Genomic DNA, 104,144 nt, shown 5'->3' on the forward strand with positions numbered 1-104,144 from the left:
TCGTCCAGCAGGCTGTTCCGTCTGAGGAGCGGAAGCACCGCGCAGCCCTACTAGCGCTCACATAAGTGGATACTTCCTCTTGTGGCGTCGTTAAGCAATTACATCCTCAAAAATACTACTCAAACCCCGTGCAAAATACATTCACATTATGCCCCTTTTTTACAGGCTATTACACAAGATATCTTAACTATTGTGACAACACATTCGTAGGTGTCACAAAAGCATGTACAGCAGTCTGCTTCTCTAAAATCTAAACTAGATCAAATTCTTTTTTGCAATATTTCTGAGGTGATGAAAACATGGCTGGACAAGCTTTGACATGTTGCTATCAAACAGGACACCAAGATGGTTTGCAACAGAATATGCTGTGACAGGTGACCAATAGATAGCATTTATTTAGTGACATATTGTGGCCCAATAACAAGGATTTCTGATTTGTTAGAACTGAGCTGAAGAACAATTATTGACATCCAATTTTTATATGAGCCATGCAGTCCTGTAGGGAAGCATGCTGAGGTCAATGGGCTAACAGGGAGGTACAACGGTGTCTCATCTGAATAGCAATGAAAAGAAATGCCAAGTCAACGGATCACATCGCTCAGGGGAAGCATATATATGGAAAACATAATTGATCCAAGAAGTGACCCCTGAGGCACACCGTAACTGATAAGGGAAAAGGGTGACATGAAGTTGTTAAGTTGAGACAGATAAACAGTTAAATGCAGTTCCAGATGTGGAGTATAGTACTGTCCCCTGCAGCAACATTTCTTTAGAAAACTTTCTCCAGTCAACACGTGCTTTTAGCCTACAGGAAAAGAGGTTATCAAACTTTATGTCCATTCATTGTTTTCATCAATCTTATTTTAAAACTTTGATTGATTAAAAACATTTTTTCTGAAAATTTTGCTTCTTTTCAACATTATTAACATAACAAACTATCCAGCAGGTAATACTCCAAAAAACAGGGATCAGGAACAGGCAGGAAACAGGCGGACACACGGAGAGCAAAAATACATACAACAAACCAGCAACAGCTAAACAGAAGCAACAAACATTTAAGCACTGGCTAACACAGAGGGTGGGAGCACAAACAGGTGATACTAATAATGACAGCAGACAGATACAGACAGGCAGGTTGATGAACAGACAGGAATACAGACAGATGCCAAACAGGCCCAAACTAACAGAACTACCAACAAGACCACAGACAAATAGCAAGAGAAATACGAATACAGATAAACAGACATACAGGGTACAAAAGACCAAGGACATATGACAAGAATCCAACTGGAACTCAAAACACAAGCAGGCAGGGGAATTCTGGGGGAACAGGCATAACACAGGTTACATAACAGATCAGAGGAAAATATGAACTAATAAAGACACAAGCAGACAGATCACCAAGAACTACAACCAACAGAAAAAAGCAGACTGAAGCTGAGATTAAAGAGAACACAGAGCAGACAAGATCAACATTACACAGAGGTACACAGAACAAAAGTAAACGCTAAAACTAAAGCAGAAAGATCGAAGTCATAATGACTAAACGGATCATAACCCCACAACCAGACACACAGACAGTAACCAATCAGCACAAGCACAGAGTAACAGGACACAAGAAATAACTGAAACTCAAAACACAGACTAACTATATAACAGATACTGGACAATGGCAATAGAACCCAAAACTCAACATACTATAAGACAGATACTAAGACTAAGACTACAAATAACATGACTGAAAACTAAATGACCAAAGCAGAACAGACACGCTTTGTGTGACACACTTTCATCCAAAGCGACTTACAATTGATATATAAGTCAGAGGTCGCGCGCCTCTGGAGCAACTAGTTTTTTAGTTTTTAGTTTATTTATTTATTTAACAGGGCAGTGCACGTTAATCAACACCCTAGTTCAACTTCAATGTAAATGTGCCAGAGTTAGCTAAACAGCTAATTTTCATCTGTAGTCCCTGAGAAGGTTATAATTAACTAATGTCCAACATCATCAACACAGTACAGTGCTTCAACAAAATACTGCAAGGAAATTCCATTACACAAAAGAGATAAAAGTATGTCTAAAAAAAACCAAAAAACAACAATTTAGTTCCAGGTATCATCACTCTAGTGCCTAATCTAATCTAAGTGGCTAGCCCGTGTAACACCTTGTAAACAAGGCAAGCATCTGCAAATTTAAAAAAATCTAAACTGAATAGATTGTATTTTTTTATTATGTGACAGTGATGAAACTGTTAACCTTTCTATCAAGAGTTTTTGTTGTCTGTTTGTACAGTGACTCAGTTGGTTTCAGAGTTGTAGTGTTTGTTCGAGACCAGCTTGTAAAGCATATGTTATATGGGAAAAGATCACAGCATGCATAAAGAGGTTGGCTGCCTCTGTTGTTAAATATGGTCTGATATGTCTTAAATTAGCCAAATTGAATTTAATCATGGTGGTGATTTTTTTACCTGCTTTTTAAATGTCATCTTTGAATCTATAATGATTCCACAGTATTTAAAGTAAGACACAACTGTGATCTTTTCACCATTAACAAAACATCGGGTTGTGGGGAGTCAGAACAAGGGTTTAACTATCTTTCACATGGTAGATAGCCCTAGATCTGGAACAGATCAGTCTGTTATGTGGGTTAGGAGACAGTAAAGCTTACTTTGATTGTACTGTGGATAATAAATTACAAGCATATCAAATGTGTAATTTCATAGTTTGATGAAAAATTATCTTGTTATACAATACCGGTCTGTTTCACTCTTTATACATTTACTTGAAACATTATGTAAACAAAACCTTCAGTTGTCTAGGCCTACAGCAGCATATCTAAGGGATGGTTCAGGACTCAGCTGAGCCAGCCCTAACTATAAGGTTTATCAAAGAGTAAAGTCTTAAGTGTAGATAGATAGAAAGAAACAGTAGTGAGCTGACAAGCCAGAAAACAATAGATCTGTAAGTTGAAGGTGCTATATTTAGTTTTTTTAAATGAAATTAATCACTTTTTTATTGCCTGTGTCCACTTGGCAGGTGGTGGCAGGTGTTAGCTCTGACGGCTGGTATGCCGTATGTGTAATTTATACTTCTGCGCTGAATCGACGGCGTAGGTGACAGAGTAGGCTATGGGGCTATGCAGAGGCTACGCCGTCGCCGGACGTGCAACTCCTCAAAAATGTAACTACGCGTCGAGTCGACGCAGACCGTAAGCTCTGTGATTGGTCGGCTGGGTAGCCTCGCAATGCCTCCGAGCCGACTGGAAGTGCCCTGTGCTTTGAAGTAACTTTTACTAGCGGCCAAAACGGTGGCTGTGACATGGTGGATCAATTAATTTGACCGTCGCAACCCGAGCGAAATGACTCGTTTCAGAATGTGATCCATTGAGACCATGTGTTGTATTTTTTCCCTGTGGGTTTCTGGGTTTTGCCATTGTTTCATGTGTCCTTCTGTTTGCCTCTGTTTCTCTCGTTTAGTTCATGTTTAGTGTCAGGTCTGTGCACTTCTGTATTATTTTGTCCATGTTTGTGCTGAGTTCTGTTTAATCTTAGTTCAGTCTGTTTTCCCTTTTAGTTGTAGTTTATTGGTATATTTGTGATCTGTATGCTTATGTTCTGGATCAGTTATTTATATTCTGTTTCTTCCTGGTTATTAGTTTCCCTATGGCTTTATTGGTGTCTCTCTGTTTTCCCTGCTGTCTCTCTGTGTCTGGTTAGCCTCATGTCTTTCACCTGTGTTGCTCCCGCCTTAGTCATTATCACTGGTATATACAGGTGCTGGTCATATAATTAGAATATCATCAAAAAGTTGATTTATTTCAGTAATTCCATTCAAAAAGTGAAACTTGGATATTATATTCATTCATTACACACAGACTGATATATTTCAAATGTTTATTTCATTTAATTCTGATGATTAAAACTGACAACTAATGAAAATCCCAAATTCAGTACCTCCGAAAATTTGAATATTACTTAAGACCAATACAAAAAAAGGGTTTTTAGAAATGTTGGCCAACTGGAGTCGATCAGTCTGTGGCACTGCTCAGGTGTTATGAGAGCCCAGGTTGCTCTGATAGTGGCCTTCAGCTCTTCTGCATTGTTGGGTCTGGCGTATCACATCTTCCTCTTCACAATACCCAATAGATTTTCTTTAGGGTTAAGGTCAGGCGAGTTTGCTGGCCAATTAAGAACAGGGATACCATGGTCCTTAAACCAGGTACTGGTAGCTTTGGCACTGTGTGCAGGTGCCAAGTCCTGTTGGAAAATGAAATCTGCATCTCCATAAAGTTGGTCAGCAGCAGGAAGCATGAAGTGCTCTAAAACTTCCTGGTAGACGGCTGCGTTGACCTTGGACCTCAGAAAACACAGTGGACCAACACCAGCAGATGACATGGCACCCCAAACCATCACTGACTGTGGAAACTTTACACTGGACTTCAGGCAACGTGGATTCTGTGCCTCTCCTCTCTGGGACCTTGATTTCCAAAGGAAATGCAAAATTTACTTTCATCAGAGAACATAACTTTGGACCACTCAGCAGCAGTCCAGTCCTTTTTGTCTTTAGCCCAGGCGTGGTGGTTCGTGAAGCACTGACTCCAGCTGCAGTCCACTCTTTGTGAATCTCCCCCACATTTTTGAATGGGTTTTGTTTCACAATCCTCTCCAGGGTGCAGTTATCCCTATTGCTTGTACACTTTTTTCTACCACATCTTTTTCTTCCCTTCGCCTCTGTATTAATGTGCTTGGACACAGAGCTCTGTGAACAGCCAGCCTCTTTAGCAATGACCTCTTGTGTCTTGCCCTCCTTGTGCAAGGTGTCAATGCTCGTCTTTTGGACAGCTGTCAAGTCAGCAGTCTTCCCCATGATTGTGTAGCCTACAGAACTAGACTGAGAGACCATTTAAAGGCCTTTGCAGGTGTTTTGAGTTAATTAGCTGATTAGAATGTGGCACCAGGTGTCTTCAATATTGAACCTTTTCACAATATTCAAATTTTCTGAGATACTGATTTGGGGGTTTTCATTAGTTGTCAGTTATAATCATCAAAATTAAAAGAATGAACACTTGAAATATATCAGTCTGTGTGGAATGAATGTATACATTATACAAGTTTCACTTTTTGAATGGAATTACTGAAATAAATCAACTTTTTGATGATATTCTAATTATATGACCAGCACCTGTACAGTATGTGTGGTGTTTCTGTTCAGCCCTTGTCCAGTCATGTGTAGCTTTGTGCTAGTCTCATCTCTGCCCTGTCTGTCTTGGATCTGTACCCGTTTGGATTACCTGTTTCATTTGGAGTGTTTATTCTTTGGATGTATCTCAGCCACTCTGCCAGTAAGTGTGCTCGCCTTTTGTTTGCCACAGTAAACCTTTTTGAACTGTACCTGCTCTGCTCTGCATCCTGCATTTGGGTCCACCAACCTTCTCCACACCACAAACCGTAACACTTTGTCATGTTCCCATTCTAAAGGGACATAGGACCCTGGGAACATAGGAATGACCCCCATCAGACGCATTAGATCACAAGCTCCATCTCAAATCGTCATATTGACCCCATCGGTGTGTATGGTTTGGCAAATGTAGCATTTGCATCAAAATATGCTTAAAGTACCAAAAGTAAAAGTATTAAGGATTTCAGAATGGGCCATTTCAGAGTCATATATTATATTATTGGATTAAAATTATTGATACATCACTTTAATGTTGCAGCTGATAAAGGAGGGGATAATTTTAATTACTTTATATACTGTAGGGTAGCTTAACTTATAATAATATATCATTTGTTTGTTGATGTATGTTTTTTTTTATGATCGACATGTGCAAGGTAACTAGTATCTAAAGCTGTCAAATAAATATAGTGTAAGTAATATAAAAATAGTAGTAATAAATAGCATTATACTGACACACTCAAGTACAATACTACATAAAAAAAATGAAATGATCCTATACGCTCTACATCGGACGTCAGTCAAACTGCAACTTTTAAATGTCACTACTAGTTTTAACTTCACAAAGATATAGCACATCTTTCCTAATATTTAATACTCATGTTCTTCATATTTACAATATTTTTGTAAGCCTTGTTGTATGTCATACCCTCTTTTTCCCCACGTTCCCTATCTGTCTACACTGACACTCAAAAAAGGTGGGGGGGGAAGCCAATCAAAATATTGAAATAAAAAAAATAATTTGTTTGTATTGTGGATTTGAGATACGCTGCTAGTCTTGTGAAAGTTGTTGAATAAAATATCATCCTGAAAGCTAGCAATCAGTTTTCTGTCTGTGGTGTATGTATACTCTGCTGGCCTCAGGCTGAACTCATGTCCCAAAAACACTGCAGGGAACAAACTGCCTATTGCCTGTTTTTACTCAGTCCAGTAAATCTCTGAGCAAACATAGCTACAGAGAAGTGATGTGCGACTCCACACTGACTTTACATCATTATCTTCATCATGTTTTATGATCCAATCTTTAATTAATATATATTGAGCTCCACATATCCCATTATTTGCACTATATTGATGAATCTGTCTCTATAAAGATACATACTGTATGTTAGAAAGAATTCAGTGTCACTTCTCCAGCCTCCTGTTTTACTCGAAACCAACTTGTTGGGTACAGAATAAATTGAGTGAAAATACGTTTTGGCTCTCTTTATATTTTCACTGAACCACTAACGCTTATACAGTAAGAACACACTGTTATTGTGTTCATGGGGGTGATGTGTATTGACTTTGACTCTAAGAGGGGAAACTGTAAAAAAAATTTCCTCGAAAGGCCAAAGGGGATGGATGGTATGTTGCCATTATTTTTCATCTGTAATGTCATATTTCATCTGTTATGAAAACAGCGAGATTGTGAGGAAGATAAATGAACAACAGTGCATCATGTTGTGACAGAAACATTCCCTTATCAGTGGTGGAAGAGGTATTCAGACACTTTAATTAGTAAGTACAATGATAAAAATGCAAATATACAAGTAAAAGTCCTGCATTTTAAATCCTACTTAAGTAGAAGCACAAAATTATCACCAACAATATGTAAATTTAAAGTATCAAAGGTAAAAGAAATTGTTCACTCTTGAGACAATTAATGGGGGAGGAAAGAGAAAACTCAAAGTTCTAATACACAAATGTGTATTTAATTTTATGCTTTGTTGTGAACTATTAGATAATTAACCTCTTGAACCGCAAAGTTTTTTTTATTTTTATGAAACCATGTGTGAAGTTTAGAGTAAACTTCCCTCTGGAACTGCTAACAAAGATGGCAATAAGCCACAACACAGATTGTATGTAAGTCAGAAATATTGGGAAATATTGATTTAATCTATGATTATGTGTTGTTTTTCACAAGCATTTCATATGTGTTTTATAAAATATTAATTTAAAAAGTAACTAGTAACTATTGCTGTCAAATAAATAACAAGTAGCCCACTTCAAAATGTAATGAAAGTTCCATCTGAAGCCCACATTAGGTGGAAAAACTAATCCACCCCTTTAAACTCAACCAATGAGATTCTTTTGCCTCAGAGAAATGTTGGCGTGACTGAAACCTCCACCGGTGCAGAGCAACCTCCTCGACAGTACAGACAATGCAACTACTGTTCGACTATGAGGCACATGTGTTTTTTTGTGGTAAACAAGATAGTCCAGCAGAGACAATACACACTTTTATTGTCATGTAGCTGCACTGACTGATGTATCCATCCATCCGTTTAATCTGTCTACCGTATATGCGTTCATCCTCCATCCATCCATTAACCAATCTGCCGCTGCGTCAGATCATCCTTCCACCTCCACTTCCACTTGATAATCCATCCACAATGGCTTTCATCCCCCCACTAACACTTCACATGCATCCATTCACAGTCTGCGGGTCAACACAGTCAGCAATTAGAATTAGAAACAACAGCAGTAATTTATTTATATTTAGCTGTCTGGTGGACATGGAAAGAAAACACACACATCACATTATTAAAATACATTTCTTCATGGAGGATATAGGCCAATCTAATTTAGTGGAAACCAGCCCCCCTGTACAGTAATAGGTCATTACAGGCCATTTTGAAAATAAAATGAAATCAAAAAGACACATGCTCACAGATTAGCCACCAGTGGGTCCTGTTCAACCTCCAGTGAACAAAGCAGCAGTGAGGGGTCAGTGGATGAGTTATGGGAGGAAACAGGGATGCCTGCTGCTGAAACAAGTCATCAGGAGCTATTTCAGGCCTGGAGTTGTTTAACAAAGAGCCCTTATTTTTGTTCAAATGGACCATTTATAAAAACAATGGTTGAGGTCTGGAGCCAGAGTTGGGAAAGCGAAGGGTAGAAAGTGCTCGTAAATGTCAAATAGGCCACCTGATGAATGGCCTGGGGTGCAAACAGCTAATACAACTCAGGCTGCTATTGTACTAGATCTGACAGAGGAAGTGTTGCTCTGTGTAAAGCCTGTTTGTTAAAGCTGAACTAGATTTTTACGTGAAATACATTTATTTTGTTTGCATCAATCAAACGTTGAGCTGCAGCAAAGGCCACGCTACACCAACAGCGGCAGATTTGATCATATTCAGACATGTATTGTTGGTTGTTTAAGTAGGCTACTTTCCATTTATTCTACTGTCCTCTACATTTCAGAAGAAAATCAATTTTTTCTCCACCTCATTTATCTGGCAACTATTTTAAAGATGTATCTATGATCAGCTTATGAAATAAGATTCATTAATAGTTACAACCAAAGTATACAAAGTACGTAAAAGTTCACCATCTTAGATTAATGTGTTGGCATGCTAACACTTACCACTAAATACAATGTGCGGTAGAGGCTAATGGGACTATCATTCATTTTGCAGGTATGTGGTCATAAACCAAATACGGCCACATTAAGATTTTCTGATGATGGCGCTAGATGAATCCTGAGAATTCATAATGATGGGATCATGAATGTCTAAACCAAATTTCATGGCAATCCACTAGTTGAGATATTTTACTCAAAACCACCAATGTCAACCTCAAAAGGGCAATACATCCAATAGTGGTTGACATATTTCAGCACCACAGTAACCAACATTGACATCCCAAAAATCACACAGCTATGGCTGTTACTACTACTGCTACTGCTGAACCCTTCATGTCTATACCCCACTGGCCATCACTGGCTGTTGTTCAGCAGGTAGGTTATCCACTAATAGCAGGTGGGGAGGTTGATCCCCGGATGTAGACGACAGTACATGTTGAAACGTCCTTGAGCAAGACATGCGCCTGATTGTGGTTCAGTGATTGGGTGATGTGGTCTTTTGGTAGGAAGTAAACTGAAAACAGAACTGGGCCTAAAATGGAGCCTTGTGCGACTCCACAATAAATGTGCTGAGGATGCGACTGAAGTTTTAATCCAAGCTGTAAAAAAGGCCAACCAGCAGAACAGCATTGTTATCTGGATGGTAGACTATCTAAAAACAGGGTCACTTTTTACATTCTGTGTTATGGAGGACTGCAAATATGTATTGTGTGATTTGGCAACAAAACATGTTTAGATGGTTGTGTGTGTGTTGTAACACAAAGTGAATGCTTTCATAAACAGCAGGGATTATGGTTCCTGTATGACCTCCTACTCCTGCCTTATGATAAATGAAGCTTCTTATCATTGTCTGGAGCCACAGGTACTTATTTTGGACCATTAGAGGTATTTTCCCCTTCTCTCAGCCAGAGCAGTTGCTCATCATCTCTGAAACTGACTTTACATCCCGCTCTAATCCCTGAAACTGGAGCTTCAATAGTACTTTCAGACCCACTAAACACAGAAAGGGTTTAGTTCTACATGTTTCGGTAGGTAGGTTTATTTTCTTTTATTGTCAAGAGTGAAATCAAAAGATTGGTATCAATCTCGCGTCTGAGCATCAAAAGGAAAAGATCAACATTTTGGGAAATTCATTAATTCTGAAATCAGAAGATCAATGCCACTCTTATGCCTGTACAGTAAATATGAAGCTACAGCCAGCAGCCGGTCAGCTTAGCATTAAGACTGGAAACGGATGTCTGTCCACCCCCCTGATTTTAACAACTCTCAGCTGTGTCCGTTTATTAAATTCTCTATTTTTGATCTTGGCTAACTCCTTGCTAAATTTAATTGTAAATTTCCTAATTTCATATTTTAAGCAATTCCCCATACCTCCCACAGTCAGTTAGAAATTGCAAATTACTACTACTGTCCAACAAGGTTTCCCCTATGACATAACAGTGAACTATTAGATTTACAATGATTAAAACCCATTTTGTAAACTTGATTTGAGAGATGTGGTTTGAGTATTTTGAACAGGCACATTTGCAGTAACTTCCTTTGATTCACCACTTTTGCCCATGTGCAGAAAGGATCAGACTGCTGGCATCTCGTTTTGCTATGTTTTGTCAGGACTGGAAGTGGCCCAGATGTAGTTAGCATAGCTCAGCATAGACTGGAAGCAGGGGTAAACAGCTAGACTGGCCCTGTCCAAAGTAAAAAAGAACACCCACCAACACCAAGTTCACTGATCAATACAGTGTACCTTGTTTGTATAGTATACAGATTTTCACGTGTGTTAATGTTCATTGTTCACACTCAATGTACTGGTAGCCGCCCCCCCCGTCCCAAATTTTACCCATTCTCATCTGGTCACCCTATGTAGGAACCAACCTCTTAATCTTTCCATATGAGATTACGAATGTAAACACATTCTTTTTTCTGAGCATGTTGAGTGAAGTTAAAAATGATATTTTTCTGCCCTATAAAAGTTTAAAAAGCTGCTTAAAGGGAGTGAAACTAAGAAAAATTGCTTCATAGAAATTTTTACTAAGCAGCCAAATGACTTCACAGATAATCTTAGAAAATGCAGTTATTTATTGGCCAGGGAGGTTTTTCCCCTTCGGACCGAATGCAAGCTGACAAAAACTGATTTATTTTTATTTGCTGCACAGTTGAGTAAAGTAAATTGCATTTTTGGCTTTGTAAGGCAAATCTAACATAAGAACGCTATTAGTAGGTCAGATAGTGGGGAAATCCTTGCTCTGTAATGAAAATGCTCCTCACAGCTCTCCATTAGCACAGGCTTGCATGGACGCCAGGTGGATATGGAGGCCTGGTCTGAAGCCGCTGTACTCTCTGTGCGGGCTCGGGTATGCCTCCCTGATTCTCCACACGCAGCAGCTGGGGATAGCAGGGTGGGTGTCCTTAGGTGGGACCCCAAACCTCCAGCTGATGTACTGTCTGTAGGCGCAGTGACGCAGGGCAGCAGTCTGGCCTTTATCAGCGGGTGGAGACAGAGGGTCCTGATACAGAAGGACGGCCTCTAGCAAGGAGCGACGTAACACAAGCTGCTCAAACAGAGGAGACGAGGTGATGCAGGCACCGCTGCTCTGCCGGCAGCACAGCTCCTCCTGAGGGAGAGAGGAGGGAATGCAGCAGTCGCACTTACACCAGGCTGGACGATGTGGGTCGTTGTTGTTCGGACCGGGTTTATGATGAAGGGGAGGCTGAGAGTCATGATCCAGGCCTTCACCCGGTTGTAGCAGAGAGAGAACGGCTCTCAGGTGTCCTGTGTCCACCTATCAGGACAAGAATATAACACTGAAGTCAATGGCAAGATTGAGCCAAAAAAAAAAAATAAATTGTGCATGTTTTAAAATGATTCAGCTAAATTACAAAACCTATTACTCACTCATTTTTAATATTGGCCAAAGTAATACAACAATAATCCAAACTGACACTCAAAAACTGCTCTTTGGCCATTCAAAGTAAAAAATTATGTTTTCTGTTTTTATGCGTTTTTGCTTTGCATTCAGACAAAAACAGCCCAGCAGCATAATTCACTTCAAATGTAGGGCTGGGGGATATGTCAAATATTTGATTTATTAGAATATTAATTATGTGTGATACAGCAGATGACCATATAGTTATATTTAAGATTTCACTATTTCGCTGGTCTTGTATGTAAAAACGATGAAAAGCAAATTAGCTAGCAGCTATGGGTCACTGATTTCTTCGCTGTGAGAAAACGTGATCAATCATCTGATCGCTGTAATTTCTCTACTGTGGTTTACAGCTCTAAAACTCCAAGGCATGTTTGGGAGACCTCTGGTTTTAGGATATTTTAACTGACTTTAGCCTGACTTTTAGCTGCTAACTAGCTAGCTTTTCACAGTCTGGATCAACTCTGCTGTGAAGAGTAGAAGATGCCGTTGTAACGTACACACAGATACTTTTTAAATTTATTTTCTGTGGCAGCAAACACATGGCCTTTCAGTAACTGCATCCTGAGCTTATCTACACACATAGCTGACTAAAGTAACTTAACTACCCCTCACACACCAGGAAAGACCTTCAAAGCCACCTTCTTTAAAAGGGGAAAGCTCAGCCAGTAAATATAATATGCACAATGTTGATAGGCTGCATCATTGTGCATATTATATACAGTATATTGCGAAATGTTTATTGGCCATAATCACCCAACTCTATTTTAATGTAATGTCTAGAAAAGCTTAATGCTGAATCTGCAAGTCTAAAATAATGCTAAAATATTTGGTTTCAAATAAATCTCATCAATCCCGTTGATGTTTCAACCTAGAAACATTCAATTTATTTGAAGTAAGAGAGATTTTAGGTCTTAATTTCATTGTGTTTTATAAGTAAAAAACTGACCGTTTCTGCATGTGAATTCTCTGATCTAGCCTCTCTGCAGCAGGTTTACCTTGCGTGGCTTAACAGACGTTGGTTTGAGGTCTTGTAAACTTTTCTTCTGTGATCTCTTCACCAGTCGAATGTTGTCCTCATCAACGTAGGACACACAGAGGATGCACTGCAACATAGTCACATCAGGATATTCAGAATGATCATAAACTAGCTGATTTCAGCATGAGAAAGTGTTTCAATTGTATTAAATGTTTTGTTTTAAACAGCTACAGAATATACAATATCACATCGTCAGTCTTATCAAACCATTCATCACCTTCTGTTTGTCTTGGACTGACTCCACTTTCCTCTCCGAGTAGTCTTGTCCGACCTCTGCCGAGTAACAGCTGGTTCCAATCAGCCAGTCGATAAACATGGTTGTCTGAAGGAAAAAGACATGCAGAGTATCACGTGAGGCCGTCAGTCAGGAGCTCACACCTCATCTACAACACTCATAACTGCTTCACATCACCTGCATTACCAATCAGCGATACAGATGTGTCAACATACCTGTGATTTAACACCAAACATGACTTTATTTTATTAAAATAAACTGATTAAATCAGGGCAGAATATTTGCACTTAAGAAATAAGCGTTTAATATTTGAGATTTCTGACTTCAGATTTAATGTAACAGCTCGTTGTGTGATGGTGGTAGTGGTGCAAAGGTCACTGTCAGCTGTTGTGGAGACACCGTTTTCATATCAAATTGAAATCCAAAAAAGCTGTCTGACTTTGGTGAGTTCAGCTTTCTCTGTACTGCTGCTCAGGAGACAATTGTATTGTGCAGCACCAATCAGAGCTGAAGCTCCTCTAACTGATCCAGCCTCCAAGAAAAACTCCAGCTTCACTGTCCAAAGAAAAGTTTGGGTTCCCCCCCCCACAGCAAGTCTCTCTCTCTCATGCTCATCCAGGCGTAATAAAATATTACAGCTTTAAAACAGGTATGTGTTTGTCTCGACTGACACATTGTTGTATTTAATTTGACCGTGTGTGTACATCGTTCTGACATGTCCCCTGTTGTTGTTGTTGTAAAATAAAAATGAAAGTGAAAAAAATGAATAGTTCAACATTTAGGGAAATACACCTATGTGGCTTTTTGCCAAGAGTTAGATGAGAAGGATGCCTCCCTCATATTTGGGGCTAGCCGTTTCTCCCTGGTTTCCAGTATTTGTACTGAGCTAAACACACAGATAATAGAGTGTATCGATCTTCCTGTGTAAATCTTTTTTCCAAAATGTCAAACAATCGCTTTAATATTTATTTAGGTTTTTAAATTGTAACTCAGTCTAATACTGTGGTTTCTCAGTGAAGTGTATGGAACTAGACTGGAGTCTATGCTAACAGTAACAACCAGTATTAAAGTGTCACAGACAGCAGTGAAACGTAAAGACTGAAACTGGTCAGTTACACCAGACACTTCCTCCTCCATGATTTCCTAATGTGGTTTCACTCTTATGATTCATCACTGTATGGCAACAGTGGAGGAGTATTCAGATCCTTGAAAAGAAGTGAAAGTACTGATACTGCACTGTAAACTCTTATGAGTAAAAGCTCTGCATTAAAAATGTTGCTTAAGTGAATGTTCCTCCTCTATAAATGTAGTTGTGAGTGCTAATAATTACTTTCATTATGGATGAATCTGCAGATTATTTTCTCCATTAAAATTGACTGATTGTTTGGTTTGTAAAAATTCAGAAAATTGTGAGAAATGCAGTCACAGCTGTCAATTGACTAATAGATTAGTCCTCTAATCTTGTCTGCTGTACTTGTATAAACTGTTGGTTAGTTTAATTATAGCAAAACATCATATTTTATAAACTCTTCATATGTTGTGTGAAAAAAATCTTTATTTATAAACTACCTAGCAACTAAAGCTGTCAGATAAATGTAGTGAAGTAAAAAGTACAATATTTCATTCTGACATGTGACAGTAAAACTAGAAACTAGCATGAAACATAATAAAGTACATCACATTTGTAGTTAAGTACAGTACTTGAGTAAATGTACTTTCCACCACTGCTTTAGAATATAATGTGCCATAGTCCACAGTGGATTTCATCTCACTTCTTTTCTGTTCTTTATTTAATCTTTACACTACAGTGAAATTCAGTCAGATTGTCCAGATGCAGCCACCATTGAAAGTCCCACTCTGGACTCTAACACTGATTGCCACTATGTTCGTTACTAAGGGAGGGTGAATGCATGAATGGACACTGTGTGGTCTCTCACCAGAGCGTAGTATGACAGCGTTGATCCGATGTAGATGATGAGCTGGATGAAGCTGAACCTTCCCGCCTGGAAAACAGAACTAACTGTCACTCTTTATTTCCCCACACTTTCCTTCAGAGTTATAGACACAATTATAGAAATCCCAAGGTGATGATTTAGTAGATATAATGCATCAGTAACAAGTTATTTTATTGATAAGATATGGCACCTTGGACAATTTCCTCTCAACCACAACAAAAAATAAAAATGGACAAAACTAAGCAATATCCATGACATAATTTCACAAAGGCCTACTGCAAATTCAAAAGTCCTAAACTTTAAGTTTAAAAATATTAAGTCCAAACCTAACAGAAATTGCATCTAGGCTAATAATTCTGCCTTGCACTGCCCACTAGTGGTGACAACATGGTTATCCCACCACCTGTGCAGCAGGGATGTAGTTTTGCACTACAGTGGGTGTGCCCACAATGACAAACACATGTCAGACAGAGGATCTGCACACTGTCCTGAAAATCAGCTCCCAAACTACTCTCAGACTGGACCAATCAGAGCAGAGCTGAATGAGTATGTCTGATACTCCCATATAGGGGACAAAGAATACCTCTAAAGATAGAGACAAATTTTATACAAGAACATATAATCCAATACATCAAAAATCAGACTAATTTAAAGGAAAAATCATCCACAGGAATCCACTACTATAGGACATAGAAAAACTCACAATTAGGCAGAACAACAAGTGGTTGTATATTTGACAATGCCTGACGAAGATCTCTATTAGATAAACCAACCCACCTGTCCGAACACCATGACATCAAACCTGATCCCGAATGCTTTGTACAGCGTTCGAACCTCCACTCCGTTTACTGTGTTGTACTTTGCATACCTGAGCAGAGAACAGCAGATGAGGAAAGAAGCACTGCAACTTCATGCTTTTTTTTTTTTTTTTTTTTTTTAACTGATACCGACCTTTTATTACGCATCAACTATCAGCCAGTCACTGTCCTCCTCAACCACAGTTACAGAACAGACTTCAAACCAGCCATTGTTTATTATACAGAGGTTCCTCTTGATGGTATAAATGTTTCCATGCCAACAAAAATACAACTGGGGAAACACTAAAGGCTTAATTTTTCTCATGTGAATTCACAGCCATAAAAACATTAGCACAGACTTTTGGCTTTTGGCAACTTCAGTCTAAAAATAACCAAAGCTCCTACAATGGCCTGACTGATAAGGAATGTGCACACAGTATCTGACAAGGTAAACTTGACCTTTGACCCTTGTTCACCTGAAGTTAAGACCGGGGTAGAGCGTCTTGTTGCTCTCTTTCTCATCCAGCCGTCTGAAGGAGTATTTGGGCAGGCAGCGATGCATGAGCCGGTCCAGGTTGCAGTCCCATTTGATCAGGATGCCGATGACTCCTCCCTGTGGTCAACAGAGGAAATGGATTCAAGACAAAAGTCAGTCAGCTAAGGGGAAACCCAGATAGCTTTTTTGTAGAAAAGAGTTGAAACAAGTTGATTTTCACTAGGAGGAGGAGGATGATTTTTACAGTGACTAGACATCATCTAATTAATTACCGGAAAATAAATTAGGAATTCTAGGGATCGAAATTTGTTTTTAACATCTACTGGCACACTAATAATGCTGACTTTCATCCATGCAGACTGAAGAACGTTTGCTGTGGTAACACTTCCTTTTTTTTGGTTGTCAGGGTTGTTTCATTTCAACTTTATTTGATCTATTGACCAGGATAACAAATGACTCACTAAGAGAAACCCCAAAAAGAGAAAGTATAGCAAAACTGGTCTGGCGTCGCAATGTTGCTGCATCCTGAGCTTTCAGCAGTGAAAGTCTATAAAATGTTATCATAGCTCAATGATGGCCAGAACGATGAAATAAGAGCCATGTTGTGAGAAACATTTGAACATGCAACTCCACCTCTACTGCAATTACAGAGAACTTTTCTCCAGCCTCTCGAATGATGTCTCCCAGTTTGAAAATGGGACACAGCGAGTCGTTTCCTCTATGACAGCTCCTCAGGTAGGCGTCGTTCATCTGTGGCAGAATGTTCCTTCTGTTAAGCAAAACAAAGTCAGAGTTTCTCCAACACTGGAGTGAAGTGACAAAGAGCAGCAAACCCTTTAGAGATGGCATTAGTCTGTTTTCAGCTGAGAGTTTTAGTGTCCTGTGATGCTCTAAAGGTTTTCCTGGCTTTTCTTATTTAAAAATAAAACAAGGCAGGAAATACTTAACTTGTTTTCATCATGATCACATGCAAACAAGATATGATAAAACAGTGAAAAAATTTGATTTGTGATAGAAGTGACAGCTACTTGTAATCTATGACAGTTGTTTGCAACACAGAAATTAACGAAGCAAAATGATTTGATGTTGGAGCCTCCTTCAACAGGCCAAAAATAAAGAGTCTTCAACATTGTCTGTTAAATAATACATTGTGAATTTTGACCTATGTGGAACTTGTTGCTGTACAGACACAGCTGTGGCCCACTGCATAAAAAACAAAACACCATCACTAGAGAATCAGTTTGTAGCCTCAGTAGCATCAATCAGCAAGCAGTCTCACCGGATATAATTGAACGCAGGGAACCTGATGTTGTTTTTGATGAGGACTGTGAAGTTCTCAGCTGCTGCTAGCATAGCAGGCCTGCATCATAGGGAATACAAACTATTATACATTGGAGTCAATACAGTACATTTTTCAACAGAAACAGACCGAACTTTACTGTACCTCCATTTGAACGAGATGCTGTGCTCCAAAACAATACTGGATACAAGTTCTAAGCAAGTTTGGAATATCTAGTGTGTTTACAGTAGAAAAGTGACAAAATAAAGTACACTTTAAATAGTCTATACGCATACTTTATACAAAAGGGTTTTTTATTTTTCGATGTGTTGTTAAGGGACAATACAACGCCCAACAGAAATGGAGGAGCAAAGAAAAATATAATTGTTGAAGGCAGTGAAAAATCTGCAGGAACACATCAAAAAAGAAAGAAAGCAACTGAAACTTTTCAGAAACAATTTGCTGTCTCGTTTTTAATTTTTTTTTTTTTACAGCAAACAGACACAGTTAGACACAGAGAAGAGTCTGATATTGCCCTCAGGAGCTGGTGGAGACTAAAAAGTGAGCTAAAAGAGAGTGAAAACTGGACTTGCATTTACCAGGCGACACAAACACGACTCCAAATGACTTATAATGTTGCTATGCAACAGCCTGATGTGCAAATAAGCAGCTGTTTGCTAACAAGTTCAACATATAAACTTAAACGATATGTGTTGTGTTCAAAACGTGTTACCGCTGCCCCCAAGTAGCCAATATGATCATAAAGTTAAATTCCTGAGGGAGATGTTTCATGACATGACAGCCCTGATCTGACAACCAAACAGTAGGGTTTACCTCGGAGGGCTCGTCTTGTTTTCAACTGGACACCACGCTGACACCTCACAGGTTTTCTGCAACACATCAAACTTCACACACGATCCTGTCTGAATCCCTGCAGAAGTTAAAACAAAACAAACAACTGAACAGTGCTGCATTTAAACTCTATTCAGACATAACTGAGTTTGAAAAGTTGTAGGTTTGATTTCTGCAGCAGCTGATGTGGTGTTAACTGTGTCCGTTTATCAACCAACACTTTAATTTAGCACAGAGCTTAGAGATTCTGTACCACTGGCTGAAGCTACAACTGCAACACATGAATGATAAATTCCACTGCTTCTTGTGGAGACAGGTGTTAACTGGTACCAACACACTTAAAGAAAGTCTTGCTGTGACAGCAGAGTGTTGAGATCGTCCTATTCAAAATAACTCCATTTAAAGTCCATCCAAAACTGAAACTCACAAAGTTCCGCTGTTTTTGTACCAGGATTAACAGTAACAGGGCCCCCGTTCTTTATACGTGGATAACAAAGTTATCCAGATTAGAACTGACGATTTGACATGAGTCTGGATTGTTTTGGTTCTTCTTTATCTGGAAATGTTGTCAGAACAAGTCTTTAAGCCCGAATCTGCTATCAGTAACTGCAGCTCAGCTAGCTGGACCATGACAAAGATGTTTCACGGTGAACTCAACTCAAAGATTCTGACTGTTAAAGGACCAATGGAGGCAGAACATTCGGCATTTAATTTGACATTGAAATGGGAATTTGTCATTTGAACACAAACACATTCACTGGAAATCTGAGTGAAAGCAGTGGAAATACTGGGGAGTACAATGTAGAAAAAAGCAACATCTGTAAGAACGCAGGAACACAGCAAACAAGACTTTTGTATTAGCCTGGTAACTGCATGTTATCCACATTTGAAGAACAGGGCCCAGGTTCATACAGTACCTTGCTTCTCTGGTTTCCTGTGTGCATGTTAATGTACAGAAGAAGTTACTGTACCGTGACTCAAATGATCCCAGCCTCCTTTCTCACAGTCCTTATCTGTCCGACACAATCTGCCTTTGAGGGGAACCTGGAATATAAACACTGCTGCAAAATAAGAAAGTTTTGCTAACTTTTCATCTAAATCTTTGTATTAATAATAATAATAATAATAATAATAATAATAATAATAAGCACCTCTGCGCATTTTCCCTGCCTCTGATTCTCTGTCACTATGATGTTGGTCACCACAAAGAAGGAGTTTTTGTCCTGAAAGGAGAAAAAAAACAAAAAACACCACATCTTTAAATTCTCCTCTTTGCCAAAGAGGACAGAAGACCAAGCTCCTACCTGTGAGGGCCCGCTGTAGTCCACGCCATCCCAGACCATGTCCCCGATGTTTGGCAGGTGGATCTGAGCTACACCCTTTACCTTGGTAGTGACAGAACTCACCACCAGGTCGAACTCCTGGTACTTCCTGTTCCACAGCATCATAATACTGCAAAATAAAAAATAAAAATTAGCAATTCAAGCAAATTCAATACATCTATCAAATTGAATTATGGGGTATTTAGGATGTTTTGTACAGTAGCTTGACCCTTTAGACTGTAAAAGTCATGTTTAGGGATGCAACTGATTGTTTTCACAACCAATTAATCTCCAGACCATTTCCTCCATTAACACATTAATCATTTGCTCTGTAACAAGCCTGGGTCCGTATTGGCTTCTGGTGTCTCAATTCTGACCGTGGGGTCACAGTATAAAACAAAACTAGAAAATAAAAAAATAAAATAACAAAACAAAGCTAACAAACTGTGTGCAGATTTAGCGATGAAAAGGTTAAACGAATTTTACATACTTTTGAAGGACTTTTTATGCTGCATATCCTCAAAAGGCAGTCCAGTTAATTTAAACACAAATAAACAGCCTTATCAATGACCACTTAAAATTGTCAGGGTTAACGTATCCATCCCTCTCCTTTGACAGACATGGCAGCCGATGTAGTTGTCTAAATCTGTTTCAGCTTTAACTGGACTTAACGGAACCTGTTCTGACTGAATAATTAAGAGGCAGCCGCTGCGGGGGCTGAAACATGTCACTTGTTTCACTCACCAGATAAACAGCAGAATGCATCCGTTCAGAGTCCACTTCAGGGAGCCGAGCCGGACGCTCTGAATCCGGACCAGCTTCTTGGTTTCATACTGACAGAGACCGAGAACCCCACAGCCCGGCATGTTGCTGCTGCTGCTTGGATGTGAATCGGATTTTTCGTGTGGAGGAATCTCTGACTCATTTCTTGACTCCTCTTCCTGTGTGGAGGGTCACATGTCCAGACTCCTGCAGCTGCTCTCACGTCCAATATAATCACTGCCGCTGCAACACACACACACACACACACACACACACAGTTTACTGTAACGTAAGAGGATCAACGGAAAAGCAACTGTTTTAATCTACTTAATATGTCTTTATTATTTATTCCCATTTGCCTCCACAAAGTAGTCCTCTGGGTCTCTACTCAAAAACAACGCCAGTAAAACAAACAACAATTTAATCACACAGGACCAATAAAACAAGTAAAGCCCAGACAAGTAAAACATAAACCCCTGAAAATAAATAAATAGAGAATAGAAAAGCACAAATAAAAGTGTCACAAATACACAAGAAAGTTTAAAACAATGAAGAAGGGTCAAAAACTAAGAAGCAATATCTACCTGAGAGTGATTTATTTTTTTGTTTAAATGACCTATTGAAAGAAATTCTACTTGTGTGTCTGATGACTAAATCTTAATCTGTACGCTGTCAACCCGGTTTAAATTATTTGCAGAGACCCAGGAACCAACCAGGACTCTTCCAAGGATTAATAGTGCCTGGTCCCGAGTTCTCTGTGTGTCAGTGACTGCATGGTCATTTCATAGAGCACACCTTTCTTCAGCAATATGCACCATAACATAAACTAAATCAAGCTCTTAAAACTACTGTGAAGATGAAGATGAGGTAATAATGGAAGACCCACCTTGATACTGATTGTGTTTACATGCACACGAGTATCCTGGTTCTTAGTCTTATCCTGTATTTGATCTTATTCGAGAAATGCTGTCTCTTCACTCCTGGTCACAATGGTAAACCAGCACAAGAATGACAATTACCAACAAAAAAATATATTCTGAGCCAGCACATTTAAAAAAAAACAAAGAGTACTAATAGGGTAACGTGTATTTTGAACAAACAGCAAACTTATCAGCATGAGTAATGAAGCTAGCAGAGCTGAAGCTCAGAAAAGCTCACCAGAGGAGGAGTATTGTCACCTGCAACTGGATGGAGGATACCCGGTCAGTCGCAGATGCCTCCGGTTCCAGCAGCAGTGCCAGCATGGGTCCAGAGCACAGCCTAGCCAATTGCTTGTCTGAAGAAGAATATCCCACTGACCCGCTCCTTTTTCATCACCGATCTCTCACAACAGAAATAATCTGTGCAGTGATTGGACATGGTCCTTGACAGCCTGGTTTGAAGGAGGGTTACAAAAATTTCCTATATGACCAAGATAAGCGATGCTTCAGTCAGTCTTGGTATAGCTCAGGTACAGTGGAGCGGTAGGGCAAACTGATTGTTCTGTATATATATTTATATATGTCATTTATGTAGTGTGGCACTGATTGAGACAGTGCACTTGGCCTGTTCAGCATGCCACACCACTGTCTTCTTTGGTGCTGAAACATTTTAACTTGACTAGCAAGCCATTTTCTTTGTTCTTCAAAACAAAGTTGTTTGACAATGTGGCTTTTCTTTGTGTTTTATAGGCTTATCATTTCATAAGCTTACTTGGATCAACAAGTGACACAGTATAACAAATGGTTTCATCAGCTATTTTACTGTGCTGAGAGTCTAGCTCCACCCTGGGGATCCAGTTTTGTGATTGTCTGCCTGCAAGAGTGTCTGGATTTCTCACCATCTCAGCCACTCTGATCAGCACCATAGACTGTATATAAACATCTGCACCTATAAGAGTGTTCAGAAATCTGGGTGAGGTGTTAGATATGCCACATTATCCTCCAGGCAACAAATCCGGGTTTCTGAAACCAGGATATAATGTTTACATGCTCAACAGATCACAGGGACAATCCCAAAACTTGATCATAACCAGGATATTGTTACGGCCGCCGCTGGCTGCCTTAGAGTAGTTGTGTTTTGGAGTTCTCTGAGCTGTATGCAAATCCCCACGGCAAGCACCTGTCGAGAATTGGTTCCCCTGGACCTGGAACCACCCACTTCCTGGTTGCTGTTTGCTGGCGTCTGATTGGTGTGGCCGAGGATCCTACCGAACCTGCCAACCAGAACTCACCAATCAACACCAGCTGGCCTACAAATAGTTTGTGTTCCTGCAGTTCGAGGCGACTGTGAGCCAGTGATCAGTTCGCCTTGTTGTTGGTTGTGTACCCCTGTGAATGTCTTGAGTGTTTAAATCTGATCTGTTTGTTGGTTGCTGGCTTAAGTGACTCTTGTCAGTAAAAACCTTTGTAAACTAGATTGTGAGTGGCACCCTTTAAGGGGGAAAATTGTTTGTTTGGTTACACTACATTCCTGTACAGCATGTAGGTACTGACCTCCTTTTGTTAAGTGTTTTTTTGTCAGTACCTACATAGCCTCCTTTTTGTTATGTTTTTTTGGAGACAACTCATTTAATTAAACTTCGACTCAACCTGATTTCAGTTGTCCTTACCACCTTAATTTAACCCAAATACCTTGTTACTGCCCTACCCTAACGAGCTGGGTTGTAACAATATTAAACATTGTATCCTGGTTTCAGAAACCCGGATTTGTGTTAATGGGTCAGTTGCCTGCTCATCCAGTTGGTAATCCAGCCTTATCCTGTATGTAACTTCTGTGGCTATTTTAGAATTGTCACTGATTCATGTAAAAGTCAAAGGCAAGTAGACTTACTGCTTTAGTCTTGGATAAAGACTGCAGCAGCCACCAAAACAGGACAAACGAGGGGAAGTTATGATCTTTCAAAAAAAATACAAGATGTTGATAACATACGAATTTGATATGTAGGATAATCAATTAATCATTTAAGTTATTTGGCAGTGAAAAATGCCAAACAGTCTCTGGTTCCAGCTTCTCCAATGTAAGGATTTTATGCTTTTCTCTCTATCTATTATTTTAGTTTGCATTTTATCATTTTGTCATTTTGCTGAGATAAAACAAGCACTCTGGGAAATTGTGATTGGCAGTTTTCACTAATTTGTGACGATTCATTCAATTGATTAATCAAAATAATAATGGTCAGGCTCATAAGTGACCTCCCTAAAAGGGGATTTACACAGAAATAACTTAAGAAATGCACTAGATGTCAGTGAGATCTGAACAACGCTCACAAGGCTATGCATCACAGAGGAACATACTGAGAAATAAAGTTGGGATTATGATCTATGATGTAAACATTTGAGAACATGTCTTGTTTGGAAACAAACCTAAAAATTCTGGTATGCCATTTGCGACTTTTTTTCTGATTTTCTTGGAGATAAAGATCTTCTTGTTCTCAGAAGGACAAAGTGGATCACTGTGAGGAAAACTGACCAGTTCAGACAATCTGAGAAAACAATGACTCACTCTCTGCAACAGTCATGTGTGTAGAGCTGGAATGCATCTGAGAACATATTCTCAAGTGCTTTACTTTGGTGAACTTGTACTTTACTTGAGTTTTTTCCATTTGATGCCACTTAATACTTCCACTCCACTACGTTTCAGAGGGAAACATTGCACTTTTTACTCTTTTGAATTGAGTTTATAGTGTAATAGTTTAAGTACAGCAGTACTGTATGACACAACACCAACTACACCAGCTACAACATCCCATTTCTGCTTACAGGTTAATGTATCAATGTATCAGTGAATGCTTTGGGTATAATTTTGAGTGCAGGCATGTAAATACTCCTTCCACCACTGCATGTGTGTTGTCTATCAACAGTTGTATGTCCTTCTGAAGTGTCTAAGAGCAAACCTGACCTGATTAACATATCATGAGGAGTGTGATAATAAACTTTATAATGTCCCTGTTCATATTTTTACCTTCACTCCAGCATGTTTTTCACATCCTTGTAAGTCATGTTACCTCATATTTATGTTTATCTACAAACTGAATTTCAGAAATCCATTTAAAAGTAGACAAAACAAATGGACACAGTTGGTTTTTATAAGTATTTTTAGTGGTGTAGGGATCATAAAAATAACACTGAGTTGTTGTAAAGAACATTTGTCGTGATTTGTCCTGGTGAATATTTCCAGCCCAGTTTCACAGTTTTCAGATTTGAGTTGAGTTTCAGATTTTGTTCAGACTTTATAGCATGATAATTTTTGGGGGCGAATCATGTTATGTTTACAGCACAGTTTTCCAAACATGTTAATACCTGGAAGCTGGTTCTTGACAAACCTGCACAGGAATTATGCTACATAACATTTGACATGTGAATTTGTACACAGAAAAGTTTTCAGATGAAAAGCTTCTGCAATTTCGGTTTGAGCATCTCCAGATCGGCGCTGTTCTGCATCTTCTGCGGCAGGCTGTTCACCTTCATGATCAGCTCATGAGCTTCGTCAAACAACTTTTCACCGACCTCCTTCTTCACTCGCTCTCTCCAGGCGATCAGCTTTGGCCGGCCTTGAAATACATCCAGGCCACTTCCAACAGGCTGCAAAACACACAGCAAACACAACCTAAATGTTCAAGTTTTTTTTGAAAAGATAATACTGCAATTACATGAAATGAAATTACAATCACATATACATGAAAAGTTTTAAGTTCAAGTTCAAGTTTATTTATATAACACATTTAGAAAGGATTTGTCAGCAGTCCGAGCAATTCTTATTTCAACAGGTAAAGTATTCCAAAGATTAGGAAGCTGGTGAAAAGGCTCGGTCACCTCTAGTTTTTAACCTGGATCTGAGGACATCGAGGAGCGTCCGATTGGATGACCTCAGTGCTTTGAGTGTGTATATACATACATATATATATAAGTTCTAATAAATAAGAAGGTGCCAACCCATTTAAAACTTTAAAAATAAGCAATAAAATCTTAAAATCAATACTAAAGTGGACAGGAAGCCTGTGGAGCGAGGCTAAAACGGGGGTAGTGAGCTTTTTAGTTCCAGTTAGAAGTCAAGCTGCTGCATTCTGGACTAACTGCAACCGATGGCGAGATGGCTGATCCACTCCAACATACAAAGAATTACAGTGGTCTAGTCGATACGTTAGAAATGCATGGATTACTCTTTCAAAGTCTTTGCATGGCAGGTAGCGATTGACTCTAGTCAACAGTCTCAGCTGAAAGAAACTGGCTTTTACAACAGAACTAATTTGTTTTTCAAATTTAAAAGCACTGTTCGAAGATCACACCTAGATTCTTGGTAAATGGATGACTATGCGTTCCTAAAGTGCCAATAGTATCTAAACAAACACTTAAATCCCAAGGTCAACCAAACACAACAACCTCAGTCTTACTTTCATTAAGACAGAGAAAGTTCTGATTCAACCATATTTTAAGATCTCTCAGGCAGTTAAGCGAGGGCTGAAATGGGCTGGGATCCCTCGTGGGGTGGAATCTTCTGAGACTAATACATTGATATTCATCAGATATATTTTTCATATAAATGCAACTAAAATAGGTCTTAAATATATCACCATGATTCATTTTAAGCTCAAGCAGCAGTAGCAATTCTGGGTTGCACCTTTCCTCAATTAATGGCAAAATATTTCACAATAATACTTTCAATTTCTAGTTTTTAAAATAATAAAATTCAGGGTGCCTGGTGTTCTAAAGGCGAGTATCATGGGACCAGTTCGGCTTTGGCCAGGGAGCTTTGCTGCATGTCATATGATTAGGAATGGTTTGCTTTGTTTATTTCCTAATCAATTAATTAAACAGACCTAGATGGCCTCGTTTATGCGTTAAAAGAAATCCTGCCCTACATAGTACTGTGTCTGATTCATCCCAGAATTCAACTGCCATCTTAATAATTTACCTCTTTCTCCCTCCCAGTGTTTCTTGTCCATATCTTTACACATACACCCATAATAGATCCTACATTTCCCATAATGCAACTTAAATTTAGGAAAACCAGAGCCACAGAAGACAGGATGCAACCGTTCACAGGCTGAGTAGTCCTTCTCATGACTAGCAACCTGAACATAAAGTGTAAAATTGGTGCCCTTTTAACCCCTCGACGCCTGACTGTATTTACAATTATAAAAGAAATTACTATTTGTCTTTTTGCTTTCAAGCTGTTGCTAAATTGAGTGGAAATTAATAATTTGTCTATAACACATACAATACATATAAATTTAGTTATGATGCATAAACCAGTGCTTGAAAAAGGTTCCTAGGTATGTATCGATTATGATTACTGGCATTGGTGGAATAAATACGCTATCTTGGCTGTAATCTGAATTCAAGCGGTGTGATGCGAATTCGCAACAGTCAGTGTTTAGGGGTTAAGGTTAGTTGGTAGTTGTAGAAAGTAATTGAAATTCTGCAGTAGTAGAAGTAGCAGTAGCTGTAGCACCAGGTAACCCATATTTTGACAGTGCAAGTGCAATATAAAATCAAGTTTTACTTACATTTACTTACCAGTAGTAGTAGGATAAATAGTAGTTGTAGTATTACCTGCATGATCTCAACTATAGCCACCAGATCAGCCAGAGAGATTTTGTCGCCGATGATAAACGGTTTGTTCTGCAGGAATTTCGCCTCCAGCAGGTTGAGCGTCTGATTCAGATCGTCGACAGCAGCATCCACCTTCTCTTTCGGGGCCTCAGAGCCCATGATGACAGGAAACAGAGTCTGAGAAGAGCAAAGATCAGCCAGACTTTGGTAGCACCAGCAGCAGCATTTGTTATTGACAGTCATTAATATTCTGTAAGTACATTTATAAAAAGTAGTCTGAATGTGCTTATTTTTAGCTATGTTAGCAGCATGGCTCTAGAGATGACAATCTCTGACAGTCGGTTGGCCGACATCTTAACAATTATTGGATAGATGGTCATGAACCTTTGGTTCAGACATTTGTGCTCCCCGAGGATGAATATTAATGACTTTGGTGATTACCTGCACCAATCACCACTACTTGCACCAATCAGTGCAAGTAGTGGTCGTTTTGAGTAATTGTTGATGAAAATCTATGGATTGAAATGTGGGTCATGACTTAACTTTGAGCACTCTGTTGGCTCAGTACTTGTACTGTACTTGTGCAATGACGATAAGGTTCAATCTAATCTAATCAGGAGCGTAGCTATGTTCCCAGGGTCCTAAGTTCAAAAAACCATTTACCCTAACCTTAACCCTAGATGTGGGAAACATAGGACCCTTTGTCAAGTTCCCATTATGTGCCATACTAATTTTGCTAACAATGAAATGATCACATCTAATCTAACACTTCATAAAAATAAAATGTCAATATATTTAAACATATTAGGTATAGATCTAGTATAAACAACCTCAAAATGCAGAGGTACAAAAAGGAAAAAACTAACAAATGAACTTGTGTATGAAGTGTTGAAATGTGTGTACTGAAGTAGGTCAATGGATACAACACCGGGTTGATCTGGGACTCGTACCCTGAGCAGGAAGACCTTTGAGCCATGAGCTCTGAGGTTCATATGCTGCCAGGACAGGTATTCATTAACACGAGCTCGCTGCTGCAGGTCAGCTGGATACCAGTGCTCTGCCACTGATGACGAATATTTCTGCACCAGGTACTTCAGGATCGCAACGCTGCAACACAGACAGCAGGAAGAAGAGAAATGGAACAAATGAATGTTCAGCAACAGAGAATATGGCAACTGTTTCACCTAATGTTGTTCAACTACACTGAAAATATTATCAAGCAACCAGGAGACACAGCATACATATTTACTGAAGTTAAATGGAACAAGTAATGTGAAGCAGGACAGGAGCTGCCAGACAAACTGTTTTATTGAATATTAATTGATTATTCAAAGGGTGTCCATGTAGCTCAGGTTAAGCTGCCAACCATGAACTACAACTTCACAGTCTGAATCCTGCTGGGGACCTTTGTTGCAACTCTCACTTCCTGTCATCTCTCTGCTATTGCTACCTAATAAAGAAAGTATATTATATTATAGTATATTGTTTGGGGGCCCTCTACAGGCTGCAGAGCCTTATGCACCCACTTGGCTTGTTTATGTCTCAGGCAGATGAGTTGAAACTGAAAACCATTCAACACCATTGCACTGGTGATGAAGCTACAAATCACAGCTGAAGATCTAAAGACTTCAGCAGGTCAAACCAGAACTATCTGCGTGGCTAGATCCAGAGTGGAAGAATATGTTGGCCCTTACATAATAATGAGCAGCCTTTGAAAGAGATCAACAAACTCTTCCTGCGGATTTTCAAAACTTACTTGCTGATGTCTAAAATATGAATGGATGGACTGATCAGACACATATTGTCATTATTTGTAATGTAAGGAAATCTTAAATCCAAACCATCGTTGTACCTCTCCGTCAGAATGAAGCTTCCATCCTTCATGACAGGAACCTTCCTCATGATGCTGATCTTTCCGAACTCCTCGCTGTACTGCTGCCCTGAACAAACACCAGCAAATGAGAATCACAGATGACTTAAAAAGAAAAATATCTGCTGTCAGTTTGTTTGTGTTGCCATGTGAACAGAAAAAAAGTATACATGCACACAAAGCACATAACTGAGGTTTGTTCCACCATTTGGAGAAAATGGTGAGTTTATTTTACTCTCCCTCCCTTTTCTTTGTTATCTGCTTTGGAACGCTTCTCTGCTTTGCGTCCCTGAGGTGAAACTCAATCACCTCAGGGACGCAGGGATGTTTTTTCTAGATGCTTTGACCTCAGACCCACAACATCCCACCAACTGTTTTCTTGTAAGTTGGTTCTCTAGGAGTTAATGTAACTCTACTCCTCAACTTGCTGAATGAGTCTGTCAGCTTTCTGGGTGAAATGTGAAAATGTAAACTGATCCCCCAGAGGAGTGCTGGAATGTTCAAGCTTACAGAACAAATTCAAATCCGGCAGGACGTTCAACTCCTGCTAAATGTGTTTACAGAGTTACAAAGTCAAACACAAAGACTAAGTCTGCAAATATAACTATGCAGATTTCTGAGGCTGGAGTTTATGCAACAAGTTCAAAGTTTGGTGGTCACTAACTCCACAAACATCTGGTCTGTACATATTCAAAAGCCCCCAAAAAACATCAATAGACGGACAGACAGACAGATAGATAGATATCTGAAGAGAAATTACTTCCTGTAGTGGTCGTTATTACTATTTTAAGATAGAATGTGAACAAAAAGCCCAAACCCTTTACTAAAACATGCACATTTAAGCTATGCATAAATTCAAGTCTCATCCATGTCCCTGTGACTGTCTGGGGTGTGGGATTACCTGTAGCGAGGTCGACAAGCTTAAACTCAAAGGGAATCCCGACCGCTTTGGCAAACAGAAAGACGGAGCGGCAGGGCTGGGAGTGCAGGTCGAGATAGAGCTCCATCATGTCCAAGTCTAAAGGCTGCAGATGCTTCCTTTCCACCACGTTCACTCTGAGTTTTCAGTCCTCTCCTGCTGCGCCTGTTGTCCTCTGTCTGCCCAGAACTCCTCCTCTTCTTACTGTGAGGCTCACTGATTTCTAAATGGTGGCGACAGTTCAAAATAAGCAGGCCGTCGTGGTTGAACAGTCTGACCTTTGGCCCCTTAGCTTAGCCCAACATTTTATAAACACTGCTTATTGCATTTTTATCTGCTTGGGGTTCCTCTAATCTGTGATTCAGGGTCCTCTTTATAATGTAAAGTAATTTAATGCAGTCAGACATTAGTGAAGACGTTAAAAGTTTGACATCAAGTCAATGATCACATGGATAAAGATTTTTAAAATGAGTTTTTGTACACCCTGTCCCCTCATGATTTGCACCAATTTTCACTTTACTAATTACACTAACAATGACTTTTATTAACTAGCTGGTGACTACAAAACTATGTTATTTATATTATTTGTATATGATGACACTTTTTCTTATTAAATTGGACTGAAAGTAATTTACAGTAATATAACAACAACAATTTTGATAACCAATTCATTGTTTGTCATTTACAAGCAAAACTGCAGAATATACTCTGTTCCAGAGTCTCAAATGTGAGAATTTGAAGCAGTTTGTGGGTTTCTAAAGTGGCGCACAGACTGGATGCAATGACGTATGTCAAGTCGATGGAGTCTATTCATTTTCTATGAAGAGCAGGAGATCAGGCGGCATGATGCATGATGGAATTGATAGACTGTTCACAGTGTCTGTTTTTGCATGAACACGACTCAACCTCTACTTCATGAATCAATCCAGAAAAAATGCCCCAGACTCACAAAACTCAGATCAAACTTTTAAACTAGGCAGCACTGATCAAATATGATCAAGATCTGTAACTGCATTGTCTATTTCTCACCTCAATAGTTCTCATAAACATTGAGCGTTTAAATCATTAAACCCTCAATGTGGGCGGCTCCAGCTGTTGCTTCTTGGCAGTGGCTGACTTGCCTAACTCCTGGCTAATCCAAATATGAACAATGGTGGAGATGTGGAGGACTTGATGAAGCCTGGTTGCTGTAACTAGCCACCTGTGATGGTACCCACCTGTCACTCAAAGCAGCCATGCCCTTAACTATGCATAACTTAAAGCCTAAATATTGATTTAACGGGTCAGTTATATAACAATGCCGTTCAGTGATCATGAAGGGGAAAATTATGTATAGAGACGAAAACCTTTTTTGTACCAGGCTGTTAACATGTTTATTTCTGCTGTAAAGTTGAGCATTTTTACATGCACACTTTTGGAACGAGCTTCAATTGGCCATTCAAGGAACTGTTTTTGGCATTTTGTTGTTTAACCTGAAGGCCCAGGTTGTGCAGCGTTTAGTGTAAATGTCATGGATGGAGGGTAGAGAGGTCCCAATAAGGGGGTCTGCTATCTTCACTGTCCTCTGTAGGAACTTCCTGTAGAAGGTGCAGTGGCATGTCAAGACTTGTTTAACTTGGGTGGCACTGACTTATGCAGGGCTGGCAATGAAGAATACATCCGCAAACTTGATATCATTGGAGTCATTTGGCGAAGCAGTCGTGGGTCAGGACCTGGTCAGAATGGCAGTGGGCAAGGCAAACATCCCTGGGGTCTTCACTGAGTGTGGTGGCTGCTAAGGTGCTATTCTGGAGGCATACTGTCTAGGGTCTCTCTGTGAGAAAGTCCAGAATCCAAAGGGAGGTCTGCAGGCTAAGGGGGCTCAACTTCAGTATGAGCTTCTGGGGGATGATAGCATTCTCACATTGGTGTTACCCATGTGTCACAGGGCTAGGTGAAAAGGAAGAGGAAATGACATGGCCTGTGGACCTGGGGGTCAAGTAATGTTGCGAGGCAGGACTTGGCTAGAAACACAAATCACTTCATAGTAGCGTTTCATGGTCTGAGCAGCCAAGGCAGTAGCCGGGTGCAGCCTTGTATGAGTCTCAGGTGTTTGTATATCCAGATCCAGAATGTTCATCCTTTGCAAAGTTGACATGCTGATGCAGATTTCAGAAGAACAGTTTTGAGATTGCTGTGGTTAAAGCTGCCGTGATGTGCCGATGGCCCCATAGAGAACAGATCTTCTTTACTGTTTGTGCTGGGAGGGATATGTATAGTGCCACAATAATAATGTTGGCAAACACCCACAACAGATAGAAGGAGCAGCCATTTAATGTAAAGTACTGAACAGTGGCTGGAGACCACTGTAGCAGTAATAAAAAAATATATATCTGCAATATGTAAATACAGTAAGTATGTACAAAACTACAAAAAGATCAGCAAGCAGAACAGAATCAAGATTAAAGTGACTGAAACCTTTATTTTGAATTTTGTTGAGGCGGGATGAAAAACATTCATCTTTCTTCTGGATCTTGTTCAGCAGTCTGCAGAGGTGGAGGCTCCTGCTTCTGAATCAGCCTGTTGAGTAGCCGCATCAGATTGGTCAGACGGCTCATCAGAGCTGGATGTCTTCTGACTGCAGAGTTTCCTGAGGGACGGATAAAGCAGCAGCATTTATCAAAGAAAAAAAATACTCAAACCAAGATTATGGTTTAGTTTTATTTATATATTCCCAGACCATCACAGATCATCACTATACAATTGTTTTGGCAAACTTGTTAGCAACATTAGCACTAATTTGGAGTCATTTCATTACTCTCTCCTGAAGGATCAGAATAGTATAAACACAGTATAAAATCTGGTGTTCCCTTTGCTGTGTAAAGTCTAAACTGAGAGAAAGTCAGCTTTTTAGCCATCAATACTGTAAGCCTGCCTTGTGCATTTGGACAACAGGGACAGGACAAACGGTCCTGGCTCCACAATAGTGGACCAAGCTCCCCAGCAGAAACTTTACACATCTTCTGTTGTAGACTGGAAACACATCTGTTCAGACTGACAATTGGTACCTAAAAACAAAACAAATGTAGCATCTGAAGCAGTTACATATCAAACAAATACAAAATTTATTTAAAGTTGATGTACTTGTGTGATTACATTTTTGAAATGTATCCACATAGTTGAAATGCACTTATTGTAGGTCACTTTAGATAAAAGCATCAGCTAAAGCTTATTTTTGGAGGATTCAAGTGCAGAGTGAAACACATTTCCACACAGAAAAAACTGATGTGACCCAACACTGCCCCCTGCAGGCAAACGTTTTAACAAACCTGTTGAGAGGCAGCTGGGTGCCGGTGGACGGAGCACCAGTCCTGGAGATGGCTGATTTGTGTTTCCACGTAGGTCGAGGTACGAGGCCGAGGTCACCTGGCCTGTAGCAGGCCATCAGGAACAATGGATCTGTGGCTGCGTTCGGGGTCTCTGCTCTGTGGAGAAGGGACAGGATGAGGGGAACAGGAGCAGACTGTCTTGGCTCAGGATTGATGAGAAGTAACTCTAGCTCTACAGTATTCTTAAATACAGTCTCTCTCTCTCATATGTCAATTAGCATTAACAAATTAGAGACTAATTGCACGCAGATTTAATGAATGAGAACAACGTACCATAATGAAACTGTTGTAACTATAATTACACTAGTGGTAAGCTATATATGATGCTATTATCTGAACTTATAATGAATACACTAGTATTACCCTAATCAGATTTTAACAGAAGACAATTGTGAATTAGTTAAATTGTTCTCAATAAGCTGTTGAAAATGTTACAAAAAGGCCTACTATAAACAATCTGTAGGCTGACATTAGCCAAATAAAGTGTAACCTATAAATATATTAGTATCATAGTAACATTAAACTTTTTATTAAATGTTATTTAATTTTGTACTACTACACTAATTTATACTAGTTACCGGCAGGTGGATAGAGCCTCTGCAGTGGACAGATGTACATTTAGCCAGAGCCAGGATGCCAATGTGCAAATATGCCCATCCATACACATTGCCACAGTGCCAACAATTACTTGAATCACCTCCTGCCTCGACCTTCCACCCACTGCAGGTGACCATCTACGACCTGCCCCCACTGTCCTCTTTTTTGAAAACCAAAATATGGTCTCCTAAAATAGTAAAACCTTGATGTGCGTTATAAGAAAGTATATACTAGTTTAGAAATTTTTATATGTTCCTTTTTGAGACTTTCGTTTTGCCTCCACTATATTTTCCATTGTACAAAGTTTTACTCCACTACATTTATCACATACACATTCTACAATTAGCATAAGATAAGCTCATAAATTATGACCAATATCACTTTTCTTTGTCTCTTCTTTATTTACAGGAAAAGAAAATATGTTGTTGAAATACCCTAACTACTCAAAACTGTTTTTTTCTAAATATATTAGACATATAAGAAGAGACAGAACATTAAAAGCAAACCTCAGCGGGACTCTGGTCCAGCCCACTGTGCGGCTGTGAGGAAACAGCTGCAGTGTGTTCTGGGTTTTTCTAAACAGGTAAACAGTAGCCAGCAACACCACCATCATCACAAGTCATACAATTAAGAGAATCCATCCGGTGACGAGTGATTCCAGTACCTGGCTGGTTCAGGGCCACAGGCCAGCGGCTTCTGTCCTCGACTACTCTTGTCAGTGGAGTCCTTGAGGGCGGAGTCTGTTCCCGGGGGGGCGGTGCTCTCTAGGACCTCCAGCAGTCTCTGCATCTTCCATCGAGTCTCAGACCTCTTTTCTGAGTCCTGCAGAGGACAAGGAACACACACCAGAGCTTCACAAATCAAAATAATCTATTGGTTGTGATCAAACGGCAACCTCTGGGGCTGAAAAAAGATGCCAACACAGAAGTGCCAAAAACTTCGGCTTGATTGAAAAGTGGGTCAATTTCCATGGACACCAGTTTAAATTATATTAAAAGGGGCTATATGTAGTTTTTTATTGAAATGAATCAACTTTATTTGTGTGAATGGGTTGTAATCTCACATAAAAACGATCCACAAGCCGGGTTTTACTGTTGCCTCTGACGACCAGTATGCCTAATCCTAAGTGAAGACTTTTGTATTCTACACCACAGTTAACGAGATGGAGTATGGATAAAAACCATCAAACTGTTTTATGTGCTATAGCCCTTCAGGATGAACGAGAATCAGATCGACATCGGGTGAAAACACAGTCAACATCAGAAATGCTTGAGAGATCTCCGCTTTGTTTTTGGAACCAACAAAACCGACACAGAGTTTGCTGACACCAAGCAGTTGCTAATGTTATCTGGTGCAAAATACTATAACTTTAGCTGTATGGCTTTCCACATTACTTCACCGGCGATACATATTAATATCCTTTGCACCACCGGTATTATGTCAAAGTGTTTATTTTAGCCCGCAAGAAATGATGTAACAGTTCAAAGCAAATGTGGAGCGTTGTGTTTATACTAGCCTATAGCGAGGCTACAGCAGGGGAAGCCAGCTACGTTAGCACAGATCTGCCGCTGTTTGCTTTGTAACACTGAATTTAGATTTATTGTCTTTTTACCGATACTCAGGTACACAGCTTCTCCGCCGTCTCAGTCAATGTAACTATGTGACAAAGTATACAATACTGCAACATAACAACGCAGGATAACAACACAGTAGAAGACCCATTCACTACAGTAATGTTACTTGCTGCGGTCTAACTGTTATAAAGTGTGGCAACAATCCCATTTATAATATTGAGGCCTGATCTCTAACCGTTTTGTTTTCATCTAGTACATTTAGATGTGCTCACATTGCTGAGCCCCCTGGTGAAAGATACACAAATATTAACGTTAGTTATTGAAAAACAGCAAATGAGCTAACACCGACATATCACGTTAGCTAAATGCAGTCAGTGTTACGTTATCATGTAACGAGCACAGTTTACTTCAACCTCAAGCTGATAAAAATATTACTGTAACTGTAAACTACATTTTCTGGATTTGTTTTAGGTTTTGGAAAGTGAATAAATCGTGCTTCTCCTTTCAGCCTCAGTGGGGGCAGTGATTGTAATTATTACAAGTGCCCCAGGAAAAGTATTTGATATCTTAGAAAAATACATAAAAAAAAACAAACTAGAATACAACACATTTCGCATCGAATCAATGGAGCACACCCATGAAGGTGTCAGACCTCAGTTAGAGCATGTGTTATACCGTGCTGTGATTGGCCGGCTGCGTATTTGGGGCAGAGCGAAGGGTCATTTAAGGATGTGGCTGCTTTGAGTGACAGGTACATGTCCTCTCAAGTGGCGAGCTGCTAGGTGGGCAACCGGGCTTCATTTGGCCTACCACAGCTCTACCTCTTTGCCCATAGAGTCAGGAACTGCGAAGATGGTGATTGCCGGAGCTGCTGGGAGCCGCCCACACTGAGCTTCACAATGGGCCTTTCTCATTTCTTTATTTTGTGGCTCCTCACCTCCTAGATCCTCCATCCTCCTGCCTGAAACTGTTTGGAGTAAAGGAGCCATCCCCTGATCACTCCTGAGCTCTATTACAGTGTCTAAACATGTTTTTCAGAAGCTAAAAGTTTAATTCTGTTTCCTCTGGAGAGTTTCCTCTGTTTATTCAGCTACAACAGCTTTTAGTTTAGCTGCTTAAAGTTTCAGTGTGTAAGATTTAGTGGCATCTAGAGGTGAAGATGTGTATTGCAGCCAAGTGTCTAGTCTACCATTGCCCCCACACAGAGCGTAGGACAGCTACGGTGGCTGACACAGCACAAAAGGTGTCTCTTCTGAGACAGCAGAGAGTAGCCAGTCAAGAAATTAGGTTTCTTTAGATAGATATATTAAATTATATTTATTTAATTATTAAACCATATGTTATTGTAACTTGGCCACTAATGTAGCAGACCTCGGCTACGTAAAATTTTAATACAGTAACAGTCCGTATTCAGTAATAATATATATTTCCGGGAATATTAATTTATACCTCGAAATTAGGAGCACCACCTAAAGATTTGCTTGTCCGCCCAAGGCTTTAGGTCCTTGAGTATAGCCTGAGAATTATACCAAGTTCTGGTAATTCATGAAATAGTAAGGTCAATCAGTCAGTCTCAGATCTGAGCCTAAGTTCTATGTATAGGGACTCTAGATTCCGAATAACACACACACATACATCGCTGTGCTCAAGGTGAATTTATTAACTAACAAAAGAGGGTACAATAGTGGGTAAATGTGGTGATATTACAGGGATAACAATTAATATGACAACCAGGAGGTACTAAAACAGGGTAGCCTATGTAAGGTTCGATTGAATTTCAGTTTATATTGTAGAGGGAGAGGGGAATGACCGAAATTGGCTTGCAGATTTAGTTTGACTAATCTAAGGGTTATTAACTGTGGATGGAGCTCATAGAACACCAACGAGTCACAGAGGGTTGTTTGTTTTGGCCTACCGTTGCCGCAGGTCCCATGGCGAGGCTCGACTGCCGATTGGCTCGGGAAGTCGGTTCTGGCCCGACCCCAGTGGCGTTTTCGAGTTGAGTTGAAACCGGTGGATTGGGTCCGGAGTCCTCTTGTGGGAAGCGCTTGCTGCAACAGGGCTGTCAACCAAGGCTTTTGCTCTGATCTCAGTTCATTTGGTGTCGCTATAGGGCCCACTCAGGGTTCTGTCGTCAGAGCCATGGTTTCATTTATTCAAGGCCATAAATGAAGGCTTCTGAGTTTCTGGTCCAAAGTTGCTCACAACGGTCGGATGAGGTTGCAACAACAAAATCAAATAAACTCACACATTCACCGTAGGTTCGCGAGGCCTCTGGAATATAGGCTATTTAATGTTGCTGAGATTAAGCAGGCAGCTCCAAACAGAATAAAAAAAAATCAAATCTCCCGCTAAGAAATTTAGAATTCAGGATCGTAGCTTTCTCAGCTCGTCTGAAGGAGATTTAAGTACGAAACAAAAATCGGAACTTCAAAAGTAAAGGAAGTTAAGAGAACGTATACGTTTAGTTTCAAGAAAGTTTAAAAGAAGAGGTTTTCTTTGAAGAGGAAGAAGCTCGAACAACAGACAGCAGGGCCTTTTTATTGATCCCGCTAGGTAGTGTGACGTCATTTTGGGGATGGTCTCCCAAACGTCGCTAAGGTGTTAACTTTTTGGGATAAAGAAATATACGTTGCGCGTATTTCCCTTTAATCTCTCTCTCCACAATATCGACATTTGGAAAAATACTTAGTTCTAAACATTCGGATAAAGACAGTTAAAACAAGGCTAAACACTATGGAAAAAGGTTATAATGGTTATATAAAACGTAACAAAGCTTGGTTACATGTCCTCAGTATACTTGCTGGTTACTGGTTTTAACTCGTGAGACAATTTAGATGTAGGCGTGACAGTAAAATTTCGTTTATGCAATTACATGGTGATAGTTAGGCCTACTTAACAATTCTGTCAGTGTAAGCCGAGTTTTAAACACTTGCGTGTTATACCTTTCTTGTCCCCTTGGTGGCGCTTGGGTCACACAAGAAAAGAGTAGACATTCCACTTTAACTGACAGGCTGGTGATGAACACGAGCGCTTCCATGGATAATTTAGTAGGAAATTGTATATGAACATTTAACTGTGGTGAACAACGGTGTGGATTTGTGCATTTTACATTGAATAAATTTGGAGCTACCCTAAATTCCTTTCTCCTCCCCAGAGAAGAAGGGGAGGGGTCAAAGTTGCTTTCTCTAAGTGCTATCCCGACCATAAAACTGGCACCTTTTTGATCCCGAAGCTGATAACGCGGGGCCTGACTGTTAAGCTGACAAAGGGACACGAACCAGCCATTGGCATCTCCCTGAACAGCCTATCAAAACTGGCCCCCCACACACGTTTCCGTGGCAACTGATGGTCCGATCTTTGATTTAATCCAAGCTTTCCTCATGTAACCTGAGCTCCCCCAAGTGGACGAAATAAGTATTACATGCCCTCGTCGGAAATGCCGTTAAATGTATAAATATCCTGACCAATAATGTGACAATTGTTTCCTGTTACCAAATGCCTAGAACAGTACAACCGTTCAACCATTGAGGTTCGATTGTGGAAAATATTTGATTATAATACGCGCAAATAGATTTCTTTTCTTTAGACATTAAGTTTAGAAAGGCAGTCCCTTGGGAAACCTGAGACGCCCCCTGGGGAACCACGCCCCAGGCAACAAAAGAGCAACACACGACCTCGCTCTCTTCTCTTCGCTGTTGGCTCTCTTCCACTCTGCTCTGCTCGCTGGACGCTTCGGCACGCGTGTGGCGTGCCTCGCCAGGCAACGCCCAGACTCGGCCAGCGAGACCGGCCTTTTGTTCGCCTGAAGCTACACACGTGAAGTGCCGCGACATCGATCTGCTTTCAGTTTGTTTTATTTTCTTTATTTCTTTTGCTTGTTAAAGTTATCAGTTCGTTAAGTTACACTGGACTAATTCAGGAACGACCAAGTTCCATTTTAAGCCTTTTTCGTCGAGCCAACTTCACCGAGGTCAGACCAAGCCACGTGGTCTCGCCAGCTACAACGAAGGAAACCTGAAAACAGCCGAATTGCCAGACGGAGGAGGCGTCTTCAATCAGACACGGAGAACCCCGGAGAATCCCTAGCAAAAAGCCAGGATCGGGCAGCTAGCGTGGACCCGTCAACACACGTTCTGTGATCAGATGTCCATTTTAACTCCTAAATTATAGCATTACTTTACTTTCAGTAGCTCTTCTATGCCGTATGAGTCAAATGCTTCCCACAATCGAACCTCCAGGCTCATTGTTCAGCAAATGTTTATGTTCCCTGTATCCAACCATCTTTTTATCACCTTAGTTAGAGAATAAATTCACTGTAATATAATCAAGAGCTGTGTGTGTTGCCTATTTCTAGTTCCTGCCAAGAGAATTGACCCTTTAGATATGAGACTGACTGACTGATTTAAGATAATTGAGTGATTATTAACTAACTGATCACTAGTAATAATTGTATAATTATTCAAAACTACCTAGAGGTCCGGAGACTCTAGGATTATAACAACTCCGGTGGTGCCCTGAAACAAGGAATAAAATTAAATAAAATGATTTTATGAATCTTAAAAATTCATAATTGGGTATCAGTTCTCATAAATTTATTAAATTGCATGACTAAAATTTAGGTCTGCTACATAACTAAAGCATTAGTTAATACTGAACAGACAGTGATTACTAGGGAGTAACAGGGATGAATTAAAACAACTAGTTCAAGATTACTTTCTTATGGGTCTGCTAGTCTTCAAACATCAACTAAAGGATAACAACAGGGTTATTACTTACTAAACTCAGAGGCAAACACCGCTGCTCACTTAGCAAGGTTATTATTTAATCAGAATAAACACAGTTATAATGGAACCTTGCTTGGTTCGAGAAACAGGGGTTTTTATGGTCTCTCTTCTCTGCATTCCTGGCTTATCGCACCGGTTATCAGAGAATGAAATGGTGGTTTATGGCTCAGCCATTCTGTGGAGAGAAAAGAGTCAGGTAGAGGCTGGAGGTGACCTGCTGGAGGGAGAAGGGGTCAGATCGCCCCCTTTCCTGTCCTGTGGACTGTCTTTAGTGACACCTTTACGGCTAGAAAGGTTCACTAAGGCTCTTTGAATACACAATCCTTAAGCGATTCATTGTCTGATTGAGTCTCTTTCGGTCCTTACCAAACACCAGGCGATGTCTTTGGGTTTTACATGTGAAAAGGTCAACTCTCGGGGAGGAAAACTTCCCTCCCTCTTTTGACACCACCTGACCTTCTTTGAAGTGCGTCTGGTTGAGTTCACAACACTAACAAATAATGGAAATGTAAGCCAAGAATGTGTAACATTGTCACTGTTTCTGCACCACGGTCCTTTATAAACCACACAACAGATGAAGTTTATACATACACTGACAAGGGAAACATGTTTATTCTCTCTGTGATTATGGACCTTCACCAAAACTGCCCACCAGCAATAAATATGGCCAGATTATGTTGCTTTGATTGCAGCAAAAAATAAAAATAAATAAATAATTTGATAGCAGTGCTGAAATAGATCTCAATCATGACAGCATGAACAACATTAAAAGAGTCTGTAGCCTGCTTGACTCACCTCTGAAAGAGCCATCAGAAAACGTGATTCCCCCAAATGTCCTCTGCCTGGAGATACTGGGAAATGCAAACGCGTCGGTTGATGGATGTGAATCAAACACCGAAACACACACACTGCAGCACATGTTGTAATGTGAGCATGAATCCATTTGTTGAAGAGAGAAAAAAAATTGTCTCAAGGTGAGATCAAACTGACAACTGGTGGTAGGTGGAGGTGAGAGCTTTACCTACTGAGCTAACTGGATACTATAACAATCACTTCGTCATATATTCTCACCCACCATCTAATGTACAAAAAAAATTGCTCCGATGCAAACTTATTTCCAACACTAACGTGCTCCGTAGTACTGATTGTCCGTATTCAGCTACTGTAAAAACATGACAGCACAACATGGCGACGTCCATGGAAGGGGGTGCCCGCCGTTATGTAGATAGAAATGACTCATTCTAAGGTAATAAAAAGACCACTGAAAACATAGTTATGGATATTATATTGCATTTCTGTCAATAGATCCTCAGAAATATTGCACACTGAACCTTTAATGTCCTACAATATTTGCTGTGAAATTACTGCACGCATGGAAATGTTTAAAAGGCTGAAAGAAGCCTCTCCATTCATCTATTGTCAACTGCTTATCGTGCGTACAGGGTCATGGGGGGCTGGAACCAATCCCAGCTGACATACAATCCCAGCTGAAATACAATCCCAGCTGACATCGGGCAAAAGGCGGGGTACACCCTGGACATGTCGCCAATCCATTGCAGGGCCACACATAGACAAACAACCAGTCACACTCACACTCTTTAGAGTTTAGAGCCACCAATCAACCTAGCCTGCATGTCTTTGGACGGTGGGAGGAAGCCGGAGCACCCAGAGAGAACCCACACAGACACAGGGAAAACATGCAAACTCCACACAGAAAGGCCAGGGCAACCGGGGTTTGACAGCAGCCTCTCTTATGATGTAAATCATTAAAGAAAACAGTCATAGGTCATTACTTACATTACTTAACTTAATTAGCTTAATTTACATCAGGACTATAAAGTCAGATTTGAGTCCTACCTGTTCACATAAGTAAGAATTAAAGTTATTTCCTTAACACCAAAGTGGATCAGAAAATGTGATTTGACTTAATCAACCACATTATAGCCTATAGACAGATGCCCCTCAGAATAAACAGGCCTGAAAGTCAGTTATTTTTTCAAAAGCAATTGCTTGTTAAAAAAACAGCCAATTACATGGCAGCAACTCAATGCATTTAGACATGTAGACATGATCAAGACAACTTGCTGAAGTTCAAACTGAGCATTAGAATCGGGAAGAAAGAGGGTTTAAGTGACTTTGAACGTGGCATGGTTGTTGGTGCCAGACGGGCTGGTCTCATCTACTAGGATTTTCATGCACAACCATCTCTAAGGTTTACAGAGAATGGTCCAGTGAGAAAAATGCCTTGTTGATGTCAGAGGTCAGAGGAGAATGGGCAGACTGGTTCAAGATGACAGAAAGGCAACAGTAACTCAAATAACCACTCGTTACAACCGAGGTATGCAGAATACCATCTCTGAACGCACAACACATCTAATCTTGAAGCAGACGGACTACAGCAGCAGAAGACCACACCGGGTGCCACTCTTGTCAGTTAAGAACAGGAAACTGGGGCTACAATTCACACAGGCAATAGAAAATTGGACAATAGAAGATTGGAAAACCTTTGTTTGGTCTAATGAGTCTCGATTTCAGCTGTGACATTCAGTAGCTTACAACATGAAAGCATGGATCCATCCTGCCTTGTATCAACGCTTCAGGCTGGTGATGGTGCTGTAATGGTGTGGGGGATATTTTCTTGGCACACTTTGGGCCCCTTACTACCAACTGAGCATCGCTTAAATGCGACAGCCTACCTGAGTATTGTTGCTGAGCATGTACATCCCTTTATGACCACAATGTTCCCATCTTCTGATGGCTACTTCCAGCAGGATAATGCACCATGGCACAAAGCTCAAATCACCAGAAACTGGTTTCTTGACCATGAAAATGAGTTCACTGTACTCCAGTGGCCAGTCACCACATCCCAATCCAATATGGGTGGTGACGGCGCAGTGGTTTAATGATGGTGCAATGGATAATACGCTTGCCTTTGGTGTAAGAGACCTGTGTTCAATCCCCCACTGTGAGCCACTGACCATTGTGTCAAGACACTTAACCCCTCGTTACTCCAGAGGCGTGCGACCTCTGACATGTATAGCAATTGTAAGTTGCATTGGATAAAAGTGTCAGGTAAATGTAATGCTGTGTATTAACTTATTGAGAGAAAACTGGTAGTTCTATGTAAAATCAGACGTTGAGCACCCCCATATCGCCAAAATGGCATGATCCTTGTTTTGCTGCGAAGCTTCGACTGTGAGATTGACAGTCAAATCAGGCTCCGCTCATCGAAGCATCGAATCGTCGAGTATTCGGGGTCAGCCCTAACTTTTCCTCTTGCATTTACATATGAAATTGACCAAATTGACCAGCTACAACATTAAAATACTGCTGACTTGTTAATGATAATAATAATAAATAACTACTAGTAACTGATGTGAAAGGGAAAATTCTGTGCAGGTATTTTTACTTTTGATATCTAGGAACGTTCAGCTCTTTCTAATAAAAAACGTCTATTTGTAATGGAGTATTAAACATTGTTGGATTGTTTTTGACTTGCTAAAGATCCTTAGTTTATCCTAAAGCATCTGAATATGATAATATCTCTGGAATACTGCTCCCAATATAATATGATATTCCAGAAAATAGAGAAGCTGTACTGATGCTCCTGGTGCAGTTGTTTTCTTACCTCCAGGATGTTTCTGAGAATGATGGCTGCTTCCTGCATGACGCTATCTAGCTGCCTCCTCCTGCTCCTCTCCCTCTGTAGCTCAGCCCTAAGTGGACCTACTTCGGCTGTTTTTTGACGGCATTCCTCGGACACAGAGGCCAGGCGCTGTCTAAAAACAAAATAAGAGAAGGGCAGCTTAAGGTGGGAGGTATAGCTCAGTGGAGTATTTGATTACAGATCAAGATGTCTATGGTTCAACTCCAATGTCCCCTTCATCATCCCTACAGTAATGTCGCTTGGATTATCTGCTTACTGTTGTGAACTGAGGCGGCCATAAGTAATATAATGAAATGCGATATACTTAATATATTATTATTATTTATGGAAAGTATGAAAGGATGAAACTTTTACCTTAGAGTCTCTTCCTCAGCCATCATGTGCTGGTGGTTGATGCTAGAGTCCTTTAGCTTCACATCCAGCTGCCGGCACTTCTTCGTCAGCTGCTCCACCTCCTAAAGAAACGAAGATGTTGAATGAATTTGGAGATTTTTATTAATCAAAAATGGAGGACATGGTAAAGGAAGGTCTACTTTGTGTATTTGTTAGAACAGACCAATTTCAAACGGAACATATTTGTATTAAAATATTGTGAGACAAATAGAGGGTGAAAGTAAAAACAAAATTACGATAATCTACACCAGCAGTAAAAAGAAGTCATTAAATATCACAACGGGATTTGAAATACCAAAGAATACTGAAAAGAAAACAATTTGCAGTGTGCACTGCCTCTTACTTTTAGACAATGTACAGCACTTTAATTTTAAAAGGGATTGAATTATCTATTCAGGATTCTTGACTCGCAGTACATGCTTTTTCTTGTTACTTTCACTGTTTATTGTGACTGTGACCATGTTAGCATTCATAGTATGCTGAAAACTTACATTACGTAGCAAAAAATAATTTTAATCCTTAGTGGGAGACAGGCTCTCAAGACCAGTGTGCTCCGAAGCGTGTATGATAATAATGGAATTTTAATGAAATAGAATCTGAGGATGACAACCACTTAGATATGAGGAATTAGCTCAAATGGTAGAGCGCTCGCTTAGCATCCGTAGCATGTTGTTACTTGGGTTGTACGCTAAAAGCCTATTCACGTCAACATGAAGAGTGGTATACATAGGCCTGGGAAGTCAGGAAAGGCATGGCGGGAAGAGGAAGGGGGAGCATACTCTGTGAGAGGTAGCAAGATCTATCAAAAACAGAACAGAGGGAAGGAAATTCTTATGGGGAATTCAGGCATAACATCCACTACCTCTTACATGCTAAGACAGCGCACTACCATTTGAACTAACTCCCTTGTGAGTTCCTATTGTAGTCTCCAATTGGGATGTATTGTTCAACAGAATGTGTGAAGATTAGAGGACTGCAAGACATTTGTTTTTAGTAAATGCGGCGGTGTATAAAGGAGGATGAGAACATTTCTGTTGAGAAACTGACCTTATTGTTCCACACAAGGTTGCTACATTGGAGACAGTTATATTGTTGCCCGTTAAACATGGCAGATGTTGAGAAACTGACCTTATTGTTCCGAACAAGGTTGTTACATTGGAGCCAGTTATATTGTTGCCCGTTAAACATGGCAGACTTAAGATAGTTATAGTGCAACAAGGCTGTATCAAGGAGGATGAGAACATTTCTGTTGAGAAACTGACCTTATTGTTCCAAACAAGGTTGTTACATTGGAGACAGTTATGTTGTTGCCCGTTAAACATGGCAGATTAATGACTCTGTTGAGAAACATGGGAGACTAAAGACAGTTATTCTGCGACGAGGATGGGATTCGAACCCACGCGTGCAAAGCACAATGGATTAGCAGTCCATCGCCTTAACCACTCGGCCACCTCGTCTGCTGTTGCTTGGATTTTACAGTAACAGTCCGATCCAGGTCACCATTAAGAGTGGTTTACATAGGCCTGAAATGTCAGGAAAGGCATAGCGGGGAGGGGGAAGCAGACGACTTAAGCGTGTGCATTTGACACAGGGGAATTAGCTCAAATGGTAGAGCGCTCGCTTAGCATGCGAGAGGTAGCGGGATGGATGCCCGCATTCTCCAGCAGCCTTTAATTTCCTCTCTGTTTGTGATCAGAGGAAAATATAAGAGAGTTGACAACCACAGAGCGACTTCTTGCACCAGCTGAACCGAGAACTGCTTGGAGACAACCTGTGGGTCTTTCTTCATAGTCAAGTCTTAACTCCCTTGTGAGCTCAGTGGGGGTCCGCACACTGTGCAATTTACTGCAAGTCTGCTTATCAGAAGGATGGATTTCACACAGCAATGTTTGTGGAATTGTCAGATGTGGTGTTGGATGTAGTGAATGGAAGTGACCATCTTTGCATTGTTCCTCTTTAAAGGTTGTATGACATGATCATTGGGGACGAGGAGGAGTGAGGCGAAGCCACACCAGTTGGTCAACGCACTGGGGAATTAGCTCAATTGGCAGAGTTTACTCTGCGAGAGGTAGCAAGATCTATGCATTTTTCAACTATTTCCTCTTATCAAAAACAGAACAGAGGGAAGGAAATTCTTATGGGGAATTCAGGCATAACGTCCACTACCTCTTACATGCTAAGACAGTGCACTACCATTTGAACTAACTCCCTTGTGAGTTCCTATTGTAGTCTCCAATTGGGATGTATTGTTCAACGGAATGTGTGAAGACTAGAGGACTGCAAGACATTTGTTTTTAGTAAATGCGGCGGTGTATAAAGGAGGATGAGAACATTTCTGTTGAGAAACTGACCTTATTGTTCCACACAAGGTTGCTACATTGGAGACAGTTATGTTGTTGCCCATTAAACATGGCAGACTTAAGATAGTTATAGTGCAACAAGGCTGTATCAAGGAGGATGAGAACATTTCTGTTGAGAAACTGACCTTATTGTTCCAAACAAGGTTGTTACATTGGAGCCAGTTATATTGTTGCCCGTTAAACATGGCAGACTAATGACTCTGTTGAGAAACATGGGAGACTAAAGATGGTTATAGTGCAACAAGGCTGTATCAAGGAGGATGAGAACATTTCTGTTGAGAAACTGACCTTATTGTTCCAAATAAGGTTGCTACATTGGAGACAGTTATGTTGTTGCCCGTTAAACATGGCAGACTAATGACTCTGTTGAGAAACATGGGAGACTAAAGATGGTTATTCTGCGACGAGGATGGGATTCGAACCCACGCGTGCAAAGCACAATGGATTAGCAGTCCATCGCCTTAACCACTCAGCCACCTCGTCTGCTGTTGCTTGGATTTTACAGTAACAGTCCGATCCAGGTCACCATTAAGAGTGGTTTACATAGGCCTGAAATGTCAGGAAAGGCATAGCGGGGAGGGGGAAGCAGACGACTCAAGCGTGTGCATTTTACACAGGGGGATTAGCTCAAATGGTACAGCGCTCGCTTAGCATGCGAGAGGTAGCGGGATGGATGCCCGCATTCTCCAGCAGCCTTTAATTTCCTCTCTGTTTGTGATCAGAGGAAAATATAAGAGAGTTGACAACCACAGAGAGACTTCTTGCACCAGCTGAACCGAGAACTGCTTGGAGACAACCTGTGGGTCTTTCTTCATAGTCAAGTCTTGACTTGTGAGCTCAGAATGTGAATTTGGATTTGGACCAACACCTCTAAGTCTAACCTCCAATTAGAAGTTCAATGATAGTTTCTGCTCCTTTTTTCAGTTTGTTCTTTTAAAAAACTACCACAAAACAGCGATTAAAAGCTGTTTAGCTCGCGAGATGAGAAAAGCGGCATCGGTTCCAGGTAACTTATTCTTTTACTTTTTCAAAAGAAAAATATGCAATTTCACATAATTTGGGACCATTATTTTTTTAACCATATCTGTGAACAAATAACTGAATTAATAGCTAGAGCACATAATAACTAAACAACAACAACTAGAAAGCATAAGGACTAAGCTTGCTGAAGAATTTTGTCTGCGGAGCGACTACTATTTGATTTTGGAAAAGTTATTAGGGATCCAAGCAGAGAAGCTGCTGGAGCCCTATTGGTTTTGTTCTCATTCTTCTTCTTCTTTCTTTCTTCTTTCTCTCTAAAAGTGTTTGGGCAACAAAAGCTGCTAGATGAAAACTCACCAATAATTGACCTCATGGTGGCGCTATAACAATCAACTTAACTTTTTGGCAATTATCTTGAAAACGGCTTTGTTGAGAACTTCTTTCATCATTTTAATCTCTGGATTCATCTGCATGTTTGCTCCAATGGTCTTCTGCTCTAAAAATGTCAAATTTGCCGACTTTTATATTTTTTGCGAACTCGTCCCAGACGGTTCGCCAATGGACCCTTCACTAAGCCCGCCCCCCTTAGTTACTGTTCCTAAGTCCAACAAACTGTTGGCGCCGCCACTGTCTATTACTGCACTGCCTGGAGAAATATTGTCAAATTTGTTGGAAAAGTGATCTCAGATAGAAGCAGACAGTTTTGCAGTTGCATTATACATTTGAAGGTTGTATTCAGGCTGTCAAACTGACGTGGAAAAAAAATGAAAGATAGAGGCTAAAGCCTACCAATCACACAGTACAAGTGAACCACCGCATCCCCCGACCACTGAGACAAAAGACAACGATATTAAGGATCAACACTGTACCTGTAAAGCTGGGTAAGCCTCTATTCATTATTGCAATCATTAAAAAGCAGAACAGTATGGCTTTATTACATTACATTCAGTAGGAAGTTAGCTAGCGTTAGCTAACTAACATTACATTAGGAATAATCCACAGCCGACATTTTTCTGGATTTAATTTAGGTTTTACAAAGAGAATAAATCGTACTTCTCCTATCAACCTCTCTGGGTAATGACTGTAACTATTACAAGTGCCCAAGGAACAGCGTTTGACCATATCTTAGAAAAATACAGCCAAAAGCTAGAAAATGACTCTTTTTGCATTGGAGTCAATGGAGCGCATCCATGAAAGTGTCGGACCTCAGTTGAGAAAGTCCTATACTGCACTGTGATTGGCCAGTTTTGTATTCGGGGCGTGGCTTAGCGAAGGGTCAATTGACCTGAAACTTGCACATGATCATCTACGGACATAACTGATCAAAAGTTATCTAAAGAATTTTGATAAGTTGGTCTGTTTTGGTTTTTTTTATTAATTTTTGTGTCTTTACGTACATTTTTAGATAAATGCCCGTAAATCAAAATTGGCATAATCCATTATAACCAAACTTGAAGCATCTTTTCAGAGCTTTACTTAGCAGTCCTGGGATATTCTTCCACTAGGGGGCACTACACTTGCAAAAAGTTTATACCTCGTAATTCGCTGCATGGATTCGTACAGAATTCGGTTTGTACGATCTAGGGTACCTACTCAGTTGTTGGATAAAAATTGGTAATGATTGCCCAAAGTGGGCGTGATATTTCTCATTTCAAACTTGTAGACTTCACACTGAAAGCAAATTTAATATTGATTTTAATATGATGCCGTTTTGTTAGACATATGAATTCATGCTTTGTCAGGTCTGTCAGCAGGACAACAACTTTTAAAATATTTGTTTTCTGAATGGAGTTTGGATCAATCAGGGCTATGCTATGCTAACCTGTTCACAGTCAAGAACAACGATAGCTGGAATAAAGTTACAGACACACATTTTCGGAACTCACCAGGTAGTTCAACTTCCTCGCTTTCTTTTCTCCAAGTAATGTCCAGCTTTGTCCGGGTTTATATAAATATGAAGTAGTAATCCAGCAGAGCTCCGATGCCATCCGACGCTGGATGTGCACGGAAGCTAGCTACTGAGAAGCGCGAGTGAAGATAAATCAAGTTGTAATCCCAAAAACTAAAGTAAAAAGCTAAATTAATAAAAGCAGTTAACTCTGAGCTCCTTCCGCGGGTAAGTGGCGTAGTTCAGCAGAATCCAGACCGACTATGGGTGTTTATTTGTCTAAAAGCTGCAGCACTGCTGCCCGTAGACTTCCCCGTTCTTTAGCAGCCCTCCGTCGGCCAGCAGATTGTCATTACACCGCTCACCAGGTCCTCTCCAAACAACGCTCCAAAGCCGCCGGTGACGTTTGGACAATTTCATTGCCGATAGGCTTTCACAACATCGTCTCAAGCGGATTTCGCAACAAACGCCTCATTTGCGCCGCCGGGAGAGATTTGAAATTGAAATTTGCGTCTTTGCATTGACTTTGTATGTAATCAAGCTGCCAGAGGTCAATTAAACACTCGCTACACAGCTCCCGATTCCTTACAGGAGCTACTCTGCTTTTATAACAGCACCGTGTGCAAGTGAAAGCATCAGTAGCGTATTGTTTAATGATCGTGGGAAATTTTAGTAGCTCCTGAATGAATATAGGGGAAACACTGTGGTTAGTTACACATATTCTCTAACAAACAGTGAGGCCAGGTCCCACATGAAAAAACAACAGAGACCCTGACCAAGATGCAAAAGACAATATGGGGGTATAGCTCAGTGGCAGAGCATTTGACTGCAGATCAAGAGGTCTCTGGTTCAAATCCGGATACTCCCTCTATAACACTTATACCAAATTGTCAATAGAAGCCCTGTTACCTTCTTGCGGGTGAAACTCTCCTTGGTGATCCCGTTGAGATCTTTCTTCAGGTTATCCATCTCAGCAAAAATGTCACTCTCTCTCGCTTGCAGGGCGTCCTTATCCTTCTGCAGGGCCACATTCTCACTCAGCAGGAAGCTAAGCTGCTCCGACTGCTCGCTGTGCTGAGCCCTCTCCTTCTGAAGAATGTTCGAGGTCATCATCCTAATGCAATCGTCCACAGCATTCTGCTTCTTCTCGATCACCCTGTTGATGGAGGACAGGAGAAGGGAAGGCTAAACATTTACAATTTGCTGACCGTCATTTTAAAGCAACAGTTAAACCAACATTAAAAAGGGAGATCAGCATGAAGTCTAGTCTAGACTTTACCTTTTCATCTCCAACTCTGCTTCCTTCTTCAGGCTGTGGATGGCAGCTTCATGCTCCTCCTTCTGAATGACAAGCTGCTTCTTCAGAGACTCCATGTCAGACAGTTGCTGCATCCGCTGCATCAGCTGCTCCTTCTGCCCCTGCAGCTCCTTAAACTTTGCCACTGAGGGGAGGAGAGGAAATTAAACCTCCTAGGAGAGGATGTTTCCCACACTAGGCTTCACACAAAGTGCTGAGAGAACACATTTAAAGCTTGCTTTTAAAAGACACCAAAGTTGTGGTACATCTTATATCATTAAATAGTTTGTTCCAGAGAGTGGGCCCAAAATAACTGAATGCACCTGCAAAGTTTCGTAGCTGCAATCCCAGATCTCACATATTGAATCAGTTTTAAGTTGGAAGATAAAACAACTAAATACTGTAACAAACACTGTGACTGCCTCACCTTGCATCTCGCTCTCTGAGTTAAGTTTGTTGAACTGGTCCTGTAGCTGCTGTATCTGCTGGCTGTGCTGCAGATTCAGGGCTTTTCGGTGCTGTTCGACAGCCTGCAGCTGACTCTCCAGCCGCTCAGTCAACTCGTCCACCTTTTCTCTTTTGCAACCAGGGAGCGCTTTAGGTGCTCAGTGGTGTCTTTGTTGTCCTTCTCAAGCACTCTGTACTGAGAGAGGAGGTCCTTGTTCTGTTTCTGCAGCTCATCACATTTAAGCTGACATCTGCAGGATAAAGAGGGACATGACAAATATTGTAAATACAGTAACAGTATTTAAAATAAAATGATATCAGAGTTGTAATGTTTTTATCATGTTGAATTTGTGATTGAGCTTGACCTCAGTTACAGTACGTCAATAGTGAGCTGAAATATTGTGATAATTCTAGGAACCAGAATTATCACAATATTTAGAAAATAATTTAGAAAATTTCATGAAATGTTTAATTTTGTAAAATAAAACTTAAATGAGGTATGAGAAAAAGTAAAGGCTTTCCACTACATATCATTTTATTGAATGAGGGGAAACACAATGTGCAACATAGTGAAACTGATAACTAAAGTCAATTAAATGAACATTTACTTTAACACTTATTCAGTATTTCTCCACAATCTAACACTAAATCTAACGCAAACACACTTCTTACTCCATAAAAGTGAAAGTCGAAGTTGCTTAACAAGCTAAATACTTAAATTATAACTTCTTCTTATCATGTGGTAGCAGTGGCAAGGATGCCTACTTAATACAGCCTAACTATGCTTAAGAAGGCCAAACTGATGCCCATGCTAACATGGCTAACATCCATCAATATTAAAGGGTTAATTAAAGTAGGACTTTTAAACAGTTTAAAAGAGAACAATAGGGAATATATATACATTCTGTTTATAAACAAACAATTAACGTTACAGCTTTAACGTTAATTCAAAAGAGAATAAGGTCTAACGTTACAGTGCGACCGTAACGTTACAGAATGTGTTAGCAAAGGCTTAACTTAACATTACCTTTCCAACTGCTCATCCAGATATTGAATCTGTATTAAATATAAAGACAGCTCTTTGTTGTCCGAACCGATTACGTCCGCCATATTTCTGTATTTGTCTTATAGTGTTTGGCTTTATGTTGTTTATCTCTGCTTTTTCAATCCTTCTTTTCAGGGTATTTGTCAAAGACGATTTCTCAGTAAAATCGACTTCATAAGCTGAACTACGTTGTTGCTAGGGAATGCTGCCTTCAAGGACTGCTCGGAACGGTCCTTACTTTCTAAACAAACTGACAATTCAGAAATAAATATGTATAATACAGTCAGGGTGCGATTTGTAAAAAAAAAACAGCGGGGGGGGGGGGGGGGGGGGGGTCATGAAAATACTGTTAGGTCTGTCTTGCCTCTTCTCCAACTGCTTATGCTGATATCGAATGTGTATAAAATAGCCTATTAATGACTTATCTAGTTTATCCGACATAGTCGTATTTGTCTTTTTCCTGTCTAACTTGCTTTGTGTTGTTTATATCCACTTTTTAAATCCTTCTTGTAGTTATTTTCAAAGAAAGTTAACTAAAACATCCAGCTGAGAAAGCAACGTTAAGCAGGTTGTTGTCAGGGAATGCTGCTTCAGGGACTGCCCATAAGGTTCTACCCTTATCCAAAAATTAACCTATTAATTAAACTATTACTACTAGTACTATTACTACTGTCACTTATATGTGTATGTGATTTTTTTATGATTTTACTTGATTGCTCATTAATTTATGGAACACTTCACACTGATATTTGCATTATTACAACAAACATTACGATTATTTTACATTTCTCTGTTGGCCTACTGTGTGTTCTCCTTGCGCAATTGTCGGGATCTGATGGCACCACTTTCACCCTGACAAATCAATGAAAAAAAGGTGGAAACACTGCAAAATGTGCTTTATCTTTAAATATTAGTGGTAGTATTAGGTAAAAGACCTGACCTCAGAATCATAGACTGTATATTATCCAAACATTACTGCGTGGATAACAAAACAGTATATCACTATGACGACAATTACAGACACATATACAGAAAGAGTCCTCTTGCTGGTTCTGGGAATGCTCACCAATGAAATGTCCTGCTGCAGATCTCCACCTTTGTCCTCCTGGTCCTCAGACTGGGCCGGTGTTCTGCTGGCCAGACTTACCTTTCTTTTTCCGTGTCGTCCTGTTCGTGTGGCGCAGCAGCAGCTCCGTTAGCTTCTGGCCTGTCGCCTGACTGAGCAACCTCTACTGCATCAGTGTTTTCAGCTTCTTTTCAGACCACTCAAGAGAGCAACTCAACCATCCAGAACGGCACACTGGTGGTGACCTTACAGACCTCCTCCGTGATCTTCACCCCATTCTTCTACCTCCATTTTGTCTGGGTCGACTTCAGCGTTTACATCATCTTCATGTGCTACTTCGCCCTTGACCATCTTGTGTCAGACATCACTGAGGCTTGTTGTCTACCTCTGCAAACAAACCTTGTCCATGCAGAAGAAGCAGTGAGGCTCTCACCCTGCAGAGTTGTAGCTTCTCATCTGCAGGCTATTGATGGCTCTGGCTTTACCTCACCACACTGCTCACCATCTCCATCTACTATTTCCATGCAATCTTTGCTTCTGGGTGTGTGCAACATATTCTTCCTTGGCTTGTTGTTTTATTGCGTGGTCCAACAAAAACCTAAGACAGAAGCTCAGAGTGCTGTTATGCAGGGGAAAGAACAAAAACACACTGGACAGAATAACTGAAGATAAGCAAGTAACAGCCACTGTTTGACCTAAGTTTGACTGAACATATATGCAGCATCTCAGGTAATTATTCTCAAACTGAATTATGTATAAATCTTGTTCTCAAATTATGTAAAAAAGGATTATATTTATGTCACACTGAATAAAGTGGACCAAGTTGCGAAGCAGTCCATTGAGTCTTACTTTACTCACGTCCCAAAAGTAATCTTAAATCAGTAACTATCAAGTTCATAGTTAAGGCTAAGGGTAACTAGCTGGTTTGTGGACTGCAACATTTTTTATCTTATAAAGCACCAAGTCGGATACATCAGAACTAGCTTTCTGTTAAATAGACCTTTTCCTGTCCGGTGTAAATATGAACATGGCTTATTTAATTTACGTAGGTGTTTCAGTAGTTCCAGACTTCCTATGTCTCAACCTTTTTTCAATGATCTTCCTGTGTCAACAGAAACATTACTATGAAATGGCCGTAAGCATGGATGAGATGTATGAAGCTGTAGGCCTACATGTTGTTGTAAGTCAACAACATGTCAAGTCAATTTTCTTTAAATAGACATATTTCGTTTTTAAGTTAGGTTAGGTAACTGCCTCCAGCAACCTCTACCACAGCTTCTGTGTTGACAAGCAACACAGTTCCACATTTTTGTAGAAATTAATTATTTAACTTGCAATTCATTGTTGAGATCTTGAACCTTTAACTTTTGTTGCATTCTTACTCCCCAGACTGGGCGTAACATCAGGACACTTTTAACATAAAAAGTGCTATCTTTAACTGCAACTAACCATCGCAACAGCACTAAGGCAATGGTATAACAGCCAAAGTTCCCTCTCACGTGTCCTGAAATGAGACAGTAATGCATTAGACAGTCAGTGGATCTTTCATACGTTTTTATTCATCTTCACCTTCTTCTAAATCTAGTATTTTCTTACTTATCACATACATAATATGCCAATACTGTTATTAAAAATCTGACATCAGCAGGTCATTGTAAATATAATGCTGGTAACTCAAACCAGTAAAATGTGCGTGTGTGTGTGCATGTCTTCAAAGCAGTGGGGCCATTTTGTTGCAGTTCCTACTGATCACCTACAGAGGTCCATAAATGCCATGGGTTTCTTATCACTTTGAAGTTCACGTAAGTTCATGTTTGAATCTGGAAGTCAAACCTGCTGGTGAAGGTTTGTTTACCGAGGAGACGATTCTGTCTGCCAAAATACATTACTGATCTCATTCCTCTCAGGTAACTAACAACTAAACAGGAGCGTTCAGTCTTTATGCACCATCTGTAACTGAAACTCAGTTCTTTTAAATCAAGGCTGAAATTTTTTTTTTGAGGCTTTTCAATAATATCTTTTTTTTTATAATACCAATTTTATTTTCTGTTTACATTTTCAATATAAATATCAATGATGTAAATGTCTGCATTTTTCTATCTTCGCTGCTGACAACCCTGATGTGTATAAATATATAGCTATGCTCTTTAGTATACTTTGACAAAAATGTTAATATAATTTAACTACAAGTAACACCTTTGACTCATATTTTGTATATTTAAATCATTTTTCAAAATTAAAAAAGCCTACAAAAGCACACTTCATGCACAAGAGAATGCCTGATAGAATAAAGTTTATGGACTGTTAACCTATTAAAGAAAAAAAGTATGAGATAGAAACCACTGAACTAATAAATTAACAATGTGTTTCCTGCTTGGCTGTTAAAGTTTGGATCTTGCAAAAAAAACCACACATCTCCTCCATTCTCCCTGTGAGTTTCAGAATAGTTTTTAAAGATGCTGTGAGGCATGATCAGGGTCCCACTTTCTGTTCATTGTGAAATATTGATCTGCTCTTACACAACATCCTCAGTCATCCAGTGTCTACAAATGACACATGTAGATTTTAGTACATCAGTAAGGTAGAGTATGTTTGGATGTGTGGCAGTTTCTGTTGAGAACAAACACAAAAAAAACATGCCTGCCATGGGAGAGAGGATCTCCGAGAGCGACTGACTGCAGGGTGAAGGATTGTTAGTGGGATTCAGGAGTTATGCAAAGTGTTTCTCGCCAAATCACTGAGGTGACCCTCTTGTCCACCGGGGTCAACTCCAACGTAGGGGAGTGTGAGTGTCCCCACACCCTACGGGCGCCTTACACCCCACCCAGCCTCTGCAACCCTGGTCTGGTCCCTGACCTTCACTGCCACCCGTGTGGCAGCGCACCCGACCCCCGCAGTACCTCTCATGGGTGATGGGTGCATAGGATTGTGTTGCGCTAGGCTCCAGATAACACAGCCCTCAGGGACAGACTCATGAGGCTGGTGGAAAGGTTCTTCTTTAAAAGATTTGGGTAAAGTGTTTTTGTTTTTTTTCAAAGTCGACAAAGCCATGTAAGGTGTACTCAGAGCCCAAGGACTCAAACACACAGGTTCTTGCAGTGTCTCCTGTGCATCTACTGTCCTCTGTGTGCTCTGCTTAAAATAAGTCCTGTTCTGTCTTGTCCTGGGCGTCCGCACCTGTTGCTCATTGTCAATTTGGTAATGTCAGCAGAGGTGTGTGGCATTTAGTCATGCCAGTCCGTAAAATATGACTTAAAAATCACACACGTGAATTAAAACACACCAACAGTTAATACAAACATAGCATGCCAAATTACACCACTCCACATGCAATATTAAATAAAAACACAGCACACCAATAAAACATTCTAAAAACAAAACACACCACAGGACTAAAATCAGCAGCCATTTTCTGGCCGTGTGACACAGAAACCTCTCCACCACAATAAGGTGATGGTTAAGGAGAGGAACATTGAGCATGAAAAGCCTGGTTATTGATATTCCTGTATGTGATCATAAGAGGATCCAGGTTTTGTCTGCCTGCAAGTGTTTCTGGATTTAGTCACTCTGATCTGCACAATCTAACTAAGAGTGTTCAGAAACTTGGGTGAGGTGTTTACATACCACTGTATCCTGGTTTGTGCTCCAGGCAACATATCCAAGTTTCTGCAACCAGGATACAATGTTTACATGCGCAACAGATCACAGGGATAATCCAAAAACCTGATCATAACCAGGATACTAGTGTGCATGTAAACACACTCACTTTAGTGTTGCAAATTCCAGTGAAAATGTAATTAAACTCTGTGCAACTAGCTCACGTATACTGAACTTGAGTCAGTTGCCTGCTTGTCCAGCTGGTAATCCAGCCTTACATGTAACTTCTGTGGCTGTTTCAGAATTGTCACTAATCCATGTAAAAGTCAAAGGCAAGAAGACTCACTGCTTTAGTCTTGGATGAAGACTGCAGCTGCCACCAAAACAGGAAAAATACATAAGATGTTAATAACATACAAATTTGATATGTAGGATAATCAATTGACCAAGTTCTTTGTCAGTGAAAAATGCCAAACAGTCTCTGGTTGCAGCTTTTCTTTTCCTCTTTTTTCTATTATTGTAGTTTGCAAGTACTCTGGGAAATTGTGATACAGTCGTCACAATTTTTTGACAATTCAATTAATTGATTAATCAAAAGTAATAATGGTCAGGTTCATAAGTCACTTACACATGGAAATATTCATCCTGTGTAAATGAAATTTACACAGAAATAGCTTAAGACATGCACTAGATGTCAGTGTTGTCTGAACTACGCTCACAAGAAGGCTATGCATCACAGTCACATAGTGCAGATGAACATACTGAGTAAAAGTTTTGATTATCTGTCGATGATGTAAACATTTGAGACCATGTCTGGTTTGGAAACAAACCCAAATATTCTGGTACAGAATTTTCACTGATTTTCTTGGAGATAAAGATCTTCTTGTTCTCAGCAGGACAAAGCAGATCACAACCGAGAAAACAAGGCAGTATCACAGCCTGGTACGGGCCTGTAACTGGTTCCTCGCACCATCAGAACACCTCTTCCCACCCTAGGACACTTCCATCAGCAGGGTGAGGATGATGTCAGTTACTTATTTAAATTAATTGTTATTATTCAAGCTCTCGTTTCGGCTGTGCTGTTTCTTGTTTTTATTTTTCATTTTCTCTTAGTTGTCTTACTATGTCAGCTGTTTATTGCTTTTCTCCTCCCCAAGCCCTCCTCTCTGTTCTATTGCAGGTTTCATTGCTTTCTGCAATTGGTGTTGTACCTTGGGGTTCCCTCTGTATTCCCTGTTGTCCCCATCTTCCATTCCCCTTCTCTTACAGGTGTTGTCTCTGTGCTGTCTGTTTGTGCCCCCCCATCCCCATGTCTGCCCCCCTGTCCGGCCCGGTGACAAATCAATACATAATTAAATAAATAATAAAACAGACAAGGGAGTATATTAATACTCTTGTTAGTAGTAGTAAAATCTGTCTGGCACAATATGGTATCCAGCTCATCATACTCTATACCAGGCTGCTGGGCAGGACAGGTGTAAACCAAACAATAAAATAAAATAAAAAATAAACTAAGCAATTTTTCTTTGAGCACAAAATTAAGCTATTTGTCACAAAATATTTTATATTAACACATTGTTTTCTATTATGTAGATACAAACTAAACCATAATAATGCATTTTGAGATAAGCCAATTGCATACAGCTTATCTAAAAGTAGATAGTGATCCACCAAATCAAAAGATTTTTTGCAATCAATAAAAATAGCCCCTGTAAGATTACCAGTATCAGATTCTTAAAACACATCATTAGTAAGTTTTAAAAGAGCAGTAGTTGTTGAACGATTAGGTCTAAAACCGGACTGAAATGGTGAAAGGATATTATTGGTCTCAAGATAGTGTGATAACATTAAATATTATTTTCTCAAATACTTTAGCAATAGAACAAATTGTTGATATAGGTCTGTAATTATTAGGATCAAGACAATTACCACCTTTGTAGAGTGGAGTAGTGCGTGAATATTTCCAGATCGCTGGTAACTCAGAAGTAGACAAGGACATTTTAAACAGGTCAGCTAGTGGAAACATGAGAAGCTAATTTAATATATCTGGATTCGATCGCATCAAGTCCTGCAACGCTGCTCGAACTTAGTTGTTTGATAGCATTTAAAACATTAGTAGCTATTATTTTTGTAAAGGAAAAGGTACTGTGACAAGGTGAAATGTTCTTAAAACTTTCAGTATAAGAAGCATTCAGTATTGAGTCAGAGCAGACAGAAAAAAAAGGTTAGAGAACACTTGGGCAATAGATAGAGTCAGAGATTATTATATTGCCATCTTTTAATTGATTAATGGGACTTTTGTCTGAAGTGTGTATTATGGTTTTTAAACTGTTCATCAATTGTTAAGGATTTTTAATATTATTAGAGAGACATTCTTTATAACAATTAGATTTTGCATTGCAGGTCATTGTCTTTCTTTCAATATTTCTGAGTTGCCTGTGTGATTCCCAGTCATAATTTTTCTTTGACGATATATAGCCCAAGCCTTGTCCCTCTGCTTAAATAGACTTATAAGTTCTGTACTTATCCATGGCAGGTGTCTTCCGTTCACCTTTGATATTTCCCAGGGAGCGTGTGTGTCGATGACTTGAGTGAACTCAGAATGTAAAGAATCCCGGGCATCCTTAACATTGGGTATTAATTGGAACCTATCCCAATTAATAGAAATCACATCATTAATAAATAGATCTATATTAATTTTCTTAATTTGTCTAATGTTTATTAATTTTGGTGGAGATTTGGGGAATTCTAATCTTCCATATACAATAAATAGCTGAGTAGTCACTGAGGCAATCAGACAAAACACCCATTTTAGTAAATCTGTCAGGGTGAGTAGTGGATTGGTATCCAATCGAGTAGAGATTGACATGTTGGGGTAATTTGAGTAGGTTCCATTATAAGATTTGAGTTTCATCTTTTGTTCATATTTTATTGCATGATTATTTTGTTAGCACATCAAATCATGTTTACAGCACAGTTTTCTAAACATTTTAATACCTGGAAGCTGGTTAAATGCTTTCTCAGTACTTCATGACAAACCTGCACAGGAATGTGCTAATAAAAATAACCACACAACCATGAAATTAAAAACAAATGAAGATCCTTTTTGACACCAATGTCATTCGAATTTGTACACAGAAACGTTTTCAGATGAAAAGCTTCTGAAATTTTGGTTTGAGCTTCTCCAGATCGCCGCTGTTCTGTATCTTCTGCGACATGCTGCTCATCTTCATGATCAGCTCATGAGCTTCATCAAACAACTTTTCACCGACTCCTTCTTCACTCGCTCTCTCCAGGCGATCAGCTTCGGCCGGCCTTGAAATACATCCAGGCCACTTCCAACAGGCTGCAAAACACACAGCAAAACCTAGATGTTCAAGTTATTTTTTTTTAAAGATAATACTGCAATTACATGAAATTAAAATACAATCATATACGAAAAGTCTAAAATGGGTTAGGATCCTTCGTGGGGTCACTGAAGATGGATAATCTTCTGAGACTTATAGACTGATATTCATCAGATATATTTTTCATATAAATGCAACTAAAATTGCACTTAAATATATCACCATAATCCATTTTGAGCTCCAGAAGCAATAGTACTTTAGGATTGTACCTGTCCTTAAATAATGGCCCTATTTTTCATACTTTGAATTTCTAGTTTTTAAAATAACAAAATTCAGGGTGTCTGGTGGCCTAGTGGTAAAGGCGTGTATCATGGGACCACAGTGCCCAGAGTTTGGTTTTGGCTGGGGAGCTTTGCCACATGTCATACAATTAGGAATTGTATGCTTTGCTTATTTCATAATCAATTAATTAAACAGATGTATCCATGTATGGGTTAAAAGAAAAGAAGGAGATGAGACCAGACAGAAAGGGATGGGAGAGGTGCCGAATGCAAGCGTGAAAAAGAGGAGATGGGTTGTGTGGGTATTAATGGAAATCCCGGGAGTGATGTGATTTGTGTGGTAATGGATAGGAGAAATGCCTGACGAGAGATTACTTGGCGGAAGTGGAACCAGAATCGAAAGGCCACTGGTCCTGACTCGGAGGTGGTTTTTATCGATTTGGTTGCTTTAAGGAGAAGGCAATGTTGTTTGAGGAATAAGTCTGAATTGTGGGTATGATGCTGAAAGTCAAGGCGAAGGGAAGATGTAGTGAAGTGAAACCAAAGCGGGTGTGAATGTAGCTTCTAAGGTTCGAGACAATTGAGTAATGCTGTTACTGGCGCAGATGGTGCGGATGCAGATAAACCGCATGTCTGCTGAGAGAGGAAGGTGGCGGGGGGTCTTGAGATGGCTCTTGACCTTGAAGACCTCTAAGAAGTAAGGTTATCTGAAAAATGGTAAGAGGCCAGGATCACAGGTTAGAAGTTTGGAAAGGAAGCTAGTAGCGTTAAGATGAACTTGGATGGAGTGCATTTGATAGTCATCATGGACTGGGCGTAGCTGATAAAACGAGACACAGTGAAGAGATTAAATGATTAAGTTGTACTAGTTGTGACTGTGGTTCAAGCTCTTCAAGCTGGCCTGTAACACGAGAGAGGGCTATGCTGTTGATGGTAGAGTTTCAAGGACCATTCTGCAGCGGACCATTATATCCTTATAAACCCCCCAAAAAACCCTGCAGGATGAGTGGCAGCAGTTCGAGCTATTTGCTTGTGTCCCTCGAAATGCCGCTTGAAACACTTGCAAACAAGAGTGAGCAGTGAGTGAGCAGTGGAGGGCTCTGGCATCCTGGTGCCGAAAGCCCCTTTTGTTCAAAACGACCGTTGGCTTAAAATGGCTTTAACGCGAAACGACTGTTGGCTCGAAGGTCTGTTTGCATGAACAACTTTAGTTTGAAGTGACTTCACTTGAAACAAATTAAAGCTCGAAAACGACTTTAGCTCGAAACACTTGTTCACTTCAAAAGACTGTTTGCTCGAACCAAAGTTTATTGGTTTGAAACAACTTCTCAGATGAAATTGACTGTTAGGGCAATGTTTGCTCAAAAACAACTGTTTGCTCAAAACGACTGTTAACTTGACATGAGTTTGAAGCGATGGTCAGCTCGACGTGAACTTGATTATTTATTGAAAGACGAGCAAAGAACAGCATGAAGTGTCTGTCCTTTAGAAATGGTTTCCAATGATGACTTTTTAGAGGGTTCTGTGTAATGGACCGTCTGCCGCGATCAGGTAAGCGGTTGCTGAGATAGTAGTGGGCATCCTGGTGACTAAGCACCTACTGAAACCGGCTGCTGAGGTTGCTCGAGATCTACGACTGGGGATGCTGGCATCTCAGTGCTGGGGGCCCCTATGGAACTGGCTGCTGTTGTTGGAAGTGTCCAGCAGAGGGAGCTGGCCGGCTGCTGTGGTTGTTAGATGGCTGGGGTGCTGGCATCCCAGTGCTGGGTAACGAAAACTGCTGGAGCTGGATGATAGGAGTATTGATGACTCGATGTGGTTTGTCCTGTATAATGTTGGCTGTTGATGCTGTCAACCCTGATGAGAGGTTGAGGCCTCAGAATTCTGGTGGTGGTTTGCATCCTATTAGCTTTGGTCTGGGCATTTCTGCTATCTTGAGCTGGAGGAATATATCTAAACTGTCCCGTGGCGATTACGTCACAGCGTGTGTACTGCACCTGGAAGGGAGCTGGTGAACTGTGCCATGCTTATATGATAGTGTTGAAACGTTTGCTGTATTGTTCGGCTCTCATCCAAGAGGCTTCTTTAGTCAGGGCCGGCCTGTGGCATAGGCGGTTGCCTAGGGCGCAAAATGTCAGAGGGCACCACAAGATACCGCGGTGAAGTTAGTTTTAAGTTGGATATTCGACAGACATTCACCCAACCTAAAGTTTGACTCGTACCCTATCAACTCCGCCCAGCTGATGTGACACCGCTGATTTTAATCATGGGCACCTACGCTGTGAGTCCAGACAGTGACGTAACTGGTAAAGTTTTGCAATATAAACATCTTAAAACTGAAGCGCAGCCTTGTTCTGTTTGGAGCTGCTGATGTTAACATGTGGATTTGTGGTGAGATTCCTGTCTGATCACTGTTTTTGGTTGGTTTCTGTTTCACATTGTGTCTGTCAAACGGTCTAAAGAGAATAGCCTATATACCAGCGGAGCAATAATGTAATGCACAGAAGAGTAGAGGCCAGGTAGAATTAAAATTTCTCATTCTCATTAAATGATGACGGGTTTCCCTGACTGGCAGGGACCCAGATAATGGATATCGCCTGGTTCTTTAGTGCTCCTGGCTGTATGGACAATCGTTACTGTTTCAAGAAATGCACTTACCAACGTGACTGAAAAAAACTGTAGTAATAAGTTTTATATCTATAGTACTTTTCAAAAACACATTTACAAAGTACAAGTGCAACATAAATCAAGTTTTTACTTACATTTACTTACCAGTAGTAGTAGGATAAATAGTAGTTGTAGTATTACCTGCATGATGTCAACTATAGCCACCAGATCAGCCAGAGAGATTTTGTCGCCGATGATAAACGGTTTGTTCTGCAGGAATTTCGCCTCCAGCAGGTTGACTGACTGATTCAGATCGTCAACAGCAGCATCCATCTTCTCTTTTGGGGCTTCAGAGCCCATGATGACAGGAAACAGAGTCTGCTCAAAGAGAAGAGCAAAGATCAGCCGGACTTTGGTAGCACCAGCAATGTAGTAGCATGGTGTTCCCATATGACAGCTGCAAACTGGGTTGTTGACAGTCATTAATATTCTGTATAAAATATAGTCTGAAATTAATAACAAATGTGCCTATTTTCGAGCTATGTTAGCTCTAGAGATGACAATGTGTGACAATCAATTGGCCAACTTCTTAATAGATTGATAGTCTGATTTGGATGAATCTTAATCACTGGTGATACACGGACTTTCCCTCTAGCGCCACCAACAGGGCAAAGTTCTCTCTTCATCTCAACATCTATTAGATAAATTATAATAATTTTGTATACACATTCAGGTTCCCTAGATGATGAATCTTAGTGACTTTGGTGATTCCCTGACTTTTCTTCTTGCACCAATCACATTGGTGGTTTTGAGTGAAATGTTAGATGAAATCTAGGGATTGAAATGTGGGTCAGAAAAATAGAATGTCAATATATTTAAACATAGTAGGTATAGATTTAGTATATTACTACCTCAAAAGTGCAGTGCTACAAAAAGGAAAAAACTAACAAATGAAATTGTTTTTGTTATGCGTTTTGAAATGTGTGTACTGAAGTAGGTCAGTGGATACAACACCGGGTTGATCTGGAACTCGTACCCTGAGCAGCAAGACCTTTGAGCCATGAGCTCTGAGGTTCATGTGCTGCCAGGACAGGTATTCATTAACATGAGCTCGCTGCTGCAGGTCAGCTGGATACCAGTGCTCTGCCACTGATGATGAATATTTCTGCACCAGGTACTTCAGGATCGCAACGCTGCAACACAGACAGCATGAAGAAGAGAAGTTAGAATCCAGCTAGGGACCTTTGTTGCAACTCTCTCTCCCTTACTTCCTGTTATCTCTCCACTATGGCTACCTAATAAAGAAAGTAAATTTACTTGTTTGGCCCTCTACAGGCTGCAGAGCCTTATGCACCCACTTGGATTGTTTATGTCTCAGGCAGATGAGTTGAAACTGAAAACCATTGTACTGAGATGGAGGTAGAAATCACAGCTGGAAATCTAAATAACTCAGCAGATAAAACCAGAACTAACTGTGGCTAGATCCAGAGTGGAAGAATATGTTGAAAGAGATCAACAAACTCTTCTTGCAGGTTTTGATCATAACTTACTGATGTCTAAGGACTGATCAGACACTTATTTGTAATGTAAGGAAATCTTAAATCCAAACCATCGTTGTACCTCTCCGTCAGAATGAAGCTTCCATCCTTCATGACAGGAACCTTCCTCATGATGCTGATCTTTCCAAACTCCTCGCTGTACTGCTGCCCTGAGACAAACACCAGCAAATGAGAATCACAGATGACTTAAAAAGACAAAAAAATATATAATATCTGCAAAATATCTGCTGTCAGTTTGCTTGGTGAGTTTATTTTACTCTCCCTCCCCTTTTCTTTGTTACCTATTTTGAAACGCTTCTCTTTGCTTTGCGTCCCTGACGTAATGTGACCAGATTTCTGAAATGAAATCGGAGACATTTTTGGTTTGGTGGTCAGTATATCATTATAAAATATAAGTTTTTGTATACAATTTTGGTTTTATAATCTGTCAAATATAAGTCTTCTGAATGAAATCAAGTCATTTTGAAGCAGAAACTACATTTTAGTCAATTAGAGGCTGCAGTCACTTTCTGGCAAGTAGAAAACTGCATTTTATGTGTTGTTTTGGCCATTTAAAGGCATTTTAAGAGGTAAAAATACTAGGTGAGTTTCTAATCTGTCAAATAAAACCCTCATGAATATAATCAAGTCATTTCAGGGCAGAAACAACAACCAGTTTCAGTCAATAAGTAGATGAATAGTTGCTCTGCTGGGCACTCTTTCTGGCCACATAAAATCTGATGTCAGGTCTCTTAAAACCTTATATAGTCCATGATTAACACAGTTAAAAACGGGCTCCAGACAAGGACAGTCCCCGGTTTTGGTGAGCCTTCCCTGAGGTGAAACTCAATCACCCCAGGGACGCAGGGATGTTTTTTCCCGGATGCTTTGACCTCCAACCTACGACATTCCACCAATTGTTTGTTTGTAAAGTTGGTACTCTAGGAGTTAATGTAACTCTACTCTTCATCTTGCTGGGTGAGTCTGTCAGCTTTCTGGGTGAAATGTGAAAAAGTAAACTGATCGCCCAGAGGAGTGCTGGAATGTTCAAGCTTACAGGATAAATTAAAATCCTGCAGGACGTTCAACTCACAATTCTTGCAAAATGTGTGTCCAGAGTTAGAAAGTCAAACACAAAGAGAAAACTATGTCTGCAAATATAACTATACAGATTTCTGGGGCTGGAGTTCATGCAACAAGTTCACAGTTTGCAGGCCATTAACTCCACACACCGGTGACTGTCTGTTCATTCCCAGAAGCTCAAAAGAAACATCAAAAGACGGACGAGAAAATACTGTAGCAGTCCTTACTATTTTAAGACAGAATGTGAATGAAAGCCTAAACCCTTTACTAAAACAACATAAATTCAAAAGTCTCATCCATGTCCCTGTGACTGTCTGGGGTGTGGGATTACCTGCAGCGAGGTCGACAAGCTTAAACTCAAAGGGAATCCTGACCGCTTTGGCAAACAGAAAGACGGAGCGGCAGGGCTGGGAGTGCAGGTCGAGATAGAGCTCCATCATGTCCGAGTCTGAAGGCTGCAGATTCTCTTTCCACCACGTTCACTCTGAGTTTTCAGTCCTCTCCTGCTGCGCCTGTTGTCCTCTGTCTGCCCAGAACTGCTCCTCTCCTCATTGTGAGGCTCACTGATTTCTAAATGGTGGCGACAGTTCAAAGTAAGTAGGCCATTGCGGTTGAGCAGTCTGACCTTTGGCCTCCTAGCTTAGCCCAACATTTTATAAACACAGCTGAGGTTATCACATTTTTATCTTCTTGGGGTTCCTCTAATCGAATGTAAAGTAATTAAATGCAGTCAGACATTAAAGTTCGACATCAAGTCAAATGACCAAATGGATAAAGATTTTTAAAAGAGACACAGTATGGAGAAGCTCGGGTGCCTTTTACGCAGCCGTGCGCATAAAGCTGCTCACCAATCACAGCCTGGATGAGGCGGGACATTAAAAAAAGGATGACACGCTACAGCAATCTTTTGAAATGTTGAACTCATTGTTCCTGTGGTGGTTTTGGTGGGGAGCCAACAGGGGCCAGTGCTCCTGTAACAGACCTTGGACCTAAACATTTGCATGAGTAAAAACGTGTACAAACTTGATATCACCAGCAACTTAGCACGTAAACTGATCTACTAACGGTGTGCACGCAGAATGACATCTTTCAAAAGTGCCAGATAGCAACAGTTGTTCATTTAGTACTTTTGCCTTAAGGAATATGCAATTTGGGGCGTAGCCTCTGTATTTAATACATTTGAAAGGAAGTCGCAAACTGCCAAGTGTTGCGCAGAGCCTGGCTTCTGTTACTGTTGCCAGAAGGAGACACAGCCATAATGAAAGAAAACGTAGAGAAATTAACATTAGATAATATTATTCTATATCCAATATATAGAAATACAGTTATTTTATTTATTCGATGAACTATATGAATAGATTTTTTTTTGTATTTTCCTTTAGCTTGGGCTGAAATTATAATAAACGCTAACATTAGCACCTAAGCAAACCTAACCACAGCGGTGTAATATCAGAAAACGGGTTAATTTGTGAAACAATTGATTTGTTGAATCTCAACTAATGTGTACATTAGTTATCTATCTGGAGGCAGACTATCCAAAGAAAGTGTAACCCGTAAAAACATAATATACAAACATTATCCTTTTTATTTAATTTTATATTTACTAATACACAAATCTATACTAGTTACTCCCATAGACTCTAAAAGAAGTGGATGTAGTCACTGTGACGTCACGCATTGTTTTGTAGACTGCTGTTTTTTGAAGCCTTGAGTTTGGCTGTTAGGCTGCCGCCATGGTAATATTTTGCAACGGGACGTGACCAGATAAATAGGCAAAAATAGGCTTAAAACAAAACGTCCTTGCTGGGAAAATGAACAGCCGACTCCTAATAAGCTTGTTCAACGGCGCTGGTTAATTTCATGGGGGGAATGGGGAGTACTGGCACTTAATCTTCCCACTTCAAGCACTGTCCAGTGCAAGGCACCAAGCTTACAATAAAACTCTAATTAAACTGTCGAAAATGGCAATGCTTATCAAATATGAATCAAGATCTGTCACTGCAATGCGTTTTTCTCGAAAACTCTGGGATTATTCATAGGGATTACTTTAATCAGAAAGTTTGCCAAATTCAAACCATGTAAAAACCACAGAAATATGTAATCACCACTACTCCGGCTAAATCCTTCCATTTTCACAAGCTTTCCCAAGTATACAACCAGACCAGCCATATAAAGGCTTATGTATATAATTACTATCATTATCTCCAGGCAGGCAGGCAGGCAGGCAGGCAGGCAGGCAGGCAGGCAGGCAGGCAGGCAGGCAGGCAGGCAGTGGATTAACATACAACGAACCAGCAACAGAACAGAAGTCACACACATTTAAACACTGGCTAACGAGGAGGGCGGGAGCACAAACAGGTGATTCTAATAATGACAGCAGACAGGCAGGGTGATGAACAGACAGGAACACAGACAGATACCAAACAGGCCCAAAGTAACAGAACTACCAACAAGACCACAGACAAATACCAACAGAAATGAAAGGACATAAGACAAGAATCCAACTGGAACTCAAAACACAGAACAGACAAGCAGGCAGAGGAATTCTGGAGGGAACAGACGGAACACTTGACAGGCAGACATGGGGCAATATAACCAACACAGACAGAACACATGTAACAAAATAGACAAGAAAGACAGAACAGACAAGAAACTAACCCAGACAATAACAGAAACCCATGTAAACAGACAAACCCTAAACGAGAACACAGAGTACCGAGCAGACTAAACCAAAATGATGCAGAGAAAGAACTAGAAACAAATACTACGACATGAACTAAGGCACAGGATTGGGAACAAAGACATGGAACCAAAACCGAGTATATAGCAGATTCTGAACAGACAAAACAATAACTCAGAGAAACTCAAAACACAAAAGACTATATAACTGATAATGGACACAGGACAGAACCCAAAACAATAAGACAGATACTAAACAGACTATAAATAACATGACTGACTGAAAACAACCAACTGACCAAAACAGAACAGACAAGCCAACAGTGTGACAGGTCAGGAAAACATCCTGAATGTAATACAATATTGAACAACTTTAACACTGAACCCTGCATCTCTGGGGTGCTGTAGCATTTCATTTTTAATGCTGCCTGGACCAACAGCCTTCCTTGGCAACAGAGATTCTGTCTGTGTGGTCAATTCTTTGCAAATACTCAAAATCAAGGAGGTTTGGTTGTCTTTAATTGTTTCCTCTAATGTTTTTCTTGTATAACACATAGTGCTGAATTAATGATCTCCCTCGCCTTGTGAAGCTGTCCAAGGTTCTGACAGGTTTGTTTTATGACAGATTTATCACCTGCAGAACTGGAGGTCTGATCTGACTATTGAATAAGCTTACCATTTATCTTTTAATGCTGTATTTCAGATAAGATAAGTTCCTTTCAGCTATGTGGAGTTGTTTTAGTTTCTAGGCCCTGTATGGATAGCTCTCACTGGAGGATGAAAAATGTTAATCTTTTCTAGACGGTGTTATTTAAACTGGCATTTGTCTCGCCACGTGCTGTCTAAAGTGTGCTTATGTGTGTGTTTTAAGGTCTGTTATTACTTATGTTTTATTGTTGTTTCTTTACTTTTTTTCTTTTCTTATTTATTTTACTCTTAAAGCACTTTGTGTTCTGTGAAATGTGATATATAAAATGAACTTTATTTACTTACTTCCTTAATGATGGTTAACATATTAAAAGAAACAGACAAGGAAGTATGAGAACATGAGACAGAATTTAATGAACATGTTTCCTGCTTGGCTGTTGAAGTTTAGATCTTGCAACAAAAACACGTCTCCTCCATTCATCCCGCGAGTTTCAGAAATTATTTTAAGGATGATGTGATAACCTCTTAGGCATGATCAGATTTACACTTTCAAATGTTACCAATGTTTTCTTATTATTATTATCTTATTATCTAACATTTTTAACAAATGCTTTCAAAAAGTGATGGGGACAAAATCAGACATTTTCAAAATGTGGTGGGGACATGTCCCCAGTATCCCCAGTGTAAATGACACTGCTCCAACACAACATTCTCATTGGGAAGATTTTAGTGAGAAAGTGAGAAAGTGCCAAACCTCAAGAAGGTAAGGCAGAATACAGAAAAAGGCAAGTGCTTTCAAATCCAGCCAGATTAACAATTAAAGGATAATTCAAGTTTAGTTCATTAGAGTTTGAGCTTCCTAGCAGTGGTTATAGTGTTTGCTACAGCCTTTATGATAAACTGATGATTTTTATAATGCATTAAAACTTCTTGGGGCAGAAACACCTGCTGATATGGAGAGAGAAAAAACATGCATCTTAAGATGTCTACCATCATGCCACTGGACCAGTTAATGTTTACTGGTCAATGTCTGAGCCAAGTATGTACAGTGTTTGTTCAATGACTCATGAAGCAGCTAAAGTATATAAACCTGAGGGAGACTGGAGTTGAATCAAGTGATGGACATTTGTAAGGTGAGTAATTTTTATTGTGTTTCATGTCTTCAACTCATGTTTCTGGTTTAGTACCACTCAAAATTAAATTATTATTTTTTAGATTTTAGTCTTTGATATCAAATTAAAAAAAAAAAAAATTGCTTTACTTATTCTTCTTCTAAGTAAAAAGACTACCCAGAATGTTTTGATGGCTCAACATTTCAGGTGGTGATTTTTTTTATATGCTTGGATTTTAAGGATGGTTTATGTTGTATTATAAACTGCAGGTAATTAAGAATGATTTTGTTCTTTGTTTCATCTCCAGATGAAGCTGTCAGTGTTGTTGCTGCTGGCCCTGCAGGCTCTGTCCTCAGCCAGTCCTCTGGACATTGGAAACAACACAGAGCAGAGAAATGGTAAACACAAAAGTTTTTTTTTTTTCATTTAATTGAACCATTCATTTTTCATTCCATTTCATCAAAGATCACTTAACCCAAGTCACAAACCAAGCATGTTTTCTCACTTACCCTTGTTTTTACAATGCAGCCATGCAGATAGTCAACCTTTGAGACCTTTGAGACTTTTGCCTCCACCCCAATACAGTGTGGTAAAAGAAATTGGAAAAAAGACAAGATATGCCTCTTTAAAAGTTAAAATATGTTTTGTATTTTCTAATCCTGTCCTTTTGTCAGTTATCACTTGTTTTATGCAAGTATGCAAAAATAATAAATTTTAAACATTTTATATAAAAACCCTATCTTTTCTCTTCCTGTGAAACCGTATGATATTTTTGATAACTTATCTTAAATGTTTACATAAATGTAAAAATGACATAAAATGTAAATCCAATCAAAGTATATAATTTGGGTAACTAGCTAACCATCCTCAGAGGACCATGAACGTACAATTGACTATCGATCTTATCACTGGTGAGACATTTCAGTGTGGACAAAAGTAGCAGTCCAAATGACAAAAAAGAAACCTAAAGTTTGGGAAGTGAACAATTAATGACCCCAGTCTTCAAAAATCAGAATAGAGCAAAACAATTAACTGATTAGTGATTTTAAATCTGCTTTGTTTCTCATTTCATAGCCAAGTTGTTTTGCCCTGTGTCTTGTATTAAAGCAAACATTTTCCTTGTCTGTGCATCCCCTTTCCTCAGTCTCCTTCATGAACTCAGATCCAAATGGCAGTCCTGAAATCACCACTAACAGATCGATGCTAACAGATCTACCTCTTCTGACTGTTGCTAAGCTAAGGCAGAAGAGACAGGTTCAGACTCAGTCTTCTTCCTTCATGTATGGTGATGGCTTTGACCTGGAGTGGGTTACCTGGAACAACTCTCTTCCAAACGAGGCTGTTTCGATTTACAATAATTATGTTGATCGCATTGATTATGTCTGCAAATACAGGTGTGAGGCTGGCTTTTATACACCCAGCAAGGGTCCTTATTGCCACCATACAAACACAAAAACAAAAAACGATTTTGAGCTCCTGATGAACAAAGACAACTTTGATATCCTGGAGTGGAAGGAGGATTCATACGGCTCAGTGCCCCAGAATTCAGTCAGAACCTGCCCTGGGAAGAACATATATGTAGGAAAGAACAAATATGGACTTGGGAAGGTGGTTACTAAAGATAAGGTATTATACCTGCCTTGGGAGGATTCTGAATATTGGTACAACTACTACCAGGTCCTGACCATCGATGAGAATATAATCAGTCAGCAGATCTACGATGTCAGGTACAATATTAATGATTCTAAGATATATCACTATCCTCCAGAGATTATGCACAAATCAACCCTCAGAAACGATGGATGCCACCCAGTGGTGAAGACAGATACCATCTCAAAGACATACCAGGTGGAGCAAAGGTGGGACTTCACCTTTGCTATCAAGATAGGTGTTAAAACGCATATGAAAGCCGGCTTCCCCTTCATCGCCTCTGTAGGTATTGAGATCAGCACAGAGATGATGTTCCAGTTCTCCGAGGGAACCACGGTGATAGAGGTCATCACTGACACTGTTTCTGTTGAGATCACAGCCCCACCAAATCACTCCTGCATAGTTAATATGATGCGGTCTAAGTTTAAAATGGACATCCCGTTCACAGCACGCCTCAGCCGCACTTACGGTAACGGGGAGATCCACACGACATCCATCACTGGGACGTATAACAGCGTTCAGATTGGAGAAGTTCGGGCCGATGTGGATCAATGTGAACCTCTAGAGAACTCTGAGCCTTGCATGTGAAACGCAAAAAGCCCCAGTTGATGTCTCTGTATGTTTGATGGGGGTGAGGGGTTGAATGCACTTTTTGTAAGCTCCTTTGGACAAAAGTCAAATTAATTTAATGTAATTAATAGAATATGACTATAAACAAGCTTTTAAAATCACATGGCATTTTAAAGTACCCTTTCAATCAAAAATTGTGTTTTTCTTGTTGTTATTTCACTTGGATGTTTAAGCTTTACTGTTTTTACATTCATCGGCTGAAGAGGGAAAATTATACTGTGCTCACATAAATTTTTCACATTTTGGTTTAATGTGTTGTAGAAAGCTCTGGCACACACACTTTTGGAGACATCTTGTGACTAGAAGTTTGAAATTATTAGCATATTGATATATAATGAGTTTTATTTCCATACTACTACTTCTATCTCCTTGGATCTGGTGTACACTAATATTAATGCATGTAAAAAAAATCAAAGTTCTTGTACTTTTATCCAAATGCGTGTACCACTGTAAGTCAATCAAACTATGACTCATTGCCAATAAAACTTAATAAAGAGACAGCCAAATGTTTGTCAATGTTTACCCTGCTCAGAATGAGTTTGTAGTATGGGTTTGGGTCACAGATTTTTCACTTCAGGGAGAAGGGGGAACATTTTGTGGAAAATTCATACCAGACACAAATTATTATTCCAAGCACTGCATTGATATGTCTTAAAACATCTGGAGAGGAAACTCTAGTAACACAGATGAACACACACTGCGTGTCCAATTTTATTCTTTATTTAAAAGAATACATTTTAAGTTTATGTTTAAATAGTTATTAGTTGTTAGTATGTGTTAATTTCTATTGAATATAATAAATACAATGTACTAAAAATACTAATCAGTTTGAATGGTTCAATGAGACTAATTTATGTTATTAGAGTATTATTATTGCTGCATTCTCAGGGCCATCTTATTTTGCTACCAGGTGTGGTGATCAGCTAGAGATCATTCAGTGCCATCTGCTGGATATATTGGATATTTCAGCTCAGTGAACCTTTATTGTCCTTCATTGTTTACAGTTTACTAAACTAAACGAAAAAATACTTCTTGGTATGTTATTGATCAGACTACACATATTTTCTGTGTGCTACAGCTTAATTATACTCAGCCAGCAGAGATATGTATATGGACACATGGAGAAACATCACCACACCACAAGACATTTAAATGAAACAATAATACAAATAATAATACAAACAAAGAGAAAATGCAGTTATAAGGTAAATACTGCCACTGTGTATTCCCACAGGCTTTATACCTTTTGATTCCGTTCCTTTATTTGTGACACTTTTTGATGCAACATGTAGTCCAAAAACTGACAAAAGACATTAAAAGATTATGAGATGACTCAAAAATCTAGTTTCATTTGATCAGCTGAAGGTGTTGTGAATAATTTTTACACGACAAAGGGAGGTAAGGTTTTTAAAACAAACATTTTGCTACCATCGGATTGGAGTTTTAGGAAAAAGTACAAATCTTTGTTACAATTAATTTTAAGAATTTAACAAACAGTATTTTTAGCAAAATATTCAATGACAATTTTAATCTTGTACTGTCCAGAATATTGTGCTAAATTCAGATAAAGAAAACAAAAGAAGGAAATTTTGACCGACAAGCTTTTTGAACTCATTGTTCAATCCTATAATGTCCATGTAGTTCAGTGGGAGACAGGTGACCAGTGTTGGACAAGATACTTGAAAATATGATGAATTACTTGTTTTTTACATTATTTATTGTCTTTCACAAAAGGAAGAACATTCATTTTTCTAATAATGCAACAGTAGAAGAATTAACAACAAACTTTTCTTGCACTGCTTTTATAAATAATAAACCAAAGTAAATGATTCTTTAAACATCACAGAAATATATTATAAGAAAACCTGTGTGACCTGCAAGTGATGTCTTTTTCTTGAATAGAATGAATTTTAGCTTGAATGTTTCATTATTTATTTTTAATTTTTAATGTAATAGTTTATTATCTCATCCTTAATAGCCTGTGTTGAGATGATTCATGTTTACAAATGTCAAAAATCTTGATTTCATGATTTTCCATCTCATTTCGTTAAATGCATGTTTCCTGGACTCCTCTCTCCTCGTGTCTCCTCCTCCAGCTGGCATCTCAGGTAGTCTCTGTCTCACACTTGATATCATTCACAATCACTAACAACAGGCCCGGCGCCAGGATGAAGTGACTGAGGGGGCAGTTAAAAATGGCGAGGGGGCAAATCTGTTTTTATATATCAATACACAGGGCGTTTTACTCTTTTTTACGGCAGAAAAAATGGTCTGTGCTCCGGGCGCATGGTTCAAAAGGGTCATAGGCCTACTTAGTTTGTGATAACATGCAATACAGCAACCAAACACTCTGTCCCCATTAGCTTTCAGTCGAGACTCTGGAACAGACAGCAGACCTCTGCCCGAGGACTTCAAGGTACGTGCTGGTATGTATGGGTCTAAACGGTCAGAAATATAACAAGGTGAAAGGCTTCATGGCTATAGAGTCCAGGCTACTGGAGTCCAGGCTACTGGACTACCTCCTCCAATCATACGCACGCATTTGCCCACTGAAATTTTTATTATGTACTTAGCCGACCAATAGGACGTCGCTACCGATACATGCGTGACATATAAATAACAGTGTCCCTACTGCCTCAGCATCCGACCACAGAAGGTCACTGGACCAACAGGGGCTTGGCCTGACCATTAACACCTGCACTGCCCTGACTTCTCACTGGAAGATCAGGCACTGCCAGTGGATGTTCCCCCTCTACACCCAGTAGTCACCTGATCCTCACTTTTCAGATCCTAGGTCGCACTTTGGGAGCAGGATCCTGAGAAGGAGCCCGACATATCCAGATAGAAACGCACAAACAGGCACATTAAGGGCCAAGATTGTCTGAATCCGGCTGCACTGTGCTCACCATGAAGCAGCATACAGCTAGGGTGGACCGACAGGCACACAGCACACTCTCCTTCTTAGCAGAGGTGAGAGCTAGCAGCAGGGCTGTTTGAGAGATAGCATTTTCAATGAGGACTGCTCCAGTGGCTCATACGGTGCAGACATTAGAGCTACCAGCACAAGCAGCAATTCCTACTGAGGCGCCGATCGCTGTCTTCTCACACCCTGCAGAAAGCGTATCGCGAGGGAGTGGGTGAAGACTGTTCTGTCACCAAACCCCCCGTGACAGGAGAGATGCAGCGGGACAGCCCCTTCTCCATCAGACCTTGCAGGAAAGAGAAAACGGATCCCACCGAACAGGTAGGCAGATCTGTCTCCCTCTCAATGCATCAGCACTGAAAGCCCAACCACTTAGCTTTACAGCAAGACGTGGTGGAGACTGCCCGCCGTTTGGATGGTATGTACGACCTCCGCGGATAGACCAGCCCGAGTCTACCTCTCCCTTTTAGGAGCAAAACCTGGAGAGGCTGGTCCAACACCAAAATTGTGCATATGAAGCCTCACCCTTGCAACAGAGTCTCCCAGACCAGAGGTACAGGCCCGGGATTTGTCACTGTAGGCTGCGTCACTTCTACAAGAATGACGAATGACCATTCTCACCTAACTGATGGGGGGGGGGGGGCCTGGACTCGTACGGGGTCACCTCACCCAGGTGAATTCAGTGAGCAGTTCACCGTTTGCTGAAGAAAAAGGGATACTGAGGCAGTAGGGACACTGCTATACGCTATGCTTATACGTCACACACGTATCAGTAGCGACGTCCTATTGGTCGGCTACGTGCACAACAAAAATTTCAGTGGGCATGAAACTGAAGGTTTATGTGCATGTGTAACACGCATCCCCAATACATTAATGTATTCCGGCAATTCAGTATCCTGTTGGTTGGCTGTGTGAAGCTGAAGGTTATCTTTATTCATTTGGCATCTTGCTTGTGAAACAAAAAGTATTTAAAGCCCCCCTCCAGTGTATTTTGACAATTCTATGATATTTCATATATTTCTTAGTCATTTCCTTACAACGTTGATTACCCACGTAGTACGCCAAATATTTTGTGACAAATAGCTTAATTTTGTGCTCAAAGTTGCAAAAATTGCTTAGTTGTTCAAACGGGGTGGTGATGTATGACTATAGTAATTCCATAAGTCATACGTCCAAGCTTGCGCAGGCGCACTATCATGCCTCGTTAAAAAAACTGTCATGCCATCATGCCTCGTTAAGTCAGAGCATCAAACCAATGAACATCGTTGTGAGCTAGCTAACCAATTTATCATGTAATTTACTTAGAACTTAAGTAGGTATGTCTCTGTGTCTGATTGTTGGTTTGTCTTTCTAGTTTAGTTAGCTAAAATAACTAAGTTGAAGTTAGCCAGTTGTAGTTAGCTACCATAGTTATTGCAGAAAGTTAGCTAACAGAGGGTCTTCATTTTATTTTTTAGTTTCCTCCTCCTCCTCCTCCTCCTCCTTGGTTTAGTGTGCTGTTCATTTTCATTATGGCATTTGTCCGTGCGGTGTTGGAGGACAGAAAACGCGTCGCACTTTCACCTGCCACCGTCTCATATACAGTCTGCAACATGCATTTTACTGACTGTGGCCCAATGCCACAGTTTAGTGTGAAGATTTTTGTTGATTTTATAATGTATACATAATACTAAAATAATTAAAACGATTTATTTCCTTTTGAATAATAAACAAATTTATGAAACTATGTCCCTCTCCTTGGTGCAGTCATTTGTTCTAAATATATACTTGTATCATAGAAAGCATGCACATTGTGGCATAGTGTTCTTGTTCTGTTGCCTGCTCCTGTGAATACTAAAGTTAGCCCTCCGCTAACTTGAATGTAAAATTGTATATGTGCAGCTGTCATTTCGCTGGGGTTGTGACGGTCAAATATATCGATCCACTGTGTTACAGCCGCTGGTTTGACCGCTAGAAAAATTTACTTTAAAGCACAGTGCATTTCCTGCCGGCTCGGAGGCATTGCAGGGTTACCCAGCCAACCAATTACAGTTCTTATGGTCTGTGTTGCCCCGACGTGTAGTTACATTTTTGCGGAGGTGCACGTCAGGCTACAGCGTAGGGTACTGCGTAGGGTACGGTGCTACGCGTAGGCTACCCCATCGGTTCAATGAAGAAGTATAACCTACACTTAAAGAAGACCGTGGTTTCCATGTAAATTGATTAGTTTGTAGAAAAGTACAAATGTTGAGTATTAAATAATTGCTCGTGTGAGGGAATTAAAATAAATTGAAAGGAAGTCAGAGTTGTGTTAATATATTTAATTTTTTGTTTAAAAATTAAATTATGAGAAGTGCCCTTTTTTCCCCCTTGAGCCCCTGCCCACCAAAATGTCTGTGCACGTCCCTGCTCATCCCTGACATTTCAGACAATATTACTAGTAATCACAGCACTTGAGAAAATTTGTGAATTTGGCCTCCCTAATTCAGCAGGTTTTAATTTCAACAATTAGCTAAATGTCCAATTTGGCCCCTGCGGTGCGATGATCATTCATGTAGTAATTCTTGTTGTAATGGTTTTTGGTATCATCTTTAGTTTCTGTACCAATCCTTGTACGCGAGCCTTACTTTACAAATTGATAAGCTGGATAATTGGAGACAAAACACTGTATGTGAAAATACCAGTTGAGCAAAGTAAGCATAATGACCAAGACACAACATATTATGTTGATACTTTGACACGTGACAAGAGAGGAAATGTCAGAATTTAACTCTGGATGCTAATGGACATCACCATTAGCATATTTCTTTGTTACTTGAGAGGATTTGAGGGGAGAGATGTTGAATGTCAGGAGAGAACAGTGTCCTTCTCTCAGTGCAGCACGTATAAAGAATTGATTCGCCATATTTTTGACTCTGTAATCTTTCTTTCTTTTTCTCACAAGCCACAAGCCTTTTCTCTCTCAAAATGCCATCATCTACCTAAAGGGAGGATTAGTTTTTCAGATTTAAACCGTAATTGATGGATAACCGACAGTTGAGTTCTCACTGACTGCCATGCAAACCTTCTCTCCCCAAGTTTTTAAATTGGAAACATGATATATATCGCTCAGCTACTCAAGCTCTAACTAAAATTGTCAAAATCACAGCCGAGTGCTTTATTCTGAAAGCAAAAGCACCTTTTTTATCAACAAACAATTAAATTGTGATAATCATTAACAGCCCACTTCTTTAGATCATTTTTATGGGCATCAGCCTTAAAGGCCCCACTTCATAGTTCCAGACATGGGTACAATTCCCACCTCGGGTGACAAAATTGATTGGTCGAAGCTTGTGTGTTTGAACCTAATGGCTTCAAATGTTGCATTCGTACTGAGTGCAGTAGTTAGTATTACATTTATATATTGTCTTTCTAAGTGTAATCATTATTTACATGGACATTAGTGTTTCTGAAATGCTTTACTAACATGTTTCCTGCTTAGATGTTAAAGTTTGGATCTTGCAACAAAAACAGATCTCCATTCTCCATGCAAGTTTTGAAATGATTTTTAATTCTGGTGCTTAATGATTTCAAACTGAAATTACAGCTACCAGCAGCAGAGACAAATTTAAATTTAACAGTGACTGCATGATTGGCCGATGGAGATCAATGCAACATCTGGTTGGTTACAAGAGTAACCCATAGTTAGCTGATTAAAGGAGCAGTATGAAAGAGAGTGTGAATGAATGATATCAGGATTGGCCGAGTGACAGTTTTAGACCCAAAAGCAAGACACCAGAGAGCACAGAACACAGTTTGTGATATTTATTTCATTACAGAATAACTCAGGGCATATACAAAGTTGTGCCGCTAATAGCCAAACAAAGGTGAGTTCATACAGTGAAGAAACAACAGGCAGAATACTCAAAAATCCACAGTTGAACACACAATTGAGACACTTGGCAATGAGGATACAACAACGACTGAACAGAACTGAGCACACTGGGGCTCTGGTTAACTCACCACTAGAACACACGCCCCATGTGCAGAGGCAGAGTCCTCGCCACAGCGGCCCGGATTCAAGTCCTTTGCTGCATGTTGTCCCCTTTCTCTCTCTCTTGCATATTTCCTTACTCTCAGCTATCCTATGTAATAAAGCCAAAAAGCCCAAAAATATATTTTAAAAAAAGAACTGAGCACATGAAATACAGTGAGGAGTGGACAAGTGGAACATATTCATTTAGCTGACACTTTTATCCAAAGCAACTTACAATTGCTGTACATGTCAGAGGTCGCACGCCTCTGGAGGAACTAGGGATTAAGGGACACAATGGTGGATGGGTCGCAGTGGGGAATTGAACCCAGGTTTCTCACACCAAAGGCATGTGTCTTATCCATTGCACAACAGGAACATTAACACCACCGGAAACAAAGCTAAACATGTACACCAGACAGATGATTACAAAATAACAGGAAGTAAAGCTACAAACAAGACCAAGGATGGATGTAACCAAATACAACAGAGGACAACAGGATAAGACTAAAAACCATAACAAATGAAGCATAAAGATAATCTTCCTGGTTTAACTTACGCTGAGATTCATTTGGTGTAAAGAGAAGTATTTGAAAAGTCGGGAAATGGTTAAATTTTTTATATGTTAGTTAATTTGTTAATTCCATAAAATACAACACACTCTGCTATTTTACTGTAAAATAAACTCTATAACTTTGTTTCAGAATGTGCTGCGTATATTTATTGTTATTCATCCAAATGTGAACAAGGTTGGCTTATTCAAACCTCAAAAATATTAGTCTAAAAAGTGTGACCCTAAAACTGATTTCAGTAATGCCGAATTTAATCTCACATGTTCTATTCAACATGTACAATGATTCATTTTGTATCACAATTTGCTTTTTATGAAACACATTGTGATTCAGGATCAGCTTTTCATCAGACTTTTTAATGCACATTATCTTAGTATCTTTTGGGAGCAAGGTTTGGCATTAGTTAAAGGTTTGCATCGGTCCACCACAGCTTGGATATCTCCAACCTGGACACCTTCGTACGTCCCAGTGATCAGTGTCCAAGTTTCTTCTCCGTTGCTGTAGGTGCGGCTGACGTGTGCAGTGAAAGGGATTTTTGTCTTGTACTTATATCCCACCAAACGGGTACTGCAGTAGTGGTTTGGTTGGATGGTGACCTGCACAGAAGTAGAGTAGGAGGACTCTTCTGTTACAGTGTGTCCTCCTGAGAACTGTAATGACACATCAGCGCTGATCTCAATACTTCCGGAGGCGATACCGGGGACTCCTGCTGTGAAGGTCTTCTTAATACCAGCCCTGATGGAAGAGCCAATGTTCCACGTTTTCTGCAGCCGATTTGTAACTGAGAGAGAGACACTTTTTGACACTTGCTTGCACTCATTATTGGTGATGGCAGAGGTGCGCATGGTCTCTGGGGGATACTTGAATAATGTAGCGCTTTTTATGTTGTACTTGATGTTGGACATGTGCTCGCTGTATACATCAACGTCATAGGCCAGGACCTTGTAACTCTTCTTATACCAATACTCAGAACCTTTCCAGGGAAGGTAGAAGGCCTTATGCTTAACATGTACCTTCCCGAGACCATAAACGTTCTTCCCAACATATATGTCCCCTTTGGAACAGGTTTTGACTGAATTTTGGGGCACTGAACCATAGGAGCCGTCCTTCCACTCAAGGATCTCAAAGTTGTCTTTGTTTACTAGAATCTCAAACGTGTTGCTTTTAAGCTCTTTCTTTTTATAGGGGTAGTGGCAATAAGAACCCATGGCGGGGCTGTAGAAACCGGCATCACACTTGTACTTGCAGACGTAGTCAATGCGACCAACATATTCATTGTAAATCGACACAGATCCTTTAGGGAGGGTGCCGTTCCAGGTCAGCCATTTCAGGTTGGCGCTTTTATAATTTAAGTTGGGAGGTTGAGCCTGTCTCTTCTGTCTCAAGATAGATGAAGAAGGAAGAAATCGATGTGTTAGCATTGTTCTGTTAGAGATGATTTCAGGAATCCTGTCCTCTGGACCTTGGTTCAGTATGGAGACTGAAAAGGCATAGACACAATAAGTTAGTCTCATGGGTCTGCTGGACGGATCGTATGTTGTTGCTATTTACCTTTGTGAAATATTAAATGATGTAAAATGTATGATGCTTTCATGCACATACATGCATTTTGAGAACCATGAGCACTATGAACTGAAATGGTATGCAACATATTTCCTCCTAAGGTGTTTTGCGTTGTTTTAGCAGATAGTGTATGACCTCTCAGTGGAAATAGGATACAGGATAATTTAAGTGTCATTAGTCAGATAGCATTAGCTTGAACTGTCAGACATTTTATCATGTTTTTAACTTCATACCCTTTTGTGCTATATTGTATTGTACTGCAGAAAGATCTGCTGAAAGCATTTTCCCCATCTAATCTGGGTGAAGAAATAATACTTTGAAACTCAAAATAAGGACCTTTGGACTTGATTAAGAAACCTCAAAAAAGAGAAATTCCCAATGCCAGTTGCTTTTTACCATTTGTGTGCTGTGAGCTCTTCTTTACAGTGTCCTGAAGACTGGCTGAGGACGGAGCCAGCAGGACCAGAAGAAACAACACTGGCAGCTTCATCTGGAGAAGAAACACAGACAAAAATGTTTATTAAACAATTTTAAACCCAAAGTCAACATGTTTTTAAACCAGGTTCAGTAGGTTCATTCATATGACTGGCAGCAAAAAAAGAAAACAACAAAATCCCTCCCTAAGATTATTCGGCAAATCTTGGTCCTCACAGGAATATTTCAAAATTCACTTTCTTGGTGAGAGATAGCAGAGATTAAGATTAATACCACTCTCATACCTGTCCGGGAAATTATATCAATATAACATTTTATAATTAATATATTAACATTCTACTACTACTAATAATAATAAAATAAATTTTATTTCTATAGTACTCAATGACACTTTACAATAAAACCAATACATTTAGTACATTAAAATAGCACCACCATGCTTTGATGGTGATAACAAGAATTGCATGCATTTTTATCTAAGTGAATTAGTGATGTATCACCCTCACGCATCACCATACATCAATAACAGCCATATTTTTACACGATCGATGCTGATGGTGATATATAGATGGTTTATTAAGAACTGGCTCCCCTGTAGTTCGCACTTACTGGTCCTCTATTGGGAATTATTATAGAATTATTAACAATTCATCAACAATCATGTCTTTTCTGATTTGTTCCTCATTGTTTCTTAACTACCTCCTACACTAGTACTAATCATTAACTAATCATTATCTACTTTATAAAATTTGATCAGGAGTTACATATCAATTAATTGTTCACTAACAGTTAGTTTCTTATTCTTTCCACATTGTTAAAATTGTGTGTCTCGTATTGTAAATCTTTATCGTTTTTAAATGCTGCAACCAAATTTAGTAGCTAAGTCACTAGTATGAAACTACTAGAACTTTGGAAGGACTTTACCAGCTCTATATCTCCATATCATGAGTACAGTGGTGTTAACATGTTTCAAAGGTATGCTGAACTCAACGTTTTTAACTCTCTATGGTAAGGTGTTGCCTCTGGGCAACATACCCATTTTTGGCCTAGTACACCTCCACCAAACATCCCAAAATATGATGCATTACTTTAAAAGAATTACAGGGCCTTAAGGAAACCAATAGCAGTGTTAAAAATTTGTCACATGATTCTCTGGCACCCATTATGAATCTTTTTACTGCTGCTTTTGACATATGGTTCAGCTCCACCTTCTCTCTGCACTAAACCTCAAAACAACATTTTTATGCCATTTTTTGACCAAGAAAAATTATATTCACACTAATAGGCAAGTCAATTTTCATTATTAATTGTTTAATATAATTTATTTAATAATTATATCATGCAAAATAGTTAAAATGCAAATGTTGCCTTGAGGCATCATACCATTATGGAATCCTGCCATGCCATTTTTTGGTGTTGTGCATTAGGTTTATGTACTGATCAAAAGCACAACAGTTAACATAATTTTCTCTCATTTTATGAGCCAAAGACGGCTGCGAGGTTACATATGTCTGAAATGGCACCAGAAAACTGAAGACACACATTTAAATCACACAAATGATGAATTGAAGGTAAGGTAGCTCTGTCTTGATTTTCAGCATGTTTTTGATGTTTGGATGTAAACTTTGTTGAAATATGTCTACTCTCTTTTTTACATTCATTCCTGTAGGCAGTTCCACAATGGTACAATGTTGCCTGAGGGTAACGTTTAGACAAACAAACCTATGTAAAGAATTTTTTTTTATATTTTTAAATTTAAAATGATTGTATTTTAAACTTGTAAAGCCATTGAACATTATTTTAAGAAATTTTATTCAAACTTTAAATAAAACCTCTCTTTTTCCATTCTTTACCATTATGGTACAGTGTTACTTTAAGGCAACATAGCCAAAGCTTACCCCCAAAATATTTATTTAAATTATGTTTACTTGGTCCATTTAATGATAATAAAACACAACAATATTTTTTTTACCCACTGGCAAAATAATGTGTACCAGAGGGTTAAGAAAAATGGGTGAAATGTTTTATACTACGTCGCCTCTTACGTGCCTTCCCCTCAAACATTTTTGCAAAAAAATGTTTTAATAAAAATGTTCATGTGTGTGTGTTAAACCAAAGCTGAATACTTAATGAATGAAATACACTAAGGTAAATATACAATGAAATAAAGTACACTTACCATAATAGTCACTAGGCTTGGCTTGAACCGGACACAGCAAAGTCTCAAGGCTCAGTCACCCAGCTCTACACCTCAGTTCATTTAAGGAAAATAATAACCCCACCCCTCCCCCCACACACGTATTTTTTACTTCTCTATCAGGAACCTGCGGTTAAGAACCGCAGGTTCCCATTATCTGTTATCTTCTATCTATTATCTGTTAGGCAAGATCCAATGAAGTATGTGTACTTTTATGTGACTGCTACTCTCTATTTTTCCTTGATAAGTTTTTTTCACTATAGCTCATAAAAATAAATAAATACATAATACATGTGTAAATATAGGTTTTAAATAGTAGGACATGTTTTGAATTGTTACATAACCTACATGCATTGTTGGAAGGATTACACTGCGTGCGCGATTATTGGTCAGTATTCTAATCATTATTTGTATGCACATTTTCCAACTCCAAACCACATAAACTTTAATGTTCATTTGAGTTAATCTTTTTCAGGTATTATGTATTTTGCCTGTCAGACGGATGCAACACTCTTGAAATAGCTAAACTTTTGAGGTGTGACCACCGGACACACCTCAAAAGTTGCTAGTAATAGTCAATTTGAGCGCAAAAAGGATATGGAGAAAATGTGGTCAGTCCACAGAGACACTAGCCATGTGGTCTTCATTAAAGTAAATGAGGATTTAGAAAAATATGCACAAGACTATTTGATCAGTAGAAGACCTCTTTCACATTGGGTGAAATAGTAACACACACACACACATTATGTGCAGAACATTCTCTACTGTAATGGAACATTTTTTTTAAACTGCTTGACTTTTTACTTCTCTGTTAAATTTGCATGACCGCTTTGTCGGGTTTAAGTTCGTTTACCCATTGCTTTAAGGGAAGTGATAACGGGAACCTGCGGGTTTCTGTCATCTGTTATGCAAGAACCATTGAATTATGTGTACTTTTATGTGACAGCCGTCTTCTATATTCTTGCTTGATGTATAAAATTATTCAGATGAAGGAGATCTTTGCTTTTTGGCTGTGGAGACCCTTGATCTCAGTACGCCTTAAGCCATTTTCAAATGTGAAATAAACTTTTTAAAGTTTTTAATAGCCTACAGATTACCAGCGACTCGTCACTTTGAAGGCCTACAGTTGGTGGTCAGGCCAATGGCAATGATGGCAGAACCGGATTGTAGTGGCAACTTTTAGAACTTCTTTTGCCACTATCGCAGGACATAAAGTTTCTGACTCGTGCTTTCCAAAGAGGGCAAGACTGTATAATCCAGCAAGGCAAGGCAAACGTAAGAAGAAAATTATCCAACGTTTTATTTGACACACAAAAAAAACACTAAAGTTACAAAATAAACGTCTCCAGCAGAGTCCTAAATCCTATGTGTTCTATCAAACGTATTTACGCACAGGTAACTTCTGAATTTCCAATTGCTATGACACGACGGTCAGAAAATTGTTGCTCCATGTCTTGCTTGGCTGTCCCTTTCTTTACCGCAGCACGTGCCAATAGGTGTTCTCACCTAATTTTTACTACACTTAGCTGCACTTCTGTCTGAGACAAACATAAAATATTACTTTTTCTTAATGGCTCTAACACGGATACTTGCCGATGAGATGCTCCCAGGGTCCCTTGGGATTTAACTGGTATCAGCGGGAAACATTTTCAACGTGGGCTAGTGCTGATCTGTTGCTCAGAGTTTGTCTGAAGTCCTCTTTGTTACTGAGTAGATACTCGTTTGAATACTTCATAAAACTCTGTTTGCCGTTCAGTCATTAAAGGTAAATCCAAACAAGATAAGGTTTCAAAAGGAAAATGGTTGGCTTCTTCTTAATCAAAAGATACGTAAGGTAAACAAGGTAATGACTATAAACAAAACAAAGATAAAAGTTAAAATAGCACAACAACTTAAGGTTTGCATGATCTCAAGAATAAAATTAAATGTTGCTGAAGGTGTTTCAAAGTCTAGGGAATTTTGTCCCAGAGACTTTACAAATAGGCAAATCAAATTTCCTGCTCTTGGGAATTAGACAAAGAAGGATGGACAATTTAGAAGTCTCAGACTTTTTTTTCCGGGCAGAAGTTTGTTAAGAGAGTGTAAGGGTAAGTCATGTGCAGTTATAGGCTTCAAGTCAAAACAGTAATCCTAACAGATAAATGGAATAAACAGCCTAACTAAATAAGATCAAAGGAAATACACATTCTGATTGTAAAGCCCTGGACATACTAGCTGTTAACTACACGTTCACGTACGCAAGATGGCTGCCACGCGTATCCTGGGTTCCTCTGGAGCGTTGGTTGTGCACGGCTCCTAAATTAACGCTACGCATCCGCGAGATGCAATTCAGTATGCAGTTGGTTTGCCAACCGTCTAAAGAAATTAAGAAGACGGTCGGCAGCAGACTTGAAAAAAGGAGATTTGTGGTGGGATGTTTACAGTAAAACTCCTGGAGCTAGTCCGCAATTACTGACTTCATTATGATGTCTCATTAAAATCATAACCTCCTCAAGTGTCGCTGTCTTTGGTTTGTTTACGATGTGCAAATTCGGAGGTTGTCAAGGAAGATAATAGTGGATTCACGTTTAATCCTCCAGGTACATGCAAAGTATACAGGCAAGTATGTGGATAAAGCTTGATTTATACTCCTGTGTAGGGTCTACCTGCATAGCTACACCGTAGGCTATGCACGTAGCCATGCATTTATGCTTGTGCGCCAGTGTCCCCGTCATTCTGCGAGTACACCCCCAAACGCTTGTCGGCGGTAGCACTACAGCGTCCACTGTGTTGACTTTTGCCGGCCGAGCAGGCTAACTTCCGGTTTAGCCCTCCGCTAACATGAATGGGGGTAAAATTGTATACGTGCGGCGGGTGTAGCCTTTTCAAATGTTACCATCCGAATGGATCCCATTCTGTCATTTCGCTCGGGTTGTAACGCTCAAATATATTGATCCACCGTGTTACAGCCGCCGTTTTGGCCGCTAGAAAAAGTTACTTCAAAGCACGGGCACTTCCTGTTGGCTCGGAGGCATTACGGGGCTACCGACAACTCGACATGTTGTTACATTTTTGAGGAGGTGCACGTCAGGCTACGCCGTAGGTGACGCCGTAGGGTAGGGGGCTATGCAGAGGCTACGCTGGTTGATTTGATGCAGAAGTATTAATTGCAAGAAAAAGCAAGTATGTCAGGGCCTTTAAACACTACTTAATAGTAGAATAGAAAAATAGCTGAAACAAGAAATCAGGTCACGAACAACAGTAAATAAAGATGAAATGAAACAAAGGATGATCTAGTTACGAACCCATTCTCAAACTTTAACCTACAATTACTGTTCTCCATAATTTCTACTGATAAAACAGGATATTAGGGAAACTAATTAGAAGCAGAACAAAAGACAAATTACTTTTTTAGTGGGTGAGTGACTGATATGTATGAATGTATATATATATATATATATATATATATATATACTATATCTCACAAAAGTATGAGTATACCGCTCACATTTTTGTAAATATTTTATATCTTTTCATTCTTTTTCAACACTGATAAAATGACACAAGTAGTGAGTCTACAGCTTGTATATGTATTTGCTTTCCAATCATAATAACATGTCACACAGCCATTAATGTCTAAACTGCTGGCAACAAAAGTGAGTACACTCCTAAGTGAAAATGTCCAAAGTGGGCCCAATTAGCCATTTTCCCTCCCCGGTGTCATGTGACTTGTTAGTGTTACAAGGTCTCAGGTCTGAATGGGGAGCAGGTGTGTTAAATTTGGTGTTATCGCTCTCACACTCCCTCATACTGGTCACTGGAAGTTCAACATGGCACCTCATGGCAAAGAACTCTCTGTGAAAAAAAGGATTGTTGCTCTACTTAAAGATGGCCTTGGCAATAAGAAGATTGCCAAGACCCAGAAACTGAGCTGCAGCACTGTGGCCAAGACCATTCAACTGGACAGGTTCCACTCAGAGCAGGCCTCGCGATGGTCGACCTGCAAGAAAGTCAATTGTCTGCCTTTTAACAGCCGAGCCGGGAAAAATTTTAAGCCAGTCACGTCTTGGACAACTTGGCTTGAACTTGACACAGTGCAGTCGCAAAGCTCAATCACCCAGCTCTTCACCTCAGTTCATTTAAGAAAATATTAACCCCGACCCTTCCCACACACACACATTATGTACGGAACATACTAATGGAAAATGTATTGATGTGATAAACGTCGGGTTTAAGTTCCTTTACCCATTGCTTTAAGGCAAGAGAAAACAGGGAACCTGTGGTTCTTGACCAGTTCTTAACAGATAATTGGAACATGTGGTTCTTAACCAGTTCTTAACAGATAATTGGAACATGTGGTTCTTAACCAGTTCTTAACAGATAATTGGAACATGTGGTTCTTAACCGCAAGTTCCCATTATCTGTTATGCAAGAACCATTGAATTATGTGTAACAGCCATCCTCTATTCTTGCTTGATGAATAAAATTATTCAGATGAAGGAGGTCTTTGCTTTTTGGCTGTGGACACCCTTGATCTCTGTACGCCTGACCATTTTTTTTCACAATAGCTCATAAAATAAATAACAATATAATAAATGTTACACATTGTTGAACAAATTTAGGCCTTAAATATTAGGATAAATGTTGAATTGTTACATAACCTACAAGTTATGTAACACAAACAACATGTCTGTTTCACTGCAGACACACACTCACAAACACAGACTGTCTCTCTATCTTGCATTTTTATGCTATTTAATTAGAAACACTTATACTATCAGTATTTAAACAATATAATATTCAATATAAGATATGGGAAGATTCAATTGGGCAGTCCATTACAAAATGTCATTGCTTCATGATAATTGGTTACAAGTTTTAGCTAGCCTGTTACTGAATCTCATGACTGAAATAGCAGATAAAGTGGGGTAAAACCGACTGCTGTAGGCCACTTGCAATATAGTCTAACACATCAAACACCTATAGCAATGGCCACCTACTACAATTGTAGTGAACTTAACTTTGAACACAAATTGGTCATATAATAAAATAAAACATTGAATACATGCATACATAGGATCCTTAGGTAGGGCGGAAAATAGGCTTCTAGCACCCATATGCAATAGTTAGATGAGTTATTTTAAGACAGGAGCTTACTTATGTTCTCTACATCTATTCAAAACTAGAATTTTGCTGGACTCGGTGCAGACAACTGAGACACTGCAGAGTCAGAGCAGTGGAGGCAGGGAGACAGCAACGAGAGACACAGAGAGACACACCCTGACACAGATGCTGCTAGTTTCTTCATTTTTTTGGCTCTAATTAGCTATGAATTAATCCATAGTATAGGAGGAACCTGTGCATGTGTCACACACACACACACACACACACACACACACACGCACACAGATCACACTCACACACATACACAAATGCACACACAGTATCCTGTGTGCATCACTTTAGCATACTTTATTTTAATTCACAAATAATTGTATATCATAAAGGACTTAAAAATGTAAAAATATGTTGGTACACACAAACAAACAAGCACACAACTATTAATGCTGCTGCTAGTTTTGCTAGACATATATTCTTTTGCATTTTGTGCTGTTCTTACTATTATTATTACTTGTTTGTGTTCATGTGTTATACCAATATTGAGAGCAGTCAGTGATAAAAACATTTTGCTGCAATGTTTACATCCTAAACTGTGTTTGTTAACTAGGACGTTGCTGGAATCAATACAGCCAGAGAGCCCTGGTCTTCTAGTAGCAGTGCTGTGAGGAAGGATACTACTGTAGGCCTAGCAGAGACAGGAAAGAGGGTGGAAGAGGTAGGAAGAAAACAGTCACACATAAATGTACTTTGGGTTTGTAATTAACTCTACAGTAGTAGTTTTTACTGTAGGTGTAAATTTGTTGTAAACATGTGCTCTTTAAAAAGTAGTTAGCATTGTTTGCCAGTCACATACGTTAAATGTTTAAATATCTGTTACATACGGTACTGTTTATATTATTTCACTATCTGAATACAAATGTAAGTAGTGACCGCATGTGTTCGTGGGTGGGAATGCGGGCTGGTGTGGTTACAGTGCTGGGGCTGAATTGTTGTCCCAGTCCAAACTTGCCAACATGAACAAAACTCCATTAATCAGAGGAGGTTAGCATTAGACATGATGCTAGGAGATCACACAGGCACTCTCAAAATATAGTGCCTCCATGCCATTATCAAGTCAATGCATGTGGGAGCTGTTGCCGTTGGTGAGGATGAATCTGATGAGGATGTCCTGGCTGGTGGATGATCAGGATGACCACAGTGGAGATGAGCAAGTTGATGCTGCTGAGTGCAGGGAAAAGTTATGCACAGCCACAAGAAAACTGGCAGCCAATATGAGTTGACAACTAAAGTAGCCCAACGACCTTGTACGCAGGATTAGCGGTTGACGATGTATGGATGGAACTAGAGTAGTATTTGGAACCCAACTTTGCAAACTCCACATTTCTGCTCACCACTCTCCTTGACCCCAGAATAAGGCCAGTTGTTTCCCAAAGAGTGTTGATGTGGAGACACTGAAGAGGACATTCATCCATAGGATGGAGCTCTGTGGTCCTGTGGCTGCACCTGGTGACCTGCACCATGACTTTGTCTCTGTTGTGTCCAGTCTGATTTTTAACATGGCTGGAAATGTGGTCAGTCCACAGCCACAATCCTAGACCCTAGCCATGTGGAACAACTGGTCTTCATTAAAGTAAAATAGGATTTAGAAAAACATGCACAAGACTATTTGCTCAGTAGAAGACATCTTTCACATTGTGTTTTGCAGAGAAGATTTAAGGGAAGTGACACGCCACTGAAATAATCCTAGTTAGAATAATATCGGGAAAGCCTGTAACACCAAAGATTGCGGTTGGACAAATCCTGCAAGAAAGCCAATCGTCTGCTTTTTAACAGCCGATCCGGGAAACATTTTAAGTCAATCGTGTCTTGGACAACTTGGCTTAAACTGGACACAGTGCAGTCGCAAGGCTCAATCACCTAGCTCCACACCCCAGTGCATTTAAGAAAATAGTAACCCCGACATGGTTGATTTTTCACTTCTCTTAATTTGCATGACAAGTGATAAACGCTTTTTCAGGTTTAAGTTCCCTTACCCATTGCTTTAAGGCAAAAGATAACAGATAACGGGAACTTGCGGTTCTTAACCGCAGGTTCCCATTATTTGTTATGCAAGAACTATTGAATTATGTGTACTTTAATGTGACAGCCATCCTCTATTCTTGCTTGATGTACAAAATTGTTCAGATGGAGGTCTTTGCTTTTTGGCTGTGGAGACCCTTGATCTCAGTACGCCTTGAGCCATTTGCAAATGTGAAATAAACTTTTTCAAAGACAGATTTTAATAGCCTACAGAATTCCAGAACAGTACTCTTTTATATAGCTGACCTGACCAGTTTTTTTCACTATGGCTCATAAAATAATTAATTGTAAAATTAATGTTACACATTGTTGAACAAATTTAGGCCTTAAATAATAGGATAAATGTTGAATTGTTACATAACCTACATGTTTCACTGCAGACACACAAACACACACAGACTCAATCTGTCTCTTTATCTTGCATTTTTAAGCTATTTAATTAGAAACACTTACACTATCAGTATTTAAACAAGTGAGGATCAAGTCGGTGACATTGAAACCAGTGTATCTGGTGATGGTGATCCTCCTCCACCGAAGACCAAGAGGAACTCTTCCACTCTTTGTCAAAGTCATCACTCCTAAGCCATTTCTAAGCTTTGCAAGTCCAAAATCAGTAGAGGCCAGGATTCAGAACATTATGACATCTCTACACAATCATCTGTTAAATGTTCATCACATGAGAAAGTGCACTGGTTCAAGGTTCTCCGTCACCTCTTCTGGCAGCACTCCATCTTCTCAAGGCACTGGTGTTCAGGTGGTTGCTGCTAAGTAGTGGTCGACCGATATGGGTTTTTCAATGGCCGATGCCGAGAGAGCAGGGCGGCTTATGGCTGATTTAAATATCAAAACAAAGTAAATTGATGTATAATTCCACTATTTCATGCACAATGGAACAATCTAATATACATGCTTTCTTACCCAGCAATGTGTTGTTTTAGATGGAGTTTTTATTAATCAATGAAATAGAAAAATACCTTGGGTTCTGTTGAAGATTTCAGAACGAGGTGTTTAAGGGAGAGTGGGGTACAATTTGTCAGAAGTGATGTCATTCAACTGCATTATTCTCTACAGTATAACAATTTAAATTTAACGCTAGACAGTAATTGTTTTATATTAGATCTGCTGTCATTTAGGATGATAACGATATATCAGCCTCGTGAGTGCAGGTATCGGACGACAGATTAATCGGCCTGTCAATACTGCTCATCTTTCAGTACACCGATACTCACTGCATATGCAGCCAAGCAGAAATTCCCAGCAAACCACCCTTGGAAAAAAAAAATAGGTGGTTGAAGATAATAGGTAAAATGATCCCATCGAGGTACTGTTTCAGTCAAACTGCAGTGCCTGAGCTTTATAAGGCAATGAGACTGGTGTTGGTCCAGTCACTTAAGGCAGCTGAGGGTGGTGTCATCAACCTCTCTACTGATCTCTGGACCAGCAAACACAATGATCATATATATCTCCGTATTACTGGGCAATGTTGTTGTTGCAGTTGTTGAGGATGAACCTGAAGAGGATGTCCTGGCTGATGGATGATCAGGATGACCACAGTGGAGTTGAGCAAGTTGTTGCTGCTGAGTGCAGGGAAAAGCTATGCACAGCCACAAGGAAACTGGCAGCCAATATGAGTCAACTAGCATGGCATTTAGAACCCATCTTTGCAAACTCCACATTTCTGCTCACCACTCTCTTTGACCCCAGAATAAGGCCAGTTGTTTCCCAAAGAGTGTTGATGTGGAGACACTGAAAAGGACATTCATCCATAGGATGGAGCTCTGTGGTCCTGTGGCTGCACCTGGTGACCTGCACCAACAGGTGATGATCATTACTGATGACCTGGTGAAAAATCGGTCAGGCAAGCATCAGTGGTGACCCAACCTTACATACTTTGCACTGCAGTGTCTCTGTTGTGTCCAGTCTGATTGTTTATTTTTAACATGGCTGGAAATGTAGTCAGTCCACAGTTACAAATTTAGACCCTAGCCATGTGGAACAATTGGTCTTCATTAACCTCCTACCTGGCACCTATTTCTAGGAAAAACACCTAAAATCACATATCCAAAATAAATCAGTAATATCTCCTCAACCATTAGGCCTAGATGCGTAATTATTGTCTCCTTTGAAAGGTCAGACGCTATGGAATATAAATCCATTGTAGATTAACATATTTATTTTACCGTTACAGACTACATGGCTATGAAATACAGAAAAATATAATATTTTCATCCTCGCCTGGTAATTAAAGCTTTATTTTGATGCAATAAACTATCAAAACCATCTAAGGTAGACTATAATGCACCTGAATATCTTCTAATACACCTAGAATATAACTATAACTGTAAATTTGATGAAAAGAAACTGATATACAACAGTTATTACACAATCTTTCAAAAATATACCAGGCAAATGTTGATGTTTTGGCCATATTTACTGTTTATATGTTCACTTTTATTGGTAGTTATCTTCAAAACATTATTTCTGTCCATACAACCACGTTCCAAATGACATAAAGCTTCCAAAACATTGAAATATTGATTAAAAACAGTCAATATAAATGACCAAAAGCACTCCCATGCTTTACAGGCCCACAGCTTGAGAACAGAACATCCTACAGGGCTGTGGGTGGGCTCATTTTGTTCATCTCGATAGTGAAACAATTTCAGGCATATCCCGCATGTCTGTGTAGCTCCTACGGGTCGGCAGCAGAGACCGCTAAAGATCGCCTCCGCCAAATTACACTCTTCTTCGGCTCTCACACCTTGTGACACAAACGAAACTTAAGACCGCAGCTGACCTCACCAAGATGGCGGCCCGCCAGACGCGCGCTGCAGTATTTGGACGGAAAAAGAGCTAGAACAGGAAAATAGATTACGTACCCGATACCGGGTCAGTCCGTTCCCAATGAGGATTTAGAAAAACATGCACAGGACTATTTGATCAGTAGAAGACCTCTTTCACATTGTGTTTTACCAGAAACGATTTTAGGGAAGTGACACGCCACTTAAATAATCCTAGTTAGAATAATATGGGGAAAGTCTGTAACACCAAAGATGGCAGTTGTATGCACTAATCCTGCAAGAAAGCCAATCGTCTGCTTTTAACAGCTGAGCCAAGAAACATATTAAGCAAATCGTGTGGTGTGCACAGTTGGGGTTTGCGACAGTTTCAAATGTAGTGCCAGTGAAGAACAGGTGTGTAACCAGATCAGATGTACTATGTGAAAAGGAACCAGATTTGATAGGCGGTACTTGCAATATGTGTTAGAAAATAACGGGGTGCTTTCTATAGGCTAGATGAATATGGTATATGCTGACAGTATCCATAATTTTAATTAGCATGGCATTTGTACAAGCGCTCTCATGGCATCATGTCAACAGCACTCTGGATAGAGCCATAAATTAAGTTGAAAGTTAAGTCGTAAAACCTTGTGTATGGGTAGTGGGGAAAACACCCCCAAAACTTCATTTTGGGGCAAAGTCATCAAACTATTTCAGTGTATTTATTATCAGATTTTACTGGTGATTCTATACATGCAGTATTCTATGTCCAGGTGACCACTGAAAGTGCAGTTATGGCTCTCTCCCCATTTATTTAGGTAGGGGCGGGATTTTGTTAAGAAATAACTGCCCGGAGGTGTTAACAAGATAGCTACCGAGTGGTGGGACTTTGGTTTTAATTTGTGTAGAAATAAAAAACCCATTCCCTCCTAAAAAAAAAAAAAGCCATACCCATTTGGTACGGATACAGACACAGATAATTTAGTTAGTTGAACAGATACAGTTATAGACAATGGTGTACTCGCTCATCCCTAATAGTCACAAAGCATTCACATCAAGTCCAGGCTTATATTGGGAGCTACAAGTTTGTGATTTTTGGAAAGTTTGTGTGTCAACATCACTGTCTAAATGTATTTGTCTGGGCTAAATTAGTTCTCAAGTGAAGCATTATTTCACTAGGAAATGTTCATTCTTGACCCAATGGACACAATGAATAGACAATACAATTCCAACACAATGGCCACTAGCAGATGTGTCCTGAAAGTGCTATGGTTGAAATCATAAAAGCTACTGAGTTGCAACAGATCCATCTCCATGACAAGTAAGTAAACTCTAATCACTGATGATGACCGCATGATGTGACTGAAAGCTTCAAAAACTAATAAGGGGACTTGTGGGGTTGTTTTGTCAAATTTGGAAATGGTTGTTTTATTCAATTTTATCTCATAGTGAAAACTAAACTTGTGGAAGGAAACCTTCCTACCTAAATGTCAAAATACTCTGCATGTACTAGAATTGTTATACTACTACAAATGAAGAAATAATTATTACAAAGTATAATAACACTGAAAATCAAAGGTAACATTTAATGAAATTGTGCAAGATTTCTGGACCAGCTGCAGGTATTTTATCTTATTGTCATAGTTAAGGCTAGCTTATCGTTTCTGAAGTAAAGCTCATTTGAAAAACTTGAAAAGGATTTCAACCATGCTGACAATCAAAACTCTTGAACACCCACAACTTCAAACTTCTCTTTATTACAGAAGGGTAGAAAAAAAGGTAGAAAATTGATGTTTGCTGACGTAAACTCAGAACAGGAACACTCATTATTTGACCGCAGAGGACGCTGAGGCATGACAGCAGCAGCAGCACACTTTTCTGGCTCTGTTTTGATGTTCCTTCTTTCCGCCTTCACCCCTTTGGCCCTTTTGCTGTGGCGAGGCCTGTCAGGGGTCAGCTGGGGTCATGGCAATAGGAGAGAACGAGGATTAATGCCCTCAAACCCACTAAAAACGCCTACTGTGTCTCCTTAACCCTCTCCAGGGCCATTTATCATAGCACAGCCAGACAGAGAGGCAGGCAGCTGGAGGCTGGTCACTTCCATCCATGCGTCTGGTTTACATTAAACAGACACATGTGTCTTTGTTTTGAGAAGTGCGGCTGACACAAACACATTACCAGCCATATGAAAAATGGTTTTCACAGCAACGAATTTAGGTTAAACTTTGTCAGGGGCCAGTGTTTCACTTTAAACGAGAGGTATCTTAATGACAGAAAGCGTATGATTTGACTTATGCCCTTCGTTAAGGATGATGGGTAGAGTATCACTGCAATTTTGAACAGTGGGTCTGAGAGGGACATTGTACGTGAGTCTGTTGCCAGATATGAAACTATTGCTAAGACAATGTATGTTAGACGTTTCAGCGCAAACTTATATTTCACATTACAGGTTTTTACAGCTGGATGTTGCCGTAAAAAACAGCTTCTATGTCCAAGACTGAGATTTATGCCCCAGGCTCTCACACAATGGCTGAGTGTTTCACTCAGGGACACATGGCAGTTGATGGACACATTAGCTGTGCCAGCGATCATACCTGTGACCTTTTTTTATGACCAGACAATCTATTTAACGAGCAGACCACCCTGCAGCAACAAACAGCCACTGGATACTTTAATGAAGTTTATTCAAGGATGACTCTGGTGATATTCTATTTTTTTTTTTTTATAGTCAACAAATCTCATGAAAAGCCCAAAAACAGTTGAACTGAACATATGCACATTGTGTATGTATTATGTATTACAGCCGGACACATCTTCTTCGTCTGGGCCATAGAGCTCTATTGTTATCAAAAACATTTTTTTTTTTAAACATGTCAATGAGCCACACTGTTGCACTGGGAATGTTTATTCATTACAATGAACACAAACACTGTAGTTTATTTTGACACAATCCCACATACACTGTCCTCCTGCCCCAAATACTCCTGCACCAAATGTGGATTGCTCCCCAACTATCCCCAAATAATGCAAAATTTCCTCCCATTTCACCACCATTTTACAGAAATATAGCGCACAGCTGTTATACAAAATTACCAGCCTTTTTAAATAAATTAGACCAGGTTTAGTCAGTGGCTGTTCTAGAGCTTTCAATCATGTCACATGATCTTGCAGATGAAGTTATCCAGTTGTCACGAAATTGTATTTGTTCAAATAACCGTTTTTCTCTCCATCACTTCAGAAACATCTGATCCCTGTTAAAATATGAGGTTCAAAGTACATTCTTGAAGTTGAAGACAACAGTCTCCACCACAAGGTCTATTTAGTGTAGGTTGAGTTTAAATCTTATCACAAGATCTTAATCAAGATTTACTTCTCGGGGGCCAATAGGCTTTGACCTTACCACAGGCAGGGTAGGGAAGTCAGAACGTATTGAGAGTTATTAGACTTATTGTTGGTTTTGGATTTGTTGACAATTAAAACAATTGAATAAAGCATACATTATCCTTTAGGGAGGAAATATTTTGAGTTCCTTCACATCTATAATATGTAGTTGCAGGTATAACAGCTAGTTTACTTCCTTCCGTGGAATTAATGCGGTGCCATTAATTCTTTTATAATCCAGGAAACACTTAAAGATAGGGAAACTCTGTTGTATGCAGCCAAGTTGGGCCTTTTCATATCAGTGGTGCATTGTGTTACACTCTGCTTCCTTCAATCTTCTCACCTGACTGAGCTTCACTAAGCATGAATACTGATTTGCAGGAACACACACAGTTACTCATGTTCAAAAGGTGGGATGAAGTCAGAAGTGAGTCCCACGTTTTGTCCAGAGTCAAGTCCTACTTTTTGCAATAAACAGGATACTATTTTCCAAATGCACATTTCCTCCCTGATCGTTCAACATTACTGGCTGCTGTAGAAAAGGTAGCCTAGCTCTGAACAAAAGTAACTAAACATTTCACCATTTTAACGGAGCTTAATGGTTGTGGTTCTTCCCTGGGAGGCAACCTGTGGAGACTCCAGGAAGTTATTGCCAATAAACAGCCCTGAACATAACCCAAATAAACGTCTACCTGTTGTTTTCACACTTTCACATTCAAACAAACAAGGTACAACATTTTAGTGAGTTTTATAGGTAACTGTATAAGATTTTGTTACCTTTGGACACAGTTAGTCTTTATGCTAAGCTAAGCTGGCAGATACAGTTAACAAACAGATATATCCCAATCACAGTCCGATCCGGCCTGCTAAATACGGCCCACCATATTTTTCACATTTTATTTTTAAATTACAGGTTTGTTTCTGTATTCAAAACTATAATTAACTCATTTTCACTGGCATATAAAGTGAAATGCAGCACTGAAGAGGCCAGGTGTCATCAAAGAGGGAAGCGCAGCAACACCAGCAAGCTCAGGTGGACAAAACACAGTAAAGTTCAGCAAAGAAAGGATTGGACTTTGATTGGCTTTTTTTCTTTCCAAAACAGATCCGTTAAATTATGCCTGGATCAGCCCCAATACCAATCCTTATAATCAGCTCAAGACATCCCTTATAAAATTCATATCAGTCTTCTCATCAAGAGCTCAGCGAAAAAGCACATTTCCCAAACATTCATTGTATTCCTTCATGGTCACACTTCTCCTCACCTTCAGCCGTTGGCAACTGCAGCAGTTGGGGATTATATACCTGGTCCAAGGGCACATCATCTGTGGTAATGAGGGAGGGTGAAGTATGTTTAGATTTATTCTCCAAATTTGTACATTAATGTCAGGTCGAAGTCTTAAAATAAGCTTCATAAGTACATTTTTTAATTTATTGAGATGTGTGAGCTAAGGTGTGCATATTGGCAGATGTAGCGAGGGTTAACCAAGTCAAGCCCTTGGAATGAACAACCCCCATCACCCACACATGCAAGCACCAATTCAGCATTAGCTCATTGGAAAGCCACGCTGGGCACATTTGTTGTGTGCCTTTTTTATGGTTTTTGCATTTTTACCAAAAGCCAAACACTGAGGTCCATTATGATAATCTGCGCATCTGATAAACAGACCGAAGATCCCAATCATATCAGACCAGCTGCTGCATCAGACCAGATGGAAACCACCACATCTTTTCATCTCAAAAGATCTTGAGCTTGATTTCACCTGGACAAACGTGATGATAAAACAAGGATTGGACATTGGCCTGGAACGTCCAGGTGTCCGATTGGGATCATTATTATGTAGACATGGGTATTTGTGTTTTGTTCAACATAACAAAAATATGTACATGGATATTGAATGGTTAATGGATACATGAAGGGGTTTACCATGAAATACAAAGCAGTATGAAGTATGAACAGTTCAAGTAAAATGGAACAATCCTTGTCCATCCAGATGTTTAGAATAACCAAAATAGAACATGAAGGGATCAGTGCATGTGCTAAAGCAGAAGTTCAAACCACTTTGAAATGAACTGAACTTCTCCTTAAGTACTGAAAGTTAATATTAGCATGCTAATGTTAGAATTCAGCCAATGATATCATGTTAACATACCTGCAGTTAACATGTGGATGTTTATGAGCCTCCACTGCCGCTGCGATTGAGATCCGAAGTCCCTCCTTTCCGCTTCCACCCTTATTTATGGAAAAAAAACAGCGAGAGACAACACTTTTTTTTATCACGTTTGAATCGTGCCCAGAATTACACATATTATCTTTATCAATTTAAAATATAATTTCAAGAAAGTGGCAGATTATTGTAAAACAGTAGTAAAGTAAAGTAACATTTAGTTTTGTGTGAAAATGCTCAGTGAACTACATCTTTCATCTTGCACAATATACATCACCAACATTGTCATCACCGTGGCACTATACTTACAATTCTTTTCCTCTTTCTTCCAAAACGAGGTGAAAAGACCATGTTGCTCGTATGTTTACATTCTGGTACAAAACCCACAGGCATGATGGCATTACTAGCATTAGCTTTAGTAACAGAAAAGGTTATGACTTATTGTTCTTACAAAACGTGGAACCATAGCTGCTGAATAAAAATTGTGAACTGATATAAGCTGCATATTTTTTTTGTTTCTTCAACACTGTCTCAAGACTGCCATCCCCCGGGTTAGTGTCTCAAGTGAGAGAAATTTCAAGCTCAGTGATTGGATGTTTCTTGCCAAAATGCAACTTTGGAGTCATAGTTAACTTCATCCATAATTTTGTACACAAGATTGTGCCTTTGACTTTTCATCATATAATGTAAAGCAGTTGTTAATTATTTGGACTCATGATTGAACCAGGAGCTTAATGCTGAACCAAGCCATAGAAGAGCTCCAACTATGAGTAATGTAATATTGTTTATGGGAAAAATTAATGGGGCTTTAACTCCCGCAACAAGGGCGTCCAGATAAAGCTCCTCCCACTCCGCAAGCAGACATCAATCAAAATATTGTGACTTTGATGCATTTATTTTAACATATAAATTTATTGTGCAGCTTTCTATTCTCATTTTTTCATTTTTATCATATTATCATAACAGTCTAACAGAGGATTTTAAACTTATCCTGTAATGAATTAAAGTGCACATGGGCATCATCAAAGTAATTACACTGTAATGTCGTTGCATTGGCCACTGATTACCCACAGACCAACCAATAGTCCACTACAGGGGCTAAAAAGATTGAGAAAAGGTTGTAGCATTTTTGATTTCATCCATTACGTCTTAAAAGACATATTGCATCCTTTTCCTATTGAGACAGAAAATAATGTTGATTTGGCATTTCTATAGAATCATGAATTGTCTAGTAACTGCGTCATTTTGCATCGTTTTTACATTATTTTTTACATTTAGCCATGGATGTTGCCATTTAATATTTTACAGAGGCTGCCCCAGTAGTCTCTGATATCCATTTACTCACTAACCTCATGTCACGTGTTTAAGACTGATTTTGAATAAGTTTCCCATGTCAGTTGTTTTTTTGTGCCTTACATCATTCATACCATCTTTCAACATGTTCTGTGAAACTCCAGTTAGTTTTCAGCGTTTTCCTGCACAGTGTCACTCAGATTCCTATATATTTATAGGACTTGGCAGTGACTTGGATCCTGATTTTAAAGCATATTTTTCTTCTAATTGAGAGCTGCAGTCATGTGTTGGAACGCTGCCATCACTTGTTAAAAGTACTGAGGAGGAAAATGTATTGGGACCATCTGTGGGGAACATGAGACAGCTTGTTTATATAATTCACGTGATGACAATGGCCAGTGGAGCGCAGGTTACTTTAGAGTTACAAGAGCAGTTATGTCTGCTAACCTAAGACAACAAAGAGTTTGTGGAAAGAAGAGTCAAACAACAGATCAAGAACATTCTCCTTTCAAACACAATGAAAATATATAGAGCGCGATCGTAACACTGTAAATCTGAGTTTAAGTTACAACCTTTTCCTGCCTGAAGCAGAAATGATCTCATTGGTTGAGTTCAGTCTTAATGGGCAGAGACAAATCTCTTATTTTTTGGAGCAAGTGAACTGGCACACTTCAACAACATAAACATTTTTTTCATTCATATGGAACTATTGCATTTATAAACCATCATTAATGATACTATTACATATCAACTGAACTGTTGCAGTGCACTGTGATCCTGTGAAAGATAATGAAACTGAAACTTCAGGTAGCTCACAATGCCATGGCCAAACTTCTCACAAAAAGCTTTTAAAGCCTTTCTAAGGCTCAAAGTCTTAGCTTCTTGCATTGTACATAACGGCTGTGGTTTTAGGAGAAGTTAGAATTACTTGGTGCAGTAACTGTGTGACGCTTCTTGATGTCATCACAGTGAAGTTGCCAGGTTTGGTACCATCGTCCCTAAACAGAGACCAAAATCCAAACTTACGGCCCCAATTTGGCAACCAGCCCTGTAGTTAAAAATAAGACAGATAATCAGAGATAAAAATGTCCATTAACATCAAACTAGGGACACTGGGGACATGTCCCCACCACTTTTTGAAATGGCTGATTTTGTCTCCACCATTTTTTTAAAGCATTTGTTTTCTGCAAATTAGCTTGCAACAAGAAATGTTAATGTTAGAAAAGTAACTATGGCTAAAAAAAAAAAACAAGCTTCTGATTACTACATTATATTCAATAATATCTTTATATTAATTTTGTTTCCTTTTATATAAATAAAGACATTTCCACCAATGTCTCTAGAAAGCAGGAAATTAAGATTTCAATGCTCAAAATCTTCTGGGGGGGGCAGACCCACCAATCGAGTAGCCTTTTTCATCAATGAATATTTCTTATAAATAGCATTGGAGTACCTTGTTGTCTTGTTCTCATGACTCCAATATTGTGCATTATCATGTCTCATGGACTAAGTGTTTCGTCACACCCCTGATATGAGCCCTTAAATGTCCCCACCACTTTTCAACAGAAAGGGACGCCCTTGTATGGAATACGTTTTTAGGACAAGAGCCTCAAAGCCGGAGAGATCGTTGGAAGGTAACAGGCCACATTTGAAAAACTTTTTTAAATACACAGTGAAGTTGCCAGGTTTGGAAAGAAGAGCTTTTCCCACAGAATGTGACAAATGTGGGTATCTTCACCTAAAGTTACAAAGTCTTAATCTAACATTTCTGTATGATGTTTTTAACAAATGAGGCACAACATGTTAATTTGTGATATAAGAGGCATTGACATTTTTATACATTTTTGCACAGAGCTAGGCTATCCGTTCCCCCTGCTTCCAATCTTTATGGAAAGCTAAGCTAAAGTCATGATTCCACCTCTGTCAGCAAAACCCACAGATTGAGATTGATTTCGATCTTCTCGCCTCACTCTCAGCAGGAAAGAAAATATTTCCTAAAATGTTGAACTGCCCCTGCTACTAGTGTTTTATTGCAAAACTATAGATATTAAGAGAGATATGAAGTTAAAGCTGTGTGCTTTTGGACCAATATCACAAGCATATGAGTCTGTCTATTATATAACTGTTGAAAACAGAAATATAATCCTTGATTATTAGTTATTACAAGTTATTGTTATTATCTTCTGTCTGCCTGTATCAACCAACACACTAACAATAAGAGGGTAATAGCCAAAATCCACTGACATCTGACCAATCAGCTTTAACTATAATTAGTCTCTGTACGTATTACTGCATCTGCATCTAGCAACATTAATTATAGTCTCCTGTCCTGAAATTAGTAGTGTCGCTTTCTTATAAAGCCTTTCCCTTTTCTCTTTCATTACACGTATAAGATAACAGGCCTGATGTGGTGCAGAGCTTGCAGTTTCTTGTCAGGCAATGTTTTTATTAGCCCTTTTTTTGTGTCCAAATAGCCTTCAGAAACCTGACTGCCATTACACAGGAAAGCACTGCTAAATTCTTTACTGCTATTAGTGGTTGTAATTATAGAAATGATCTCAAACTGACTCACAGAGAGTTTTCCGGCACAAAGGGACAGAGGTGGATCAGAAACCTCCAACTGTGGTGCTTGTGCATTTTATCTTACAGCTGCAGAAATATATCACTAGATTCCCACAAGTATTTTAAGATATTATTCTTCTCATAAAACCTACACTTCACACACATTGCGTCATGTTATCTATATTTGAAGGAACAGTTTGACATTCTCTGTTTCTGAGAGTTAGAAGAAGATATACTTTATTAATCCCTTGCGGAATCACTCTGTTATTATTGTTAGTATTATTCACACACACAGGACCCATATGAACAACACACAGAGAGGTGTCAGAATGAGGGGGCTGCCACTCAGTGCCCCGAGCAGTTAGGGGTTCAGGGGCTTTCTCAAGGCCATCTTCGGCAGGAGATGGACTGGTAGCTGGAGAGGTGCCAACTCTGGACTAAGCTGGACTTGAACCAGTAACCCTCCGATTACCAGCCAGAGTTATCAGTCTCATGTCTAGAAGTACAGAGCTAACTACTTGTGGTTACATCTTCTTCTATGACTTCTGCACAGTATGGCAGCTGGTTGGCTAGCAACCTCACAGTAACTCCCCCTAAAATCACAAATTGTCATTTTTACATTTCTGTTTGTGCACAAACAAGATAGGCCTACAACATGTTAATTAACAAACTGCTA

The 104,144-nt window shown here is 39.6% G+C and overlaps 5 protein-coding genes, 3 non-coding genes and 2 pseudogenes across 10 annotated transcripts; 3 read left to right on the plus strand and 7 right to left on the minus strand.

Moving 5' to 3' along the window:
- Positions 1 to 10,855: 10,855 nt before the first annotated feature.
- On the minus strand, positions 10,856 to 20,659 carry LOC119891891 (P2X purinoceptor 4-like). Of its 3 annotated transcripts, none has more exons than XM_038703861.1 (13): positions 20,443 to 20,659; positions 19,681 to 19,828; positions 19,528 to 19,599; positions 19,348 to 19,420; positions 18,359 to 18,455; positions 17,525 to 17,605; positions 16,879 to 17,014; positions 16,226 to 16,362; positions 15,730 to 15,820; positions 14,935 to 15,000; positions 12,980 to 13,084; positions 12,722 to 12,829; positions 10,856 to 11,579 (listed from the first exon to the last, which is right to left on the minus strand). In XM_038703861.1, exons 1-13 carry the CDS (start codon positions 20,562 to 20,564, stop codon positions 11,061 to 11,063), a joined length of 1,755 nt encoding a protein of 584 aa, XP_038559789.1. In that variant the 5' UTR covers positions 20,565 to 20,659; the 3' UTR covers positions 10,856 to 11,060. The 3 variants fall into 3 exon arrangements, with proteins under 3 accessions (XP_038559789.1, XP_038559791.1, XP_038559790.1); XM_038703863.1 differs by having other exon boundaries at positions 19,348 to 19,434; positions 20,443 to 20,596; XM_038703862.1 differs by having other exon boundaries at positions 19,348 to 19,437; positions 20,443 to 20,596.
- Positions 20,660 to 24,517: 3,858 nt separating this feature from the next.
- LOC119891892 (glutathione S-transferase theta-3-like) lies at positions 24,518 to 29,999 on the minus strand. Its single transcript, XM_038703864.1, has 5 exons — positions 29,765 to 29,999; positions 28,846 to 28,933; positions 27,944 to 28,100; positions 26,994 to 27,170; positions 24,518 to 25,022 (listed from the first exon to the last, which is right to left on the minus strand). Exons 1-5 carry the CDS (start codon positions 29,871 to 29,873, stop codon positions 24,822 to 24,824), a joined length of 732 nt encoding a protein of 243 aa, XP_038559792.1. The 5' UTR covers positions 29,874 to 29,999; the 3' UTR covers positions 24,518 to 24,821.
- Positions 30,000 to 32,079: 2,080 nt separating this feature from the next.
- On the minus strand, positions 32,080 to 51,282 carry cfap157 (cilia and flagella associated protein 157). Its single transcript, XM_038703865.1, has 8 exons — positions 51,122 to 51,282; positions 50,677 to 50,839; positions 50,307 to 50,553; positions 44,130 to 44,230; positions 43,737 to 43,887; positions 34,412 to 34,569; positions 33,091 to 33,246; positions 32,080 to 32,411 (listed from the first exon to the last, which is right to left on the minus strand). The coding sequence occupies exons 1-8, from the start codon at positions 51,126 to 51,128 to the stop codon at positions 32,300 to 32,302; spliced, it is 1,095 nt and encodes a 364-aa protein (XP_038559793.1). The 5' UTR covers positions 51,129 to 51,282; the 3' UTR covers positions 32,080 to 32,299.
- On the minus strand, positions 45,544 to 45,625 carry trnas-gcu. The gene has a single exon. It is a non-coding gene; the product is annotated as a tRNA-Ser (tRNA).
- trnas-gcu lies at positions 46,930 to 47,011 on the minus strand. Its single transcript has one exon. It is a non-coding gene; the product is annotated as a tRNA-Ser (tRNA).
- On the plus strand, positions 50,194 to 50,265 carry trnac-gca. The gene has a single exon. It is a non-coding gene; the product is annotated as a tRNA-Cys (tRNA).
- A 1,976-nt stretch (positions 51,283 to 53,258) lies between the features above and the next one.
- Positions 53,259 to 54,034, plus strand: LOC119891688 (annotated as a pseudogene).
- Positions 54,035 to 59,734: 5,700 nt separating this feature from the next.
- LOC119891893 lies at positions 59,735 to 66,482 on the minus strand (annotated as a pseudogene).
- Positions 66,483 to 69,356: 2,874 nt separating this feature from the next.
- On the plus strand, positions 69,357 to 72,934 carry LOC119892519 (natterin-3-like). The gene is made up of 3 exons (XM_038704796.1): positions 69,357 to 70,165; positions 70,452 to 70,542; positions 71,289 to 72,934. The coding sequence occupies exons 1-3, from the start codon at positions 70,151 to 70,153 to the stop codon at positions 72,380 to 72,382; spliced, it is 1,200 nt and encodes a 399-aa protein (XP_038560724.1). The 5' UTR covers positions 69,357 to 70,150; the 3' UTR covers positions 72,383 to 72,934.
- A 6,181-nt stretch (positions 72,935 to 79,115) lies between these two features.
- Positions 79,116 to 84,153, minus strand: LOC119891175 (natterin-3-like). The gene is made up of 3 exons (XM_038702532.1): positions 84,088 to 84,153; positions 81,870 to 81,963; positions 79,116 to 81,390 (listed from the first exon to the last, which is right to left on the minus strand). The coding sequence occupies exons 1-3, from the start codon at positions 84,088 to 84,090 to the stop codon at positions 80,276 to 80,278; spliced, it is 1,212 nt and encodes a 403-aa protein (XP_038558460.1). The 5' UTR covers positions 84,091 to 84,153; the 3' UTR covers positions 79,116 to 80,275.
- Between the last annotated feature and the right edge of the window lie 19,991 nt (positions 84,154 to 104,144).

Source organism: Micropterus salmoides, unplaced genomic scaffold (assembly GCF_014851395.1).
Source record: "Micropterus salmoides isolate LMB-PRFRI ecotype aquatic unplaced genomic scaffold, ASM1485139v1 Ms_hic_scaffold_7, whole genome shotgun sequence".
NCBI lineage: Eukaryota > Metazoa > Chordata > Actinopteri > Centrarchiformes > Centrarchidae > Micropterus > Micropterus salmoides.

What these genes read in the sequence shown, in the direction of transcription:
- LOC119891891 (XM_038703861.1), bottom strand. Translation starts at nt 20,564, where the DNA reads ATGCCGGGCTGTGGGGTTCTCGGTCTCTGTCAGTATGAAACCAAGAAG. An exon ending in ACTACAGCGGGCCCTCACAG is followed by an intron (nt 19,600 to 19,680) that starts GTAGGAGCTTGG and finishes TTCTCCTTTCAG; the next exon opens with GACAAAAACTCCTTCTTTGT. An exon ending in CAGTCCAAGACAAACAGAAG is followed by an intron (nt 12,830 to 12,979) that starts GTGATGAATGGT and finishes ACTATGTTGCAG; the next exon opens with TGCATCCTCTGTGTGTCCTA.
- LOC119891892 (XM_038703864.1), bottom strand. Translation starts at nt 29,873, where the DNA reads ATGATGGAGCTCTATCTCGACCTGCACTCCCAGCCCTGCCGCTCCGTC. An exon ending in GCTTGTCGACCTCGCTACAG is followed by an intron (nt 28,934 to 29,764) that starts GTAATCCCACAC and finishes GTGTTTGTTCAG; the next exon opens with GGCAGCAGTACAGCGAGGAG. An exon ending in AGCTTCATTCTGACGGAGAG is followed by an intron (nt 28,101 to 28,845) that starts GTACAACGATGG and finishes TCTGTGTTGCAG; the next exon opens with CGTTGCGATCCTGAAGTACC.
- cfap157 (XM_038703865.1), bottom strand. An exon ending in TTCTCAGAAACATCCTGGAG is followed by an intron (nt 34,570 to 43,736) that starts GTAAGAAAACAA and finishes TGTCCTCTGCAG; the next exon opens with GACTCAGAAAAGAGGTCTGA. An exon ending in ACCCAGCTGCCTCTCAACAG is followed by an intron (nt 32,412 to 33,090) that starts GTTTGTTAAAAC and finishes TCCGTCCCTCAG; the next exon opens with GAAACTCTGCAGTCAGAAGA.
- LOC119892519 (XM_038704796.1), top strand. An exon ending in CAACACAGAGCAGAGAAATG is followed by an intron (nt 70,543 to 71,288) that starts GTAAACACAAAA and finishes CCCTTTCCTCAG; the next exon opens with TCTCCTTCATGAACTCAGAT.
- LOC119891175 (XM_038702532.1), bottom strand. An exon ending in GAGCTCACAGCACACAAATG is followed by an intron (nt 81,391 to 81,869) that starts GTAAAAAGCAAC and finishes ATGCCTTTTCAG; the next exon opens with TCTCCATACTGAACCAAGGT.